Source organism: Capricornis sumatraensis, chromosome 10 (assembly GCF_032405125.1).
Source record: "Capricornis sumatraensis isolate serow.1 chromosome 10, serow.2, whole genome shotgun sequence".
Classification (NCBI taxonomy): domain Eukaryota; kingdom Metazoa; phylum Chordata; class Mammalia; order Artiodactyla; family Bovidae; genus Capricornis; species Capricornis sumatraensis.
Window position 1 is genome coordinate 3,936,330 of NC_091078.1, and position 124,050 is coordinate 4,060,379.

General features: G+C 41.1%; 2 protein-coding genes across 4 annotated transcripts in view; one reads left to right on the plus strand and one right to left on the minus strand.

The window, feature by feature from the left end:
* LOC138087288 (synaptotagmin-15-like) overlaps window positions 1-5,099 on the plus strand; it is a 20,989-nt gene extending 15,890 nt beyond the window's left edge. The window contains exons 6-10 of the mRNA XM_068982299.1: window positions 288-583; window positions 2,067-2,237; window positions 2,808-2,928; window positions 3,877-4,056; window positions 4,957-5,099. Of these exons, the coding sequence (XP_068838400.1) occupies window positions 288-583; window positions 2,067-2,237; window positions 2,808-2,928; window positions 3,877-4,056; window positions 4,957-5,099 (911 nt within the window). The remainder of the gene's footprint in view (window positions 1-287; window positions 584-2,066; window positions 2,238-2,807; window positions 2,929-3,876; window positions 4,057-4,956) is intronic.
* Window positions 5,100-16,527: 11,428 nt separating this feature from the next.
* On the minus strand, window positions 16,528-92,746 carry SHLD2 (shieldin complex subunit 2). Of its 3 annotated transcripts, none has more exons than XM_068982275.1 (9): window positions 92,660-92,746; window positions 57,331-57,819; window positions 51,224-51,331; window positions 38,778-38,972; window positions 38,313-38,447; window positions 30,035-30,241; window positions 22,482-22,710; window positions 18,912-19,027; window positions 16,528-16,834 (listed from the first exon to the last, which is right to left on the minus strand). In XM_068982275.1, exons 2-9 carry the CDS (start codon window positions 57,812-57,814, stop codon window positions 16,593-16,595), a joined length of 1,716 nt encoding a protein of 571 aa, XP_068838376.1. In that variant the 5' UTR covers window positions 57,815-57,819; window positions 92,660-92,746; the 3' UTR covers window positions 16,528-16,592. The 3 variants fall into 3 exon arrangements, with proteins under 3 accessions (XP_068838376.1, XP_068838375.1, XP_068838374.1); XM_068982274.1 differs by having other exon boundaries at window positions 22,482-22,560; window positions 56,290-57,819; XM_068982273.1 differs by having other exon boundaries at window positions 56,290-57,819.
* Between the last annotated feature and the right edge of the window lie 31,304 nt (window positions 92,747-124,050).

The window sequence follows — 124,050 nt, forward strand, 5'->3', positions numbered from 1 at the left end:
TGGGGGCAAGGGTTGAATGAATACTATGTCCTCTGCTAGGAGGCCCAGGAGGAGCAGGCCTGGATGTAGAATGCCTTAGTGCTGAGAATGCGTCCTGCCCAGCTGCACTAGACAGAGGGGCTGTGTTTAGTCTGGAGAAGAGTCTGGGGCGAATGTGGTCAGGAGAAGCCGGTGAACGACCTTGTCAAGAAGGGCTGGGCAGGGAGGGGGCGCGAGAGCCAGAGCTTGCGGTCCCCACGCCCCCGCCTTCCCCTGGCCTGCCAGTCTTTCCAGCCCCTGTGTTGTAGGAGATGCGTGCGTGGTGGGGACCATCAACCCTGAGTTCTACAAGATCCCAGAGGACAGAAGTGAGGCTGACTTCCCTGAGGGCTGCCTGGGCCGGCTGTGGTTCTCTGTGGAATACCAGCAGGAGGCCGAGCGGCTGCTGGTGGGCCTGATCAAGGCACAGCGGCTGCACGCCCCCTCAGAGAACTGTAGCCCCCTGGTGAAGCTCCACCTGCTGCCGGATGAGCGGCGCTTCCTCCAGTCTAAGACCAAACGCAGAACCACCAGTCCACGGTTCGATGAACACTTCGTCTTTCAGGTATGACCTGTGAGCAGGCAGGGTCCGGGGCCCTTTGCCTCCTGGGAAGGACAGACATTGTGCAGGAGAGCCCAGCCTCCGGTGCTAACCAGGGCCCTGCAGCCCCCAGGGGCCCCATACCGCAGGCTCTACCCTACCCCGCCTGCCAGGCCAGGGTGTACGAGAGCCCTGACCCTTGATGGTGGGGGCAGATGAGAGACTGGAAGGATGAGGGGGCAGAGGGCTGGGCTCCTCCTGTACAGGCTGCCTGGAGGGGAGAAAGAGAAACATATTCTTGGAGCACCCACTGAATGCCAGGCCCTGGCTTATGGGACTCAGGAAGGCAGCCAAGACCCTGGAACACGATGAGCTTTCTGACATGGTTATCCATGGAAGGTGGAGGGTGAGACCCCCCCCCTCACCCAGGACCAGAACTCACCCGTCCTGTCAGAGGCCAGAGCAGGACCCGAGAGCCATCTCGCGACAGGTGGTTACCTCTGCAGCATGGTGGGCAGGTGAGCTCAGGGTCCTGAGGAGCTGAGGTGATGAGGCCCTGAGCCAGGCGCACAGCGGCCTTGGGCGCCTCAGCAGGTGACTGGGGCCCTTATGGGAAGCCAGCAGTCAAGAGCTCCCGAGAGGCCTTGGACAAACATTTTTAAGAGCAGGGCAGGAAGCTGACTGGCAAGGTAAGGAGAGACTTGTCTGCAACTGGGAAGAGTGTAATTTCTACCTTCTTCCGGGGCTGAGCCCTGGGAAGAGGGGTGGCATGGGGCCCAGCCCGAGGCCGTCCTACTGGGCTCAGGCTGTGAGAATTCACAGGTGAACTTGCTCCTGTTGGAACCTCAAAATCCAAGGTGGGGAGCTTTGAATCATTCCCTGCCCTGTGCCTGCACCAACCTTACCCTGGCCTCTCTGTGCTTCCCTCTCTAGGGAAGAGAAAGAGAAGAAAATCAAATTTAATTCACCATCTGCCTTAAGCCAGGCCCTTTAATTGGGGTTTTATAACCCAGAGAGTAAGAACGATTATCCCATCTTATAGGTGAGGAAACTGAGTCTCAGGGAGAGGACTATTCAGGTGCCAAATTCAGATAGCAGAGACGGGGGGTTCAGTGTCGAGAGCCTGGGCTCCAGTGTGGGAACCTCTCATACTTTTAGTGTAGGCAACTCACTTGGATGCCTGTTAAATGGTAGATTCTGCTTCGTGGGTCTGGGTGGAGCCCAAGGTCCCGCATTTCTAACAAGGCCCCAGGGGTGGTGGGTGCTGCTGGCTCTGGGACCACACTCTGTGTGGCAAGGCTCTGGCACAGCCTCCCACCTCCAGTGTCCCCACCTGGGGACACTGACCCCACCGTGGCAAAGGGTCCCCTGAGGATGCCTGGGTTTGGGGTGTGCAGGTCCCTGGTTGAGACACCCCTGATGGAAAGATTCTGTTTCCAGAACAACATATCACATCATCCCATTCCCTGACCCTACCTGACTCCAGCTGGGCCCTCGTCTCTCCAAGGTATCCAGCAAGAGTGTCAACCAGAGGGTGCTGAGGTTCTCAGTGTACCACGTGGACAGGCAAAGGAAGCACCAGCTCCTAGGCCAAGTGTTCTTCCCTCTGAAGAAGGAGACACTGGCGGGCAACTGCCGGCGCGTCCTCTGGAGAGACCTGGAAGCCGAGAGCCTGGAGGTAAAGGTTAGGGTCACCAGACATGTGCCAGACGACCACAAGTCTGACTACCTTAGACAGCCAGCAGGTGTGGCCCAGCAGAATCCTGTCCACTACCCCTACAAGTGTGACCCGCAGTGGTGGGCCCAGGCCAGAGCTGCACGGGACAGTGGAGGTGCACCTGAGGCTCCTTTGCCCTGGAGATTACCTGGAGCATCCTGGAAAAACCACATTTGGATTCCCATCCAGATCAGTTAGCTATGAAAGTTGACACCTCAAATGGACCTGCCAAGGAAATTACCCACTCTTCCTCCAACACTCCCCGCCCCCACCCCTGAGGCTGACTCGGAATAGGCGTTGGAATTCCCCATTCCTGGCTTTGAACCCTCAGCTCTGGCCCTTACTATGTGATCTTCAGCAGGCCCCTTCAACTCCCCAGGCCTCAGTTTCCCCATCTGTAAAATGGTGGATGGGTTTCAAGGAGGGAGTGTGGCTGTGTCTTGAGTAGCCCGGGCCTGCCTGCCAGGAGGAAGGAGGAAGGCATGGGGCTTCCAGTACCTACCTGGGGTGCTTTCCTCTTGGCTTCTCCAGCCTCCCTCCGAATTTGGTGACCTCCAGTTCTGCCTCAGCTACAATGACCGTCTGAACCGCCTCACCGTGGTCGTGCTGCGAGCCAAGGGACTCCAGCTCCGGGAGAACACGAGTTTTGTCAGTAAGGTTTCCCCCTGGGGCACGGCCCACCCCATGATCTTGGAGCCTGGAGTCTGGCCCTCAACCCTGGCCATCCAGTTTCTGCTTGCATGTGCTTCCAGGAGCATTGCTGCCTCCCAAGCCACGCCCTCCCTCTCTGCACAGCTGGGGTGTGAGAAATTGCTTCCTTATGTTGAGCCACGGCTGCACCCCCTTGGCCTTCACCAAGACCCCTAAGAACCCTGAGACCAAGCCTGCCCCTCCCTTTTCCCAAAGCAGTGCCTCAGCTCCTGTACTGTGCTGCCTGTCTCCAGCCCGGCCCTTCTGCAAAGCGAGGGCTCCCCCCAGGGCAGGGAGCAGCAAACAGGGTGTCCTTGCATGCAGAGCTTGACACTCGGGTAGAACTCAGGAGCTGGGGGAATGGAGACCCCGCTCTGGCTCACCCTAAATGTCCAGCCCCATTGTGGGGCCCCCAGCAAGCAGGTGGTTGTCTGCCCCTTGTGCATCTCTGCATTTGGGTCACTACAGGCAAGCTGGCATTCAGCCTTCCACTGTGGCCTCAAAACCCATCTAACAGCAACTCCCCCTGCAAAAAACCCAAAAAACTTGACCTCTGAATGGGGTGTTTAAGGGCCCCAGGAGGCCCGGGCACCCAGCAAGCAGGATCCACCCCACAATGGGGACGGATGGGCGTGTGGTGCCAGGCTCCAGTAACAAGGGCCAGCCAAACCTTGGGTGCATTCAGGAGACAGAGAGGAAGGAAGAGGAAGGGAGCCAAGCATTTCCTCGGCTGTAGGCAGTGAGCTAATCAACCCCGTTTCCTCTTGTAACGCCCTTTGGCTGCAGCAGTTGTGAGTAATGGGGTCCTGGCACCCAGGCGAGGCATGAGCCCTCCCACCCAGGCTCCCATGGGCAGGAGGCTGGGCACCCTGCCTGCCCCTCCCAGCCTGCAGTCTGTCCTGCCCCTCAGGTGTGTTTGTCAAAGTGTCTCTGATGAACCACAACAAGTTTGTCAAGTGCAAAAAGACTTCGGCGGTGCTGGGCTCCGCCAACCCTGTGTACAGCGAGACCTTCAGCTTCAAAGCCAACCCCGCGGAGCTGGACACCGCGAGCCTCAGCCTGACAGTGATGCAGAGCGCGGAAGCAGACAGTAAGGCTGCCCCCTCACGGTCAGCCTGGGGCGTTGGGCTAAGGCGGGGCTGCTGTGCATTCAGGAAGCACGGACCCTTTGGAGGGAGCTGGATGGTTTCCGTTCTGTGCCTAAGGAGACTAGTGCTCAGAGAGGCTAAGATATTTCCCCAAGGACACGGAGCTTGCTAGTGAGATAGCTGGAGCTCACATCCAGCTTTAATCTGGTGTCATTGTCCATAGCACCCTAAAAGAGGTTAAAGGATGGCCCCTGCTGCTCCGTCCTGGGGCAAATCACCAGAGAGTTCGGGAAACAGCACAGCTACCTCCACTGGCCAAGCGACCTGGTGCTGTGGGTCTCTATGTACCCTGTGTTGCCTCATGCCCTCTGTACAAGACTTGAGGGTCCTGGGTGAGGCTCAGGGTGGATGAGAGGGTGGAGTTATCCCGCACTGCCCCTCGCTCCAGGGTCCACTATCACTGAGGCAGAGCTGTTGGGTCGGCTGGTCTTGTGGGTCAGAGCTTAGGCCCCTTCTCCATTGTGATAGTTGGTAAAAGGTGAAAATTATTGTTGAATGTTCCTGCTGAGTATACAAGTTGACTGAGAGAAGAGGGCTTCTTTCTGGAGGGGCCCCTTCCTCCCTCGGCTCTTCGATGTGAGGCAGTTTGATGGCCCACCAGGAGGATGGGGGGCAGAATGGATGCCCGCACCAAAGGGCAGGCTTTTTACTTGGGCTCCCTTCCCCGTCAGCTCCAGCTCCAGAGCAAAGTCAGGACCCCTTTGGAGGCTGTTAAAGAGGAAGAGGGCTGGCTACTTCCCTTAAGAGAAGGAGCGAGTGAGAGAGAGGGAAGGCCCTGGGGATGGCTTAGGTGAGAGGGCTTCTAAGCTTCCGAGAATGACTATGTTCTCCCTCCCCCACAGAGAGTCACGAGCTGGGCCGGGTGGTGGTGGGCCCCTACATGTACACCCGCGGCAGAGAACTGGAGCACTGGAACGAGATGCTCAGCAAACCCAAGGAGCTGGTGAAGCGCTGGCATGCGCTTTGCCGCACCACCGAGCCCTAACCTGGGCGAGGAACTCAGGTCTGCTCCAGAAGCTCTCTCTCCCCAGAGCCATGCCTGACAGCCACAGGCTTGGACACTGCATCCAGCAACTCACTGGGCTGCAGGGTCAGCCTGAGCTGGGGGAACATGTATGCTGATGTATAGGAGAGAAGAGGGGACAAGAGAGCCCTTGCCTGGGCAGCGGTGTGACTGGTGGGTTACATGTCAGCAGCCCAAGAGGCCCTGCTTGACTCACTCTGTCCTTTTTTGCCCATGGGGGTGCCTGGACTTAGAATCCTGGCTCCCGGTCATCCCTGTCTTGAATTGGACTGGAAACTCAGACATTGAGAAGAAATAGTCTCTTTTAGTAAAAGCGTAGCTGTACATGTGTAGAGTGCTGTGGAAATTTGGAAAGCTGATGATGTGTTAATGTTCAGCCTACACTTTTTTTCTGCTGTTGTTTCTCTACCTTCTGCCCAGCAGAGAAGACAAGTTGTCTAAAGGGTTTACTTCAGTTGGTTCACAATAAATATTAGGTTGGTACAGCAGTAATTGTAGTTTCAGACTGTGAATTTTAAATCATTACAACTAGGCTCAGACACATCTTATTAATCAAAATCGGAATCATTACAGTCAACACATTTTTACCAATGAAAAATAAGTTTGTTTATTCCTGTAGCATAAAAATTTGTGCTTCAGGATTCAACGAACTCTTGGAAAGCATTTTCTGCCTCCAGCTGATTATGGAAGTGTTTTCCCTGCAAAAAGTTGTCAAGAGATTCTTGAAGAAGTGGTAGTCAGTAGGTGAGAGGTCAGGTGAGTATGGTGGATGAGGCAAAATTTCATAGCCCAATTCGTTCAACTTTTGAAATGTTGGTTGTGCAACCTGCGGTCGTGCAGTTGGGCACTGTCATGGAGAAGAATTGGGCCCTTTCTGTTGACCAGTGCTGGCTACAGACGTTGGAATTTTCAGTGCATATCATCCATTTGCTGAGCATACTTCTCAGATGTAATGGTTTAGCTGGGATTCAGAAAACTGTAGTGGATCAGCCTGGCAGCAGACCACCAGTGACCGGGACCATTTTTTGGCTTTGGGAAGTGCTTTGGAGCTTCTTCTCAGGCCACCCCCTGAGCTGGTTGTCACCAGTTGTCATATCAAATCCACTTTTTGTCACATGTCTCAATCTGATGGAGAAACGGTTCATTGTTGTTACATAGAACACAAGTAGACAACACTTCAAAACGATGCTTTCTTTTTCTTTTCCGGTCAGCTCAGGAGGCATTCACTTATCGAGCTTTTTCACCTTTCCAGTTTGCCTCAAATGCCAAATGACAGTAGAATGGTCAGCGCTGAGTTCTTGGGCAACTTCTCACGTAGTTGTAAGAGGATCGGTTTCAGTGATTGCTCTCAATTGGTCGTTGTCAACTTGCAGTGGTCACCCACTATACTCCTCATCTTCAAGGCTCTTGTCTCCTTTGCAAAACTTCTTGAACCACTACTGCACTGTATGCTCATTAGCAGTTCCTAGGTCAGATGTGTTTTTGACGTTTCGAGTTGTCTCTGATCATTAACAACCCATTTTGCCCTTGAATTAAAAAAAAAAAAATCACTCAAGTCTGCTTTTTTCCTAACATCATTTCTATAGTCTAAAATAAATATAAAATATACAGCAAATAATGTCATTAGCAAAAAAATAAAGCGAGAAATGCACAGTAAAATTATGTATAATATAACCACATTTATTTAAGAATGTATTCCAATATCAAACGGCAAAGTTCAACAATGCAATATCGCAGTTACTTTTTGCACCAACCTAATATAATAGCATAGTCTGATGACTAGCTTGGGCGTGTAAGTGTGGAACAGTCCCAGAAAGCCTGGGCAGCATGGCTTGGAAGAGAAGGCTCTTGGGGATCAAGACTCACTGGCTTCACACATGCAGGAGAACGCTGTGAACAGCCCGCCCAGGTACCAAGTGGTGGACAGGTTCTGATCATCTGCCCTTGGGCCCTCACTTTGGGTAAGAAATGATGAAAGCACATGGCCAAAGCATAGCCCATCGGGCTGAAACCTTTGCCTGTAAACCTAGCAGAGCCATTATGATTACTGTGTTGTGATAGATGTCCCTGTAAACTTCACTAAGATGGAAGTTCCCACAAACCACAGTCATCGATTCCCTGTGAAGATGTACTCAAAGTCATCAGCAGCCCTTCTGCTTGTCACTGATAACTGTTATCAGTTCAGTTCAGTTCAGTTGCTCAGTTGTGTCCAACTCCTTGTGACCCCATGAATCGTAGCCAGGCCTCCCTGTCCATCACCAACTCCCGGAGTTCACTCAGACTCATGTCCATCGAGTCCGTGAGGCCATCCAGCCATCTCATCCTCGGTCGTCCCCTTCTCCTCCTGCCCACAATCCCTCCCAGCATCAGAGTCTTTTCCAATGAGTCAACTCTTCACATGAGGTGGCCAAAGTACTGGAGTTTCAGCTTTAGCATCAGTCCTTCCAAAGAACACCCAGGACTGATCTCCTTTAGAATGGACTGGTTGGATCTCCTTGCAGTCCAAGGGACTCTCAAGAGTCTTCTCCAACATCCCAGTTCAAAAGCATCAATTCTTCAGGGCTCAGCTTTCTTCACAGTCCAACTCTCACATCTATACATGACTATTGGAAAAACCATAGACTTGACTAGACGGACCTTTGTTGGCAAAGTAATGTCTCTGGTTTTGAATATGCTATCTAGGTTGGTCATAACTTTCCTTCTAAGAAGTAAGCGTCTTTTAATTTCATGCCTGCAATCACCATCTGCAATGATTTTGGAGCCTAAAAAAATAAAGTCTGACACTGTTTCCCCATCTATTTGCCATGAAGTGATGGGACCAGATGCCATGATCTTCGTTTTCTGAATGTTGAGCTTTAAGCCAACTTTTTCACTCTCCTCTTTCACTTTCATCAAGAGACTTTTTAGTTCCTCTTCACTTTCTGCCATAAGGGTGGTGTCATCTGCATATCTGAGGTGATTGATATTTCTCCCAGCAATCTTGATTCCAGCTTGTGCTCAGTTATCATTTTCACCTGAATACTACTAACCTTGCATATTCAAGCCTTGTTTCTGTGTAACTGAAACATCACTTAAAAGGTGTCTTCTCTTTTCTTACACAGTGAAGCAACTTCCGCAAAAGAAAGTAGTGAAATGTTGCCTCTTTGGCTTCACCCCCAATCTCTGTCAATGCACAAACATAAGCTTTGCTGCTAGTGGTCTGTATGCACAGAATACCCTGTGTTTGCTTTTCCTTACTTATTTCATGATTTTTAACATAATCAATACTGCAGTAATTTCTAATAGCATCACAGCACACATGTAATAGGCATTCTCTATGTGTTTGTATGGGACTTCCCTGGTGGCTTAGTGATAAAGAATCCACCTGCCAATGTAGGAGACATGGGTTCAATCCCTGATCCAGGAAGAGCCCCTGAAGAAGGAAATGGCAACCCACTCCAGTATTCTTGCCTGAAGAACCCCAAGGACAGAGGAGCCTAGTGGGCTACAGGCCATGGGGTCACAAAGAGTTGAACGTCAGACACCACTTAGTGACTAAACAGCAACAGTGTGTTTGTATAGCCAGCTACTAGAATGAAACTGTTCCCCTTTATCTTGGGGTCCTGAGACCATAGGTGCCAACTACCCCCACATTTCACGGGGAGGTTCATGTCTATCAGTGACCTTTCCAGGGCCACTTGGAAAATTTGGTAAATATGCCCTTTGCAGGACAGAATGGACAGACATGTCTGACTCAGTTGAAAATTTTCAATGGCAAGAGACAGGCAGGCTCTCTGCTCTGATGGGGAGGTGGGGGGTGCTATATTGGTTGGCCCCTGTTTACATACACAGTCAGGGCAAAAATTACACAGTGCCTCCCATGGACCTAAGACAGCAGGTCTCAATCCTGTCCACAAGGTGATCCAAGCAGAATGAAGCCCTTGGCATTTCCGTAGAACATTTAAAATCAGCTTCTTAATTTCCACACCAAAAAAGTACTAGAATTTGGCTGGACTTTCCATTGAACATATAGATCAGTTTGGGGACAATTCAGTATCTTTAAAATGCTGAATCTTCAGTCCATTAACATGGTGTATTACATGAGTATAACATGGTGTATCCCTCCATTTCTTTAGGGTTTCTGCAAGTTTCTTTAAACTTGTTCTGTGGTTTTATAGGAAAGTGTTCTTGTGCCTCTTCTCTTGGATTTACTCTTAGGTGTTTCATATTTGTTTCTAGTATGTAAAAATTCCATTGATTTTTGTACATTGACTTTGTACCTAGTGAGTGGCCTTGCTAAAGTCACTTGTGATTGCTTGTAGAGTCTGTGTTTTCTTTGTATCTAGTAATGGCCTCTGTGAGCCATAGTTTTCCTTCTTCCTTTACAATCTCCATGCCTTCCTTATCTCTTGCAAAACTGTGGCGGCTGCGTGATTGGACAGGAAAAGGAAATAAAAGGAATCCAGATCATGAAAGAAGAAGTAAAACCATATTTATTTGCAGATAACGTGGTTTTGCAGAGAAGGAAATGGCAACCCACTCCAGTATTCTTACCTAGAGAATCCTGTGGACAGAGGAGCCTGTTCTATGGGGTCACACAGGGTCACACACGACTGAAGCGACTTAGCATGCATGCATGCATTGGAGAAGGAAATGGCAACCCACTCCAGAATTCTTGCCCGGAGAATCCCAGGGACAAAGGCGCCTGGTGGGCTGCCATCTATGGGGTCGCACAGAGTTGGACACAACTGAAGTGACTTAGCAGCAGCAGCAGCAACATGGCTTTGTGTATAGAAAATCCAAAGAAACCCACCACCAAAAAATTTTGTGAATGTAAAATTCTAGGTTAACATTTCTTCTTCTTTCAACAGCTTTAAAATGTCATTCAAGTTTCAAATTTCTCTTATATTTGCCTATGCCACTTGACTTGCTTAGTTCCCTGACCAGGGAGTGAACCTGGGCCACCACAGTGAAATCACTGAGCTCTAACCACCAGACCACCAGAGAATCCTCCGGAGTTTCTTTTCTGTGTTTTGCTTTTATCTAGCATCTTGGCCCCTCTAATCCTAGCTGCCTTGGCAACTCCAGTCTCCAACGTCTTGTCTGTTCAGCTCCAGAGACTCTGCTTCCTTTTCTACCTCTTAACCCATGGCCCTCTGTGCAAATGCTCAGCAAGTTTCCTAAAGGGAAAAGTGGTTCACAAAATGCCAGCTCATTCCTTGTGTTTTCCTTCTTCTGAGATCATGGCCCATCAAATGCTTGTTGACTTGGCAGCTCTTTAGCAAAGAAGCTTTCTGTATTTCATTCAGGTTTTCTAATTCTCAGCATGAACATAATTCTGACTCAAGCAGAAAAATCATTATTTTCTCAGAATTCTTCTCCCAGAGAAAGAACTGGCAACAAAGAGTGATTTTATACAGGGAACTTGATGACACAAGTTACATAGCTTTCTTAGGGGGCCAATGAAGCCAAAAAGAGAAAAGTTGCTTGTATCAGTTGGCTGTTTTTGGAAAAATGGTGCATAACAAAGAATCTCAACATCTTAGTGTTCTACTAAATTGAGCATGTGTTTCTCACACATCTGTGGATCAGCTGAATATGGGCTGGTCTAGATGAGACAGCTCACTTCCAGCCTGTGAGTCTGACCAGGCTCATGTCCTCACCTAGGCCAGCTCCATGTTTGTTCATTCTGAGCACAAGCTGAAGGGGCAGCAGCAACCCAGGGAAAGCTTTTCCACTGGGAAGGCAGAAGAAGGACAAACACGTTTCTACCTTCAGCTTGTGCTGTGTCGCCTAATATCCTATCGGCTGAAGTGAGCCACATAGCCAAGTTTCCAAGTCAAGGGGCAGGGTAAACTACACCTTTTTGGGAGAAGAGTTGCAAAGCACCATGGCAATCGATACAGCTACAGGGAGGGGCTAAGGACGGGGGTGCTAACCCAAGGTGCCGTATTGACGTTTCCTAGAAATGGGCAACTCCAGGCTCTGTGCTTGGCTGTGCAGGTGCGGTCCCAGAGGAGGACAACTCCCTGTCTCGTAACGGCTGCCAGGTCTCAAAGCCACTGCTGCCTATTTGGTATCCTATAGTGACAACTGGCTGGAATTTGCACAAATTTTATTTTTTGCTCAAATTACTACAAGAGTCTCAAGCATCTTGCTGTCATAAGCATCACCATCAAAGGAAGAAAAGGATAATTTTCTACTTTCTGCTTCCTAGCTTCACCTGAGTGCCTCACATTTGGTGAGCAACCTGGAACCTGGTCCATAAGAGAGTCTGGGAAGCATAATTTTCAGACTTTCATTTTCCAAAACTGTAATACAGACCTTTAAAGTGGATGAGAAGGGTACTGTGTGCCATCCCACACTCTGGGGCAAACCTGAGTCATGGGAACCTGCAGAAAAAGGAGGCTCTGGAAGAACCCATGTGAGCACTCTAGCTCACGTAGAACCTCCCCTGCCCCTTAGGTGGGCTTTCTGTACCACTTCCCTGCCCCTGCCTGGATGATCAGAAATCCCTGTTAGGGGACAGTGGCGGTGGCAGTTGTCCAGTGGTTAAGACTGCACGCTTCCAATTCAGAGGATGTGAGCTCAATCCCTGGCACAGAAACCTAGGTCCCACATGACATGGAGCAACAAAAAAAGTGAATAAATAAATAAAATTAAAATTAAAAAGAAAGAGATTCCTGTTAGAAAATTGGGAGGAGGAATGGAAGCACAAACTGGAGAAATAAAAAATGGAGCTCCATGCCTATCTATAAGGCATGAGCCTCGGTCAGGGCGGGAGAGAAGGGGAGGTGTAAACTTCAAATGACGTCGGAGGTTTAGACCACTGCGTGGGGTTGGACATTTCCAGTGCTGAACATAGCTTGTTTTTCCAACTAGAAGTCGCAGGAAAGATTTATTGTTACGTAAGAATGATCAAAACAGTCATGGGACTTGCCCTAGATTTTATCCAAAGGGAAGGGGGAAGCAGGTTTGAATGGGTGACTGGGGAAGAACAGAATGACGCAGTTAACCGATTACATTCTATAAGGCTGGCTCTTTCAACAAAATGATGTATGTCTTAATTTATGAAGCTAGATTGGACTATCTGCCTATTATGGGTTTTTCGCCTTAATTTTTAAGTATGGGATTATTTGCTCAGATCACTCCTCCCCTCTCTACTTCAGGGTTGTGTTTCTCAGAGCGGACTATCAAAGTGGGGAGGAGGGAACTAGCGCTGAGGAACTGTACTAGGCCTTTGAGCATTCACTTGTGAAACTGTACAACAGTTCAGGAGGAACTTGCCCACACTTAGAAGTGAGGGGCGTGCGCATCGGGAAGGCAATGCCATCTCTCAGGCTGCAGAACTAAGTGGTGAAGCTGGAATCTGAATCAGATTCCAGATGTCTAAAAATGGTAACATTATCACATATAGCCCGAGAGACCTCAGAAAGGACAGAGGTGCTGCGGAGTGCCAGAACATTCCACAGCCTGGGATCCATGTAAAGACGTGTAAGTGCCTATTCAATAGAGCCGCTTCTGTTTGTCCCCGTTTGGTTTCTAGTGAGGCTGTTTATTTCTCCACGTTTCATCCCTATTCCCCTACTTCCCTCCCTCCCTCCCTCTCCTTTCCTCTGTCCTTCACTCCTGTCTGGTAAATTCTCTGTTCATCTCCACTAATGAGGTATAATCCAGCAAATAACTAGCTTTGATTTCTATCTGCCCTTTGAGTTGGTAATATGCTTTTATCGGTTTGCTGTTTGACAAATCTGGTAGAACAAACTTGCAGGGAGTGGATGAGTGGGGTGGGTGGTGCATGGGTACAGACCGGAGGGGGACCTGGAGCTGGTGGTCTCCTTGTCAGGAGGGCCATGGGAACGTGATTGACGGGCTAGGCCAAGCCACAAGCCGGTGGAGCGACCCGCGGTGTCCAGCGTATGTCCCTGGAGCAGAGCGCCACCCAGTGTCGGCGCACCCCTGGGGACATAAGTGCAGCTACTGGCTGCTGCTGCTTGCTGCTGCTAAGTCGCTTCAGTCGTGTCCGACTCTGTGTGACCCCACAGACGGCAGCCCACCAGGCTCCGCCGTCCCTAGGATTCTCCAGGCAAGAACACTGGAGTCGGGTGCCATTTCCTTCTCCAATGCATGAAAGTAAAAAGTGAAAGTGAAGTCGCTTAGTCGTGTCTGACCCTCAGCGACCCCATGGACTGCAGCCTACCAGGCCCCTCCGTCCACGGGATTTTCCAGGCAAGAGCACTGGAGTGGGGCGCCTTTGCCTTCTCCGGCAGCTGCTAGCACCCACCGAGAAAAGCGCCTGCATCCCGCAATGGGTCTCTAGCGCCTCCTACTGTTTAGTAGCCTACTCACTGCGAAGGAGAGACGCTTAGAGGGAATTCCATCTGCAAAGCAAGTTTTAAAGGATGAATTTGGAGCTGATTCCGGAGGTGAAAGGCTGAAAAAAGGACTTCGGTTCTTGTCTTCTTTGAAGAACTCAGCAGAGATCAAGATTGTGAGACAAAAAAAAGGGGGGGGGCGGTTCATCAGAAGCAAAATACACGTGGAAGAAGCAAAGCGTGTGTGGAAACAACAGGATACGTTTGAAGGGGCACACAGGTGAGCTGAGTGAGCTGCATCTACTAGGGGCAGCTTAGGTTGCTTATGTAGTGTTAGTTTTCTAGACTTTTTTTTTTCTGGCCCGTCATCTGCAAATTTGGCCCTGGCGTGGGGCACATCTCAGCCAAGCTGGATTCCAGCTTGCATTTTCTCCCTCCTTTTATCCTCCCCTAAACTGAAAGCCTCCTCTGCATGTGTCCTGGGGGGAAATCCACAAGAATGCACCCAGTCAGGCCCAATGCTCCCACTGGTATCCCATCTCAAAGCATCAGCAGGACACCAGTTGCAGGCAGGGCTCAGCCTGAGCCTACCTATCTCCTCCATCAGAGCTGCGGGGAAACTGATAACTGATAACTGTGGCGAAACTGATAAGCTAGCTAGCTCCTCCCCCCCACACACACAGTCTTCTCTCGTGCCCATTCCCAAGCACTAGCTCCCCTTCGCACAGCCACTAACCTAATGTTTTAAACCACTTTACACCCATTACAACGGCTAAAATGAAAACGACACCCTCAAATGCTGGCAAAGGTGTGGAATCGGAATCCTCATACATGTATAGAACAGTCTTGGAGTACTGCTTGAAAGTTTCTTACAAAGTTAAATCTACACCTATCCCTTAAGCCAGCAATCTCCATAGGGATTTACCTCCCCAACTACAAAATAAACACATACATCCACAACAAGACTTGTAAAATGATGCTTATAGCAGCTAGAAAATGGATAATGTAATATATTCATAAAATTGGTATATTCCACAGCAATAAAAAGAATGAAATACTGAGTCACATGAAAACTTGGGTGCATTTCAAAATTGATGTGAGAAAAAAAGTTCACAAAGGAAATAAACTATATGATTTTACTTATATGAAATTCAAGAACAGGACAAACTAATCTATGGTGGTAGAAATCAGAACAGTGATTTCCTGTCATTAGTGGGAACTAACTGGAGGTAGAGATGAGAGGAAGTTTTAGAGTGATGGAAATGTTCTAAATCTTAATTGGGATATTGGTTACATGAATATATATTTTTTCTATATTTGGGAAGTGATCTTTTTAATACAGGGAATTTATATTCTTTAGAAGTTAGGGACATTTTTCTAATAATTCCATCAAGCAAAAATAAAGGAGAAAATAAAACCAGGATTTCCCATTTAGGGGAATCACTATACCATACTGGTAAGATTCTTCCAGACAGTATGATCACAGTGTTGCATGAAAATCTGCCTGCAATGCAGGAGACTCAGGTTCAATCCCTGGATCAGGAAGATTGCCCTGGAGAAGGAAATGACAACCTACTCTAGTATTCTTGCCTGGAACATCCCATGAACAGAGGAGCCTGGTGGGCTATAGTCCAAGGGGTCACAAAAGGGTCGGACAAGACTGAGCAACTGAAGAAGAACAAATGTAAATAAAGACAGCTCCTTAGCTTATCTAGTATCTGATTATGCAGACAATTCGCTGGCCTGCTACCCGGAGCTTATCTGAGCATACAGTGAAATGAATCAGAGAGAAATACTAGGATGGAGAGAGGAGGTGCCATTTGGCGGGAGTTGTCGGCGTGTGAGAGATCAGGCAGGAGCTTGTTCTCCTGTGACAAGAAACTGTCACAAACTGTGTAAAAAGGTTTTGTTAGAAGTTACAGACCCTTCTCCACCAAATAAGGTTCTTTTGTATGTGTGCACTCTCATACATACTCTCATCATTTTTGTATATGGTTTTGGAGAGAATCACAAAACTCCTGAGGTTCATTTTTAGGGAAGCCAAGTTAAAAACAAAACAAGCCTGAATTTGAGAAAAAAAAATTTTCAATGAACCAAAACAATTTTACAAAACACACCTGTTCATTTTATCATAAATTTAGCTTTCTTCAAGCAATATGATTAATCTAGTACCACTGAGCATCCTCCAGACCTCCTGGTTAAGTTCCGCTCCCGATTTCCTCACTGGTGACTACCAGTCTCTGTGAGCTGCTGCTATAGTTGTAATGAGAGAATGTACAGAATGTAATAAGTTGTAAAGTGTCTGTTGGTAAGTAAATTCAGTGAGGTACTCAAATCCTGCTGCTGCTGCTGCTGCTAAGTCGCTTCAGTCGTGTCTGACTCTGTGCGACCCCATAGACGGCAGCCCACCAGGTTCCCCAGTCCCTGGGATTCTCCAGGCAAGAACACTGGAGTGGTTTGCCATTTCCTTCTCCAATGCATGAAAGTGAAAAGTGAAAGTGAAGTCGCTCAGCCGTGTCTGACTCTTAGCGACCCCATGGACTGCAGCCCACCAGGCTCCTCCGTCCATGTGATTTTCCAGGCAAGAGTACTGGAGTGGGGTGCCATTGCCTTCTCCGACTCAAATCCTAGAAATGAACAATATGACTCTCTGCCTTCCCTGATAATGAGTTGAAACACGACCATGTTCCTACATTTTCAATGCCTCTTTATCAAAAGACACAGTCGTCTGGAACTTGTCTAAACATAGGCTTATCTGAACTAAGCCATAGTCATGTATAACTATAATCAAAGAAATCATGTCATGTCTACAGTTTATTAATGAAGGAGTAAGAAAAAAATGAAGTTTGTGACCATAGCAGAAAAGCAGTTCCTCAGGTCCATGTCTCAGTACTTAGCACAGAGCCTGGAACGGAGCAGGGACTAAACGGAGAGAGGCTTAACCCTAATGACCTGCTGCATGCTGCCTCATTGCCAGATCATTTCTCTAGAGGCAAGAAAGGGAAAGACCAAAAAATGAGTGACCAATAAACTTCACAGAATTTTCTTAGGGGAAAAAAAAGTTTTAATTAATATATTTAGCACAGTTCTCTTTATAAAACATACTTATTTTAAAACCCTGAGCAAAAGCCCTGTCATTCATTTCCAAAGACAAATCATTTCAATGCTCTTCCTTGAAGCGCCTGCATTTTCTTCCTCTGGTCTCAGAGAAGGACTGGGATGCATGCTTCAAGCTGCTGAGATAAAAATCCAGGAGGGAGAAGTCCTGCTGCAGTGGGTAGCTGTTCTCATCCAACACAAAGAGGCTCTGCACCTTCAGGACACAAGGTGCCCCGCTGCCCGCCAGCAAGGCATGGAGCAGGTCCGCGGCGACCATTCCGTAGGTGACATCAGAGGGAGGGGCTGCGGAAGAAAACACACGTGGGTCTCTTAGTGTCCTTTCCGAGGGAATGGAAATGCTCACATGTAAAGGGTTCATTGTTTCCCTTGGTTTCTCAAGTCCCGAAGCCACTGTAAATATCTCTATCCCTGCTCTTTCTAGACGTAGGTTACTCTATTATGATGAGGTCCAATTCCTGCTGTTCTGAAGAGAAAGCACGGGTTCAGACTGATGGTGTTTCCTATTATGGCACAGCCACCGGCTTCACAAAACAATACAGGAAAGAACTGAGATTCATCTTTTCCTAAATTAAGCTTGAAACCAAAAGGGTATGTCCACATCAGAAAAGAACTCTTAGGTTTATCTTATCATGGTTATATATACACATACTGTTTGTATAACAGAACCCTGAGTCAGTTACTTAATGAATATCAAATCTTTTAAAACTATTTATTTATTTGTTTGTGCCAGGTCTTGGTTGCAGCAGGCAGGATCTTCGATCTTCACTGCAGGACCTTTAGTCGTGGCTGTGGGATCTAGCTCCCTGACCAGGGACCCTGTGCATTGGGATCATGGAGTCTTAGCCCCTGGACCACCAGGGATCTTAAGACCACAAGTCTTCCTGCCCCAAGATACAGATGGTGAGGATGAAGATGGAGGAAAATCCCTCTATTCCTGGGGAAGGGGCAGAAAACCACCTTGGATCAAGACCATCAGCAGTACCCTGAGGCTGGGATAGGGGTAGGACCACGCACAGATACTCAACAAAGACACAGGCAGAGCTCAGCTGCTATGGCAGAAGGGACAGGGCCTGTTAGAAAGCACCACATCCAAGAACCAGACACACGAAGAACCTGTGTAGGACTACTGCTAGACAAGAATCAAAGAGAATCACTCCTGCCCCTCTCTCTAGGCTGGGATGCAAAAATGACAACCAGTGGAGCCTGTGCCAAGAAGCTCTCTGAGGCCCGGGTGCAGGGTGAAGGATTAAAGCTGACAGTGGAGCAGGAATATTTGGAGAAAAGTCTCTGGAAAACACTCCCCACCATGAGCATAGATAATGCTAGATAATTTGAAGCCAGTGGTGACCTGAAGGTAACCAGAGCAATGAAAAACTCAAATCCAACTCATGGTCTGGCAAAATTAACTCTACTCTGCTGACGCCCACCTCCATTAAAAGTTGAAGAAAATAGGCATGCTCACTTTAGGTACAAATACCGTTCGCCTCAGTCTGTACTGTTCTATAAGCAATGTTCAACATTTAAGCAAAAATGAAAGCCAGAAAAAATAACCCACTATTAAGAGGCAGAGCCATCCTTAAACGAGGTTAACTCATCTGCTCAGAGAGTCTAAGACTAAGGAGGGGAGGGTGGAGTTTGAGCATCTGACAAATGGATCATCTTCATGTTTGTTGTCGGCTACTGACGATCAGCCACAGTTGCTGTGCCTGTCCTCAGAGCTGGGGCTCCTGAACACCCACATGACTGACATCTGGACAGTCTTCATATGTTTGTATAGCGCTGCGCATTCATTCACTTAACTATTACATATCTAAGGTGCTGGTGTTTCCCTCACCAAGTGGAAAGTTAGAATAAGAAGAGATTAGGCACCGACCTCTCTCTCTCCACGTGCTGCGACAGACGTAGAGCAAGTCTTACCTTCCAACTCACATAATTTTGTGTTTCTTTTTTTTTTTCATTGTACATATGAGAATTTTATTTATTAAAAACTTTTTATTTTATATTGGAGTTTAGTTGATTTACAGGGTTGTGTTAATTTCTGGTGTCCAGCAAAGTGAGGCAGTTACATGTACGCATACGTCTATTCATTTCCAGGTTCTTTTCCCACACAGCTTATTATAGAGTATTGAGTAGGGTTCCCTGCGCTATGCAGTTGGTCCTCGCTGATCACTCATTTTATTGACAGTAGTCTGTATAGTCTTGCGTTTCACTCAAGCTAAACTATCCTTCTGCTTATAAACTGGCAGGAAAAGAAGTTAATTTAGAGTATAGTGTTCCTTCTACTTTAATATACTGTCTGCACTCCTGATATGAATGGTTTCACAGAGGACAGCCTCTTGATGGCATGTTGATATCTTACCTATCACTCTGCTGAGCCAGTCAGGAGAAATGTTGAGAAGAATCTTCTCTATCAGCTTTGATCCCACATGGATGCAGACCTTATATTTTCCATCAACTGCGGTCATTAAAGCTGGCCTGCAAGAGAGTAAGCAGCTCAGGACCATCAAAAAGATTTTCAGTTAAAGAAATGTTTACATGTGATATAACTTCAAAAATCAGTTTTATAAAAAAATATTTATTTATTTACTTATTTTGGCTGCACTGGGTCACTGTTGCTGTGCAAAGGCGTTCTCTGCTTTCGGGGAGTAGGGGCCACTCTCAAGGTGTGGTGAGTGGGCTCCTCACTGCCAAGGCTTCTCTTGTTTCGGGGCACGAGCTCTAGCGTGTGCTGGCTTCAGTAATCACTACACGCAGGCTTAGTTGCCCCGAGGCATATGGGATCTTCCCAGGCCAGGGACCAAACTGGTGTCCCTTGCACTACAAGGTGGATTCTTGCCACTGAACCACCAGGGAAGCCCAAATCACTGGGTTTTTCTGCAGAGTTAATTTTAATTCCTAAAACAACACTAGCATGTCCTGAAATGCCCTAGAGATGAAGGGCTTTTATTTTAAAGAGTTTCAAGTAATAAATTAATAGATTTTATTTATTTCACATTCATTTTAAATTTTCAGATACTAATGTAAGAAGACATAATTTTACCCTATTGTGAAGATTACTTTTAGAGATAAAATAAAGATGATAATCACATATTTCACAATCACAATTTCAAGTTATTTTTTCCCACTGGGTTCTTTACCATAATAAACAAACTGTTGCGCATGTCACTAAATAAAGACAAAGAAGTAGAGACAAACCATGATACACTCTAAAGAACAAAGAATATGAGCAAAATGACGTGAATAAAATTATTCTGTGTGCTCTTAAAGAAAGGGATACGCCCCTTTTAAAAATAAATGATCACAAGATAAACTGAACTGAATTTAGAAAGACATACCAGTATAGGGGAAGTCAGTGGAACCACTAAAACATGACTACTGATTTTCTCTCTAAAAACTTATTTTTCCCTTTATCCACATGATGATTCTAGGTCCTTTTATCTTTTTATAATCCTTCCCCAGGGTATCTCACTTCTCCCATTCTCTTTTTTAAATCTGGATGTGCCACGTGGCACCTGGGCCTTCAGTTCCCTGACGAGGGACTGAACCTGCCTCTCCTGCATGGGAAGCACAAAGTCTTAACCACGGAACCTCCGGGGACGTCCCTCCTCCTCCATTCTCTATTTCAACAAATACGTGCTCAAAATCTTGTACTATTCAGTGTATACACTGGGTATACACTAGTGAACAAGAGAGATCTGCTTCCTTCACTCAAGGAACTTCAGAGTTTAGTGGTATAGAAAGACAGTTAATGTTTTCAATACGGAGGCAAGATGCTTCGGTGGGGATAGACTAGGCTTTTCAACCGACGGTACAAGGACAACTGAATAAACAAATGAAGCTGGACTCCTACCTTATACCACATACAGAAATTAACTCAAAACAGATCATGAATCTGTATGTGAGAGCTAACTATAAAATTCTTGGAAGAAAATACAGGAGTAAGCCTCCATGATATTGGCTTAGGAAGCATACTTTTCTTAGATACGATACCAAAAGCACATGCAACAAAAAAGAGAAACAGACAATAATAAAAAGTGACAGCAAGGACATGGAGAAACTGCAACCCTCATTCACTGCTGGCAAAACTAAAACTGTGCAGCAGCTTCGGAAAACAGTTTGGCAGTTCCTCAAAAGGAGTAAAAAGTTACCACATCAACCTAGCAACTCTACTCCTGAGTGCATGCCCAAGAGAAATGAAAACACGGCCACACGAAAAGTTGTACATGAATGTTTGGAGCAGTATTATGTATAATAGCCAAAAAGTAGGCACAATCCAAACGTTCACCAATTGATGAAGGGATAGATAAAATGTGGTGTATCCATATGTTGTTGGTTAGTCGTCAAGTTGTGTCCAACTCTTTAGCGACCCCAAGGACTAAGCCCACCAGGCTCCTCTGTCCATGAGATTTCCCAAGCAAGAATCCTGGAGTGGGTTGCCATTTCCTTCTCCAGGGATCTTCCCAACCCAGGGATCAAACGTGCATCTCCTGCACTGGCACGCAGGGACGCCCATATTACCTGGGAATAAAACAAAATGAAGTGCTTGATCTATGCTACAATATGGACGAACCTGGAAACACGCTAAAAAAGAAGAAGCCCGTCATAAAAGACTGCACCCTGTATGATTATTTATATGAAATGTCCAAAGTAAGTACATCTGCAGAGCCAGAAATTCAGCTAGTGGGTGCTCTAGGCTGGTGGGAAGGGAGAGTGAGAAGTGGCCACTTTGGGGGTGGGAGAAGTGAAGGTGACCTAAAATGGATTGTGGTAACAGCTGCACAAGCCTGTGAATATACTAAAGCCTTGGAATTTTATATTTTAGATGGGTTAATTCGATGGACTGTGAACTGTATCTCCATAAAGAGGTTTTTCAGAAGACTACGCAAGTAAATGACTCCAGGTGCACACACAGGGCCCTTCAACGGAGAACAAAGGAGGCAACTAAAAAAAAGTCTCTCTGATGAAGGGCCCCTCAACTAAGACACGAACGAGTCAGCCTTGCGGGGTCAGGCAGGGAGAGAAGCAGGCGAGAAAGCCCTAAGGAGGAAAACATCAGAGGGCTAAAAACTGTACAGAAGGCCAGTATCAACCCAGAGATCAAGGCACGGAGTGTGGCAGACGAGTGTGATGGCAAATGCAGAGTGTGACGGGAAATTCCGGAAAGGTTCTAAAGGAAGGCAGGGGTTACTCCGTTGGCTGTGGAGAATGGACTTGGTGGAGACAAAGGGAGGAGGGGACCTTGCATCTGAATCCAACCTTCTTTTTCAGACAAGCAACTTCCAAAGTAAGAGCAAAGTTCATTTACTTATTCATAACAAACAGAAATATATGTAAAGAGAAATAAGGCTAATGGATTATGCTTCTATAAACTTTCTTATTTAAAGTATTCCATGATAACATGCTGAACATATCTGCATTTGGTTTTTAGATATTGCAGTATTTAGAAATAGAAAAGAGCATGAAACACTGATTGCTAATCTGCTATCCTTAATGTTTAGTGTGAAGATGAGAAAACTGAGGTGCAGAAAAGTTAAACATCTTACTAGCTTCTACAACTCAGGGGTTACATCATATAATTAACTTTAACCTTTAAATTCCAATAATGTGTTAAGATGGGGAAATGAGTTTCTTATGAGCCATTTAGAACTTGGTTAAAAATTAAACCAAGTAAAAGGTTTCTTTAGTATATCTGCTTAAAAACAATAAAATCTCCCAATTACTGCTTTTCAAAAATTCCTGTTACGATTACTGGGCAATTTTTGCTTTCATAAATAGCCATTTCTCCATCACTCAGGAGGAAAAATTTATTCTCTTGGATTAGCTCCAGTTATTTTTCATCAGAAACACTTGATATATGTAACTTCTTCGTCATTTCTAGTCCCATAATAATGAACATTTCCCATCTAGCTGGCCTGCTTAGTTGCCTTACCTATAGTATATTTTCTTCATCGTAAATGGCAAGCAGCTAAAACACTGTTTGTAGATCTTGTTCTCATCTGTTTGTAGTTCTGATCCACATTTTGCGCAGCCAGTGTATATAATATTGGGAAGAGAAGAAAAAATACTCTTCAGAGAACTGCGAGCATTTAGAGCTATTTTCTGAACTGCTGTAATGGGAAACACTAGCTCTAAAATCTGGGCTTTGATTAGAATCACTCCTGTAAAAGATAAGCAAAAAGAAATATCATAAATTAGGAGGCCAAAACCATAACTCTAATTTACAAGCATGGTTAATTACATGGTTGGTTCACAGCTACTCATAGTGAAGGACACTAAGGTCTTGGTCTTCTCTGCTCTCCTGCTAGAGAAGCTCACTCACTTATGGCTTCAGCATTTACTCTAAAGTGTAAGGGGTCATCTGCCTGTAGCTAAGAGGAAAGATTCATTTGGCTACCTTGGTTGAAAAGATTGATGTCTGTACCAGGGAGGAGGATCCTGCTCAGTTTCACTGCCAGGGACTGACTGCGTGCTGTGCTGTCCTTAGTCACTCAGTCGTGTCCGACTCTTTGCAACCCCCATGGATTGTAACCTGCTGGGCTCCTCTGTCCATGGGGATTCTCTAGGCAAGAACTCCCCATGGCAATTGGGTTGCCATGCCCTCCTCCAGGGGATCTTCTCCACCCAGGGATCGAACCCAGGTCTCCTGAGTTGCATGTGGATTCGTTACCACCTGAGTCACCGATAAAGCCCAAGAATACAGGAGTAAGGGTAGCTCGTCCCTTCTTCAAAGGATCTTCCCAAATTGAACTAGGGAATTGAACTAGGGTCTCTTGCATTGCAGGCGGATTCTTTACCAGCTGAGCTACCAGGGAAGCCCACCAGGGACTGACTATAACAGCACAAGGTTTTTGTATGGTTTCCCAGTGGGGACTACCTCTCCAGGGCCTGCAAGAATACTCCCAATTCCCAGCCTCATGCCCCAAATGAAGTGAGGATATATCCTTTGTGCTATTAATCATCAAAACCATAGCCACCTAATTTGTTGTTGTCTATATGTTATTTTTATCGTTATATCTAATTCTAGGCCTCTAACCCCAGCAAGCAGATGTTTTATGTAAAAGATATGTAACAGGAATTTCCTGGTCCTGTGGTTAAGACTGCCTTGCTATGAGGAGGGTGCGGGTTTGATCCCTGGTTGAGGAGTTGACTCATTGGAAAAGACTTTGATGCTGGGAAGGATTGGGGGCAGGAGAAGAAGGGGACGACAGAGGATGAGATGGCTGGATGGCATCACTGACTCAGTGGATGTGAATCTGAGTGAACTCCAGGAGTTGGTGATGGACAGGGAGGCCTGGCGTGCTGCAATTCATGGGGTCGCAGAGTCGGACACGACTGAGCGACTGAATTGCACTGAACTGAACTGAGGAGCTAGGATCCCATATGCCTTGTGGCCAAAAAACCAAAGCAATGTTGTAACAAATTCAATAAAGACTTAAAAAAAAAGAAGATTGTTAAAACAAAAAAAAGAGTTGACTCTTCTGTGACACCAACATAAATGCAGCCCCTCTACTGCCTGCGGCATTCTTCCTGCATTGACCATCTTCACAAGCCCGTGAGGCTTCAGAGGCGGGGGCAGGAGGGACACAGAAACGGGAAGCAGGTTTAGACACATACATGGCACTACAGCACTGCCCAAGGTCTCACCGGTTAGTATCAGTCTAGAGGCTTCTGTGGCCACTCACTCCCATGTTTGAAAGTTGTATCGAATTTTTGTTTGATGATGTGAAAATGTGTAAATTTTCTACTATCTGTGTTTATTTTCCAGAAATATTATAAATTTAAATTAACTGTTAGTACTAAAACAGAGCATGACCCTATGGGGCCCTCCCTCCCAGGTACAAATTCCTTTCTGTCCTCATGTCTTGTTTCTAAGAAACAGGCTTCATTCAGCCCCCTTGACCTTCCGAGTTCCAATTCAGTTACGAATCTGGGAAGGGAGGGAATCGAAGAAGCAGTCAAGAAAGAACAGTATACCAGTGGGGCAGGGTCCTTCTCATAAAATATATATAACAGTATCTTGGAGTTCTTCTGCAGGAACTAAGGCCCCCACCCAGCTGGAGGATGGTAACTTCAGGCTAAAAAGCACAAGATTCCTGGAACATTATCCTGTGACCTTACCACCAACCAATCTGAAGAAAGTCACACCCTTTCACATCCCAAATATTACCCATAAAAACTTCTCCCTGAAAACCATCAGGGACTTAGGAGTTTTTGAGCATGAGTTGCTCATTCTCCTTGCTTGGCCCTTCAGTAAACCTTTTTCTGCTCTAAACTCTGACATTTCAGTTCATTAGGCCTCACTGTGTGTCCAGCACATGAACTTACATTTGGTTAAAGTTAATAATAAATGTTTCCATGTAGAAGTGGGTATATGGAGTTCTCTGAGAATAAATCTCTGTAATTCAATTAAAAAGTGGGGTTTTGTTTTTTAATTTTCTGGGCCAGGACTGAGCTCTTAAAGCTGTGAAGTCTGACACTAACTTGAAGTAGGCAGCGTCAAAATTGAATTGACTTGTATAACACCCAGTTGGTGTTCAGAGTTGGAGAACTGGCTGTTGACGTGGAAAACAACAAACCATGATGTTTGTTGAAGAGTTGTGCATAAAAACAGCTGACACCGGAAGCAACTAAAAACCAAACAAAATGTATGAAACAGCAACTCTCAGGACATTAGATATCAGGCAACAAAGGACAGCGATCCCTAAGAGATGAGAAGCAAAAGCTGTAAACCTAGTAACTGCCCCAGCTTATAGACAAGCGTTTACTGGCTACAGTACAGGAAAGGAGGCCCAGGCAGAGCCTGGTGGTTTCCCTGAACTGACAGCAGACACAGCTTGAGTCTGGAAGGCTAATATGGCTAGAGACATCAGAGTCGGTTATGAGACAAGACAAAGGGGAACTCTGAAGAACTGCAGAGGGTACCCCCCGCCTGAAGAATTCAACTGAATACTGACCAATATATGTAACCAGAGGGCAAGAAAAGAACCATCCAAAAGTACTGGACAATCCCTGAAGCTTGCACAGAGATAGGAATAGTGTCTTCTCCCACCAGCTGGAGGGGAAAATCTCATAATCCATAAGGTATTCAGCAGAGAACCTAGAAGTTATACTTACAGGAAAATTCATGGCACTAAACTCCTACATTGGGAAAAAACATCTCAGTTACCTCCATTTCCACCCTAAGGAATGTGGAAAAAAAAGAAAGAAACCCAAGAAAGTAGAAGAAAGGAAAAAAAAAGATCAGAGCAGAAATCAATGGACTAGAAAATAGAAAAAATAATGAATACAAAAGGTAGTTATATGAGCAGATTAATAAAACTGGTAAAACTCCAGCCAATGATCAGTCAAAAAAAAATGAGAGAGAAGGCACAAATTAGCAATATCAGGTAATACCAGTATCACTACAAATTCTACATATATTAAAAAGGATAGTAAGAAAATATTATAACTTCATGCCAACAAACTTTTGTTGTTGTTGTGCCAACAACCTAGATGAAATGAACAAACTTCTTGAAAGATACAAACAATCAAAGCACACTTAAGAAGAAGCAAGTAACTGGAATAGCCCTGTATCTATTAAAGAAATTGAATTTGTAGTTAAAAACCTTCCAATAAGAAAACTTCAGGCCCAGAGAGGCCTGAAGGAGTTCTGCCGAACATGTATGGAAGAATTTAATCTAATTCCAAATAAACTCTTCTAGAAAACTGAAGAGGCTCCTCCGTCCGTGGGATTCTCCGGGCAAGAATACTGGAGTGGGTTGCCATTTCCTTCTCCAGGGGGATCTTCCCGACCCAGGGATTGAACCCGGGTCTCCCACATTGTGGGCAGATGCTTTAACCTCTGAGCCACCAGGGAAGGGATGACTGAAGAGGAGACACTACTCGTCGACTCATTCTATGAGCACTGCTCTAACGCCAAAACCAGAAAGAGACACAAGGAGACTGTAGACAAATATCCACCGTGATACAGACACAAAGCTTCTGATTCACAGATATTAGCAGTAATTCTCTGGGCTTCCCGGGTGTCTCAGTGGTAAAGAATACGACTCCCAATGCAGCAGACACAGGTTTGATCCCTGGGTTGGGAAGATCCCCTGGAGAAGGAAGTGGCAACCCACTCCAGTATTCTTGCCTGGGAAATCCCATGGACAGAGGAGCCTGGTGGGCTACAATCCATGAGTTGCGAAGAGTGCGACATGACTTAGTGACTAAACAACAACAAGGGCAACAAAAAGCAAGAATTCCCTGGCAGCCTAGTGGTCAGAACCCAGCACTTTCACTACTGGAGCACAGGTCCAGTCCTGGTCAGGGAACTGCCCTACAAGCTGGATGCAAAAAAAAAAAAAAAAAAATTAAAGCTTTTTTTGATGTGGATTATTTTCAAAGTGTTTATTAAATTTGTTACAATATTGCTTTTGGTTTGCGTCGTTTTTTTGGCCTCAAGTTCAGTTCAGTTCAGTCGCTCAGTCGTGTCTGACTCTTTGCGACCCCATGAATCCCAGTATGCCAGGCCTCCCTGTCCATCACCAATTCCCGGAGTTCACTCAAACTCACGTCCATCAAGTTCATGATGCCATCCAGCCATCTCATCCTCGGTCGTCCCCTTCTCCTCCTGCCCCCAATCCCTCCCAGCATCAGAGTCTTTTCCAATGAGTCAACTCTTCGCATGAGGTGGCCAAAGTACTGGTGTTTCAGCTTTAGCATCATTCCTTTCAAAGAAATCCCAGGGCTGATCTCCTTCAGAATGGATTGGTTGGATCTTCTTGCAGTCCAAGGGACTCTCAAGAGTCTTCTCCAACACCACAGTTCAAAAGCATCAATTCTTCGGTGCTCAGCCTTCTTCACAGTCCAACTCTCACATCCATACATGACCACAGGAAAAACCATAGTCTTGACTAGACGGACCTTAGTCAGCAAAGTAATGTTTCTGCTTTTGAATATGCTGTCTAGGTTGGTCATAACTTTCCTTCCAAGGAGTAAGTGTCTCAAAGCAAGTAGAATTTTAGCTCTCTGACCAGGGACTGAACACAAACTCCCTGCCTTAGAAAGGTAACGTCTTAACCACTGGACCACCAGGTTAAGTCCCCCAAAAGAAGAATTTTTACCCAGAATATAAAGAACTCTAAAAACTCAATAAAACAACGAAGCCAACTTTTTCTTGGTAAAGCAAAAGATTTCAATTGACACTTCATTAGAGAAGATATATAGGTGGCAATTCAGTACATAAAAGATGTTCAACATCACCAGCCAATAAGTAAACGCAAGCTGAGAGTATGGTGACCCATCGCTACACATCTACCGGAATGAACGAAATGAAGAAGAATGCCATACCAAATGCTGAGGCGGGTGCGGAAAAACAGAGCTCCTACGCTGCTGGTGGAAATGCAAAGCGGGACAACTGCTTTGGGAAACAGGCAGTTTATTTATTTTTTTTTTTTTGGCAGTTTCTTTACCAGCTAAACATAAGCCTGCCATATAATCCAGCTATTGATTCAATTATTGGGTATTCACTCATGAGAAAAGAAAGACTATGTCTGAATAATGCCTTGTACTTGAATGTTTATAGAAACTTTATAATAGCCCAGAACTGGAAACAACCCAGATGTACATCCATAACTGAACAAATAAACAAAGCAGGGTATATTTGTATAACAGGATAAAGAATGATTTACTGATACACACAACCACACAGATACATCTCAAAGAAACTGATACCTCTCCAAGAACTGGCCAAGTTAGAGATGCCAAACAAATGATTCCATGTATATAAAAGCACAGAAAATTCAGATTAATCTTTAGTGACAGAAAGCAGCGTGACTCCCTGGAAGGGTCGGGGGCAGGGAGGAGGGGTGGAAAGAGATACAAAGAGGCGGGCAACGATGCCATGACTGTGGTTGCTTTCATGGGCTTCATGTCCATACTCACCAGTGTGAATGCACACATTTTATTAAAAAAGGGCAACTGCCTATATGAAAATTGTATCCCAAAAATCTTGTTAAAAATTTTTTTTTAATCTAACATTCTGAACCTGTTTGAAAAGCACCAACTGAAAGGTCCTATTAACTGCATAGGACCCAACTCTTACATTTCTGTGGACGAACCAGAAGAGGGCAGAGCATGCTAGCAAAAAATGCCAAGAAATGGAGTTGAGAATCTTAGCAGGTGATATCAGGAGCTTCAACCTAATTTATTTGGGATCAGATTCTTTTCACTAGAAAAACTGTAAAAATAACCTTATTTCACTTAAAACAATTCTACCATTTAATGAAATCTAAAGCCATCTATAATAATTCTGAAAATTTATGCAAATTGGAGAATAAAGCTAAAATTCACTGTCAAGATCCAAATTTCCTGAGATATTTGTAACAACTCAACCTATAAAATCAAAAACAGTAATTTTTTTTTCAAAAACAGTAATATTATACAAATTCTGAGGAAAATTTTTCACCAAATCTTTCTTCATTAACAAATTTAAATTATGTAACAATAAACCTGCAGATACATCTCATTTTTTTCAATCTTTATTTTCCCTCTGAATTTATTTGCTATGATAGCCATTGGAAAGCTTTCCATTAGTTTCCAAAACTGATAATCACCGACATTTACTCATTATTGGCATTCAGCAACCCTAACTATAGCTTTAAATTTATAACACCATCAACTAGGGGTTAGCATCTTTTAGTATTGGTATTTCCCACTAAAATTGTATCTAGTTATTTATTTTTGCTATTTTAGTCTCTCTTCATTTCAAAGTATATAGCATACTAAACCTAAAACATACTCCTTCTACTACTTCACTCAAAAGAAATTAATTATATTTTGCTCATGGAAATTACGTGAGTATGTATATAAAATTCATCAGGCATCCTGTCCTGTGGTATGCTTCTGAAAATGAAATTTATATACACACGCACACACACATTCAAGTTCAGGAAGTATGTTATTACAATATACAAAGCAGTAAGTAAATTCCATAAATTCTGTGTCAATGTTAATTATTTTTTTAAAATAACTGTTTATTTATTTGACTGTACCAGGTCTTAGTTGTGGTATGTGGGATCTAGTTCCTTGAGGAGGGATCAAACCCGGGCCCACTACATTGGAAGCATGGAGTCTTAGCCACTGAACTGCCAGGAAATTCCTCAATGTTAATTTTTAACAATCATGTATAGATGACAGCTTAGTAACTTGATAAAATATTTATCTCAACAGTGATTCTGATTAGAGTTGCTATCTATTTCTGACATATTAAATGATAAGCTACTTATAACTATATGCAAAAAATATTTTTAAGTAACCCTTAATAATTACAAATTAATCTCAAAGGATTATAGGCAGAAAGTCAGGAAGAGGTTAGTATCTGCTTCAGCTACTTACAGAGATCTCTATTTCACTTTTATATCAGTTATACATTTTTCCTATAAATGGCAGCTTCTTTGCTTATATTAAAACTAGCAATGTCTTTCATAAATAAGATCTTACCTGAGCGCTTTTCCTCTAGGTGTGTTGCTAAATCTGACATCTTCACAAAGGAGGGTGTGTTTTTTTGAAATTTTGCTTTAAATGTAATTGCTCTTATATCATCGTCAAACAGGCACTCACAGGATGACCATGGTGTTGTATGCAATTCTAGGTTCTCTAGGATGCAATTCCGCTGAACAAAAAGATATTTAAATTCCCAAATATAATCTTAAACAAAACAAAAACAAAAAGTTACCATAATGAAATTACCTAGGATCAAAACCAGATTTAACAGACTGACCTGATTAAATCAGTTAAACGTAACTTTTATCACATTAAGGAATTTGGATATAAAGAGGCAAAATATGAATGTTGTGTTAAGGCAGTAAGAATGGTAGAGATAATTTTAACAAAATTTTTTCTAAAGATTACTTGGTCTCCTAAACAGTCATAATTTATCATAACCAACTGTTTATTCAGAATAGCAAACTCATTCTGATTATCTACAGGAAAGATTTTTTTTTTAAATAATGACATAGAAATGGACACATGTCTACCATAATCATATTACTCAATGATTTTTCAATACCTTATTTTTCTTATTTAGCTAATTTTTTCGGAACAACAACAAAAAACCATTTAGATTCAGCTGCTCCTATTTTTAATTCTTTCAGTAATAATTCTGAACCACAGTAGCACAGACTTTCTTGCTCAATAATCAGACAGCGCCGTGCTGTGCTTAGTCACTCAGTTGTGTCCAGCTCTTTGTGACCCCATGGACTGTAGCCAGCCAGGCTCCTCTATCCATGGGATTGTCCAGGCAAGAATACTGGAGTGGGTTGCCATGCACTTCTCCGGGAATAATCAGACTGTATATTAATAAATTCAACTTTAAAACTATATTAAAACAAAAAGAAGTTTCTTAGTACAAAATCTTCTAATGACAACTGTCTTTTTATTTTCCCACATACTTCAGTCTATAAATCTAAATCATACATCTCATCCACTTCCTCAGTTTCTCTGGACAGCTATTTTTTTGTGGGAAATTTTAAAACAAGTCAGTAAATCTGTATAGACAAAGCATCGTTAGAAAGAGGTAAAGCATATACATTCCAAGTTGTTGCTTAAAACCAATCACTATTTTAAAACAATTTTCTTGTCTTATTATAGAATACATGCTTAGAAATCACAGGTAAGATAAGCAAAGAAATAAATGGCATCTACAGTCAACACCTTAAATACAGCTAATATTTGAGTGTCCATGCAGATGTTCTCAATTTGTTTGATTTTTACTTACTATGTCAAATGTATATTTTATGTCATTAAGTATTATTCTACATTTTGCACAGGTACACCAAAATCTTAAAAATTATTAGCGCAATCCTCTCTTTGGGGACATGTTTCTTATTTTTCACTAGTATAAATTTAGTACTATGGTAAAATATTTTTAGCTACATCTTTATTCATAGTCATGATAACTTCCCATTAAGTGTCATTATTAGGCCAAATGAAGTCACTCAGTTGTGTCCAACTCTTTGCGACCCCATGGACTGTAGCCCACCAGGCTCCTCTGTCCATGGGATTTTCCAGGCAACAGTACTGGAGTGGATTGCCATTTCCTTCTCTAGGGGATCTTCCCAACCCAGGGACTGAACCCAGGTCTCCCGCATTGTAGACAGACGCTTTACCGTCTGAGCCAATTGTTAGGCTAAAGGTATCCCAAATTCTAAGGCTTCCCTATGCACTGTCAATTGTCCCCAAGAAACGCTGTTCCCCTGAAACGAATTCATGTCAATTATGGGCTTCCCTGGTGGCTCAGATGGTAAAGAGTCTGCCTGCAATGTGAGAGACCTGGGTTCCATCTCTGGGTCGGGAAGATCCCCTGGAGGCGGGCATGGCAACCCGCTCCAGTACTCTTGCCTGGAGAATCCTATGGACGGAGGAGCCTGGCGGGCACTCCATTGGGTTGCAAAGAGTTGGACATGACTGAGCAACTAAATACACACACATAAGTCAATGATACTTCGATTAGAAAAAGAGAAAAAAAAGGGTCGCCAGTTTACATCTTCTATAGTCTACGAGAGTGGTTATTTCTCCATATCTTCTCTACTGATTTCTTAGGACAAAAATCAGTTATCATTATTATTTTGTTTGTCTGCCTTCCATTACTAGTAAGAATAGCTTTTTTCATACACTTATTGGCCACTTTTATTTCTTCTTTGAGGACCTGCCTGCTCATATCTATTGCTCATTTATTCTCACAAGTGTTTGACTTTAGACTATGCTAGTATTTTTAGACAACATGCAACTTCGTATTGGTTTTTCACTTGCATTTTAATTTTGCATATGCTGATTTTCATGTATGGTAGTGTTTGTTACAGCATTTTATTTATCCTACTAATCTTTGGGTTCCAAATAAGTTCACTTATATTTTCTCCTAGTACTTACTGTCCTTTTTAGAAGTATTTGAATTTTTAAAGTATTCTTTTTAATGGCTGAGTAATACTCCATTGTGTGTATGTACCACAGCTTTCTTATCCATTCATCTGCTGATGGACATCTAGGTTGCTTCCACATCCTGGCTATTATAAACTGTGCTGCGATGAACATTGGGGTACACGTGTCTCTTTCAATTCTGGTTTCCTTGGTGTGTATGCCCAGCAGTGGGGTTGGTGGGTCATAAGGGAGTTATATCTCCAGGTTTTTAAGGAATCTCCACACTGTTCTCCATAGTGGCTGTACTAGTTTGCATTCCCACCAACAGTGTAAGAGGGTTCCCTTTTCTCCACACCCTCTCCAGCATTTATTGTTTGTAGACTTTTGGATCGCAGCCATTCTGACTGGTGTGAAATGGTACCTCATTGTGGTTTTGATTTGCATTTCTCTGATAATGAGTGATGTTGAGTTCTAATGAGGTGGATGAAACTGGAGCCTATTATACAGAGTGAAGCAAGCCAGAAAGAAAAACACCAATACAGTATACTAATGCATATATATGAAATTTAGAAAGATGGTAACAATAACCCTGTGTGCGAGACAGCAAAAGAGACACAGATGTATAGAACAGTCTTTTGGACTCTGTGGGAGAGGGCGAGGGTGGGATGATTTGGGAGAATGGCATTGAAACATGTATAATATCATATATGAAATGAATAGCCAGTCCAGGTTCGATGCATGATACTGGATGCTTAGGGCTGGTGCACTGAGACGACCCAGAGGGATGGTATGGGGGGGGGGTTCAGGATGAGGAACACGTGTATACCTGTGGCAGATTCATGTTGATATATGGCATAACCAACACAATATTGTAAAGTAATTAACCTCCAATTAAAATAAATAAATTTATATTTAAAAAAATAAAAAGAAAGAAAGAAAGAAACTGCAAAAAATAAATGAACAAATAAAAGTATTTGAATTTCTAATACATCCAGCATTTATTTGGACACAAATATGAAGCATAAGTTTAATTCTTATTTCTTCTCAAATTGTTAGATAGCTATTTCAAATATATCCACTAATTTTTAAAGAAAAAATTTGCTTTAATTTTTAAATTATAAAATAAAACATACTTTTTATAAAATATTTAGACAGTAAAAGAAAAGTAATAGGCAAAGTAAGATTGTCTGTATTTCAATAGAATGGATAATGGGTACTTTAGTTCACTGCATTATTCTGTCTGTATGTTTGAAGTTTCTTTATACTAAAAGGTTTAAAGAATAAATGTAAATTCCATACATGCATGAAATTCAAACTAAAGATATAAAAAATAAAAACCACATAATACTACTAGAGATGGCTAGCATTTTAGCACCTGTATTTCCAGATTTTTTAGTGTATATACATACTTACATATCCACTTTTATTAAAATGGGATCCTATTATACATCAAGTTTTATAATCTAGTTTTTTAAACTAAATATTATATCTATACATCTATCCAGGCGAGTGAACATACATGTCTTTGATAATGAGTATACTGGTGTGTCCACCAGACCACAAATGACCCCCTTAACTATTCCCTCACCCACTGAAATAAGCTTACATATTCCAACTCGTACCTTTTTTTTACCTTTTAGCACAGCATGAGGGACCTTAGTTTCCGTGCCTGCCGCAGCAGAAGTGCAGAGAGTCCTGACCACTGGACCGCCAGGGAACCCCCCAACTGGTACTTTTTGACCCTGTGCTACAGGCCACAGTTGACTGAATCAAATTCAAACTAGGCAATCAGATTCTCTTTACTGGGAATTTAGAAATAGGACTGGTCTCTTAAAAGGAAAAGGAAAGCAGGAGCTACAGAGTAACCATGTGCTATCCATAATGTTGAGAAGCAGAGAAAGTCTAGAGAAAGTCTCTACTAAGTAAATAAAGCAAATCCATGGAGGTGTTGCCTGGACCCAGAAAGCTTTTCTGTTCCTAGTTCCAAGTCCCCCTGAAACCCAACACTCTTGCCCTATTTACTAGGAGACACTCCTGTACACTTCCAATATATCCCCCTTAATTGTTTAAGTTAACCATGATGGAGTTTCAGTGCGAAATTCGAGCCTTCTGTGCCCAAGTTTAAATACAGTTTCTTAGTACAGCCAACGGACTGCACAATCTTCATGTGCAAGCATTTTTACCTCTGTGATTTTTTCCTTATCATTTGAAACAAGCTGTTTTCTCCTCGAAGTTGCATCTTTATTCCTTAAAGACAGTGGGAATTTTAAATGGCGGCCTGACCTATATTTTATTCTTCAATGATTTATAGAGAAAGTATCTACTAGTGCAGACAGTTCTGTGTGATGAGGATACAATGGTGAACAGGCTAATCGGGGTGCTTTTAGTCACAAACTATACAACCTACTGAGAAATGTAGTGAATTATCAAGCAAGCAAATCAGCTGGACCATCTGTCTGTGTTAGGTGGCACAAGTGCAATGCAAAGACTGACTGACATGATAGTGATTTCGTATACTCATGTGTGAGGCCTCTCTGGGGAAATGAAATTGGACAGCCATCTGTGTGGGAGAGCTGGAGGAAGAAGCACTCTAGGCAGGGGAAACACATAAATTCAAGATCCCAAAGCAGGAAAAAGTTTGGCGTGTTCAAGAAACAGAAAGGAGTCGAATGTGGGTTAAGCTAGTGAGTCTGAGGGAGACCGAGCAGTACCGAGACAATTTGTGATACAATTCTATACTTCAATCATGAATTAAGGGTGTGGAGGAGTACCGAACCTCCACGCAGACATAACTGTGATTTTGCATGAAGCATAACCACAAAGGTTGGGATCATTTGTATTATTCTGTGCTTAATTAGTAACATCATGAGTGTACTTTATTGTAATGTTATATTTTTTTAAATATTAGACTTCTATTAGATTTCAGGAGAATATTGCATTGGAAAGGCACTTAGTTCTGAATAGCTTATTTTATGCATACCAAATTACTACCAAGAAGTGTAATTTGTGTTCCTAGCCCACCCTCATTAGGACTTTAACTGTAACCAATGCTTGCTGCACATCAGGCATACCAAATTCCTACTAGCAAAACATATTTCAAAAAAACTGGGAATTAATTTATTATTGTTTTTCTCCAAAAGATCAACTCTTTTGTCTCTAGTATTCAGTAATTACTGCTTGACAATCACTTCTAATTATATCACCTAAATGTGAGTTTGTTACCCTTGGGAGCAAGGAAAACGAGGGCCCAGTACAGACAGAATAATACAGAGAATGCCTCAAGAAATGCTAAATGAATAGACAGAATACTAACAATCTGTGAAAGGAGAATCACTTACTTAAATGATTCTTCAAAATTAGATCTTGAGGTATTAAGGCAGATATTAAAACTTGAAATATAAATAAATATGCTGAAGAAATGAACAAGGAAACTACACTTCAATTCACGGATTTATAAATTTTCAACATTAACCTAAATATCAAAGAATTATCTAGAGAAAATATACTTCCTCTTCTATTGACCAAATAACTATCAGCTTTTACGGGATAGTCATATTAAGCATGGAGCAATCTGCTTTGCTGCAGCTCCACTGTAATCGGAACGCCACCTTTGATCCACATTCTGCTCGGCGTGCAGCAGTGCGACTCATGTTCCCGACCATGACACAGTGGTCAATAACGATGGTTTGTGTATCACTGACACATGTTTTCCAGATTTCTCAACCAAACAAATATTTGCCACTGTTTGATCTTAACATGAAAGCCAAAATTCAGACTTATCTCAGTTCCTAGTTATGGGCTATTAATGATTAAAAGAGGCGATGTGATAGATCCTATCTTTAGATAACTATTTTGAAATAGAAGTTTCCAAAGACGCATTAACTCTTTCAGGTAAAAAAAGAATGGATCACATACCTAATCAACCTCTGAATTAATTTAACAGAGTAAAATAACTCAGAAGCCACTAATTAAACTGTCTCTGATTGTTGCAACTAAAGGATCCAGTGTCAAAATGAAGATGTTACACTGTTATTGAAACATCAATTCAGTTCAGTTCAGTTGCTCAGTCGTGTCCAACTCTTTGTGACCCCATGGACGGCAGCATGCCAGGCCTCCCTTTCCATCATCAACTCCCAGAGTTGGTGGGAGTTTACTCAAACTCATTTCCATTGAGTCAGTGATGCCATCCAACCATCTCATCCTCTGTTGTCCCCTTCTCTTCCTGCCCTCAATCTTTCCCAGCGTCAGGGTCTTTTCAAATGAGTCAGTTCTTCGCATTAGGTGGCCAAAGTATTGGAGTTTCAGCTTCAGCAGCAGTCCTTCCAATGAATATTCAGGACTGATTTCCCTTAGGATGGACCAGTTGGATCTCCTTGCAGTCCAAGGGATTCTCAAGAGTCTTCTCCAGCACCACAGATCAAAAGCGCCAATTCTTTGGCTCTCAGCTTTCTTTATAGTCCAACTCTCACATCCATACATGACCACTGGAAGAACCAAAGCTTTGGCTAAATGGATCTTTGTTGGCAAAGCAATGTCTCTGCTTTTTAACATGCTGTCTAGGATGGTCATAATTTTTCTTCCAAGGAGCAAGCATTTTTTAATTTCATGGCTGCAGTCACCATGTGCAGTGATTTTGGAGCCCCAGAAAATAAAGTCTGTCACTGTTTCCACTGTTTCCCCATCTATTTGCCATGAAGTAATGGTACTAGTGATGCTAAAGCTGAAACTCTAGTACTTTGGCCACCTCCTGCGAAGAGTTGACTCACTGGAAAAGACTCTGATGCTGGGAGGGATTGGGGGCAGGAGAAGAAGGGGACGACAGAGGATGAGATGGCTGGATGGCATCACTGACTCGATGGACGTGAGTCTGAGTGAACTCCCGGAGTTGGTGATGGACAGGGAGGCCTGGCGTGCTGCGATTCATGGGGTCGCAAAGAGTCAGACACGACTGAGCGACTGAACTGAACTGAACTGAACTGAATGGTACTGGATGCCATGATCTTTGTTTTCTGAATGTTGAGCTTTAAGCCAACTTTTTCACTCTCCTCTTTCACTTTCATCAAGAGGCTCTTTAGTTCTTCTTCACTTTCTGCCATAAGGGTGGTGTCATCTGCATATCTGGGGTTACTGATATTTCTCCCAGCAATCTTGAGTCCAGCTTGTGTTTCATCCAGCCCAGCATTTCTCATGATGTACTCTGCATATAAGTTAAATAACCAGGGTGACAATATACAGCCTTGACGTACTCCTTTCCCTATTTGGAACCAGTCTGTTGTTTCAATTCCATTTAATTTAATACCTCATAAATGATTAACTGGTGCTCTAAAGAAAAATATAACCATGGGTCATACTTTAAACATGAACATTCTATGGATGTTTAATAGCCCACACTTTTAAAACAACTGGAATAAAAACCTGGAACATAGTAATTTATTAAACAGTAACACTGTGACTTGAAAGAGTTAATGCAACTCCTCTAACATCTGCCCTATAACCAGAGAGGAGTTTATTTATCAGACTACCTTGGCTGAATAAAAATTGTAGAAGCATCTCCAGAATTAAAGTTTTAAACAGCATTATCCAAGGAAGGTAAGATCTTCAATCTTCACTAAAAAGGTAAAGTAGTATACCTGGGAATAAATGAAACCTTTTAATTTGCTGCCATTAATTATAGAGGGTTATAGATCGTTGAATTGTTTACAGGAGGTAAAAAATTGTAACAAGAAATCTGCAAAAGAATACTCAATCATGCTCAATTATATTTCAAACGTTGTCTGATCTCCAGAGTCCCTTCATCTTAGGCTCATAAGCATTAATCATTTACTCACCTATAAATAGATTAAATGCTTTTTGGTGTATTTACCTTTTTTCCTTTGAAGTTGAGGGTACCAGGCTGCTCCAGGACCCCATAATACAAGCACATAATGTTGACCTTGGGTCTGTTCCACTGTTAACATAACTTTCCTCTGCTTCTGTCCTCTATAACTGTATAACGCCTCTGGAAAAGGAAAAGAAATATTTAGTTGGCGTTACTCTACTGCATGCGATATCATACTTTACTGTCTGATGATAAGTATCCACTGATAACCAAATGGTACACTAAGACAGTCCTGTACTTAAGTTTCTTTTAATCAAAATACTGTTGATCTAAAGTATCACATTAGTTTCAGGTACACAGCACAGTGATATATATACTCTTCTTCAGGTTTTCTTCCCTTATACGTTATTATAAAATACTGAGTACAGTTCCCTGAGTAATACAGTAGGTCCTTGTTATGTCTTAATTTTTTTTATAACCTAAAATTGATGAAGTACCCCAAATATTTACCTGTCAGTACAGTGATATCAACAACTCTTAGAACTGCATGGACTAGAATGTTTGGCTGAAGCTGCTCCAACTCTATAAATTCTATACTGCTCATTTTCTGAGGATGCCTCGGAGGAAGATCTCTGAGATAGGAATGTTTTGAAGATACGTATGCCAGTAAGTCTTGAAGTGCAACATTACTAATCATACTGGAATCTAGGAAAGAAAAAAAAAAGACCATATATACACAAGAGGGAAACATTATATTTTCTTGATAACATGGCATTTTCTTAGAACTGTATTTTATGTTGCAAAGTGTGATTAAATGTCAAACATGATTTCATTTCTATAAAGCATGTAGCTTATCCTTGAACCAGTTTAGATGCCAAAATAAGCTTGATGTTTTTAACCAATGGAAATGGAATTATTTATCATCTGCAAAAAAAAAAAAAAATTGCCCTGTTCCCTTGTCTATTTCATTAACAGTATCATTTTTCTACCAATTAACCAAGACTAATATTTTAGTTTTTTTTTTAATTGGGGTTATAGTTGCTTGACAATGTTGTGTTAGTTTCTGCTATACAACAAAATGAATCAGCTATATATATACATATATATATATATATATATGCATCAATTATTTTTTTGACTCCTCCGTTACCCTGTTGTATCCAACCAGTGCCCTAATCCCTGAAATCTGATTTGATCACATCTTTCTCAACTATCCCAACCACCGCTATTCTTCCTCAAGACTGTTAGCATTTCTCATCTGAGATACTCCTAACGCTCTTCTAACTGGCCCTCCCAGAACATGCTCTATTCTCTCTCACTTCTAAGCCTCTGCCCTCACCATATTCACTGGCTACAATGCTGACATTCTTCTCTCTAGCCACCCATCGGAATCCTACACAGAAAAACAACCATTTTAGACTCCCAGTGCTAGGGATACAAACACATGATCCCAAGGCTGAAGAAATTATCAGCCTAGAGGCTGACAACCAGCACTGGGCTTAGGACATAAGCAACACGTGCGCGCATTCCTAAGAGCGCACCTAAAGACCTGCCCGGGGAGCTGGGAGAGGCTTGCTTTATTGAGGAAATATTTGAGCAATGCTTTGGGAAAATGCCTAAGAAAAGGTTTCTAGGTAGTAACTGGGAAGAAAAATATGTTTCCAGGTAAAGAGAAAGCGTTAGTAATCCTTTATATATCTCAGATGCTTTCGGTATTCTGATAAAGCATATGGACCCATTATCAGAATAATATTTTTATAACAACTTTATTGGAATATAATTCACATACATAAGTTCACCCTTTTTCTCTTTTTTCTGGCCACACTGTACGGCTTGTGGGATCTTAGTTCACCATCCAGGGAATGAACCTCAGCAGTAAAAGTGCAGATTCCTAACCACTGGACCGCCAGGGAATTCCCAAGTTCACCCTTTTAAAGTATACATTTCAGTGTTTTTGCTTTTTGTACTTCACAAAGTTGTGTGGCTATAACCATTATCTAATTTTACAACATTTTTATCACAGAGTAATATTTTAAAATTCATTAAATGAAATAGGATAGTAAAACCAATTATATGGAAACACAGTAATCAAAATATTTTTAAAACTGAGAATAACTTACGTGCCTCATCACAACATGAAATAATAAGGAATAGCAGAGAATGCAGCAACTACTATGCCTTCAAAGAGTGCCAAAGCATCATGTGGGTGAATAGTGTTCAAGTTGCCTCCAACAACTATAATGTGACATGAAAATATATGTGCTTCCCATTGGTGATCAAGTCACAAGTATTGAAAATATTACTGCGGATCGTCACCTTATTCATAATGGAAGGAAATGTTAATTTTCAGTAGGCAATCAGTGAAAATAAAGATATAATATTATGGTTAACAGAGCTGGAGTGTGGTGAGGGGGAATTGACGAAGGCACTCAAAAGGTGTGAAGCTCCAGTTATAAGATAAATAAGTACTAGGGGTGCCATGCACAACTTGATAAACGTATTAACACTGCTCTATGTTATATATGAAAACTATGCACAACTTGATAAACGTATTAACACTGCTCTATGTTATATATGAAAATTATGCACAACTTGATAAATGTATTAACACTGCTCTATGTTATATATGAAAACTATTAAGAGCGTGAATCCTAAGAGTTCTCATCACAGGAAAAATATTTTTTTCTCTTTCCTTAATTTTATTATCTTTTATCATCTCATTCATATGAAATGATTTTCACTTAACTTATTGTCATAATCATTTCATGATGCATATAACTCAAATCGTTATGTATTATGCTGTGTACCTTACATTTACACAGTGCTGTATGTCAACTATATCTCATAAAACTGGCAGGAAAAAAAAGGGATGTAATATCTTCCCATCCAAGTTTATGACTGCTTTAATGCAGAGGAATCAATTTTCACTGACAAAAGTAGGAAGAACGCTTTAGGAGGCTAATGACCATCCAGCGGATGATGAGAGCTGGAACGCAGGCAAGACTGCGTGAAGGAGAAAAGCCTGACAGACTTGTGAACCAGCTCAGAGGCAGAATCTAAAACAATAGATGTGGAGGGTAAAGACAAGACTGCAGAGGACGAGACTTCCAGTATAGCTGAGTGGACAGACAAACAGACGTTCTAAAGTTTCCAGAACCTGACATGAAATCTATTCTAATTAAGGTTACTTAATTCATAAATAAATTTTACAAAACAATGGTGACATCATAGCAAAGATAATGAACATAAAAGAAAAGAACAGATATCATGCCAGATGAATGAGAAACAGAGGAAGAGTACAGACAAGACCAAGTACATTATAGCAAAACCCAGCACCAAATATCTCCTTCTACAGCTCCCGTTCATTCACCAGGTGTTCTGATTCCCCTTTCACAATATTTCCAGCACATCTGGACTCAGAAGAGCTGGGTTCAACTCTGACTTTGTCAATAATGACTCTTCTGAACTTGTACATAACTTTTCTGGGCTGTATTCTCTATCTGCAATAAGAGATTTGGAGGGAGGGGACGCTCCCTAACATCAAATTATTTACTAATTCTTGCTTCATAAAAATTTGTACAGAAACATTTGATTACTTAGATTCAAAATAAAATAGTCTACTTCATGGAAACACTGTTAAACCTTTTATTTATATATTTAATTTAGTAATATTTAAGATAAATTTATATCCTGTCACATTATCAGGACTAAATTTGTAAAATTTATAGCGCCTTACTATAATGAGAAAAGAACAAAAGTTCTATATGTATGCTGATCAGAAGTAAGCTCTCATGAGTTGTAACACTTTGCAAAAATAAAAACCAAAATTGACTTCTTATTTCAGAAGAAAAACAACTGCAATATTTTCAAAGTATCAACTGTTAACTATTTTCAAAATAGTTAACTAGTCATACAAAAAAGCCTTAGAACATACTTTATGTAGCTACTAACTTGTGTAACCTGTGAAAAACAAGGCAATATAAATTCCTATGCAAGTAGAAAAACAAATTTGAAATAACCTCTAAAAGCTATTTAACTAGCTCAATATTTTTCACATTATTCTACAAAAACCTGAAGCTACCCAGAGTTTCCATGGCATATTCTCCATCCAGAATTGGATCCTTAGATCTCCATGAAATTACTGAACTAGAGCAATCTTACTTGGATCCAGCTCAGTCTTAAAACGAGATCTACAACACCTTTCTCTCAAATCCCTTGAAAAGTACTTACATTCCATGTTATTTTCATTATCTTAAAACATTCTTTACCCTTCCATTGTATTAAGAACTATAAAACATCTGTAATAACAACTCTAAAAGCCATTTGACTCCTTGGAAATGTGCTTTCCAAGATGTAGCAACTTCAAATGTTCATAATAAAACATTAAACTTAAATCTTTTAAAGAAATCCCCAAATTAAAAAAATAAAATAAAATCCCAGGCTGCTTTTGACCACTTACTCTTTTCCCTATCAAAATAATCTATCAAATTTCATGAAAATCTTACTGGGATTTTGATTGGATTTTTACTGAATTACAGATCAACTTGGGGAGAACTGAAATCTTCACAATGTTAAATCTTTCAATCAGTGAACAAAATATATTTAGTCTTTTAATTTTTCGTTGTTTCATTTAACAACAAAATTGTTGAATTCACATGATAATATTGCAAATGGTGCCTTGTCTTTATTTGTTACTAGCTGTTAGTCACTCCATTCTAGAAATGCAATTGACTGTTGTATATTAACCTTTTACGTGGCCACCTTGCTAAACTTTCTCATTATTTCTAATAATCTGCTTGTAGTTTTAAGAGGGGAAGGATTCTTTGTAAATCTATAAATAATAATCCTAATAATCCATCATGTTATCCACAAACAAGAAACTAATACTGTCTAAATATTAATGTTATTAACTAAACTATAAATCTTACTCAAATTTTACCGATTTTCCCACTAATCTTCTGTGTGGCGTCCTATCCAGGATTCTACGTTACATTTAGTTCTTATTTGACTTTATCCTCCTTTAGTCTGCAGTTGTTATCAGTCTTGTCATTCATGACCTTGACACTTCTGAAGAGTATCGATCAGTTACTTTGTAGAACGTCTCTCCATTTGGGTTTCTCCAATGTTTACTCATGACTGAAATGAGGTTATGCATTCTTGGCAGGAATATCACAAAAATTATGCTGTGTCCCTGTCAGTGCAACAAAGCAAGGAATTCGTAATATCCTTAATACAGAGAACACTTACCTTGATTCACCCAGTTAAGTTGATGTCAGCCAAGTTTCTTCATTATAAAGTTATTTTTCCCCTTGTATGTTGATAACTACCTTGGGGAGATACTTTGCATACATATGCAACGCTGTATCTCCCCCAAACTTCCACCTGCTAATTTTAGCATCTATTAATGGATCCTTGTTCGCAATATTTATTACTGAAGTAGTTACCTAATGGTAATTCTCTGTTTTCTTCTTTCTTCTCACATTTATTCATTGGAATTCCAATTTATCCCATGGAATTGTGAAAAAGAGCTCTCTCATTTATTTACTTGCTTACTTGTTTTTTAAGTTAGTTAAATATTTATATCAGTATGAATCTATACATATCTTATTCTGAGGGCTATAATCCAACATTATCTTTTCTTTTTTTCTTAAATTGTTTCAGTTCTTGCCAATAGGCTGTCCTTAAAGTTGGCTTTTGTATTCTTTCAAAACAACCCTTTTCTGACACCATGAAAGTTCCAGCCTCTTCTCGGATTTTCTTCGCCCCAGGCCTGTAAACAACCACTTCTAGCAGTGCTGATTTCTTTTACAGAGTAAGAGACGGGCACGAGGTGGGGTCATTACTACTGAGGTGCCACTGCTGCTGTGTCCTCTCAGCAGGCAGAACCAGGAGATTCATGTACTGAGCATAATAGCCCATCCATACACTTATATCTATATTTCTGTATTCCTGTATCTATTTGCTTATATACATATATATATATATACACACAAGACCATGCACTTATACTAATATCTCTGACTCTAACCCAAAAGGTTCCCTTTAATCTTCCCCCTTTAACAACGGAAAACCCAATTCTCATTATCTATTACATATTTATTTACTTGTTCAATTCTAGTACATATACAAGGCTGTTGCTAACCCATTCCTCCTTGAGAAGCATTTTTACTACTAGACTACAGCACTTATGGACAGCTTTTTTTCCCCTTGGCCTTACAGAATCCAGTCAATACACCGTTTCCCAGTTTCTTGGGTTTGTTCTTTTGTCCCCACTACCCTTCTGCATGGCTACTTTATTCATGTTTAATACTGTGAGGTTCATTGGCAGGTGTTTCCATTCCATTTTGGATTCCCACTCCACATTCTAATTGGTTTTAATTGTTTATTTTGGGGGGTATATGAAACATTACTATGGTTCTACAAGACAGAGACACATAAAAAGATATACTCAAAGAAGCGTCACTCCTTCATCAATGTTACCCTATTTCCATTCCCTCTTTCTTTCTGCCTCTCTCCCAACCCTTCCCTGTAGGTAACCAATCTTGTTATTTCTGGTTTATCCTTCCTGCATTAAAAAAAAATAATCCATTTATGTATTTGTTTGTTTTCGGTTGCACTGGGCCTTTGCTGCTGTACACAGGCTTTCTCTGGTTGCAGCGCAAGAGCTTCTCGTCGCGGCGACTTCTCTTGGGGGGCATGGGCTCTAGCGCACTCGGGCTTCAGCAGTCTCAGCCCACCAGCTCACGGGCTCCCAGGCTCTCAGGCAAAGGTGGAAGAGCGCAGCACACAAGTTCAGCCGCTCTGGGGCATGTGGGATCTTCTCAGACTAGGGATCAAACTGGTGCCGCCTGTATTGTAAGGTGGATTCTTAACCACTGGGCCACCAAGGGGAATCCCCTTCCTGTACTTCTGTCGCACAAATGTGGAGTTACACATAAATTTTCTTATTCCTCCCTTCTTTCTTAGACGAAGAACAGCAGACTACATATGCTTTTGGGGGCTTCTGGTTTTCACACAACAGTATGTCTTAGAAATCACTTAATATCAGTTCATAGACTCTTCATTTTCTTTTTACAGCTGCACAGTATTCCACTATGTGACTGTACTATAATCTAATCAGCTCTTCTATATACAAGTGTTTCCACTTTTTCAGTGCCTTGCAGTTACAAACAATACTGTAATGAATATTTTTTTTGTTTTGATGTACAGATATTTTCATATTGTTGCAATTCTATCTTCAGGATAGATTCTTAAAAATAAGCTTGCTGGGCTCAAAGCTGAGCACATATAGAATCCTGTTAGGTATTGCCAAATAGCCCTCCACAAGGGTGGTAGCAATTTACATTCCCACCGGCAAGGTTAAGTGAGCCTGTTTCCCCACAGACTCACCAACAGAATGTGTTGTCTTATTTTTTAATTTCTGCCACTTTTATAGGTGAATAATGACACCTCTATGTAGTTTTAACTTGAATTTCTCATGTCTCTTTTCCATTTTCCCATCAGGTCCCTTGTTGCTTAATTTTTAAGAGTTTTCCATATACTAGAACATTAGGATTTTGTCTAAGGTGTCTGCTGCAATATTCCTTCCAAGTATGCCAACTGTCTTTTGACTTTATGTGTTTTTAGTATTTTTCCATAGATAAATGTATCAGTCTCCTGTTTTTACTGCCTCTGGATTTGGAGTTATAGTAAGAAAGCCTTTCCCTACACCAAGATTAGAGAGGAATTCATTTATGTTTCCTTCTAGTAGTTAGATTGTTTTATTTTCTTATATTTATATTCTTAATCCATTTGGAGTTTATTCTTCTATTTGTTATAAGAATTTGTTAACCAAAAATTTGGTTCACCTTTTTGTGCATGTCAAGTCAAAAGACACTACCAATCCAAAGATTGAGAGAAGGAAGGATTTATTACTTGTGGCAAGTAAGAATACTGGGGATGTTTCCCAAAGCGGTGTCTCTTGGAACAGCAAAATTGGGGAAATTTTAAGCTAAGGGTAGATGCATAGTCAGGCTTCCCTAGAGGCTCAGCTGGTAAAGAATCCACCTGCAATGCAAGAGACCTGGGTTCAATCCCTGGGTTGGAAAGATCCCAACCCACTCCAGCCACCCACTCCAGTATTCTGGCCTGAAGAATTCCATGGATAGTCCATGAAGTCACAAAGAATTGGACATTAATGAGTGACTTTCACTTTTTCACGAAGAAGTTTGGGCTAGTGTATGCATATTCATGAAGGGACTTTGGGAGGTAGGCAGAGCCCAGATTTGAAAACATCAACACCATCATCCTTTAGGTTCCGTTGTTCAGGTGGCTCACCACGTCAGGCTCATCTTTATTTTTGAAACAGAACTGGAAATCTTTACAACTGATATGTTATCTTTGCTATTGTTAACTTCTCTTGCCTAAGAACAGTCATTTTTGGTTTTTGCCTTAAAGGTTATTAATTACTCAGGTCTGTTCAAAGACAAGCATTATGGCCAGGCTTAGATCACCAAATGGCTTAGGCCAAAAATGGCCTCTCTTATGTCAAGAAAATCATGCCTGATACTGATACTCTTTCTCCAGGGACCCCCTACCCTACTTGGTTACAAAGTGGATACAATCTTATCTTTTTCTATGTGGCTATCAAGTTACCTTAGCAACGCTTATTTAAAAAGCTAACCTTTGCCTCAATGGTTTAAGATACCATCTTCCTTACACAGTAAATTCCACATAGGTGCCTAATTCTTATCTCCCTATTCTCTGCCACTGATCTAGTTGCCTATTCCTGCACCAGTGTCACCCTGCTTTAATTACTGGGGCTTTAGCGTAGGTTTTAATGCTCAATAAGCCTAGTCACTCATGTTTTTCTTTTTCACTGTTTTCCTAGCTATTCCTGCATGCTTGCTCTTCCATATGAATGTTAGTATCATGTTATATATAGCAGCATGTTAGTATCATGTTGGCATTTTTACTGAGAGTGCACTGAATTTATAATCTTAAGAACTGGTATCATTTAATGTTGAATTATTCAATCCAGTAATAGGGAATATTGTCTTTCCACTTATTCATGTCTTCATTTCTTTCCAGTGTATTTAAAATTTTTATTCATATAGTTTTTGCACATTTCTTGTTTAATTTATTCTGAAACATCTTCTTTATTACTATTATAAATTAGAATTTTCCTACCATTATGCCCTCTGTTTGGTGTTTGTGTATATGAAGGCTACTGATTTTTTTAACAGTAATTTTTGTATTATTCTTTACCCATTCAAATGCCTCTTCTTTTCTGATTGCATTGGTGAATAACTCTAGTATAATGGTGAACTAATAGAGCCTCTTGATGGGGCTGAAAGAGGAGAGTGTAAAAGCTGGGTTGAAACTCAACATTCAAAAAACTAAGATCATGGCAGCCAATCCCATCACTTCACAGCAAACAGATGGGGAAAAAGTGGAAACAGTGACAGGTTTTATTTTCTTGGGCTCCAAAATCACTGCAGATGGTGATTATAGCCATGAAATTAAAAGACACTTGCTCCTTGAAAGGAAACCAATGACAAACCTAGACAGCGTATTACAAATCAGAGGCATCACTTTGCGGACAAAGGTCCATATAGTCAAAGCCATGGTTTTTCCAATAGTTTTGTACAAATATGATAGTTGGACCACAAAGAAGGCTGAGTGCAGAAGAACTGATGCTTTTGAATTGTGGTACTGGAGAAGACTCTTGAGTCCCTTGGACAGCAAGGAGATCAAACCAGCCAACCCTAAAGGAAATCACCCCTGAATATATATTGGAAGGACTGATGCTGAAGCTAAAGCTCCAATACCCCTGCCACCTAATGTGAAGAGCCAACAAACTGGAAAAGACCCTGATGTTGGGAAAGATTGAAGGCAAAAAGAGACAAGGGTGGCAGAGGATGAGATGGTTAGATGGCATCACTGACCCAGTGGAAATGAATTTGAGCAAACTTTGGGAGACAGTGAGGACAGGGAAGGCTGGCATGTTGTAGTTGGTGGGGTCACAGAGAATCAGACATGACTTGTGACTGAACAACAGCAAATGGAAAGAACAGCAGAGATAAGGGATATTCTTGTTTTGTTCTTGACTTTGTGGAAATGCCCCTAGTGTTTCACATTAAATAAGGTCAGGCATCAGGGCTAAGTGTATCTATATTATTGACATAATATCAACTATATTGCAGTGGTAGCACTATACCGATACTGTATGTATTGATAGGAGAAAGTATCCCTCAATTTTGATTTCCTGGAATGCTTTTTATAATAAATAGATGTTGGACTTTATCAAGGGTTTCTCAACATCTATGGAGATAGTCATATAAATTCTCAGATGTGTTAATATGATATATTAATATGAAATATTCATGGATCTGAACAAATCTTCCATTTCTAGAATAAATCTCATTTGGTCACTATTTCCCTAATGTAGAGTTAGATTTTGTCTACTAAAATCCTGTTTAGACTTTTTACATCAATAATCATATATAATACTGGTCTCTATTTTTATTTGTAATGTCTTTATTTGGTTTAGGTGCTAGTGTTATATTTGCTTTATAAAAGGAATTGGGAATGTTCTCCTTCAATACTCTGGACTAATTTATACAGTATTGGAATTATCTGGCCTTTGAAGGTTTGGTAGAATTTCCTGTGAAACTATTTTCAGACCTGGCCCCCTTTTGTACGGTAGTTCCTTAGTAATTTTCTCTATTTCTTCTATAGAAACTGGTGAGTTTAAACTTTCTTTCTCTAATGGGACGAATTTTGGCTATCTGTATTTCCCTAGAAAATTTACATACATTCATTCTTTTTCAGACACTTTTTTCATATATGTTATCACAGAATATTGAATACAGCTTCCTGCGCCGTACAGTAGGTTCTTGCTGGTTGTCTATCTCATATATAGTAGCCTGTGTATGTTAATCCCAAGCATACCTGATTTATCCCTTCTCCCTAAATTCCCCCTTTGGTGACCATGTTTGTTTTCAATATCTGTAAGTCTGTTTCACTTTTGCAAATTAGTTCATTTGTATCATTTTTTAAAAACGTAAAGATTCCACATATGAGTGATACCATATAGTTGTCTTTTTCTATCCGATTTACTTCATTCAGTACAATAATCTCGGTCTATCCATGTTGCTGCAAATGGCATAATTTCATTCATTTTTATGGACGTAATATTCCACTGTACACACGTACCACATGCTCTTTATCCATTCCTCTTATCAGTGGACATTGTCTTGGCTATTTTACAGATAGTGCTGCAAAACACACTGACATGCATGTCTCCCTTTTTTCTTGATCAAATTAACTAACTGGTTCATCTATTTTTTTGGAAACAAGATTTTATCATTAAAATTATTTATCATTTTAAAATGCCCATTCTTATTAATTACTGCTTTCACCTTTACTATTTCATTCCTTGTTTCTCTCCTTTACTTTGTTGTCCTTTTGCTAGGTATCAGAGTTTAGAATTTAATTCACGTATTTTTATTCTTTTATTATTATTGATAAAAAAGAATTCAGCTAATAAATTTTTCTTTGGTAATTTTCCTTAAATGCATCCCAGATATTCTGACATGCAGTGTTTTCATTATTATATTTTTTAACTCTATAATATCAGTTTGCATTTCCTTTTTCACTCAAAATATGTTTAGCAGGTATAAAATTTCCAGATATAGGACCTGCTGCCGCTGTTGTCAATAAATTCTAGTTTTTGGACTTCCCTGGTGGCTCAATGGTAAAGAATCCACCTGCTAATGTAGGAGACACAGGTTCGATCCCTGGTTTAGGAGGATCCCTCATGCCGCAGAGCAATTAAGCCTGTGCACAGCTACTGAGCCTGTGCTTAGAGCCCAGGAACTGCAACTACTCAGCCCACGTGCTGTAACTACTGGATCCTGTGTGCCCTAGAGCTTGCGCTCCGCGATGAGAGAAGCCACCACAATAAGCAGCCTGCACAGCACACCTAGAAAGAAGCCCGTATGCAGCCACAAAGACCCAGCACAGTCAATAAATAAATCACATTATAAAAAATTAAAAAGAAATAAATTCAAGTTTTATAGCATTTGACCAGTATGTTTGTAATAAGTCCAGTTTATAGAAATTACTAACGTTTTCTTTATGACCTACTGGGATCAATCTTTCTGACTGTACTGTGCACACATGACAAAAAGGCATATTTCCATCATTAGAATGGAGAAGTCAGTTTACATCCGTAAGATACACCTTATAAGATCTACAGTGCTCACTATACTGTTTAGATCTCTTATTTCTTAGTCATATTCTGTCTATTAGATCTGTCTTGTGCCATTAGAGAAATGCAAGTTAACACCACAATGAGCTATCACTGCACAGTGATCAGAATGGCTAAAATTTTAAAATAGGACAATACCAAATGCTGACAAAGATGCAGAGAAACTACAAGATACATTGCTGGTAGGAAGTTTAAGTGGTACAGCCACTCTGCAAAATAGTTTGGCAATTTCTTATAAAACTAAACATGTATTTGTCACACAACCTCCTCTTTTCATTACCTCCAGAATTCCAGGGGCTCAGAAATTCTATGGAAGAACTTCAGAGGTCCATGGAATCACTTGGAATGATATGCAAAATTTTGTATCTCCCTACTTAAGTCTATTTTTCTTAAGAAACAGCACACAGCTTCTCAAAGAGGTCTATGACTCCCTAAAAGGTTAAGAATCACGACAACATTGACTCTAAGAAAAAGAAAACAAATCATGAACCCCAATATTTCTTAAAATAAATATGATTTATACTGTATAAGTTGATTTTTATAAATTCTATTTTCATTCTTACTGAAAATAAATCAATACCTTTCAGCTAACCATTTAGAAAATATTTTGTAGCATTGCCATTTTAACTCTACTTTTTCTCAATATGTGTATATACTTTAAATACTAAGAAATTATTATATTTAAATTTAAAATATGTCTTACATTCTTCAGGCTGGACAGATGAATAACTCCCAAGATTTAATAACTGACTGGTAAATGTTGATTGCAGTACTGTCTCACCAATCCAGTGATCCTCATGGATAGTGACATCTAGAAAGGGGGAAAAAAGTTCTAATCATGCTAAAAATTCCATCACACTAGGATTAATGTATTCATCATAGCAAAATACCATGCATGCCTCTCACATGCCAGGTAACTGAAGTTCAAATAGGGTAAATGCTCTCCCTAAAGGCATAAAATGATAAAATAGCAAATTTGATCTCTGAACCTAGGAATGTCTGTATGTAGGTAAAATAACAAAATTTCTTCTGTATATTCAAATAACCTCAATATGGCAGCTCTGCCCCATAGAGAAAATTTTAACGGTTTGTTCACTTAAGGCAAATGTGTAATATATATTTCTGATAAATTAAATCATTTAGGATCAGGAAGCAAAGCAGGGTTCCAAAGCAGTAGTTCCTAGAAGAGTAAAACATATTTAGTATGCATTTATTTCCTCTGCTATAAGCCATATATAAATATAAGACATTCTTAAAGAACTTTGATTATTTTTCCCTAAACCGAATGATAGTTATCTTCTATAGATGTTAAAAATGAAATACTTTGAAGGTAAGGAACACTTCCCAGGAAAAAGAGAGCTGCATGATCTAAGATGGAAAAAGAAACAGTGGAACTAAACACACCAACTGGGAGAAACAATTCTAGGTAGAACAAAAATTAAGTATAAGACAGAGACAGATCCATCCCAGGCAGGATATAATCAGTGTGTAAAATGTTGGAGGTATGAAGACACACTAATGGCAGCAAAATAATCAAAGGAAAACAAGGATGCATAATTTCCAAGTAGTTACTTCCAAATTTACATCCCAGATCCTCTCCTCATCTTCAAACCCATTTACCCCTTTATCCACAACTGCCTAATTGACATTCCTGACTGGATATCCCATTAGCTCCCCAAACTCAGCCTTGCTCAAATCCACTTTTCTTCTTGTATGCCCCGTCTCATTTGTTGGCACTATGCTGCTGCTGCTGCTAAGTCGCTTAATTGGAACATGACATCATCCTGAACTTCTACTTCCCCTTTCCATCTTTGTCTCGACCCAACTGTTGACTCCGCCTCTGGACTCTGCCCGCAGCTCTGCCACAGCTACTGTTTTGCATCAAACATTCTTCTCTCTCCAAGCAGGTACCCTTCCTATCTCCAATCCACGTCCCATGATGCTAACGAATGATTCATCAAGAACATTAATGTGATCTACTGACTTGATTAAAAAAAATCTCAGTGGCTCCCCATGGCCTGGTCAGGGACAACCAGCACAGCATTCGAGGCTTTTCAGGATCTGACCTTCGGGATGCCTGCTCTTCAGAAAGGAACAAACAAGAAATTTCAAGGAGAACTTTCAGAAAACCATATTGTAAAACCTACGTTCAGACTGGTAAAATGTTAAACACTGGGGACCGGATGGAGGGGAGTTAAGAATTCAGCCCGTGCCCCGCCTTTCTTGGTCCATTCACTGATACGCTTTTCTATTTGCTCTTTATGTACTGGTTTCCCAGGTAGGTCCCAGGCCTTCTCTTTTAACTCTCGTCACTAGTCTCCTTAGAGACTATACAGACCAAAGTTAGAGCATCTTTTCAATCTATGGCTAAAGTGTAGTAGAAAAATATCCATTGCTGAATGGAATGTGATTTGGAATCCATCTGTTACACAAGGATTGTTCAGTTTTGGGTGGGTATCAGTAGGTAGTATGAGATATCCAATAGAGATATAATCATCTGCTGCTGCTGCTAAGTCACTTCAGTCGTGTCCGACTCTGTGCGACCCCACAGACAGCAGCCCACTAAGCTCCTCTGTCCCTGGGATTCTCCAGGCAAGAATACTGGAGTGGGTTGCCGCTGCCTTCTCCAGTGCATGAAAGTGAAAAGTGAAAGGGAAGTCGCTCAGTCGCGCCTGACTCTTAGCGACCCCATGGACTGCAGCCTACCAGGCTCCTCCGTCCATGGGATTTTCCAGGCAAGAGTACTGGAGTGGGGTACCATTGCCTTCTCCGATAATCATCTGCAACTGGATGCTATTAGTTAAAGTGGGATTTCATTCATACTTTCTCTGTAAATGTAATCTCACTACCTAACTTGGAAAATAGAAAAGTACCAATTTCTCTTTCCACAAAGTTTTCATCTGTTCCACACAAATAAAAGAAACTAGATACCTGTAAACTATTTTTTTAACTATTTTTTTAACTAAGGAAATAAAGCAAAACAGAAACAAACAAACAAACAAAAACATTTTAAAAAACTGGTGCCCACAGAAATAATCTAAACATTCTATAATAGGAAAATCGTTAAGTAAACTTTGGTAAAGTGACCTCACAGAATGTTACCTACTTGTTATCAACTGTATGGACACTAGGGAAAAAGAGAGATAGTTGGGTTGAGTTTCCATCTGCTAGAACAGGCCTCCTGGGAGGCTCATACAATGACAGCAATGCCTTGGTAAAGTAATTGTGGTCCAGGGTCTAACCTACTCTTTACGGTCTTGGGAACCTCATTTTCTTCAGCACTCCAAAAATAGATTTCGGCTCTGTAGCACAAGCTTGTATTCAAATAAGTTAATGAGACAAACAAACAAACAAAAACAACAGAACACAACCTTTTTGTTTAAATATACAAAACTGCCAAAGAAACACTTGCAGCCTGCTCTCACCTTGTAGGTAGTTTTGCATCTTGGAAGCCGAGTCATAAGCAAAGGGCTGCTCGGCAAGCACTGAATCAGAAAAAAGCAAGTTGGATGACTTGAGCTGCCAACAAAGATACCACCCATGGGACAAGACTATGCAAAGCTGATACAACCTGTGCTCAACTCTCCAGTAGAGGCTGTACCTGACGATGTTACACAAATACCAAAGTATACTGGCTAAGGTTCTCACTCCCTCCGCAAACCATCTGGCAGGAATTACCAATGACTGCCTTGATATTTTCTCTTTCTAAGCTTTGAAAGCTGACCCACACCTCTTCCCTACCACATTGTTTCTTTACATATGTTATAAAGCTTAATCAACTTTGTACTGGTGTAGGATTCATTCTTAAGATGACTGGTATCTCTGCTCTAATACACTATGTGTAAATCAATATAGGACATGCAACACACTGTTAGATTTTGTTTTTCAGGTGAAAAAAGCAGGATACAAATCATTTTTCATGATTCAGTTCAGTTCAGTCGCTCAGTCGTATCTGACTCTTTGCGACCCCATGAATTGCAGCACACAAGGCCTCCCTGTTCATCACCAACTCCCGGAATCTCCTCAAACTCTAGTTCATCGAGTTGGTGATGCCATCCAGCCATCTCATCCTCTGTCGTCCCCTTCTCCTCCTGCCCCTAATCCCTCCCAGCATCAGAGTCTTTTCCAATGAGTCAACTCTTCGCATGAGATGGCCAAAGTACTGAAGTTTCAGCTTCAGCATCATTTCTTCCAAAGAAATCCCAGGGCTGATCTCCTTCAGGATGGACTGGTTGGATCTCCTTGCAGTCCAAGGGACTCTCAAGAGTCTTCTCCAACACCACAGTTCAAAAGCATTAATTCTTCAGCGCTCAGCCTTCTTCACAGTCCAACTCTCACATCTATACATGACTACTGGAAAAACCATAGCCTTGACTAGATGGACCTTTGTTGGCAAAGTAATATCTCTGCTTTTGAATATGCTATCTAGGTTGGTCATAACTTTCCTTCCAAGGAGTAAGTGTCTTTTAATTGCATGGCTGCAGTCACCATTTGCAGTGATTTTGGAGCCCAAAAAAATAAAGCCTGACACTGTTTCCACTGTTTCCTCATCTATTTCCCATGAAGTGATGGGACCAGATGCCATGATCTTCGTTTTCTGAATGTTGAGCTTTAAGCCAACTTTTTCATTCTCCTCTTTCACTTTCATCAAGAGGCTCTTTAGTTCCTCTTCACTTTCTGCCATAAGGGTGGTGTCATCTGCATATCTGAGGTTATTGATATTTTTCCTGGCAATCTTGATTCCAGCTTTTCATGATTACAACTATATATTGAGAGTAGGGATTCTAGAGTCTGGGTGAAGCCCTGATTTGCCACCTCCTAGCTGGCTGACAGCAGGTAAGTTACTTCACTTCCCTGGGTCTGTATTTTCAAGCTGAAAAATGGGGAAGATAAGCAGTGCTCTCCTCATACAATTGTTACATAATGAGTTGAAAGATATGTAACGTCTAAAACACGGACTAAGTTCCCAGTGAATGTCCATCATTATCCATATGCAGACGTGATTGAGGAGCACAGGCAAGGTAACTGGAAGGCAAAACTCCCACACTCCACTGGTAGTTACATGCGACTGGTATAATAGCGGCAGTTTCTCCTTTCCATATTTCCAAATGGGATCAGCAGTGACCCTTGGATAGCACACAGTTGACCCATCTATTGCTTTAGCCAGCTCTCTGAATCTCTTGCTCTTCTGCATCCACGGATTCAACCAGCAATGGTGGAGCACTGGAGTGTTCACTACTGAGAAACACACACACATAAAGGGGCCCGTGCAGTTCAAGGGTCTTTGGTAATTTTAATAATTTAAAAATGCAATAGAAATTCCATGTTCCCTCAGTAAGAATGTAGTGTGCACAACTTTACTAGGCATGGAATAGTAGAAATGTCGTCCTGTTAACACAGCTAAAGAAAAGGGTTACAAATAAGACATAAGTAAATGAAACCATAAGAAAATAAAGAAAGAGCCCGATGAGACACAACGTGAATGCTAGCATGGTGAATGAAAGGAGGAGAAACCAGAGAAGACTCCTCAAAGAGGAGGAGGAACAGGAGGCACAGGGGGAAGGAGGGACAGAACAAAGAAGGACAGATAAACACCCAGGAACGGCAGGGCAGGGATGAGGAGACCAACACAGATGCTCTGAGGGACTCTATCATGCTCGAACCCTAAGGAGCAAATGGTAAGCAAAGAATCCTTACAGGACTAAAGTGGGAGGGGGAGAAAGACAACAGCTTTGTAAAATAAAAAGATACTCCCCACGATGACCTTACCTGTGAGTAAAATTATGTCTCCAAGAAACACAGTAAGTCCCCAGAATGCTGCAGTCCTCCACAGAAACACCTTCTTCTTAATTTCTGATTGGTCAGTTACCACAATTGTTGCTAAAGGCACTTTAGAGCCAGAATTTGGTCCAGATTTTATATTTATTTCTTTCATGTGACATGGAGATAACACCATGACTAAGCAATTGTATTTCTGACGTTCAGAATCACAGTTTTTTATTAATGAGGTTTTTTTAATGCCCTTAAATCCAGACATGTTCCTCTGGTCCACTGTTACAGTATGATCTCTCTCATTAGAAAACAACTTAATTTTCTTAGCTACGTGGGGGACTTCAGACAGAGCCTGAGGATGGCCTGATTTATCTTCAGAGGTCCAACTTCTCTTACCAGAACTTTTGTGGAAGGTATTTAGTTGAGAACACAGTATTCCTGAGTTACATGACTCAATGCGTATCTCATTTGGTTGAAATTTATCATCAAAATTGAAAAGTTCTTGAGATCCTATGTTTTCTTCAAGATCCTTATCAGCGTTTAAGACAGTGTGGCTACTTTTTGTTTCAGGACAAACAGGACTAAAAAGTTCAAGGGAACAGGCTTGGTTCTGTCCATCTTCATTTCCTTCTGCAGAATCATCTTTGGACCGAATCAAATTATCCTCAGTTATTCTGATTTCCCCATAACTTGCCTCTGGTTCAGTCTCCATGTTTATGGTCCCTTTATTTATAGACTTCTGCCCTTTACATTTCCTTTGAGCTAAAAAAGCAACCTGGCTGGAGGTCATTATACTAAGAAATTCAGTATCAGTGGATATTTTAAGACCTGACACCCTCCCAACTGTTCCTTCAGGCCTTGGTTTGTCTACTGTGTTGGAGGGAAAGAACTCCAGACACTGGTTCTGTATTTCATGATGCTGTGTTGGTGCACGGAGGACAGCTTCCGGCATGTTGGTCTGTTCAGCACCACAGACCACATCCAATATAGCTGCACACTTATGATCTAAATGAAAGGAGTTTTTTGGAATGTTCTGACCACATATGTTTGATTGATCATGCTGTTCATTTGTGGTTTTCTTAAGTTCACTGGAAAGCTTTTGATACTTTTCTTCTTCAGTAATATGCTGAACTCCTCCTGTAAATCCACATATTTGCTCACTGGAGCTGGTTCTATCACTCATTCCCAAGAGGTAACTCTTCTGGGACTTTACAGTTTGTGTTTCAGAAATACAATGTGTGGTGTCATCCTTCATGTGAACAGATCTGCTTATAGAATTTGTTGGAAAATGACCATGAGGAAGATCTGGAAGGCCCAGAGGTTTCAGGGCCTGATAGTCCTCGAGATTTTTGTGCCTGCATTTTTCATCCTTCAGCTTTAAGGAATGGTGATTGTACAAAACCTGAATTTCTTTCCAGGTCTCAGCAGTGGACGCTAAAGAAGTTGTTTCCTGTGAGACTGTCATTTCCAGTGGACTGACTGGAGCACCCCAAAAAATGTGAACTTGAGATCCTCCACTCATAGTTTCTGAAAAAAAAAAGAAAAAGAAAAACCTAAAATAAGCATTTGTCAGAAATTTTTATATACTGAAATTAACTTATAATAGCCCGGACAGAGGAGCATGGTGGGCTGCTGACCATAGGGTCGCACAGAGTCAGACATGATTGAAGCAACTTAGCATGTATGCATGCATGTATTGGAGGAGGAAATGGCAACCCACTCCAGTGTTCTTGCCTGGAGAATCCCAGGGACAGAGGAGCCTGGTGGGCTGCCGTCTATGGGGTCACACAGAGTCGGACACGACTGAAGCAACTTAGCAGCAGCAGCAGCAGCCCCAAAGCAAATGTAATATAAATCAAAAACATAATTAATAAAGGTGATTTATATTCTTACTCAATTAAAAAATAACAAATACATAAGTAATCATGAGGAGAAATCAAAATATGCACAAAAAATAGTCACATAAAGACTCTCTTTAAGGAAAATAAAATTAAGCATACTAGCAACAAACGAGTAAACTCTTAGCATGTTCACTCCTGGTTGTAAAAACTGGCACTCTTTTTTTCTCTTTTGGCTGCTCAGTGCAGCATGTAGCATCTTCATTCCAGGGATCAAACCCACGTCCCCTGCATTGGGAGCGCAGAGTCTTACCCACTGGACTGACAGGGGAGTCCCAAAACTTGCACCATTTAAACAGTAAGTTAGTAAAGAAGGGAATAAACAGCATTTGTTTAGCTGTATTACAGTCACCTTGTTTTCTTTTTAGGACCTTCTTCCTTCAACTGTGAACTCAATTCCAAAATCCCAAAATAGAGGCTTGAACCAGTAAGGAGAAAATAAAAAACCAAGGCTCTTTTCAAAATGTACAAGTGACTATATTACCTAACTTCAATCTATAAGCACAATCAATAATTGCTTCTGTGTTTTTTTTAAATAACTTTGTTTATTTAGTTTTTTGGCTGTGCTGGTTCTTCCGTTTCTGCACAGGCTTTTCTGCAGTTGTGGCAAGCAGACGCTACTCTCGAGTGGTGGTGTGCAGGCTTCGCCTTGTGGTGGCTCCTCTTGTTGAGGAGCACGGGCTCGGAAGTTGTGGGACACAGGTTTAGTTTCTCTGCGGCACGTGGGATGTTCCTGGAGCAGGGATCAAACCTGTGTCTCCTACATTGGCAGGCTGATTCTTCACTATTGAGCCAGCAGGGAAGCCCTGCTTCTGTATGTCTAATCTTCTCTAAAATGCAAACAGATTAAGAATAGCCATTTTGTAATATACAGACAAAAGAAACTCATTATAATTTAAATATTTTTTCATTAACTGTGGGCACTTGCTATAAGTAAATCTAAGTAAGCATCATATTTAGTGAGATAAAAATAGAGAATCATACCACTAATGACTTGATAGTAACAGACTTTCCAAAAGTATCGTTCCTAGAGTTTGTTGATAAATTTTTGATAGTGCTACAGGGACAAAAAGACAAATTAGATCCTTGGCCTAAGGGAACTGTCAGTCTGGTTTAAAAAAAAAAAAAGGAGAAGAAAACAGTGAATGTAAACTAGAGATAGGAAACAGAAGTCTACTGGGGAACAACACTCCTATGGAAGGCAAGTCCTGTGGCTGCAAGCATCTAAACAAAAGAATAAGCAGCTGTAGAAGGCAGGGTTATGAAAGGCCATGGTATGATTGAGGACTTTTGATCAGAGTACAGGGTCCTTTGTAAAAAGGTAAGAAGCTTTCAAACCATGAAAAGTCTATATGGAAGTATGGCGGTATACAGGAAACCACAGCTACAGTCCCCAGTCACTCTCATCAGTCCTTGATTGGCTCACGGTCACCTCTTTCTAATTTAATAACCTATCTGACTATAATTCTTGTGATTTCACTATCAGTGTGGGTGTTCCTGCTAATACGCTGGCCTCTTGGTTCCTTGTCCTGTTCTCCTCTACTGATTTTATTCTCCACCCTACCTCAGTTATTCATTCTCATAATCATATGCCCTACCATTAACAATAACTATCTGCTACTGCTGCTGCTGAGTCGCGTCAGTCATGTCCGACTCTGTGTGACCCCATAGACGGCAGCCCACCAGGCTCCCCGTCCCTGGGATTCTCCAGGCAAGAACACTGGAGTGGGTTGTCATTTCCTTCTCCAATGCATGAAAGTGAAAAGTGAAAGTAAAGTCGCTCAGTCGTGTCCGACCCTCAGCGACCCCATGGACTGCAGCCTTCCAGGCTCCTCCATCCATGGGATTTTCCAGGCAAGAGTACTGGAGTGGGTGCCATTGCCTTCTCCGAACAATAACTATACATTTCCTTAAAAGTGCCACAGTGGTTCAGACTGTAAAGCGTATGCCTACAATGCAGGAGACCCAGGTTCGATCCCTAGGGTTGGGAAGATCCCCTGGAGAAGGAAATGGCAATCCACTCCAGTACTCTTGCCTGGAAAATCCCATGGATGGAGGAGCCTGGTAGGCTATAGTCCATGGGGTCACAAAAAGTCAGACACAACTAAGTGACCTCACTATACATTTCCTTAATTTCAATTTAAGCTTTCAACTCACTGACTACTTTCTCCTGTCTTTGACTTACTCCCTCTAAATGGACAACGACAACAACTCTTTGACCACGTGGGATCTATGTTGAACACAATGATCATAAGTCATTTTTATAGCCTCATTCTTCACTTCCCTCCTTAAAATGCTTACATTCCAGGGTCATTATAATCCCTCCCTACCATACTTCTTTAATTCTGCTACTCTCCTCTCCAGCTAAACTCAAGCCCTGGTTCAATCACAGCCACTCTACAACTGTACCCAATGAAAACTAGTCTCATTTTGAGATCATTACTACTAACCTCAAGGCGGTACCCAGAAACCTTATCTTTCCCTGTCCATTCATTTTTCAAGATAACTCTTTTATAGTCTTTAAAGCTCAGCATCTCCTCCCCTATCCTTGTGCAGCTGATGACCATTTACAAGTTGTCAGCAACATACCTACCGACCTCTGTCGTACCCATATACTTTGCCCACTTTATTACTATGAATAAACTCTTTGTGCTTCTAAGGCCATCTCTTCCTCACTTAGACATCAGATCTTATAACCTCTTTCCTACCCAGGCTTCAACAATTCTCCATTTCTCTCCTACATCTTGATTTTTCTTTCTTCACTGGAGCATCTCCATCAACATACAAACACGTTGTGACTATCCCTCATGCTGTTGGTCCTCAGCCTCTCTGCTCCTCCACTTACTGTACCACTTTTCTGCTCCCCTCTACAGCAAAATTCCCTGAAAGAACTGTCTATATTCCCTCTTACCCCATCTTCTCTTAAATCCACTCCTATCAAGCACTGGTCCAAAAGACTCCACTGAAACAACGTATTTCAAGGTCTCCAGTAACCTCCAGACTGGAATCAGTCAACTCCCCATTTTCAGCTTAGACTGCCAGCACTGATCACCCCTTTCTTCCTTTCATCTGGCTTTCGGAATCGCAGCCTCCTGATTCTCATCCCAGCTCACACACCTCACCATACGCTCATTCTCGGCCTCCTTTGCTGCCTCCTTCTCCTCATCTCCTCAGCTTCTTGCTCAGGGCCCCAGTACTTGGGTCTCTCTCTGGACTCACTCCCTAGGTAACTGTCATCCAGTCTCAGGATCTGAATACCTTCTAATAACTAGCAGATGTATGCCTCCATCACTAACAACTTCCAGATGTACATCTGATATGATGACTAGTGACTACCCGATGTACATCTCCATCACTAACGCCCACCAGATGTTTATCTCCATCAGTCTCTCTTCTGAATTCCTGACTCCTTACCCAGCATTCTCATCCATATTCTACTTGAGATACAAGTACTGGGCCCCTGAGCAAGAAGTTGAGGAGATGAGGAAAAGCTACCGCAGGAGAGTGAGCAGGAGCATGTGGTGAGGAAGTGTGAGGTGGGGTCAGAATCAGGAGGATGTGGTATCCCTAACAGGCACCTGTGCGGAAGAGAGTTAACATACCAAGCCTGAGACTACCATCCTTAAGAAGCCCTGCTTGTAATGTGGGCCCTTGGCAGGCATTTGTGCATTTTGATTTCTGGAGGGTTCCCACTATTCCTTGATAAAAATGGCTCACTGTGCCCAAACTATCTAATAATCACTTCCTTTCCTTCTAAGAGACAGGCATTTTGGTATGTGATAGGCAGAGGGTGGCTGCAACACCAAGTCTCCTTAGAGAAATGGCTGGTTCTAGATTTGGGGCAGGAAATATACAAGATGAACCTGAAACATCTCATCATACAAGAGAACAATCGAAGACTAGTAGGACTCTGTCAAAAGAACTGAGGAGCCAACTTAAAGAGGCTCCCACTGCCAAAACTGGGCAAACTGAACACAGTCAGGATGACCACCAAGACGGACTGGAACAAATCTGACATGTGTATATCCATGAACTCACACAAACAACTAAAACAAACTCACTCAGTGATCACCTTCAGAGGATACTGTGACTGTTTCAAAACAGTTGGTGAATAAAAGGAAAACATTTTACCCTGTCTTTCTTTACTAAGAGAATCTCAAGATGGCCAAATACATGATACTCTCTTTACAGTGATATTTACAGTGATATTCTGCTAATAAACAGCCACCAGAAGAATGATAGACCCCTAAGGAGTCATGGATTTTCTAGGCAATAGCCACTAATGACTACTAATATAACCAGGAAGATGTTATGAGGGACAGCAGAGGGAATCTGTAGATTGAAACCAGTTACAAAGTGTGGACCTCATTTAGATTTTGATTTGAAGACACAAGTGTAAAAATATAAGGCAACTGGAAAAACTGAAACTTTGGTATTTTATAACATTAAGGGATTACTGGGTTTTTTTAGTGGGATCTAAGGCTATATATGAGAGGCTACGTGCCAAAGATGCAGAATGACTGCTTGCATGTGAAACGGTGTGACATTTCCTAACTTCCTTAGAACACCAGGAGGGGAGACAGGACGAGGTTACAGATTAAAACAAGATGGGCCGTATGTCCAGGCAGGTTGACGGAACACTTCTCTAATCACTCTACTTTTGTACATCTTCTAAATATCCTATAATACAAGCCTTCTTTTCTGTTGTTGTTTTTAAGAAATATTTTTTCAAACTTGGAAAAGAGTTAAGCAGTCTAATCATACCCAAGGTTGGGGAACTCTTACACAGGTCTGACGAACAATCTGGTGAAGGTGAGGATGCTCATACCTCACAACCAAATAATGCCACTTTGAAGTTTCTGCTCTGGAGAACGCTTGCACGTAACCACACAAGAATACATGTGCAAGAATGATCATGGGGGACTTTATAAAAAAAAAATTTTAGAACCTAAAAATCCATGAAGAGGAGATAAGTCATGGGATATCCAGAGAATGACTGCTATATGGCAGAAAAATAACATGGATACATCTTACAAACATAATTTTAAATGAAAGAAGGAATCTGAAGAATAGACAACTTATGATATCAACATGTTGAATTTTAAAATATGTCTCAGATTAAAACACAAAATCCAGGATTGCGGTTACCTTCAAGAAGGAAGAATGCGGATGTGATAGGTGAAGTAGACACAAAGGGCATCAACTGTACCAACCACACTGATTTTTCTAACTAGGTAAATATATTCCTTATATTGTTCAGAAATATTTTATAACCTTAAAAAAAACCCTAGAAAGAAAAACTGAGAAGCAAGACTAAAGATGATTTTTCAAAGATGTCTATATTTTAAAAGTTTTATTGTGATGAATGATGAATGGTTATTATTTTCATAACAGATCTTTTTTTGTTTGATAATTCAGGCTTTTCTTTCACAATCTTCAAACTGGACATGATGTTCCAATACAACAATGGACCTAAATCTAATATTGCTGAATGAGAGTTGACAACAAAGATGGCAACTTTTAACTTATTACCAGTTAAAACAAAGATATACTGCTATTTTCAAACAGTCTTATAATAGTGAATTATTACTAAGGAAACAAAATTATAGTAAGTTTAGGTGTGCTGACCCATAACAAAACAAAGAGGGCTAAGTATCATTAAGTACTATAGGCACATATACCGACCTCATCTAATCCTCAGAGAAATAATAATCTGCAGAAAAAATAATTGATATATTAGATCTAATTGATGGTTCACTATTTATATATTGGGCTTCCCTGGTGGTTCAGACAGTGAAGAACCTGCTGTAATGTGGGAGACCTGGGTTCGATCCTTGGGTTGGGAGGATCCCCTCGAGAAGGAAATGGCAATCCACTCCCGTATTCTTGCCCAGAAAACCCCATGGACAGAATAGACTGGCAGGCTACAGATCCCAAAGAGTCAAACATGACTGAGCGACTGACACTACTTAAAATTTACTGACACTTTATAAAATTTATATATCACTAATAAATTGGTCACTAGGGGGCTCCAAATAGCACAGCAAAAAACAGTCTCAAAAGATATACTGACATCAACACCAAGTGGAAGCGGGAGGAATATATTATCCAGAAACGCAGGCAGAAACACTTCAGTTCAGTTTAGTTCAGTTGCTCAGTCGTGTCCGACTCTTTGTGACCCCATGGACTGCAGCACGCCAGGCTTCCCTGTCCATCACCAACTCCCAGAGTTTACTCAAACTCACATCCATTGAGTCAGTGATGCCATCCAAGCATCTCATCCTCTGTCGTCCCCTTCTCCCACCTTCAATCTTTCCCAGCATCAGGGTCTTTTCAAATAAGTCAGCTCTTCGCATCAGGTGGCCAAAGTATTGGAGTTTTAGCTTCAGCAGCAGTCCTTCCAATGAATATTCAGGACTGATTTCCCTTAGGATGGACTGGTTTGATCTCCTTGCAGTCCAAGGGACTCTCAAGAATCTTCTCCAACACCATAGTTCAAAAGCGTCCATTCTTCAGCACTCAGCTTTCTTTATACTCCAACTCTCATATCCATACATGACTACTGGAAAAACCATAGCTTTGACTAGACAGACCTTTCTTGCCAAAATAATGTCTCTGCTTTTTAATATGCTGTCTAGGTTGGTCATAACTTTTCTTCCAAGGAGCAAACATCTTTTAATTTCATGGCTGCAGTCACCATCTGCAGTGATTTTAGAGCCCAAAAAAATAAAGTCTGACACTGTTTCCATTGTTTCCCCATCTAATTGCCAAGAAGTGATGGGACCAGATGCCATGATCTTCGTTTTCTGAATGTTGAGCTTTAAGCCAACTTTTTCACTCTCCACTTCCACTTTCATCAAGAGGCTCTTTAGTTCTTCGCTTTCTGCCATAAGGGTGGCTATCTGCATATCTGAAGTTATTGATATTTCTCCCAGCAATCTTGATTCCAGCTTGTGCTTCTTCCAGCCCAGCGTTTCTCATGATGTACTCTGCATAGAAGTTAAATAAGCAAGGTGACAATATACAGCCTTGACATACTCCTTTCCCAATGTGGAACCAGTCTGTTGTTCCATGTCCAGTTCTAACTGTTGCTTCTTGACCTGCATACAGATTTCTCAGGAGGCAGGTGAGGTGGTCTGGTATTCCCATCTCTTGAAGAATTTTCCAGTTTGTTGTGATCCACACAGTCAAAGGCTTTAGCACAGTCAATAAAGCAGAAGTAGACGTTTTTCTGGAACTCTCTTGCTTTTTCAATGATCCAACAGATGTTGGCAATTTGATCTCTGGTTCCTCTGCCTTTTCTAAATCCAGCTTGAACATCTGGAAGAGCATGGTTCACGTACTGTTGAAGTCTGGCTTGGAGAATCTTGAGAATTACTTTGCTAGTGTATGAGATGAGTGCAATTGTGTGGTAGTGTGAGCATTCTTTGGCACTGCCTTTCTTTGGGATTGGAATGAAAACAGACCTTTTCCAGTCCTGTGGTCACTGTTGAGTTTTCCAAATCTGCTGGCATATTGAGTGCAGCACTCCCACAGCATCATCTTTTAGGATTTGAAAGAGCTCAACTGGAATTCCATCACCTCCACTAGCTTTGTTCGTAGTGATGCTTCCTAAGGCCCCCTTGACTTCACATTCCAGGATGTCTGGCTCTAGGTTAGTGATTATACCATTGTGATTATCAGGGTCATGAAGATCTTTTTGTATAGTTCTGTGTAGAAACACTTAGGTATCTTCAAATCAAAACATTAAATTACTATGCTAACGAACTTCCCTCTCTCGAATCTCTGGATTTTTCTCCAACAGTTTCTTCCCGTTAGCTTCAACTAATTATACCTATGGCTGATTCATGTTGAGGTTTGACAGAAAACAACAAAATTCTGTAAAGCAATTATCCTTCAATTAAGAATAAATAAATTAAAATAAATAAATAAAAAAACAAGCTTCCATATTGTTTGTTTGTTCTCCCTTCCCATTTACTCTTCAATCCACTTAAATATGGCTCTTACTTCAATCATTTTGTATAACACTTTTTACTATGGAAACCAATGACCCCTAATGGCCAAATCCAAAGATTTTTTAACTCTCATCTTACTGCCATTTGAAATTGATTATCAATTCCTCTTTCCTGAAACATTCTACTTTTTTGATTCTGTGAGATCATCAAATTAGAATACTTTTCTGCTTAAAAAAAAAACACCCAGAAAACTATTGATCTATTCATTTATTCACTTAATAAATAAATGTCAGGCATCATGCTAAGTACTGGGAATTCAACAATAACAAAGCGCTTTAAGGAGCTTATATTTTAATGGGAGAACTAAATTGACAATTGCAAAATTGAGATACTGAACTATCACAGAAATACATGCAGGGTGTCCCTAAGAGGGAGAAGCCTGGGGCAATTCCACTGAAGTAGGACTGTCCATTACCTGCATTTTTCATAGACTCACTGGACTATGGTTAGTGACAAAATTTTGAAACTATATTTAAATAATAGTCATAAAAAAGTAGTACAATATAGTCCCAAGACATCCCTCCTCCCCACCCCAAAATAGGGGCCAGTAAAGCACCCTCAGCTGTGTTATTCACGGGACAGACCGGCTATACGTGATCTCCAAAACGTTTACAGGGCGCAAGGCACTCACTGCTTCTAGGCCCTCACTTAACATGTCCTCCTAAATGTCCTGCAATCTGACTTCTATTTCCTATCTCTGTTCAGACAACAGTGAAGTACAAATTGTCAATTAAGTATCCACAGTACTTCACCACTCCAACTGTGAAAGTCTTTCCTTAATGTTTAGAACACTACTCTTTCCTAAATAATTCTTCTGCCTCTTTGATTTTTCTTTCTCTTTCTCCTTGGGCCATCTCATCTTTTCATTCCCTACAACACTGCAGAATTCCAGCCAACTGCATTCATTTTACTACTAAATATCCAATCATGCTTTACTCGTCTATATTGAACCAACCATTCTCCCTAACATCAGACTTATATTTCTAGTATCATGATACTAGCACAGTAGATGATTGAAAAAAAAGCAACGTTCTTATGGAGGTTTCTCAGAAACCTAAAAAGAGAACTACCACACGACCCAGCAATTCCACTCCTGGATATATACCTAAAAAACAAAAAGATAATTCAAAAAGATACCTGCACCCCAATGCTCAGAGCAGCATTATTTACTATAGCCAAGATATGGAAGCAACCTTAGTGTCCATCAACACATGAATGTATAAAGAACAGATGGTATATATTATATACACAATAGGATACTACTCAGCCATTTAAAAATAAGTTTGCTATTTGAAACAATGTGATGGACCTGGAGGATATTATGCTAAGTGAAGTCAGAGAAACACAAATATTATATGACGTAACTTATATGTGGAATCTAAAAACTAAACATACTAATGAACGTAACAAAAAAGAAACAGACCCAACAGATATAGAGAACAAACTAGTGGTTACTAGTAGCAAGTGGGAAGGCAGAGGGCAAGATAACAGTATAAAATAAAATAAATAAGCTACAAGGATATAACACAGGGAATATAGCCAGTACTTTTTAATGACTATAAATGGAATATAACCTTCAAAAATTATGAATTGCTATGTTGTACACATGAAACATATGGATTGTACATCAACCATACTTCAATTTAAAAAAAGAAAGCAATGTTCTATTTAGTCTCTTTCTTGAAGGGAAAATCTGACTAAATGACTCTGTATCCAGACTAGATTACACAGTCCACGGATTCAAGTTTGGCAGGGCTGAAGGTTATGAGCCCAGAGGCTGCAGATTCCCAGATTCAGAGCTCTCCTTGCCCTCTAGGCGGGGGAAGTCACTGAGGCACACAGGGGTGCCAGAAAGCAGTCCTGAGAGCTCAGACAGGACCTCTCGTACAGAACAGGTCCAAAGCAGATTGAAACTCTATAAAACACCAGGTTATTTCTACATAACAATTATTGAGTATGCCTTCGCTTATTTGTCTAAATACACACCCCTGTATGTGTGGGACCCCTACCTCCCCCACCAAAAAAAAAAAAAAAAACTGACTAGAAAGTTTTGTTAATGCAAAACAGTACTTTTTTTTTTTCAAAGAAATAAGTCTTTACAGCTAAGGCTGTAGCTACTAACTCCTCTGATTTACAGGAGTTGGAGTCTGTGAACAGGGGGATGGGGTGCAGTGAGGGTAGAGAGAAACGAAATATCTACCCGAGCAAATACACACGGACGGGAGAGTTAAGTTGTGAACGCTGATGCATTTCAATGCTTCTTGGATAATGCTTGGGTGGACTCCGAGGGTTAAAGCTCATTAAGATACCAGATGAAACCTGCAAGTACATATCCATTACCATAGTTAATAATTACACCATTTCTCAATCGGTAGAAGGCCATTTCAGTCGGAAAGACCAATGCAACCATAGTCCTTTATCTTTAGAGTGGTCAGAGTCTAATGAATGGGTCAAAGATTTATAAAACAGGATGAACCGTATCGGTAAGTTTGTCTTTGTAGAACACTACAACTAGAAATGCTTGTTACAAAATATAAGCAGTTAAAAGGGAGTGCTTTCTCCATCTTACCATCAACTTATAAACTCACCATTATCATGCCTTTCCATGTCCACTTTACCAAAAATACAGGCATCATAAAGCTACTCAAAAGTATCAAACGGCAAAATGAAGAGGTAGCACAGGACTGTAATAATTAAAAGCATGGGTTTTACAGTAACACAGATTTGGGCTAAAACCATACTCTGCAACTAGAAATGGTTGAAGCTACATGATACATTCTTTATATTTCTGTATACAGTTGAAAACATCCCTAACAAAAAAATACACTTCTTTATATGTCCAGTGATAATTGCTTCCTTATCTGTCAAATGAGAATAACATCAGTCCCTTTCTTACATTATTGCTGTGAGATGGGCACAAGAGTACTTATTCAACAAACTAAATTAAACACTGGAAACTCTATACATACATGCTTAGTGACACGTAAAAACCAAACCACTGTATTTTAGGGCTTTGCTTTTAATGTGTATTTTTACACAGCTGTAACCATAAAATTGATATAACTGTATATTTTGCTTTAATCCCTGTAAGGCTACTCTCTCTTATGTCAACCTATAACTTCCTAATCATTTTTAATGCTAGCTTAATGTTTTCATGATGAATCTAATTTAGTTCCCATTACTCTCTACTTCATTCATTTGTTCCTAACATCACTATTACAGCCATTTCTGCAATAAATAATTTGAGAAATTTAATTATTTTTCAATTATTTTCAATTACTTTTCAATTATTTTCTTGTGATAAATGCCCAGGTATGCAATTATTGGGTCAAAGATGACATACATTGTTATAGTTCTTAATATTATCTCATTGTGTGCAAAAGAACTGGACAGTTTATAAAGCCCCAAACAATGGCCACGAGTTCCATCTCACCACCAATGTGTAAGCATATTAAAAAGTAATTTTACTAGGGAAATTAGTAGTGAGGGCAGAAAGGTACTTCACTGGTGTTTCATTTGCATTTCCTTAATTATTTCCAAACTGAAAAAATAGTGAATTTTAAACTACATTTGTATTAAAGTCCTTAATATATGAGGAGTATGAAAGAACAGACACACAAAGAAATAGAAAAATGGGTTAAGAAGATCACCAGGTTTATATCACAGAAAAAAAGCCATGGTTAAAAACAAAGAAAACATTTGTTCTTCTAATAAAATTAAATAAAAAATTATAAATCAATAAGAAAACATTTCTAGCTATCAAACAAGCAAACATTCATGAAAAAGGTACAAGGGTATAGCAAAATAACTTATACTGATAAAATCTTTTCTGGAGGGGAATATGGCAATGTATGTTGAAAGTCTTAAAATTCTGTACCCCTTTAACCCCGTAATTATACTTCTGTTGCCAAAATCTTGGCTCTCTGTGCACCACTGCCAAACAGAAACACGGAGACAGTTATGGAGGAGAAGGAAAGCGTGGCTTTGCTACTTTGCCAGGCAAAGGGGGAGCAGTAGGCTCGTGCCTCCGGAACCGCGCTCCCTCTCCCTGTTGAGTATGGAAAGCTTATGCAGTCAGGTAGTGACAGTCTAGTCTTTCTTCTGCAAAGTTTCAAAAGGGTGGGGCTGGTGACAAGATTACGGTCTGTGCAGGGTCTTAGGTGACCTAGCCCCCTAATCTTGATGAGCCTCTCTGGTCCTTTAATCTTGCCTCACAGTGGTTTCACTGCTGTTCCTCCTTTGATTAACAACTGTTCAGCCATTTGGAACTGAGAGAAGGTCATGGAGGGTGGAATTTCGCCCATAAGAAAACTGAAAGTGTTAGTCACTCAGTCGTGTCTGACTCTGAGATCCCATGGACTGTATCGTAGTTCACCAGGCTCCTCTGTCCATGGGATTCTCCAGGCAAGAATACTGAAGTGGGTTGCCAGTCCCTTCTGTAGGGGATCTCCTCAACCCAGGGATAGAACCTGGGTCTCCTGCCCGTTGGCAGATTCTTTACTAGTGCCACCTGGGAAGCCCTCTAAGAAACAGGGGACAAAAAGACCTCTGTGCCCAGGAGTCCCACAGGGCCCTGTTCAGCATCACTTAGAGGGATTTAACCTGAAGGGGAAAATACCATGCACGCTCTTAACAGATTTAGCTACAGGGATGTTCACAGCAGCACCATGTAACATGTTAGAAAGGCGAGGAAAACGCTCATTGACTGAGGTTTGACAAATAAATTATGGCACATCCATACAAAGGCAAACTGTATAGCCACTTAAAGTCATGAAGCTATGTATTATTACAAAAACTTTTCCTAAATATACTGATACATAAAACAAGGAGACTAACAAAGATTATATATGGACAGATTTTGTTTGTTTTTTAAAAAACAGTATTCAGTTTACTACTATTTATCTTGAAGTTAGAAACAATTGTTACAGTTTCTATGTGTTCTCCAGAGTGACTGATACAGTGGTGCTAAAAAATAAATAATTCTTCTATTCTTTAACTCCAGTCAATCAATTGAACTTATCTTAATACACTGTGCTAAGAAATAACTGAGTACTAGCAGCCCACATACTATGTACATTCACGCTGAACTCTTTACTCTTTGCGGTTGTTGTTCAGTCACTAAGTCCTGTCTGAACTTCTGTGACCCTACGGACTGCAGCATGCCAGGCTTCCCTGTCCTTCACTATCTCCCGGAGTTTGCTCATATTCATGTCCACTGAGTTCAGTGATGCTATCTAACAATCTCATCCTTTGCTGCCCTCTTCTCCTTTTGCCTTCAATCTTTCCCCTCATGAGGGTCTTTTCCAAAGACTCAGCTCTTCGCATCAGGTGTCCAAAGTATTGGAGCTCCAACATCAGTCATTCCAGTGAATATTCAGAGTTGATTTCCTATAGGATTGACTGGTTTGATCTCCTTGCAGTCCAAGGGACTCTCAAGAATCTTCTCCAGCACCGTAATTCAAAAGAATCAAATCTTCAGTGTTCAGCCTTCTTTATGGTCCAACTCTCATATCCATACATAACTGCTGGAAAAACCGTAGCTTTGACTATATGGATCTTTGTCAGCAAAGTGATGTTACTGCTTTCTTATATGCTCTTTAGGTTTTTCATAGCTCTGCTTCCCTCGTGGCTTAGTCAGTAAAGAATCTGCCTGCGATGCAGGAGATTCAGGTTTGATTCCTGGGTCAGGAAGATCCCCTGGAGAAGGGATAGGCTACCCACTCCAGTATTCTTGCCTGGAGAATCCCATGGACAGAGGAGCCTGGCAGGGTTACAGTCCACGGGGTCTCAAGAGTCAGATGCAACTTAGCGACTAAACCACCACCAGCAGCTCTTCTTCCAAGGAGCAAGTGGCTTTTCATTTCGTGGCTGCAGTCACCATCCAGAGCGATTTTGGAGCCCAAGAAAATAAAATCTGTCACTGCTTCCACTTTTCCCCTTTCTCTTTACCATGCAGGGATGGGACAGAAGCCTTGATCTTAGTGTTCTGAATGCTGAGGTTTAAGCCAGCTTTTTCATTGTCTTCCTTCACCCTCATCAAGAGGCTCTTTAGTTCCTTTCCACTTTCTGCCATCAGAGTGGCATCATCTGCATATCTATTGATATTTCTCCAGGCAGTCTTGATTCCAGCTTGTGATTCATCCAGCTCAGAGTGCCACATGATTACTCTCCTTTCACGTACTGCTGAAGCCTACCTTGAAGGATTTTGAGCACCATCTTACTAGCATGCGAAATGAGCTCTACTGTCCAGTAGTTCAAAAATGCTCTGGCACTGCTCTTCTTTGGGACTGGAATGAAAACTGACCTTTTCCAGTTCTGTGGCCGCTGCTGTATTTTCTAAATTTGCTGGCATCTTGAGTGCAGTGCTTTAACAGCATCATCTTTCTGGATTTAAAACAGCTCAGCTGGAACTCCATCACCTCCACTAGCTTTGTCTGTAGCAACGCTTCCTAGGCACTTCCCATGTGGTGCCAGTGGTAAAGAATCAGTCTGCCAATCCAGGAGACATAAGAGACGTGGGTTCAATCCCTGGGTTGGGAAGGTTCCCTGGAGGAGGGCATGACAACCTACTCCAGTATTCTTGCTTGGAGAATCCCATGTACAGAGGAGCGTGGTGGGCTACAGTCCATAGGGTTGCAAAGAGTAGGACACCACTGAAGCAATTTAGCATGCAAGCAATGCTTCCTAAGGCCCGCCTGACTTCACACTTTAGGATGTGATCACATCCCAGAGTGATCACACCCATCGTAGCTATCTGGGTCGTGAAGATCTTTTTTGTATAGTTCTTCTGTGTATTCTTGCCACCTCTTCTTAATATCTTCTGCTTCTGTTAGGTCCATACCATTTCTGTCCTTTATTGTGCCCTCTTTGCATGAAATGTTCCCTTGGTATCTCTAATTTTCTTGAAGAGATCTCTAGACTTTCCCATTCTATTGTTTTCTTCTATTTCTTTGCATTGATCGCTGAGGAAGGCTTTCTTATCTCTCCTTGCTATTCTCTGGAACTCTGCGGTCAGTTGGGTATATCTTTCCTTTTCTCCCTTGCTTTTTGCTTCTCTTCTTTGCTCAGCTACTTGTAAAGCCTCTTCAGACAACAACTTTCCCTTCTTGCATTTCTTTTTCTTTGGAATGGTTTTGGTCACTGCCTCCTGTACAATGTTACAAACCTCTGCCCATAGTTCTTCAGGCACCCTGTCTATCAGATCTATTCCCTTGAATCTATTTGTCACTTTCCCCATATGATCATATAAGGGATTTGATTTAGGTCACACCTGAATGGCCTAGTGTTTTTCCCTACTTTCTTCAATTTCAGCCTGAATTTTGCAATAAGGAGCTCATGACCTGAGCCACAGTCAGCTCCCAATCTTGTTTTTGCTGACTGTATAGAGCTTCTCCACCTTTGACTGCAAAGAATATAATCAATCTGATTTCAGTATTGACAAACTATAGGGTTGCCTCTTGTGTTGTTGGAAAAGGGTGTCTGCTATGTCCAGTGTGTTCTCTCAACAAAACTCTGTCAGCCTTTGCCCGGCTTCATTTCATACTCCAATGCCAAACTTGCCTGTTACTCCAGGTATCTCTGGATTTCCTACTTTTGCATTCCAATCACCTATAATGAAAAAGACACTTTTTTTTTTTTTTTTTTTGGTGTTGGTTCTAGATCTTTTAGGTCTTCATAGAACTGGTCAACTTCGGCTTCTTCAACATCAGTGGTTGGGGCATAGTCTTGGATTACTGTGATGTTGAACGGTTTGCCTTGGAAACAAACTGAGATCATTCTGTCATTTTTGAGATCGTATTTTGGACTCTTTTGTTGACTATGAGGGCTACTCCATTTCTTCTAAGGGATTCTTGCCCACAGTAGTAGATATAATGGTCACCTGAATTAAATTTGCCCATTCCCAGCCATTTCAGTTCACTAATTTCTAAGATGTCAATGTTCACTCTTGCCATCTCCTACTTGACCTCATCCAATTCACCTTGATTCATGGACCTGACACTCCAGGTTCTTACGCAACATTGTCCTTTTCAGCATCAGACTTTACTTTCACCACCAGACACATCCACAATTGAGTGTCACTTTCACTTTGGCCCAGCCGCTTCATTCTTTCTGGAGCTATTAGTAATTGCCCTCCACTCTTCCCCAGCACCATACTGGACACCTTCCAACCTGGGTGGCTCATCTTGCATTTCCATATCTTCTTGCCTTTTCATCCTGTTCGTGGGGTTCCCACAGCAAGAATACTGGAGTGGTTTGCCATTCCCTCCTCCAGTGGACCACACTGTCAGAACCCTCCACTATGATCCATCCATCTTGGGTGGCCCTGCATAGCACAGCTCATGGCTTCATTGAGTAATGCAAACCCCTTCTTCACCAGGACAAGGCTGTAATCGATGAAGTTCAGTTCAGTTCAGTCGCTCAGTCATGTCCAACTCTTTGAGACCCCATGAATCGCAGCACGCCAGGCCTCCCTGTCCATCACCAACTCCCAGAGTTCACTCAAACTCACGTCCATCAAGTTGGTGATGCCATCCAGCCATCTCACCCTCTGTTGTCCCCTTTTCTTCCTGCCCCCAGCCTCAGAGTCTTTTCCAATGAGTCAGCTCTTCGCATGAGGTGAAGGGGTCTTTACTATCACAAATAACCAATAATTACTAAATGCTAGTATCTGAGTTTCCTACTTAAAATGATAGAAAGTTGCCACACATTTCACGTCACCTATGAAAGGTTGTAAGATATACTATTTGTCCCTCAAAAACAAAATCAATTGAAGTTTAAAGCAAATACTCATTCTTGGGGCTTCCCTGGTGGCTCAGTGGTACAGAATTCACCTGCCAGTGGAGACACAGATTGGACCCCTCATCTGGGAAGATCCCACATGCCTCTGAGCAGCTAAGCCCATGTGCCACAACTATGATGCCTCCACTCTAGAGCCTGGAAGCTGTAACTCCTGAGCCCACGCGCAGCAACTGTTGAAGCCCGTGTGCCTTATAGCCCATGTTCTGCAACAAGAGAAGTCGCCGCAATAAGGAGCCCTCACACCACAACTAGAGAGTAGCCTCCACTCACTGCAACTAGACAGTCTACACAGCAATGAAGACCCAGAACAATCAAAAGTGAATAATAAGAGTTTATTTTTTAAAAAAGTTATTACTCATTCTTGTATCTAAAATAATAACTACTAAAACAAATCTTTAAGCAGACAATTGATTTCTTAAATCTTTTTGCATAAGCTCTCATTTCCTTTGCAAGAGCCTTTGGTTTTTCAAGTGAGAGATCTGTAATTATGCTCTTATCACCACCTGAGATACTCTAAAGTTAGTGCAACACAGTGAGCCTCTTAGACCTGCTTGCAATGCAGTGGGAATTTCTCCCTCCCAGCCCCTATTCCAGGCATTTGCCTTCTCCCAGTAAGTATTTAAACAGAAAATGGCCCTTATTCTAGCTGTTCTTCTGCCTTAAGAACAAGGTAACCAGACATGCTGATCTGCCCAGGACAGTCCTAGTTTAAGCACAGGTATCCTGGAGTCCTATTCCATCAGTTTCCCTCCTCACTCCTAAAAATGTCTCAGTTTAGAAATAAATTACATAGTGTTCTAGTTAAGAACCATATAAATACATGAATAAATGTCCTATTAGTGAACAGTGTGTTTTTTATCAAAACATTAAAATAATAGTTAGGACTTAAGAAATAGAGAGAAACACTGTTCTCTTTCCCTGTACAAAGTTTTTAAGGAGGGAATTCCCCAGTGGTCCAGTGGTTAGGATTCTGAGCTTTAACTGCAGGGAGAACAGGTTGAATCCCTGGCTGATTACCTAAGATCCTGAATCTACATGGCTCATTGGGCAGCCAAGAAAAGAAAACCAATCCGCCTCCACCCCCAACAAAAGGTTTTAAAAATAAAATACTAATAGAAATAAGGTTGAATCGTATCTAAAAAGTATAATATGCATTTAAGAATCACACGACAGAGAAAAGAATTAAATGAAGTCAAGAACAGAATTAACTTGTTTGACAACTAAAGAATCTACCTTCAGTTTCTGGGTAATGAGTCTGAAGACAATGGTATAATACCTTTTGGATCCACTCTTCCTAGAAAACATCTCAGACAGCAAGATGTCAACTTTATCCAAGAATCACTCTTCCTAAGCAAAGTCAAAGGACGAAATCTAAAATATCACACTTCATTCCCTTGTCTCCTACACCAGGTAACAGCAAAAGGGCTGAACTGTAATGATTAGTAATAAAGGCCTCGAGCATAACATGCGTCCCAGGGGTCTGCCTGACAAAATCTGTGCTTGCTCTCACCTCCACCCACCACCTAAAAAAGATGAAAAACCCAACAAAATCAAGACATAACGACAACAAAAACACTTTGCAACTTCAGCCCTGACATTCCTTTGTAAAATGTCTATTCATCCCAGCAAATGCCAACTCCACTCTCCCAGTTCCTCAAGTCAAAAACATCAGTGTTCTCACTGCCTGCTCTCTTTTTCTCATTCTTTCAATGTGTCATCAAATCCTTTCAGTCCTATCTTTAAAATTCATTCAGAACTTGACCACTTTTCTCCACCTTCTGCTCCTGCCCTTGTTCGAATGAGCATTTGGATTATTTTCAAAAACCTAATTGATTTTCCTTCTTATCCTATTGCCCCCTCAGAAAACAGGTCTATAGGAGTTAAAGGAACTTGCCCCAGGTTGCACAGCTTGCAGGCACTGGAGCCAAGACTGGAATGCAGGAAATCAAACTGCAGAGCCCAAGATCTTACCCAGTATACCAGACGGCTTCTCTGGACTTTGCACAATTGTGGAGCCAGAATCCAAACCTGAACACTGCAACTGAATCATATGAAGTCAGTTCAGTTCAGTTGCTCAGTCGTGTCCGACTCTTTGTGACCCCATGGAGTGCAGCACGCCAGGCTTCCCTGTCCATCACCAACTCCCAGAGCTTGTTCAAACTCATGTCCATGGAGTTGGTGATACCATCCAACCATCTCATCCTCTGTCATCCCCTTCTCCTCCTGCCTTCAATCTTTCCCAGCATCAGGCTCTATTCCAGTGAGTCAGTTCTTCGCCTCAGGTGGCCAAAGTATTAGAGTTTCAGCTTCAACATCAGTCCTTCCAATGAATATTCAGGACTGATTTCCTTTAGGATTGACTGGTTGGATCTCCTTGCAGTCCAAGGGACTCTCAAGAGTTTTCTCCAACACCACAGGTCAAAAGTATCCATTCTTTAGCAGTCAGCTTTATTTATAGTCCAACTCTCACATCCATACATGACTACTGGAAAAACCAGCTAGACAGACCTTTTTCGGCAAAGAAATGTCTGCTTTTTAATATGCTGTCTAGGTTGGTCATAGCTTTTCTTCCAAGGAGCAAGTGTCTTTATTTTCATGGCTGCAGTCACCATCTTCAGTGATTCTTGAGCCCCCCAAAATAAAGTCTCTCACTGTTTCCAACGTTTCTCTATCTATTTGCCATGAAGTGATGGGACCAGATGCCACAACCTTCATTTTTTTAATGTTGAGTGTTAAGCCAACTTTTTCACTCTCCTCTTTCACTTCCATCAAGAGGTTCTTTAGTTCTTCTTTGCTTTCTGCCATAAGCAATTTGAGCATTATTTTGCTAGCGTATAAGATGAGTGCAATTGTGCGCTAGTTTGAACATTTTTTGGTGTTGCCTTTTTTCGGGATTGTAATCATATGAAACACACTCACAAAGCACTGGCTTAGGGTAGAAAGGTAAGGAAAGAACAGAATTTCAACACAAAAGGGTTTCATTATCAAAGAATTCCACTTAGAAGGTTTACTGTAAATCTAATAATGGAGTGAATTATTAGAGGACCTCTAATCATTGGAGAGGTTTTGGAGAGGACCTCTCCCCCCTCCTCCGCCCTGGTAAATCGCATCCTTCATATTTGACAAATTCTTCCCCTCTCTCTCCCTCCCTCCCTTTCCCTTTCTCTCTCTTTAATCATCTAGCAATGGGATGATAAGTTTCCAAGACATTAAATTTTTGTTGTTGTTCAGTCCCTAAGTCATGTCCAACTGTTGGCAACCCCAGGGACTGCAGCACACCAGGCTCCTCTGTCCTCTATCTCCCAGAGCTTGTTCAAATTCATGTCCAATGAGTCAGTGATGCTATCTAACCATCTTATCCTCTGTTGCCTCCTTCTCCTTTTGCCTTCAGTCATTCCCAGGATCAGAGTCTTTTCCAGTGAGTCAGCTCTTCACATCAGGTGCCAAAGTATTGGAGCTTCTGCTTTAGCACCACCTCTTCCAGTGACTATTCAGGGCTGATTTCCTTTTAGGATTGACTGGTTTGGTCTCCTTGTAGTCCAAGAGACTCTCAAGAGTTTTCCCCAGCACAATTTGAAAGCATCAATTCTTTGGCACTCAGCCTTCTTTACGCACCAGCTCTCACATCCGTACATAACTACTGGAAAAACCAGTTTGATTATACGAACTTTTGGGGCAAAGTAATATCTCTTCTTTGTAATATGCTGTCTAGGTTTGTCATAGCTCTCCTTCCAAGGAGCTCGCGTCTTTTAATTTCATGGTTGCAGGCACTGTCTGCAGTGATTTTGGAGGCCAAGAAAATAAAATCTATCACTGCTTCCACTTTTCCCCATCTATTTACTGTGAAGTGACCTAATCAGATGCCATGGTCGAATTTTTTGAATGTTGAGTTTCAAGCCAGCTTTTTCACTCTCCTCTTTCATCCTCATCAAGAGGCTCTCTAGTCCATGCTGTCCATGAGGCCCTTCAGGCAACAATACTGGAGTGGGCTGCCGCGTTCTCCTCCAGTGCGCCATGTTTGGTCAGAACTCTTCACTATGACGTGTCCATCTGGAGTAGTCCGGCATGGCATGGCTCAGAGCATCACTAAGTTCCACAAGCTCCTTTGCATGACAAAGCTGTGGTCCATGAAGGGGAGACATTAAATATTCAAATTTAAAAGCCTGTTGCTGGGAATTCCCTGGCGGTCCAGCGGTTAGTACTCTGCGCTTCCACTGCAGGGGGCACACGCTGGATCCCTAGTCAGGGAACTAAGACCCCACATGATGTGACTCAGCCAAAAACATTTAATAAATAGATAAAAATACGTTGCTTAGCAAGCTAAAATATAGAGTAAATGAAACAAACCACAGATGGCAGAGTTATCTTCCGGACCTGAACCACTTTCTTCCTTTGACCTTAAATACCCCAAAGCATATCTCAGCACCACCCCCTCAGCCTTAAACATTCTTCCTCTAGACTTTTGTTTACTATTTTTAAAACGTGAAGTATAATTAAACACTCAATAACAGGCACAAGTCTTAAGAGTTCCGTTTGATGACAACTGACAATCGTCTGCACCCATGTAACCACCACGCAAAACAAAATACAGAACGTTCCTATGGGCCTCAGGAAGTTCTTTCATGTCCCTCTCTAAACAGCTTCCTTCCCTTTCCAATCTATAATTATCTTCTGATTTCTATCACTACAGAAGAGTCTTGCTTTTTTCTTGAACTTCATATAAACAAAACAGTACATGTTCATTTATGTCTAGCTTCTTTTACTTAACACAATGGTTTTGAGATTCACCTCTGTTGTTGGGCATATCAGGTGCTGGGTACTGTGAATACATCACAAGTTATTAATGAATTTCCTTGTAAACAGACATTTCAGTTGTTTCCAATTTGTAGCACTTATGAATAAGATTGCTATGAACATTCTTGAATTCATAATTTTGTAGACATCTGTCTTCATTTTCCTTCATTAAATATGAAGGGGTGGAACTGTCAAAGCACAGGATGGCTACATGTTTAACTTCAGTTGTTGCTGTTTAGTCGCTCAGGCGTGTCCGACTCCTTTGTGACCCCATGGACTGTAGCCAGCCAGGCTTCTCTATCCATGGGATTTCCCAGGCAAGAATACTGGAGTGGGTAGCCATTTCCTTCTCCGCGGGATCTTCCCAACCCAGGGATCAAACCCACATCTCCTGCATTGCAGGTAAATTCTTTACCACTGAACCACCTGCAAGCACTTAACTTCGGTAGAAAATGCCAAACGGGACTTTCCCTGGTGATCCAGTGGCTACGACTCCAAGCTACCAACGCAGGGGGCCCAGGTTCCATCCCTGGTCAGGGAATGAGATCCCACAAGCCACAACTAAGAGTTCACACACCACAACTAAAGATCCCACCTGCTATAATTAAGACTCATCACAGCAAATAAGCAAATAAAAATTTTTAAAGTTAAAAACAATGCCAAACGGTTCTCCAAAGTAGCTGTTCCATTTTGCACACCCATCAGCAATGGATGAATTCTAGTTGCGTCACGTCACGCCCAATATTTAGCCTCTTCAGTCTTTCTTTTGTTAGCCACTTTAGATGGTATGAAATGGTATCTTATTATGAATCTACTTTGCATTATTTCCCTCTTTAAGTGACACTGACTACCTCTGCAAGTGCTATTGATCATTAGTATCCTCTTTGGGGAAGTCTTTGTTACTGGATTATTTCTCTTTTCCTCATTTTATTAACGGGTTGTTGTGGTTCTTTACATATTCTAGAAAAAAGTCCTTTGATGGATAAATATGAAATATGCTGGAAATATTTTTTCCATACTCTGAGCTTACCTACTCTTTTTCTTAGTGGTATTATTTAAAGTGTTAATTTAGATGACGCCCAATTTATCCTTTCTCTTTTTTAACATATCTTTTTTCTTTTAGGATCTTATTCAATAAATATTTAAATACTTCAAGGTCATAGTGATGGTTTCCTTTTCTTTTTTCTAGAAGCTATGACATTTTAAAAACAGGTCCACAAATTTTTGATACTCTTCCCTTCAAGAGGTGAGGCTTAATTTTCTACCCTTAATTTTCTAAATGTGGATTGGAGCAATGAGTAAGAACACGGTGGGAGTGATGGTGACTCCCAAGAGTTTGTCATAAAAGGCAGTGCCACTTCGTCCCTGGGCTCACTCTTTGATCACTTACTCTGAGGGAAGTCACTTGCCATATCATGAGGGTGCTCAAGCAGCCCTATGGATATGTTCAAGTGGTGAAGAACTGGGTCCTACCAATAGCCAGTAAGAGCTGAGGCCTCTAGTCAGTAGCCATGAGAAACAGACCATCTTAGAAGGGGATTCTCAAGCCCCAGTCAGGTCTTCAGATGATTACAGTCTTGCTAACATCTTGATTACCACCTTATAGGAGATTCTGTCCTGGAATTACCTAGCTAAGCTCCTCCTGTGTTCCTGACACAGAGTAATTGTTACATAAATATGCGTTGCTTTAAGCCAGGAAGTACTGGGTAATTGTTATGAAGTAAGAGATAATACAGAAGTTGTATCGTTTTTGCTTTTTTCACTTTAGATATATGATCCTTTGCAAATTATTGATAGTTTCTCTGTATGGAATGAGTTAAGGTGGCAGTTCCTTGTTTTCCAGATAGATATAGAGCCACATTTGTCTTTTTCTCCCCCCACTGGACTGACTTAGCACTTTGGTGGGAAAATGTATGAGTCTGTTTCTGAGATTTCTATTATGTATGACTGATCTATATGTTCAACTTTATGCCAACACTACACTTTCTTTTTTTTGGCTGCACCCCTTAGCTTGCAGGATCTTACTTCCCCAACCAGGGATTAAATCTATAACCCTTGGCAGTGACAGCATGGAGTCCTAACCACTGGACCATCAGGGAATTACCCAACACTGTCCTGATTACGGTAGCTTTGTGGAAAATCCTGACATCAGGAAACAAAAGTCCTCCAACTGTGTTTTTGCAAAATTATGTTGGTTATTCTTAGTCCTTTACAGCTTGATAAGTTTGTAGAATCATCTTATCTAATTCTTCAAACAAAGCTGATCAGGGTCTTTCGGCTTCCCTGGTCAAGAATCTGCCTGCCAATGTGAGAGATACAGGTTTGATCCCTCAGCTGAGAAAATCCAGCAACTAAGCCTGTGAGCCACAATTATTGAGCCTGTCCTCTAAAGCCCAGGAAGTGCAACTACTGAGCCCTTGAGATCTACAGCTCACGCTCAGCAACATGAGAAGCCACCGCAGTGAGAAGCCTGTGCCCAGCAACTGAAGAGCAGCTGCTCACCACAGTCAGAGAAAAGCGAAGGCAGAAAACCCAGCAGAGCCAGTGGATAAACCAAAACTGCTTTTTAAAGAAGCTTATTAGGGTGTTAATGAGAACTGAACTGAATCTATTTATAGAGAGAACTCCATCTTAACAATGTTGAGTCTTCCAATCCATGAATATGTTCTATCACTATCGAGTTTATTTTAAATGTACATTAGCAATGTTGGATGGTATCACCAACTCAATGGACATGAGTTTGAGCAAGCTCCAGGAGATGGGGAAGGACAGGGAAGCCTGGCGTGCTGCAGTCCATGGGGTCACAGAGAGTCAGACGCGACCGAGTGACTGAACAGCAACAAAAGCAATGTTTCTCCCTTTCGATTTTGAGGACACATCCTTAGATTTATCCACAGGTATCTGTCTGTCTTTCTGTTTTTAATGCTATCAGAAACAGCAGTTTTAATTTCAGTTTACAAATCATTCACTGCTAATACAGAGAACTAAAATTATTTTATATACTGATTTTGCTAAATTCACCTATTAAAATTGCTTTTTGCAGATTCCACAATTTTCTATGTACACAATCATAACACATGTAAATAAGTTTTACTTCTTTTTTCCTAATTTGTATGCTTAATTATTATCTTTTTCTTGCCTCATTACACTTTCTAGGACCATTATTTCAATGTCAAATAAAAGTGGTAAAAGAGAAATATATACCCATATAACTGTTTTAAAATCTTTAGCATCCATAGCCGTGGTTGGCAAATGTTTGCTACAAAATGTCAGAAAATAAGTATTTCAGGCTTTGCAGCCGTATAGTCTGTTCTAATTACTGTATACCATGGATACAGCAAGAAAGCAGCTGCAGACAGTACATAAACAAATGAGCATGGCCATGCTCCAGGAAAGCCTTATGGTCCCCAAAACGTGAATTTACTGTTATTTTCACATATCACAAAATGTCAGTATTCTTTTCACTCTTTCTCAGTCACTTTATTACATAAAATCCATTCTAGGTCACAAGCCACACAAGAACAGGTGATCGGCTAGATTTGGCCTACAAGCTGAAGTTTACTGATATCTGGTTTAGACCACTGATTTGAGACCTTTCCTTTTTTCTAATATAAGAATTTAATACAATGCTTCCCTCCAAACACTGCTGTAACAGCACTAATATTTGTATTATTTCTGTTTGTACTATTTTTTAGCTATTTCTATAGAATCACAGCCTTGTCATGGAGAAGGGGTTTGCGTAACTCAATGAAGCTATAAGCCATGCTATGCAGGGCCACCCAGGATGGACGGGTCACAGTGAGGCGTTCTGGCAAAACAAGATCCACTGGAGGAGGGAACGGCAGCCACTCCAGTGTCCTTGCCGAGAGAACCCCACGGACAGCATGAAAAGGCAAAAAGCTGTGATACCAGAAGATACGTCCTCCAGATCAGAAGGTGTCCAGTCTGCTACTGGGGAAGAATGGAAGACAATTAGTAATAGCTCCAGAAAGAATGAAGTGGCTGGGCCAAAGAGGAAATGATATTCAGCTGTGGATGTGTCTGGTGGTGAAAGTGAAGTCCGAAGCTGGAAAGAACAATATTGTATAGGAACCTGGAATGTTAGGTCCATGAATCAAGGTAAATTGGACGTGGTCAAGCAGGAGATGGCAAGAGTGAATATTGACATTTTAGGAATCAGTGAACTAAAATGAACAGGAATGGGTGAATTTAATTCAGATGACCATTGTATCTACTAATGTGGGCAAGAATCCCTTAGAAGAAATGGAGTAGCCCTCATAGTCAACAAAAGATTGGACTATGCATTTTGGACATATGCATAGTCCAAAATGCAGTAGTTGGGTGCAATCTCAAAAATGACAGAATGATCTCAGTTTGTTTACAAGGCAAACCATTCAAAATCACAATAATCCAATTCTGTGCACCAACCACTGATGCTGAAGAAGCTGAAGTTGACCAGTTCTGTGAAGACCAAAGACCTTCTAGAACTAAAACCAAAAAAAAAAAAAAGAGATGTCCTTTTCATCATAGGGGATTGGAATGCAAAAGTAGAAAGTCAAGAGATACCTGGAGTAACAGGCCAATCTGGCCCTGGACTACAAAATGAAGCAGGGCAAAGGCTAACAGAGTTCTGTCAAGACATAACAAACACCCTCTTCTAATAACACAAGAGATGACTGTACACATAGACATCATCAGATGGTCAGTACTGAAATCAGACTGATCATATTCTTTACAGCTGAAGATGAAGAAACTCTATGACTGTGGTTCAGATCATGAGCTCCTTATTGCAAAATTCAGGCTTAAATTGAAGAAAGCAGGGAAAACCACTAGGCCATTCAAGTATGACCTAAATCAAATCCCTTATATTATCACACAGTGGAAGTGAAAAACAGATTCAAGGGATTAGATCTGATAGACAGAGTGCCTGAAGAACTATGGACAGAGATTTGTAACACTGTACAAGAGGCAGTAAACAAAAGCATTTCAAAGAAAAAGAAATGCAAGGAGGCAAAGAGGTATCTGAGGCAGCCTTACAAATTAGCGGAATAAAGATGAGAAACAAAAGAGAATGGAAAAAGGGAAAGATTTACCCAACTGACTGCAGAGTTCCAGAGAACTGCAAGGAGAGATAAGAAGGCCTTCTCATGTGAACAGTGCGAAAAAACAGGAAAACAATAGAATGGGAAAGACCAGAGATCTCTTCAAGAACACTGGTGATACCAAGAGAACATTTCATGCAAGGTAGGGCACGAAAAGGACAGAAACAGTAAGGACCTAAGAGAAGCAGATGAGATTTAAAAGAAGTGGCAAGAACACACAGGGAAGAACTTTACAAAAAAGGTCTTAATGACCCAGATAACCCCGATGGTGTGATCACTCACCTAGAGTCAGACATCCTGGAGTGTGAGGTCAAGTGGGCCTTGGGAAGCATCACTACAAGCATACCTAGTGGAGGTGATGGAATTCCAGCTGAAGTATTTAAAATATTAAATATATATATATATATATATATGCGGTACTGAGTCACTCAGTCATATCAGACTCTGAGTGACACCATGGACTGTAGCCCACCAGCCTTCTCCGTCCATGGGGATTCTCCAGGCAATACTGGAGAGGGTTGCCATGCCCTCCTCTAGCGAATCTTCCCAACTGAGGGATCGAACATAGGTCTCCCACATTGCAAGCGGATTCTTTGCCAGCTGAGCTACCGGAAGCCCTATACATATATAAAACTTGAGCTCCAAAATTCCCTGCTTCTTTCTCTTTACCAGTATCTTAAATAAAAATACCAGCCATCAATGTTGTATCTGAGATGAATTTCTCCCCAGTTTTATTGAAACATAATTGGTATAAAATATTGTATTGGTTCAAGGGCTACAGTATAAAGATGTGATATATGTATATATTGCAAAATGTCTACACTGTAAGTTTAGTTAATATCCATCACTCTGCATAGCTATAAATATTTTCTTTCTTGTGATGAGAACTTTTAAGATTTCTCCATTTGTAATTTTTAAATATTTAATAAAGTATTGTTAACTATAGTCACCACACTGTACATTACATCTCCAGAACTTATTTACCTTATAATTGGAAGTGTGTACCTTTTAACTGATGTATTTATTTTTGTGAGAGCTGCTCTCTAACTGCAGCAGGCGAGCTTCTCACGATGGAGGCTTCTCTCGCGGCAGAGCACAGCTCTAAAGCATGCGGGCTTCAGCAGTGCGGCCCCTGAGCTTAGTTGCCCCAGGGCATATGGAGTCTTTCTGGACCAAGAATCAAACCCGTGTCTGGTGCACTGGCAGGGGGATTCCCAACCACTGGATCACCAGGTAAGTCTGGAAGTTCCTACCTTTTGACCACCTTCACCTATTCCCCTCTGCCTCTAACAACCACCAATCTGTTCTCTTTTTCTGTGTCTTCAGTTTGCTTAGATTTCACATATAAGTGATGTCATACAGTATTTGTCTTTCTCTGACTGGTTTATTTCACTTAGCATATACCTTTGAGGTCCATCCCTGTTGTTGCAAATGGCAGGATTTCCTTATTTTTGTGGTTGAATGATACTCCATTGTATATACACATACCACGCTTCCTTTATCCACTCAGCCAACAACGGAACACCTACATGGTTTCCATGTCTTGGCTATGGTAAAGAACACTGCAATGAACATAGGGATGCAGATATGTCTTCAAGATAGCGATTTCACTTAGAATATATTTCCAAAAGTAGAATTGCTGAATCACACAGTAAATTATTTTATATTTTTGTGAGGTAAATTTTGTAATCTAAAATTTACATTACAGGGTGGTAGAAAGCATTTTCTGTACTACTTCTAGTCAGTAAAGAAAGTTATCAACTGAAAAATTAATATGACAGACCAAAAAAGTACATAAAAAACTTATTAAAAGGCTCAATTTTCAAAGAAAAATCCTAATTAAAACCCAATATTTATCTAGTTCTTTACTCAGGCATTCCAGAAATGAAGTAGATAAAATTACCCAACAAAATAACATAAATTATATTAAAAACAAAATAACTGGAAAACAACTGAAAATTACCAGCTAAAATTATGGAATTTAGTAGACAATATATTCGATGTCCACATTGCAAAGCTAACTTAGAGTTTACCTAAACAAGAAACTCCTTAATTTTTCATTACTCAAAGAATATGACTCAATCTCTGTGATACATCCTTGAAAGGAATAAGGATCAATTTATCCTAGAGCACCAGGGTGCACATCAAGCTTTATGAAATGACTGATAATCACATTTCTTCTTTCAAATATAAAATTCACACGGACTGTTACCTTAAATGAGAAAGGCTTGAAAAGCACTTGTGTGCTGTTCTAATATCAGAAATCATTTCATAAGTATTGTTTCTCTTGAGTGTCCCTTCTGCTTTGAAAGTCTATTTCCCTAATGAAACAAAAATACTTTATTTCTTTATACTAATTTCATTTCATGTAAATTTATGAAGGCTGTATAAATCTTTGTTAGAACAAGTGTGAAGTTTGTTTGAACAGTTGATGATGACCAGGGAGAACAAAAGTCAGGGGCAGCAGCCTCAGCAGAGAAGACAGAAGCGTCTCTAAACCACCCATTACAGTAACACAAAATAACTGAGGTCTCTACGTGATATTTTTTAAAATTATTTTTATATCTAAGAAAGTTGAAACAGAATTCAAATCTACTTTGAATTTTATTTTTCTATTTTGAATTTTGATGAAGAATGTTTTCTGCAGAAAGAACAATGCTCAGTTTCTCTGCTTTAGTAAACTGTGTAATACAATATGAAACTCACTAAAGAGAAGCAAAGCAGGAAACGTAATACGTCACTTTTAGTCACATGTTCATTATGTGAAAGTAAACAATACCAATTCCAAGTATATTCCAAACTTCTAAGAGAAGTGGGCAGGTGAAGGAGTGAGAGAGCATAAAAGACGGCACTGCTCCTATGATGTGCGTTCACGTCTTAATCTTTCATTCTGTACAGCAGGTGAGACGGACTGAGACCTTCATCCGGTTTGCCAGAATGGCCCTCATGAGTACTAACGTTCTTAGGTGAACATTTTCATAAACTTTTCCCTCATTTCTTCCAAGAGTCTCAAATAACATTAAAAACTATATAACATGACACAGCTGCTTCAGAAAAAAACAGTTTGGCAGTTTATCAAAATGTTAAACACAGAGCCGCCATCAGTCAGCTCAGTCCAGTCGCTCAGTCTGTAAGCAGGTCAGGAAGCAACAGTTAGAACTGGACATGAAACAACAGACTGGTTCCAAATAGGAAAAGGAGAGCAGCCATATAACCTAGCAATTCCATCTCAGGTATATACCAAGGAGAACTGAAAACATGTACACACAAAAACGTGTACACAAATGTTCAAAGCCCCATCATTTCTATCAGCCAAAAAGTGGAAACAACCCAAACATCCATCAACTGATGAAGAGATAAACCAAATGTGGTATATCCTTACAATGGAATTATTCAGCCGAGAATAGCTACAAAGTACTGATATGGATGAAACACAAGCTGGAATCAAGATTGCTGGGAGAAATATCAGTAACCTCAGATACACAGATGACACCACCCTTATGGCAGAAAGTGAAGAAGAACTAAAGAGCCTCTTGATGAAAGTGAAAGAGGAGAGTGAAAAAGTTGGCTTAAAACTCATCATTCAAAAAACTACAATCAAGGCATCTGGTTCCATCACTTCATGGCAAATAGATGGGGAAACGATGGAAACAGTGACAGACTTTATTTTTGGGGGCTCTAAAATCACTGCACATGGTGCCTGCAGCCATGAAATTAAAAGAAGCTTATTCCTTGGAAGAAAAGCTATGATCAACCTAGACAGCATATTAAAAAGCAGAGACATTACTTTGCCAGCAAAGGTCTGTCTAGTCAAAGCTATGGTTTTTCCAATAGTCATGTATGGATGTAAGAGTTGGACTATAAAGAAAGCTGAGCACCAAAGAACTGATGTTTTTGAACTCTGGTGTTGGAGAAGACTCTTGAGAGTCCCTTGGACTGAAAGGAGATCCAATCAGTCAATCCTAGAGGAAATCAGTCCTGAATATTCATTGGAAGGACGGATGTTGAAGCTCCAAAACTTTGGACACCTGATGCAAAGAACTGACTCACTGGAAAAGACACTGATGCTGGGAAAGATTGAAGGCAGGAGGAGAAGGGGACAACAGAGGATAAGATGGTAGGATGATATCACTGACTCGATGGACATGCGTTTGAACAAGCTCCGGGAGTTGGTGATGGACAGGGAAGCCTGGCGTGCTGCAGTCCATGGAGTCGCAAAGAGTCAGATACGACTGAGTGCCTGAACTGAACTGATATGCCACGTTACAAGTAAACTCTGAAACTATACTATGTGAGAGAGGAACCAGACACATAAGGCAATATATTGTATGACTCTCATTTATATGAATTGCTCAGAAAAGGCAAATCCACAGAGATAAAAGCAGAGGTATGGCTGCCAGGGGCTAGGAGAAGGGAGAAAATTTAAGGGGGTGTCCTTTGAGGGTGATGAAAAACTTCTGGAACCAGATCATGGTGATAGCTGCATGACAATGAAAGTATTCAAAGCCACTGAAACTGTTATGTTCTGTGAGTTACATTCTAATAAATGAAAGAAACCCTACGAAACAGAAAACAGATGTTAACATCTTATCAGAGAGGGTTACCTCCCAAAACAAACACTGATCTTTTAATATCCCTTTAAAAACCTTATTGTTAAGGATATTAGGAACGTTTTCAAAAGTAAACCTTTTTCTACCATGCTCAATAATCTTTTCTATTTGTCAGGAGTTCACATAAAATTCTTATCACCAGCTTTGCATTGCTTAATCTGCCACGGTAGAAATTGATTTTATATTGTATCTAAACAATTCAAGTGAATTTTAAAATGGCAGAAGGTTTTACTAAATTTGGCTTACCAATATCATATGTTGAATTTTAGTAAAGGGGAGGAACATGTTTATTTCTAATGAAGAAGATCAGCAAAAGATGAAAAACTTTACATAGCAAAATTTACCTGGTCTCCTTGAGTTCTCATGAACCTGTCTCTGACATTCATTTTTTAAAATTCTGACATTCAAAAAAGACAACATCAAAAAACGGCCACGCCACGTGCTGCTTAGTCGCTCAGTCGTGTCTGACTCTTTGTGACCCCCTGGACTGCAGCCCGCCAGGCTCCTCTATCCGTGGGATTCTCCAGGCAAGAATACTGGAGTGGTTGCCATGCCCTTCTCCAGGAGATCTTCCTAATCCAGGGATCAAACCCAGGTCTCCCGCACTGCAGGTGGATTCTTTACAGTCTGAGCCACCAGGGAAGCCTAGTGCAATAATAACCCCACTAATTTATTCTACTTCAATTACAATAGAAAATACCGCTTCTGCTGAACCTAATTTGTTGTTTTTGTTTAGTTGCTAAGTTGTGTATGACTCTTGTGACTTCATGGACTACAGCCTGCCAGTGTCCTCGCTCCGTGGGATTTCCCAGGCAGGAATACTGGAGTAGGTTGCCATTTCCTTCTCCAGGGGATCTTCCCGACCCAGGGATCGAACCCCGCTCTCCTGCACTGGCAGATGGACTCTTTGCCACTGAGCCACAAAGGAAGCCCCAAGGCCGAATTCAGTTGCCTACATGATAACTGTCCCAGTGTCCACTGACAGTCTTCCTGTTTGCTCTTAGTGGGGCTTGAATAGAGTAGGCTCTAGAGCTACATGAATCAATTATGCAAATTAGCAGACAAAATGACAGTTTCAACTTAAAGAAATAATATCTATTTGGGGCTTGTGCAAACCAGGCAATGAACTAGAGGTGTTATATATTTCGCTCATTTCAGCTTCATAATACCTTACAGGGAGGCTAAATAACTTCCCTAAGGTCCCAACACTAAAGACAAGATTCAAACCAAAGTCTAACAAACATACAATCGTTTTTTGCTGAAATATTTCAAGTATGGGCGACAAAGGAATATAATTTCAGTTTAATAAACATTCATTTTTTTCAAGAGTGTAAACACCCTTGAATACAACTAAATATTTAGGTAATGAGAAACAAAAAGAGTGCTTGAAAAGAACATTATTGAGGTATCTGGGGAACACGCCCTGTGCTGGGCTGGCTATTTTAATGCATGAACATTTAACTATTACAACAATCCTGGGAAGTTAATATTGATACTTAGTTTAGAAGGTGCGAGAAAGTCCAAGGTTACAGAAGTTGCAAGGTATATGGCTGGGATTAGAAATCAAACTCAATCGGTCCATAAATATTTACTGAGTGTTTACGATGTACCGAGGCACTTAGAATAGAATGTTAGAGGTCCCCTACAAACAGCTCAAGGGCTTCCCAGGTAGCTCAACAGTAAAGACTCCTCCTGCAAGGCAGGAGCCTCAGGAGACGTGGGTTCAATCCCTGCGTCGGGAAGATTCCCCTGGAGAAAGAAATGGCAACCCACTCCAGTATTCTTGCCGGGATAATCCCACGGAGGGAGGAGCCTGGCGAGCTATAGTCCATGGGATCATAAAGAGCCAACACAACTGAACACACACACAGCTCAACCCAAACCCACCTTCTTTTCCATCGGGCGGTAAATCACTATGAAATTGAAAACGCCCTATAGATTTCTCTTGTAGCTTTGTTTTAAATGATTATGCATACTTTGGTTACATATGTTAAAAATACTTCTCCTAAAGCATAAAGTCGATTGCCATAAAAACTGAATAATCCTCCAGTAGCAAATGTGAAAACATAAGCAATTCCATCCTCCTGCATGATTTTGAGCATACTGCTAGATAGAGAACACCCCTTTGGAAAATATACTTTCTATGTTCTGAAGGATGATTTAAACCATTAAGCATTTTACAAAGCTTTTGAAGTCTGTCAGATTTTAAATGACAACAGTGAAATTTCAAAAAGAACCGGAGAAGTCAGCACCAAAGCTAGTTTAACATTAATAATAAGTGATCTAATAAATAGGTCTATGTTTGCCCAGTCAGGTTTTGCGTATTATGTCAGTTGGAAAGCCGGAAGGAAACTGGTTTTAACTCCCATACAACCTGTATCATGACAACATCACTTTATCAGAAATGTAGCTGATATCAGCATAAACACTGAGACAGTTTAAATTTAAAACCGATTTTTCTTTCCCAACTATTTTCATAATCATTCATGGTAAAGAACTGAGATGACTTAAAAAAAAAAAAAGGGTAATTAACACTTACTGAGCCCTTCTATTTGTCACGTACTACATGATTTTTTCATTTAGTTCTCACAGCCACTTTGTAAGATATTAACCTTTTAGAGAAAGAAACAGAAGCTTTGAGAAATGAAGTACCTTTTCTAAGGTCACCTAGCTAACAAATAGGCAGAGCCAAGGTTCAGACTCTGATGCCCATCATTATAATGTTCCAGGGAACTACCTGTCAGTTTCTTAATTTATTTCACTATGATAATATAATATCAGAACAGAGAAAGCAGAGTAGAATAATGATTTCGATTATGAACTGTTTTAGTACCTCAAAAGTACTATAGGGTGATGTTGACCTTTTAAAAATTCCTAGGACAGTCACTGCAAAAAAGAATATACAAATACCTTCAAGGGGGTCCAGTGGTTAAGACTCTACACTTCCAATGCAGTGGGCACAGGTTTGATCCCCAGTTGGGGAACTAGGATCCCACAGGCCACAAGACACAGTCAAAAAGTTAAAAAAAAAAAAAAAGGAAAAAAAAAAAACCTTCCATTTAAAATAGGCTTTCAAGTAGGGAAAAAAAGCAACAAACAAGTTTGAGAAATGCTGAACTTCACTGGTAACAAAAAGTACAACATAGTACCTGGAGCCTGGAATATCTGGGTTTGAATCCCAACTCTTCACTTCCTAGCCTAGCCATCGGATTTTGAGCATGTCATTTCACCATTCTTGGTGTCAGTCTTCTCATCTGTTAAAAAAGAAAAAAAAAAGGAAATAACTGCATAAGACAGACTTGCTAAAAAGATTAGAATGATTAATACATCTGGGGTTCTTAGAACAGAGCCTTAAAATAGTAAGTGCTTGATACAGGTTAAATTATTAGTACTAAAATAATTTCCCTGAGTCTCTATTAAGCTGATAAAAGTTGATGTTCATTATAAATGGCCAAGCAGTCAAGGGATATTTATAGAATGCAGTTTCCCAAACTTATACGATAGAACCCACTTTTCACAGACCATCCTTCAAAAAGACTGGTTAATGTTTTTTAAACTAAAAAATTTTTTAAACAAAAAAAAATTTTTTTAACCAAAAAATTAAAACAAAACAAACAAAAAGTACCCTGAGAAACAATAAAGAATTCCATCACTAAAATTAAATCTGTTTAAAAAAATAGCAAGGTTAACGCTTCCCAGGTGAACACAATGAGGTGCTGGAAGGGTGGTGTGTCGGACGATCGCCCAGGAAGCTCCACACTCCTGCCCCCCTACCTTGCTCTACTCATCGCTTCCACCTGGATGTTCCTATGTTGTATCTTTAATCTGTGGTTGTTGTTCTTTAGATGCTCAGTCGTGTCTGACTACTTGTGACCCCATGGACTGCAAACAGCCAGGCTCCTCTGTCCATGGGATTACCCAGGCAAGAATAATGGAGTGGGTTGTCATTTCCTTCTCCAGGGGATCTTCCCGACCCAGGGATCAAACCTGCGTCTCCTGCAAGTCTCCTGCATTGCAGGCAGAATCTTTACCACTAAGCCAGCAGGCCAGTAATATCTTTGCAGATTGTAGCATATGGGTTTGGTGACTGGAACCGGTACATGTAGTAGAATGGAACATCGTTTTATTTTCCATTCTCATAACCTTCACTGGCTTCAACTGATCATGTCTCATCATAGTAGTCATTCAATTATCTACAATACTGTGTGGAAACTATTCGTCCTCATCCAATCTACGGCCATTTGAATAAAGACATGTATGGTTTCCATTATCAAGATATATCTAAGTCTCACATCTGTTGTATAGACTTGAAGTCAATATTCAAATCATAGTGTTTTTCCATTTGGTAATTATTGTGTCCATTTGGCAAATTTAGTCATTACCAGGCTTCCCTGGTGGCTCAGTGGTAAAGAATCAACCTGCCAAGGCAGGAGACACAGTTTCAATCCCTGGGTCAGGAAGATCCCCTGGAGAAGGAAATGATAACCCGACTCCAGTATTCTTGCCTGGATATCCCCATGGACAGAGAAGCCTAGAAGGCTACAGTCCACGGGGTAGCAAAAAGAGTAAGACATGACTTAGCCACTAAACAGCAACAGTCATTACCGGAAGTGCTAATTATGCTATGCTTCCATTTAAAATTTTTTCTAAGCAGTATGTGTCAGAATATTCAGAAATGCTTACATCCTTTGATCAAACACATTAATTCTCAAGAATCTACACTATGAAGATAAATGAGAATACAAGATAAAGTCTTATATAAATACACATATTACAACATTGCTTAATATTGTGGAAAATTAGAAATACTGAAAATGTCTAGGGAACTCCCTGGCAGTCCAGTAGTTAGGACTCCACGCTCACTGCTGAGGGTGTGGATTCCACCCCTGGTTGGGGAACTAAGATTCTGCAAGTTGTGTGGCGCAGCCATAAACAAGCACACAAAAGTTTAATTTTAGGGGAAGAATTAAACAAAGAGTGGCACATCAGTTGCACTATACAGTCATTACAAATTCTATTTTAAAGATGATGAATAATGCTATGTGAAAAAGCAAGTCACTAGTTTACTTTTGAAGTATAAGCATAATTTTATAAAAGCCAACAAAACACTAAGGAATCAAAATTTAAGAGAAAAGTTCAATCTAAAAATACAGCGAGACATCAACTATGGTTGATCTGACCCGTAAGGTGAGCCTTCTTCCTACTTCTCTATGTTTTCCAAGTTTCTTTACTGAGTATATCGATTTTGCTTAAGTCTAACTTGACACCACTTGCCTTTGAGCTAAAAAGTTCTACTAAATGACAAAAGAAACAGTGAGAAGCAAACTGGCTTAGTGGGCAAAGATGGGAAAAGTGCGAAATGTGATTTCTTTCAAAGGTTCTTTCTTATTTTGCGAGAGGCAGAGACGGTCACACGTACAAAACAGCCATGTTTTCTTGCTAGCAAAGCTGTTCTTGGTTTGTACAGTGAAATCCCACACATCAATATTTCTTTTATGTGCGTGTGTGTGTGTGTGCACAGTTGTGTCCAACTCTTTGCCAACCTGGGAAGCTCCTCAATATTCCTTAGTTTTTCTTCCAAGTTCAGTTCAGTTCAGTCACTCAGTCGTGTCTGACTCTTAGCGACCCCATGGAATGTAGCACACAAGGCTTCCCTGTCCATCACCAACTCCCAGAGCTTGTTCAAACTCATGTCCATCAAGTCACTGATGTCATCCTACCATTTTATCCTCTGTCATCCCCTTCTCCTCTGCCTTCAATCTTCCCCAGCATCAGGGTCTTTTCCAATGAGTCAGTTCTTCCCATCAGGTGGCCAAAGTATTGGAGCTTCAGCTTCAGTATCAGTCCTTCCAATGAATATTCAGGACTGATTTCCTTTAGGATTGACTGGCTTGATCTCCTTGCAGTCCAAGAGACTCTCAAGAGTCTTCCCCAACTCCACAGTTCAAAAGCATCAGTTCTTCGGTGCTCAGCTTTCTTTACAGTCCAACTCTCACACCCATACATGACTACTGGAAAAACCATAGCTTTGACTAGATGGACATTTGTCAATCAAGGAACATCTCTGCTTTTCAATATGCTGTCTAGGTTGGTCATAGCTTTTCTTCCAAGGAGCAAGCATCTTTTAATTTCATGGCTGCAGTCACCATCTGCAGTGGTTTTGGAGTGCAAGAAAATCAAGCCGGTCACTGTTTTTTGTTCTAGAGAAACATGATGAATCATGATTCAAAGTATTCTGTGACCTGAGAAAGTCTGAAAACATATTTTAAATATGCCAAAGATTAATGTAGTATAGCCTTTGGTTTTAAGGCATTTGGGGAGGTAAAACACTTAAGGGTTTTGCAACTTTATGAATTGATACATTTTCAAAATTCCAGAAATAGATATTTAAGGAATTGGTGCTTTCACTGCTGTGGCCCGAGTTCAATTCCTGCTCAGGGAATCAAGATCCCACAAGCCATACAGTGCAGCCAAAAAAAAAAAAAGACATTTAATATGTAGCATTTCAGGTTATATTTATAACTTAAATATGGATTAGCTATTGCTACAATGTTACTAAATTCACATACCTCTAAAGAAATCAAGAACTATACATATTGCTATTTGTGACCTCCTTTTGTGATTCAGAAACTTTTACACTCCTCAACCTGGTGCCCACTGTGCAAAGGTCTGAAGACCTAATGATTTCTCATTTCAATTTGAACTTAGGCTTATCTCTACCTATATACAAACCCCTTAGAGACCAGTTTGTCAAGGTCAAAAAATCAAGTGAACACCAATCAATTCCACCCCTGCCTTCCTCCTTTCCCAAGGCTAAGCCTTGCCATAAAAGAAAACAGTCCCATGCTAGGGTTCTTTATGACATTCTTCACAAAGGCCACAGACAGCTAAACGCTGCCAGATAGACCTGAAAACAATGAAGTCATCGAGCTTTGTGCATAACCCAGAATTTCAATCTGTCAGCATCAAGGCATTTTCCCAGAAAATTAATAAAAATTTTGAGATTAGCTAAGACCACCACGTTCTTACAATCATCCGAAATGTACGCCCCTTCAATTAATCCCTCTTTCCTGCTGCACTCTGATCCCATTCCTACTCGGTACTCTCTCCCTCTTTGACCATCACACGCCTCCCATAGCTGTACTTCTTAATAACCCTTTCCACTGTTTCACTGCAAACAAATTCCCTAAACCCCAACCAACTTAAATTGGTTGCCAGCAATCTTGTTCTCAAAACTAATCTGGGTGCAAGCTAATCTCTCCCCACTCAGCAGACATGAAGCCTTGCGACCCCATGGACTGTAGCCTACCAGGCTTCTCCCATGGGATTCTCCAGGCAAGAGTACTGGAGTGGGTTGCCATTTTCCTTCTCCAGGGGATCTTCCCAACCCAGGGATTGAACCCGGGTCTCCTGCATTCCAGGCGGATGCTTTAACCTCTAAGCCACCAGGGAGGCCACGTGAAGCATGGCAGTTATGCCTTACTCACCAGCACAATTCTTCACCCTCAAATAAAAGCACATCTTCCGAGAGTTAGGCCATCTGTTAGGTCTCTCCCCTTGTCATCGCCTGTCCTCCTGGTCACTCTTTCACAATCACTAACGGCTTTGGAACATGGTTCAGTATCTTCCCACCCCTTGCTCTGCCACCATTCTGAGCAACTCACTTCCTGTTTAGCTGACTCCTATAAAAGTTTAGCTCTACAGTTTCCTTATCTCCTCCAACTCCAGGAATCTTTACCATCTCTCCACTTCAGAAACCCATAGCCAGATCTCACCTTCAGCCATACCAGCAAGGGCTTCTCCTATTTAATCTTAAATTCCAATACCCACGTCTCAGCCACTACTACAGAAGCTACTTCCTGGTTTCATTTGTTTCCTACTCTGCCTATCCTCAGTGGCCCAGAACTCCAAATGCTCATACTACTGAAATTTCTTTCATCCTTTGTCTGCTACACTGGGCTGTAAACTCAAACTAAAATCAATCCAATTGCTCAGCTTGTCCGCTCAAACCCTCAGGCTGGTGAGGCCTGAGAGATAGGGGGGAAAAATCACCTGACAACTAAATATACCAGAGCCATGAAAAATTATTACAATTCTTCTAAGTAATAATCCAATTCAGTTAGCCCTCTCATTTCTCTCAATGGTCTTCTTGAAATTCTCCCTTTCTGCATTTCCCTAGTGGCCCAGTAGTTAAGAATTCACCTTGCAATCCAGGAGACACTGGTTCAACCTCTGGTCTGGGAACTAAGATCCCACATGCCCTGGGGCAACTAAGCCTGTAATACCATAACTACCCCAAGCCCAAGGAGGAGGAGGGCCTAGAGGAGCTATTCCACATTCAAGGTCAGGAGGGGCGGCTCCTTACCTTGCATACCCCTCATGCAAGGTAAGGAGCAACAGCTGCGCTTTGCTGGAGCAGCCATGAAGAGATACCCCATGTCCAAGGTAAGAGAAACCCAAGTAAGACGGTAGGTATTGCAAGAGGGCATCAGAGGGCAGACACACTGAAACCATAATCACAGAAAATTAGTCAATCTAATCACACTATGCAGGGTTCCAAAGAATTGCAAGAAGAGATAAGAAAGCCTTCCTCAGTGATCAATGCAAAGAAATAGAGGAAAGCAACAGAATGGGAAAGACAAGAGATCTCTTCAAGAAAATGAGAGATACCAAGGGAACATTTCATGCAAACATGGGCTCGATAAAGGACAGAAATGGTCTGGACCTAACAGAAGCAGAAGATATTAAGAAGAGATGGCAAGAATACACAGAAGAACTGTACAAAAAAAATCTTCACATCCAAGATAATCACGATGGTGTGATCACTCATCTAGAGCCAGACATCCTGGAATGTGAAGTCAAGTGGGCCTTAGAAAGCATCACTATGAACAAAGCTAGTGGAGGTGATAGAATTCCAGTTGACCTATTTCAAATCCTGAAAGATGATGCTGTGAAAGTGCTGCACTCAATATGCCAGCAAATTTGGAAAACTCAGCAGTGGCCACAGGACTGGAAAAGGTCAGTTTTCATTCCAATCCCAAAGAAAGGCAATGCCAAAGAATGCTCAAACTACCGCACAATTGCACTCATCTCACACACTAGCAAAGTAATGCTCAAAATTCTCCAAGCCAGGCTTCAGCAATATGTGAACCGTGAACTTCCTGAGGTTCAAGCTGGTTTTAGAAAAGGCAGAGGAACCAGAGATCAAATTGCCAACATCTGCTGGATCATGGAAAAAGCAAGAGAGTTCCAGAAAAATATCTATTTCTGCTTTATTGACTATCCCAAAGCCTTTGACTGTGTGGATCACAATAAACTTTGGAAAATTCTGAAAGAGATGGGAATACCAGACCACCTGACCTGCCTCTTGAGAAACCTATATGCGGGTCAGGAAGCAACAGTTAGAACTGGACATGGAACAACAGACTGGTTCCAAATAGGAAAAGGAGTATGTCAAGGCTGTATATTGTCACCCTGCTTATTTAACTTCAATGCAGAGTACATCATGAGAAATGCTGGGCTGGAAGAAACACAAGCTGGAATCAAGATTGCCGGGAGAAATATCAATAACCTCAGATATGCAGATGACACCACCCTTATGGCAGAAAGTGAAGAGGAACTAAAAAGCCTCTTGATGAAAGTGAAAGTGGAGAGTGAAAAAGTTGGCTTAAAGCTCAACATTCAGAAAACGAAGTTCATGGCATCTGGTCCCATCACTTCATGGGAAATAGATGGGGAAACAGTGGAAACAGTGTCAGACTTTATTTTGAGGGGCTCCAAAATCACTGCAGATGGTGACCGCAGCCATGAAATTAAAAGACACTTACTCCTTGTAAGTTATGACCAACCTAGACAGCATATTCAAAAGCAGAGACATTACTTTGCCAACAAAGGTCTGTCTAGTCAAGGCTATGGTTTTTCCAGTAGTCATGTATGGATGTGAGAGTTGGACTGTGAAGAAAGCTGAGTGCTGAAGAATTGATGCTTTTGAACTGTGGTGTTGGAGAAGACTCTTGAGAGTCTCTTGGACTGCAAGGAGATCCAACCAGTCCATTCTGAAGATCAGCCCTGGGATTTCTTTGGAGGGAATGATGCTGAAGCTGAAACTCCAGTACTTTGGCCACCTCATGCGAAGAGTTGACTCATTGGAAAAGACTCTGATGCTGGGAGGGATTAGGGGCAGGAGGAGAAGGGGACAACAGAGGATGAGATGGCTGGATGGCATCACTGACTTGATGGACGTGAGTCTGAGTGAACTCTGGGAGTTGGTGATGGACAGGGAGGCCTGGTGTGCTGCGATTCATGGGGTTGCAGAGTCGGACACGACTGAGCGGCTGAACTGAACTGAACTGACCAAACTACTGAGCCTGTGACCTGTTTAACTGGAGAGAAGCCTGCACACCACAACTAGAAAAACCCTCATGTCAGGACTCAGACACACCACAGCTAAATAAATAATTAAACGTTAAAAAAAAAGAACTTCTCCCTTTTCCCTCAAACTCTCTCCTACAATCATCATCTCCTATGATCTCGGCTGATGAGGTGGTCCCCCCACTTCATGAAAAGCTAATCAAGTGTACTGATGCCCCGTGTCCCTCACTCTTCTCCATCCGCACCATCCTTCCTTCCTTTATCCCTACTGTGGTGGGACCAAAATTCCTATTGCCACTCAATCCTAGTATCCTCATTCTGCTCTCTCCATGCATAAGGACAATTTCACACACCTCCTCCTTCTTCCTGTATCATCAACTTCTCCCTTCCTCTGACTCTCTCCGTTTAACACATAAATATGCTGAACTTTCTCTTGATACACTATGCCCTCTACCTATGATCCTATAGTTCTATAAGCTTTTTGAAAAGAATATCTGTACTTACTGCTTCCACTCTCTCACAACCATTCACTCCAGTTCTCAACAATCTGGCATTTATCTCTACCACAGAGATTTCACTGAAATTATTCCACCAAAGATGATCAATCACCTACTTGCTGCTCTGTCCTCACTGCAGCCAAACTATTTTCTACATTTGACACTGCTGACCACGCTTTTCCTAAAACTTCTCTGTCTTCATTTAATGACATTTACTGAAAACCTACTTTATGATAACAGTTGGGGATAAAATGATGAATATGACAATCTTAGCCCTCAAGAAACTTAAAATCAAGTTGGGGAAACGTCTATGGCAACTCATATTCTTCTTTCAACTTCTCACATCATCCCTTCCTTTCTCTATTCAGCCCACAGATGCTTACACTTCCCCATGGCTCCCCTTTACGCTTATCTCACATCCGTCCCAGGATTACTATATTTATGCTATCTACTCACCGATGATGACAAAATGCACATCGATAGCTGAGAATTCTGTCCTGAGTTCTAGAATCAGGATTTCATTGGTTTTATTCTCTATGAAAAGATATAGGTACTTGTATATTTCACTATCTTGATAACATCCCTTGATAACCAAAGTTTTCAATTTTGATGAAATCCAACTTATCTATTTTTTTCTTTGGCTACTTGTGCCTTTTGTGTCCTATTTAAGGAAGCTCTGCCTAATCTAAGATCATAAATATCTATACCTACATTTTTTCTAAGTTTTTTTTTATAGCTTCAGCTCTTTTAATTAGTTCTTTAATCCACTGAAACCATCACTTTTGAAAGCTAAGCATTTCAATGGTAGTATCTGATGGTTTAAGAGTAAAAAGAGTTTTTTAAACTCTAAAACCATGGCTTTAAATATCACACCCCAAGGCAAGGAAACTGCTGGCAGACTTTACACGTAAGTGAAGTGAGTGAAAGTTGCTCAGTTGTGTCCAACTCTTTGCGATCCCATGGACTATACAGTCCATGGAATTCTCCAGGTCAGAATACTAGAGTGGGTAGCCTTTCCCTTCTCCAGGGGATCTTCCCAACCCAGGGGTCACACCCAGGTCTCCTGCATTGCAGGCAGATTCTTTATCAGCTGAGCCACAAGGAAAGCCCAAGAATACTGGAAGGGGTGGCCTATTCCTTCTCCGGTGGATCTTCCTGACCCAGGAACTGAACCAGGGTCTCCTGCATTGCAGGCGGATGCTTTACCAACTGAGCTATCAGGGAAGCCTTTATACTTTAAACTACAGCATAAAGAAAGTGGCAGGTGGTGACAAAAATGCGATTCTCCCGCAACAGATGAGAGGACATAAAAACCTAGGGAAGGAGTACAGAGAGAAAGAGGAATTGGGAGATCGCTTAGATACAAGTTCAAAGTTTCCATCTCCTGTCCCAGCTGGGGCTAAGGCTGGGGTGAGGAAGATCTCCAGCATGTTTGTGGGGGAGGATCTGGAATAGAAGATAATTATGTTTCCCTTTTCCAAGTCATGGATGAGGGAACTACAAGCCTTTTGGCAAAACTTTACAGCTAACACTAATCCAATGTAGTAGGGGAGCAACAGCCAATAACATGCCCAGACCACACTCCTGAAAAGCTACCTCGGAGTCCCAAGCATGCCAGCATAACGTGGAACCCACTAAGGAGTTTGCTTTGGGCCAATGGACCCAAAAAAGCCTGGGATTAAGACCCAGCATACACAGACTTGCCGACCAGGACCAGAGGCCACGGACATCAGCCTCAGATGCAGCGGAGCAGACCGTGCCATTCAGGACTAAGCCAGTATAAGATACAGTCTCACAGTGGCCAAGGGCACTGCTGCTGCTAAGTCGCTTCAATCGTGTCCAACTCTGTGCGACCCCATAGACAGCAGCCCACTAGGCTCCTCTGTCTCTGGGATTCTCCAGGCAAGAACACTGGAGTGGGAGGCCATTTCCTTCTCCAATGCATGAAAGTGAAAAGCAAAAGTGAAGTCGCTCAGTCGTGCCCGACTCTTAGCGACCCCATGGACTGCAGCCTACCAGGCTCCTCCGTCCATGGCATTTTCCAGGCAAGAGTACTGGAGTGGGGTGCCATTGCCTTCTCCAGCCAAGGGCACAGGATGGTACAAAGGTGAGAGGCCCCACCTCTATGGCAGAAAATATTACATGGCTTCTCTGTCAATACTTCCCACCCCAGAAATAAAAGAGGGGGTGCTGTATGAGAAAACTGAACACTTATCTAAAGGACTGATTATTTACCTGAACATCTGAGTTAACCTGGAATTAACTAAGTTAAACCAGAAGGTACTGGCAAGACTGTTTTCTATTATGTAGTAGAATAAGAAGCCCCAGAAATAAGGTAATTTTAGTTATAGAGAGAAAATGAAAATTACATGTTTGCACATTCAAATTTGTAGCTTAGAAAATTTATGCCCACTATACTTTCAATTAAGTTTCTCACTGAACAAAAAGTAAAAAGGTAAAGCCCTTGCTGACATGATCTACCTCTCCAAAATCACAGCATGCTGTTCTACAGCTGGACAACCAAAATCACTCTGGTTCCCAAGATGTATCAAGGTCTTTCCTCCCTCCCACCACCTTCCCAGGTGGTGCCAGGAGACATGAGAGATGCCAGTTTGATCCCTAAGGTGGGAAGATCCTTTGGAGTGGGAAATGGCAATCCACTCCAGTATTCTTGCCTGGAGAATTCCATGTACATAGGAGCCTGGCAGGCTAGTGTCTATGAGGCTGCAAAGAGTCGGATATGACTGAATGTGTGCACAGACACACACAGACACCCAGACACATACACATACACTCTTCCTCTCCCCTGGTTTTTCCACACGGTGTTTTTCCTTCACTTATACCCAGAGCTCTTTACACAGGTTGCTCCAACTCAGCCTTTAATTTCAATGGGAATGTTTCATCCTTGAAGAAGACTCTCTGGCCACCCTATCTGAAGCTGCACAGAACCCTGATACTTCCTCTCCAGCACTCCTTGCAATCTAACCTCCAAAATTCTTCCTTGTCTGTCTTTTTCACCCCAGGGTCTGGTCACTAATAGGTGCTCAATAAAGAGTTTTATATAAATGAATGAACAAAGTAAAATGAGAGAGTCAAAATAAACTTTAAAATCTTCTAATAAATCTGAGTATTAAGGAGTTAAAAAAATTAAAAGTAGGACTTCCCTGGGGGCGTGGTACATAAGGATCTGCCTGCCAATGCAGGGGACACGGGTTTGGTCCCTGGTCCGGGAAGATTCCATTTGCCTCAAGGCAACTAAGCCTGTGCTCTAGACTCTGAGAGGCGCAACTGCTGAAGCTCGTGCACCTCGAGCTCACGCACCACAACAGAAGCAGCCACCACAATGGTAAGCCCGTGCACCCCAAGGGAGAGCAGCCCCCGATCACCGTAACCAGAGAAAGCTCGTGCAAAGCAAGGAAGACCCCCCATAGCCAAAGTAAACAAATAACGCTCAAAAAGAGATTGCACTGGCTATTCAAGAGTCTTCGAAAAACAGGTAGAAGCAGACAACCACCACATTTCAATTTGGATATCAAAGTCATATAAACGACCATAAGTAAGTCCCTATTTCTATTTTAAGAACAATGCAATTACAGAGTTTTACAAAGACAGTATGTAAATCCAGAGGGTGCCTTCTCCAGGCGAAAGCCACTACAACAGAAACACAGGACAGAAACAGATCTGACAAAGAATCAAGGCAAGTGTCTTTTAAATTAAAATAAATAGAGTCCATAAGAATGAAATGCAGCCCATAAAAACTCTGAAGAACAACAGAGTCTGTTTGAATACAATGGAAAGTGCTTCATCCTCTTTCATGGTTCCGTGATAATGTAATAGGATATCAGTTCCTTCCACATGAATTCATAACACTAATGTAACTTTAAGAATACAAAAGTATCTTATACGTGTCTGTGTGTGTTTAAGTTAATCACGATAAATAGCAGACAAACTAAAATATGTGAATAACAACATAAGTTCCAGTTCTCCAAAGTGATGATCAAGATTCAAGCCAACTCATCCTACGAAAACAACTAAAAACACTAGGCAAAATATAAAAAGCAAATTCTTAAAAGTCATTAAGCCATAATAAGAGAGTAAGGAATACCCAGTTAAAATTCTGTGAGAAAACCAGGAACCTACCATAAATTAGCACTGGAGCTGCTTTTGATCTGAGGGCATTTGACCTTGGGGAAAAATAAAAATTTTTGTTTGATGGTGCCGTAGGCTGTGAGGAACATAATTCAACACACAGGACCCACATAAGATGACAAGTCTAATGAGAGAGTATCCCCACAATAACCGAGAACGCCAAAGGGCAACACTCCTACGGTAACAGTTACCCGGAAATGAACCAGTTCCCAAAGTCCGGTAACCAAGTCTTGCATGGTCTCACGGTCCTGGGAGTTACAAACCTTGGATTAAGGTGGCACTTTGCCTAATCCCAGGTGCCTATAGAATAAAGCATAAAAAACTAAAAAGTTGCATATAAAGAATAGGTAAGACACACAGAAGATAAAGTGAGAGATGATAAAATTGGGTCGAGACAGTATTTAAAGGGGTTAACAGCTGAAATTACCCTGGAACCCATGTCAGATCCCCACCTCTAGAATCAAAACTCACAAAGAACACACACACAACAGAGTACATCAGTAAAGTCGATGAATAACACGTAAACTCACACTCCAACCACAGTGAACTACGACATAGCTGTGGAATTCATGGGATTCCCTGATGGCTCAGCAGTAAAGAAGATGCCTGCAGGAGGTGAGGGTTTGATCCCTGAGTTGGGAAGATCCCTTGGAGAAGAAAATGGCAGCCCACTCCAGTATTCTTGCCTGGGAAATCCCGTGGACAAGAGGAGTCTGGCGGGTTACAGTTCATGGGGTCGCAAAAGAGTCGCTTACAACTTAACGACTAAACAACAACAAACTATTTCATACCATTTTGATCAGGATTTTTTTGTTTTGAAAAAGAAAACACTTGGACCACACTTAAAAAGTAGAACAAAGATATTACAAAGATACACATAAATGAGAAATGAAATTAAAATTAGAAAGTCATCTTTCTGACCACATCGCATCAGCCGTGGCTAGCCAAAAGGCAAGTGCTGTTCAAAGGTACCTTCCCAAAAGGCAGTCAATCATCTGCAGCCTGAGGAACAAGGGATTAAGATCACATGACCACCTGAAAGCATGTCCTGCTGTGAGGACAGCGCAGTGACCTCAAGATCAATAGTATAGCCACTCTCACATCCGTACATGATTACTGGAAAAACCACACCTTTGCCTATATGGACCTTTGTCAGCAAAGCGATGCCTTTGTTTTCTAATACTCTATCTAGGTTCATCATAGCTTTTCTTCCAAGGAGAAAGTGTTTTTATTCCAAGGCTGTGGTCACCGTCCGGTTGCCACAGATTGTCAGGAGAAATATCAATAACTTCAGATATGCAGATGACACCACCCTTATGGCAGAAAGCAAAGAAGAAGGAAAGAGCATCTTGATGAAAGTGAAAGAGGACAGTGAAAAAGTTGGCTTAAAACGCCGCATTCAAAAAACTAAGATCATGGCATCCAGTCCCATCAGTTCAGTTCAGTTCAGTCGCTCAGTCATGTCTGACTCTTTGCGACCCCATGAACCACAGCACGCCAGGCCTCCCTGTCATCACCAACTCCCAGAGTTCACTCAGATTCAAGTCCATTGAGTCAGTGATGCCATCCAGCCATCTCATCCTCTGTCGTCCCCTTCTCCTCCTGCCCCCAATCCCTCCCAGCATCAGAGTCTTTTCCAATGAGTCAACTCTTCGCATGAGGTGGCCAAAGTACTGGAGTTTCAGCTTTAGTATCATTCCTTCCAAAGAAATCCCAGGGCTGATCTCCTTCAGAATGGACTGGTTGGATCTTCTTGCAGTCCAAGGGACTCTCAAGAGTCTTCTCCAACACCACAGTTCAAAAGCATCAATTCTTTGGCGCTCAGCTTTCTTCACAGTCCAACTCTCACATCCATACATGACCACTGGAAAAACCATAGCTTTGACTAGACGGATCTTTGTTAGCAAAGTAATGTCTCTGCTTTTCAACATGCTATCTAGGTTGGTCATAACTTTCCTTCCAAGGAGTAAGTGTCTTTTAATTTCATGGCTGCAGTCACCATCTGCAGTGATTTTGGAGCCCCCCAAAACAAAGTCTGACACTGTTTCCACTGTTTCCCCATCTATTTCCCATGAAGTGATGGGACCAGATGCCATGATCTTCGTTTTCTGAAGCCAACTTTTTCACTCTCCACTTTCACTTTCATCATTAAAAAGCAGACGGATCTTTGCTGACAAAGATCCGTCTAGTCGAAGCTATAGTTTTTCCAATAGTCATGAAAGCTGAGCTCCAAAGAATTGATGCTTTTGAACTGTGGTGTTGGAGAAGACTCTTGAGAGTCCCTTGGACTGCAAGGAGATCCAACCAGTCCATCCTAAAGGAATCAGTCCTGAATATTCATTGGAAGGACTGCTGCTGAAGCTGAAACTCCAACACTTTGGCCACCTGATGTGAAGAACCAACTCCTTGGAAAAGACCCTGATGCTAGGGGGAAAGATTGAAGGTGCAAGGAGAAGGGGACATAGAGGATGAGATGGTTGGATGGCATCACCAACTCAATGGATGTGAGTTTGAGTAAGCCCTGGGAGTTGGTGATGGACAGGGAAGCCTGGCATGCTGCAGTCCACGGGATCTCAAAGAGTCGGACATGACTAAGCGACTGAACTGAACTGAACTGAACTGATGGGACTGGATGCCATGATCTTAGTTTTTTGAGTGTTGAGTTTAAGCCAGCTTTTTCACTCTCTTTTTTCACCTTCATCAAGAGGCTCTTTAGTTCCTCTTCACTTTCGGCCATTAGAGTGGTGTCATCTGCATATCTGAAGTTGTTGATATTTCTCCCAGCAATCTTGATTCCAGCTTACGGTTCATCCAGGCCAGTGTTTCACATGATGTACTCTGTACAGGGCTTCCCTGGTGGCTCAGATGGTAAAGCGTCTGCCTACAATGTGGGAGACCAGGGTTCAATCCCTGGGTCAGGAAGACCCTCTGGAGAAGGAAATGGCAACCCACTCCAGTACTCTTGCCTGGAAAATCCCATGGTCGGAGGAGCCTGGTAGGCTACAGTCTATGGGGTCCCAAAGAGTTGGACACAACTGAGCGACTTCACTCACTCTGCATATAAGTTAAATAAGCAGGGTAACAATATACAGCCTTGATGTACTCATTTCCTGATTTGGAACCAGTCTGTTGTTCCATGTAAGGTTCTAACTTAACTATTGCTTCTTGACCTGCATACAGGTTTCTTAAGAGGCAGGTCAGGTAGTCTGGTATTCCCATCTCTTTAAGAATTTTCCAGTTTGTTGTGATCCACCCAGTCAAAGGCTTCAGTGTAGTCAATGAAACAGAAGTTGATGTTTTTCTGGAATTCCCTTGCTTTTTCTATGATCCAATGGAGGCTGGCAATCTGTTCTGCCTTTTCTAAATCCACTGTATATCTTGAAATTCTCAGTTCACATACTGCTGAAGCCTAGCTTGAAGGATTTTGAGCATTACCTTCCTAACATGGGAAACGAGTACAACTGTACAGTAGTTTGAACATTCTTTGGCATTGCCTTTCTTTGGGATTGGAATGAAAACTGACCATTTCCAGTCCTGTGGCCACTGCTGAGTTTTCCAAATTTCCAAAGTGTAGCACTTTTAACAACACCATCTTTTAGGATTTGAAAGAGCTCAGTTGGAATTTCATCACCTCCACGTGCTTTGTTTGTAGTAACGCTTTCTAAGGCCCACTTGAGTTCACACTCCAAGATGTCTGGCTCTAGGTGAGTGACCACAGCATCATGGTTATCCACGTCATTAAGACCTTTTTTATACAGTTCTTCTGTGTATTCTTGCCACATCTTTTTAACCTCTTCTGCATCTGTTAGGTCTTTACCAATTCTATTCTTTATTGTGCCCATCTTTGCATGAAATGTTCTGTTAGTATCTCTAATGTCCTTGAAGAGATCTCTAGTTTTTCCCATTCTATTATTTTCCTCTATTTCTTTGCATTGTTCACTTAAGAAGGCTTGCTTTCTTATCTCCCCTTGCTATTCTTTGGAACTCTGCATTCAGATGGTACATCTTTCCTTTTCTCCTTTGCCTTTCACTTCTCTTCTTTTCTCAGCTATTTGTAAGTCCTCCTCAGAGAGCCATTTTGCCTTCTTGTATTTCTTTTTCTTGGGGATGGTTTTAGTCACAGCCTCCTGTACAGTGTTATGAACCTCCATCCATAGTTCTATAGGCTCTCTGTCTATCAGATCTAATCCCTTGAATCTATTTGTCACCTCCATTGTATAATCATAAGGGATTTGATTTAGGTCACACCTGAATGGTCTAGTGGTTTTCCCTACTTTCTTCAATTTAAGTCTGAATTTTGCAGTAGGGAGCTCATGATCTGAGCCACAGTCAGCTCCCGGTCTTGTTTTTGCTGACTGTATAGAGCTTCTCCACCTTCAACTGCAAAGAATACAACCCATCTGATTTCAGTATTGACCATCTGGTGATGTCCATGTATATAGTTGTCTCTTGTGTTGTTGGAGGAGGGTGCTATAACTAGGGCACTGTCTTGACAAAACTCTGTTGGCCTTTGCCCTGCTTCATTTTGTACTCCAAGGCCAAAATTGCCTGTTACTCCAGGTATCTCTTGACTTCCTACTTTTGCATTTCAATACCCTATGATGAAAAGGACATCGTTTTTTGGTATTAGTCCCAGAAGGTCTTGTAGGTCTTCAGAAAACCATTCGACTTCAGCTTCTTCAGCATTGGTGGTTGGGGCACAGAGCTGGAACACTGTGATGCTCCGTGTTTGCCCTGGAAATGAACTGAGATCATTCTACCATGTTTAAGACTGCACCCAAGTACTGCCTCCCGAGAGCTCCCCTCGTGGCTCAGATGGTGCGGGAGACTCAGGTTCAGGCCCTGGGTCAGGAAGATCCCCCGGAGAATGGAAGAGCTACCCACTCCAGCATTCCTGACTAGAGAATTCCATGGACAGAGGAGCCTGGCAGGCTACAGTCCCTGGGGTCACAAAACATCAGACATGGTTGAGTGTCACAATTTCACTTTCACAGCATTTCGAAGAACGGATGCTTTCAAACTGTGGTGCTGGAGAAGACTCTTGAATGTCCCTTGGATTACAAGGAGATCAAACCACGTCGATCCTAAAGAAAATCAACCCCGAATATTCACGGGAAGGACTGATGCTGAAGCTGAAGCTCCAATAGTTTGGCCACATGATACAAAGAGCCAACTCACTGGAAAAGACCCTGATTTTAGGAAAGACTGACGGCATGAGGTGAAGGCAACAATGGAACATGAGAGACTTAGATGGCATCATCAGCTCTATGGACATGCGTTTGAGCAAACACCAGGAGATAGTGAAGGACAGGGAAGCCTGGCATGCTGCAGTCCACGGGGTCGCAAAGAGTCAGACATGACTGAGCACCTGAACAACAACAGCTACAGGTAATTTGGAAAAAACATGTTAGTTAACATGATAATTTGACTGAAATGACAATCAAAAATAAACATACTTGTACTGACATTAATTCCTTACTTTTGATAAATGTATCATGGCTATGTAAGATGTGGGTAGTAGGGAAAGACGGGTAACGGAACTCTTTGTAGTATCTTTACAACTCTTCTGTAAATGTAAAATTATTTCTAAAGAAAAATTATTATAAACAAAATTATTCAAAATAAAAATCAATTCTCAAAAGCGGAAAAATTGAAAGTTTAGTCTTTTTTGTTTTCAATTGCAGTGTTCTCCTATTATACGGAAGTAGAGCATTCCTCTGAAATCTTTAAGCCAAAACAGCATAAATCGAAGAAGCAATTACCTTAGGAGACAGCTAGCTAAGGGATGCACAAAATAAATCGAGATAGGAACAGTTCAAAGCTATGGTTGAACGTGTTACCAGAGAAGGAGTTTGGTAGCGGACCACCGCTATAACAGGTGGCTCCCTTCAACACAAATGCTGAATGCTGTTTTTGCTTTTTGCCTTTTTCCATAAAAGTGAAAATCCTCTTCAGATTGCTTTCAGTTATTAAAAACAGGTACTAATGCAGGTCTTTCATAAAAGTGGAGTAAATTGAACTTCCCAAAAGTGAGGGATGCTGTACATGTATCCATCCCTTAATTATATCATGGACTGCTTATATGATCCTATATATACATTTTTTAGAATTATTATTTCATATTTCAAATTTTCCAGGTTTTATCCTACTGTTTAAAATTCTAATTGATTTTTTGCCAATTATTACGGCTTTCACTGATAACTACAGAGGAAAAATTAGAAAAATATAAATCTTCCATATTGAGAACCAATATGAAAAAACTGGGATTTACATTAGAAATAATAAGAATCTATACAATCAGGTTAGGAATAAAATCTGAGCATCCCTTACTATCCCATCTATCCTGTTTTTGAGTTCAGACACCAAGAGCTGGGTCAGTGGGGAACACCTGTAATTCAAAATGCACAGGTATTATGGACTTACGTATAGGTTTTTGTTATTCTCATTTGTACACTTTTGCAGTTTTCTCTAAGGAAATGTTAAAATAAATTAAAACCATAAGAGGCAAGGATTTGGAACTTCTCAGGGCTTGGGGTTTTTTTTAGCTTTTTCCACTTAAACTTTTTCGAAGTAATTTAGGGAGCCAATAAATAAAGCCAATTGTAAGTGCTTCCTGAAGGTAGTTTAGCTCACTTTTCTGGTGTTTGTATTGAATTTTTTTAAAGAGACTAAAAAAAAATGAAATTACAGAAGATAGTCAAAGTCTATAATTAATTAGAATAGACTTGTAAAAATATACCAGATTATTATTCAAAATGAATTCATTTTTACCTGTCCTAGAAAAAACACATGACGGTAAGGATAAATATTTGCTTTAACTTGAACCTTTCATCACAAATGTCCTACATTTTTGAAGTCTAGATACGTGTTCTTTGCGTATTAGCAGCTTTTCACTGACACTTCATTTTTTTCTTTTTTTTTAAATAGTTGACTGGAATTTTCATTGGGGATGGCTGGCAGATATCAACTTCTAGAATCGAAGATGTAATCCCCTTTGTGTTTCTTTGATTTACATGACCCTACAAGAATGCAATCATGAAGATTCTATGGTTGATTAAGACACTGTGGAGGACGAAACGACTTGAAGGACACCTTTACATATTGACCCCACTCTCAGGCTGTGCTTCTGACCATATGGTACTCTAACAGTGACTGTGATGAGGCTGTCATTTCCACGCTTGAAACAAAGATAAGAGGAACTTCCGATTTCAACATAAAGGTCACACTAGTTATTTTCATTTAAGCCACTTGCCTTATGTGTTACTCCAAGGACAGTAAGTTGCTGACAGCAGCTTCATCTGAGCATTTGATATTTCATTATAATTCTCAAGATTCTTCCCAGAAGTTAAGGATGGGTTTCTGTCCTAGCAACAGAGTAAACCCCACAGCGTGGAGTTATTGCTGTACAAGCTGTCAATGGTAAAAAGCTTTTCAAAAAAACAGGAGACATACTCTTAAAACTATCATCGTTATATAAGATGTCAAAGGGAACTAGACTCTGCAAATTTCTCAATACAGAGAACACAAAACACAGTGACAGTTAGTTCCAAAGGTACTGGAACCTGCAGATTCCTCAGTGTAGAGAACATGAAACCATAAGCATCACGGTTCCCAGTGTTAGGAATGTTTCACCCATCTTAAACTGTACTTGTATTCTAAAAATATATATTATTACAATAAGATAACAGACAGCATTAGTTACTTTCAATGGTAAATATGGCAAAAACTGTTGGCTACCAATTTAACAATTTTTCCTTCTACAACTTTCTCCCTTGCTGGCACAGCCTGCCTATACCTCAGAAGCTAAAAGTGCCAGAAAGTTCTCTCTCTAGCCTCTGTTACAGCAAGAGCATGAATTAATAATCCTATCTACTGGGGCCTCAGAGAGCTGCAGCTGGCCAGCAGGCCTTTGCAAAAGGCTTTCTTCACCAATAAAGAGATATGTAGGACTTCCCTGGTGGTACACTGGATAAGAATCCATCTGCCGACGCAGGGGACCCAGGTTTGACCCCTGGTCTGGAAAGATTCCACCTCCATGGGAAAACTATGCCCATGCACCACAACTCTACTGAACCTGTGCTCCACAGCCCGTGTGCTGCAACTGCTGAAGCCAGCGTGCTCTGGAGGCCTGCAGGCTGCAACTACGGAGCCCGTGTGCCAAAACTACTCCAGCTTGCACATCCAGAGCACATGCTCTGCAATAGGAGAAGCCACAGCAACGAAAAGCCCACCCACCATAGGAGAGTAGTCCCAGCCTGCCGCAACTAGAGAAAGCCCTTACAAAATGATGACGATCCAGTGCAGCTTAAAAAAAAGAGAGAGGGAGGGATACAGGAGGAAACTGCTGCCCTAGGTAATGCTGGGCGGCATCTGCATGTGACCCCTAGAAAACTGCAGCAATCTCACAACCCTAAGGAAAGATATCACCTAAAAATTGCTAAAAATAACATTGAGAAATCACTGGGTAACTAAGCCCTGTACCAACAATGAATATCCTTGCATCCAGACTTCTTGGGCTCAGCTGCTCAGTCGTGTAGGACTCTCTGCAGCCCCACAGACAGCCAGGCAGGCGCCTGTCCGTGGAATTTTCCAGGCAAAAATACTGGAGCAGGTTGCCATTTCCTACTCCAGGGGATCTTCCCAACCTAGGGATCAAACCCACACTTCTTAATGTCTCCTGCACTAGCAGGTGGATTCTTTATCACTAGCGCCACCTTCTTGTCCGGTAAGTTATTAGTTTATGGCTTTAGTTTAAGCCACCTTTATCTGGATAGTGTCACTTGCGGGCCAGTCCATCTGTTCACTGCATGCTATCAGGATCAGGCATTTGTATGTGTCAGTCGCTCAGTCGTGTCCTACTCTTTGCAACCCCATGGACTCCTCTGTCCCTAGGATTCTCCAGGCAAGAATACTGGAGTGGTTTGCCATTTCCTTCTCCAGGGCATTTTCCCAACCCAGGGCTCAAACCTGGGTCTCCTGCATTGCAGGCGGATTCTTCACCGTCTGAGCCACCAGGGAAGCAAATATCTATTCACTGCAAGCTATCGAGATCGGGCATTTAGACTACTGCTACTTAGCTGACTCCAGTCATTACTGTTACTCGAAAACTGGGTAGGCCTCTTGGTGGGTGTCTAGCCAGTATGATAGGGATGGAATAGAAAATAGTTATACAGGTAGTTGTAGAAGTCCCAGTAGGGGACTATAGATGGAGAAGGAAACCTCAAGAAAGCTACTGGGACATTGTCCAATGAAGCAGGCTTGCTCAACCATAAAACTATAAACAAACCCACAAGACATGCCCCCGGCCATTAGATGGAGGAAAAACATCACCACCATTCTAGAATCAGACACTTTCCTGCCAAGTATGAAGGAGGATCTAGTGATGTATGCCTTACATCTGCATCTGTGTCTACTTGAAGAAGGCGGTCTTTTCCCCTCCCACTTTTTTTCATTATAAAATGGGTAGCCCACTCAATCCTTAGGGCAGAGTTCCCTTGCCTGCCCACCTGCATCTCTTATAAGCATCGTATATGAATAGATCTACTTCTTGCCTATCACTTTGTCTCTCACTGAACTCCTACAGTGAGACACAAAGAAGCTCAGTCTCAGTAAGTCCAGACATAAGGTGAGTGATTCTAATTAAAAGATCATGGGTTAGAGTCCCAAACTGGGTTTTGGCTGGGTTCCAGTCCTGGCCTCATGGGTTCAAGTCTCAAACTAGGTTTTGGCTGGGTTTGAGTCTCAGTACATGGGTTCAAGCCCCATTCTGAGGTAAATGATTTCAAATAGGCACAGCCAAGCCAAAGATCAGGAGATCTTTGTAATCTTTGTAATACATCCGGATCCTTCTATATTACTTGCAGCAAGTAAGGAGGACACCTGGGAACTTTCCCAAAGTAGTCTTTTCCCAAACAGCAAAAGTGGGGAGGTTTTGTTTTGTTCTAATTTATTTGTGTGAAAGTCACTCAGTCGTGTTCAACTCTGCGACCCCAAGGACTATTCAGTCCATGGAATTCTCTAGGCCAGAATACTGGAGTGGGTAGCCTTTCCCTTCTCCAGGGGATCTTCCCAATCCAGGGATCAAACCCAGGTCTCCCACATTATAGGCGAATTCTTTACCAGCTGAGCCACAAGGGAAATGAATAATTTATTTATTTGGCTGCACCACGTCTTAGGTGAGGTATGCTGAATCTTTAGTTGCATTGTGAGAACTCTCAGTTGTGGCATCTATCTCCATGACCAGGGATCAAACCCAGGTGGCAGGGAGTCTTATCCACTGGACCACCAGCGAAGTCCAAAAAGTGGGGAAGTTTTAAGCTAAGGGTACTTGCATATTCGTGAACAGGCCTGAGTAAAGGAGAAATTGGCATAAAATTGGGACAAGGAATTTCAGGGTGGTCCAGTGGTTAAAACCCCTTGTTTTCACTGCAAGGGTACAGGTTCAATCCCTGGTCGAGTGAACTAAGATCCCACAAGCTGAGCAGTGTGGCCAAAACAACAATAAACTGGAGCAAATTGGGGCAAAGATCAACAGAGTCCAAGCTTTGGTTGATTAAGGTCAGGAGGCTCAGCATCATTCCATCCTCTACCTGGGTGGGGGCCTTAGTTCCTGCAGAACTCAAAGATATCCTATGTACACCTCGTGAGGAGGAGCTAGGACTTTGCTTTATCACTGCACTACTGTTTCACTGTCTTTTCTCTGTCCTGTATTCCCCTACTTTCCTTAAGGTCATAATTACTGCCAGACTTCTTTCATGGGCAAGCATTGTAACCAGAGATCACAAAATGGCTTCTCTTATGTCAAGAAAGTGGTTCCCGGTTCTTCTCCAGAGACTGCTTAACTTACCTGTTTACATTACCAGTGTCTCAGATACCTTACTCCCTACTGCTTCATTCATTCTTCTTTTCTGCCTTTTACTAAGGAGCAAACTCAGTATAATATACATATACTCATGGAGTCACAGAGTCGGACACAACTGAGCAACTTACACTTTCACATGCTTCAAAATAAAGTCTATGCTTCCCCTGTAACTCTTCATCACGGTCAACGCGAAGGTACTTTTTGCCTCCAGTCTATTTTTCAGTTATGACTGCTTTTAATAGCATCAGAGACATGTTGCAATTTTTAGCTTACACTTTCTTACTATTGAAAACAATTTCATGTTGAAATCAAAACTGATCTAAAATTTCTAGAAAGAAAATGCTAAAGATAGAATAAAGATTGGCGTTAACATGTCATCTACATAGATAAATAAGTGGAGCTGAATGGTGAGGCACCTTGAATAATAAATAATTGAATGTACTATCTTTTTTACCTATATAGAAAACAAACAAAAAGAAATGTCAATTTAAAAAAAGAGACAGAGACATGATGAATTACACACATGTGAGCTCAAAATCCTGGCTTACAGTTAATTTTTAAGAGAGCTCTTAAAAATTGTTTCTTGCATGCTATGCTTAAAGGGATAAAGATACTACCATGATATTCATATTTACTTATAACAGGGAAAGAATCCTTAAGCAAGACTTGAGAAAACCTTTGCTGAATATTATTCAGTGACGCAGTAAAATGAAAACTTAGCCAAACTAGCCAAACAGATATAACTGACATTTGATTTATTAAGGGGGAAAAAAAGGTTTTTAGAAATAAAAAGACTATAAATTCTGAAAATTTCAGGTCCTTCTCTTTGATATACTTTCTGTTACTATTTTTCTGCTTATTACACAAACACACTAGGGGAGAAAAAAAAAATTACCCCTTTCTGAATATCAGTCAGAAGCATAAAAACAAATACTAGAAAAAATTATTCTGAAAACTATGACACAAAGACTTGAAAAACAATTTCAGATGCACCAAAATTACTGATCAGTTCAGTTCAGTTGCTCACTTCTGTGTGACTCTTTGTGACCCCAGGGCCTGCAGCACGCCAGGCTTCCCTGTACATCACCAACTCCCAGAAATTACTGCTCAAACTCATGTCTACAGAGTTGGTGATGCCATCCAATCATCTTACCCTTTGTCGTCCCCTTCTCCTCTCACCTTCAATCTTTCCCAGCATCAGGGGCTTTTCCAGTGAGTCAGTTCTTCCCATCAGGTGGCCAAAGTATTGGAGTTTCAGCTTCAGCAGCAGTCCTTCCAATGAATATTCAGGATCAATTTCCTTTAGGATTGACTAGTTGGATCTCCTTGTAGTCCAAGGGACTCTCAAGAGTCTTCTCCAACACCACAGTTCAAAAGCATCAATTCTTCAGCACTCAGCTTTCTTTCTAGTCTAACTCTCACATCCATACATGACTACTGGAAAAACCATAGGTTTGACTAGACAGACATTTGTTGGCCAAGTAACGTCTCTGCTTTTTAATATGCTGTCTAGGTTGGTCATAACTTTTCTTCCAAGGAGCAAGCATCTTTTAATTTCATGGCTGCAGTCACCATCTGCAGTGATTTTGGAGCCCCCTCAAAAATAGTCTCTCACTGTTTCCATTGTCTCCTCATCTATTTGCCATGAAGTGATGGGACCAGATGACATGATCTTCGTTTTCTGAATGTTGAGCTTTAAACCAACTTTTTCACTCTCCACTTTCACTTTCATCAAGAGGCTCTTTACTTCTTTGCTTTCTGCCATAAGGGTGGCTATCATCTGCATATCCGAGGTTATTGATATTTCTCCTAGCAATCTTGATTCCAGCTTGTGCTTCATTTGGCCCGGCATTTCTCATGATGTACTCTGCATATAAGTTAAATAAGCAGGGTGACAATATACAGCCTTGGGAAAGTACTCCTTTCCCAATTTGGAACCAGTCTGTTGTTCCATGTCCAGTTCTAACTGTTGCTTCTTGACCTGCATACAGATTTCTCAGGAGGCAGGTCAGGTGGTCTAGTATTCCCATCTCTTTCAGAATTTTTCACAGTTTGCTGTGATCTACACAGTCAAAGGCTTTGACATAGTCAATAAGGCAGAAGTAGATGTTATTTTAGAACTCTCTTGCTTTTCCATGATCCAGCGGATGTTGGCAATTTGATCTCTGGTTCCTCTGCCTTTTCTAAAACCAGCTAAAAAATCTGGAAGTTCACAGTTCATGTACCACTGAAGCCTGGCTTGGAGAATTTTGAGCATTACTTTACTAGCATGTGAGATGAGTGCAATTGTGCGGTAGTTTGAGCATTCTTTGGCATTGCCTTTCTTTGGAATTGGGATGAAAACTGACCTTTTCCAGTGCTGTGGCCACTGCTGAGTTTTCCAAATTTGCTGGCATATCAAGTGCAACACTTTCACAGCATCATCTCTTAGGATTTGAAATAGCTCAACTGGAATTCCAAGACCTCCACTAGCTTTGTTCGTAGTGATGCTTCCTAAGGCCAACTTGACTTTGCATTCCAGGAAGTCTGGCTCTAGGCCAGTGATCACACCATCGTGGTTATCTGGGTCATGAAGATCATTTTTGTATAATTCTTCTGTGTATTCTTGCCACCTCTTCTTAGTATCTTTTGCTTGTTAGGTCCATTCCATTTCTGTCCTTTATTGTGCCCATCTTTGCATGAAATGTCCCCTTGGTATCTCTAATTTTCTTAAAGAGATCTCTAGTCTTTCCCATTCTATTTCCTTCCTCTGTTTCTTTGCACTGATCGCTGAGGAAGACTTTCTTATCTCTCCTTGCTGTTCTGTGGAGCTCTGCATTCAGATGGGCATATCTTTCCTTTTCTCCTTTGCTTTGGCATCTTTTCTTTCCTCAGCTATTTTGTAAGGCCTCCTCAGACAGCCATTTTGCCTTTTGCATTTCTTTTCTTTTTTTATTGTATTGGTTTTGCCATACATCAACATGAATCCGCCACGGGTGTACATGTGTCCCCCATCCTGAACCCACCTCCCCTGCATTTCTTTTTCTTGCGGATGGTCTTGATCACTGCCTCCCGTACAATGTCACAAACCTCCGTCCATAGTTCTTCAGGTGCTGTCTATCAGATCTAATCCCTTGAATCTATTTCTCATTTCCACTGTATAATCATAAGGGATTGGATTCAGGTCATACCTGAATGGTCTAGTGGTTTTCCCTACTTTCTTCAATTTCAGTCTGAATTTTGCAGTAAGGAGTTTATGATCTGAGCCACAGTCAGCTCCCGGCCTTGTTTTTGCTGACTGTATAAAGTTTCTCCATCTTTGGCTGCAAAGAATATAATCAATCTGATTTCGACCTATCTTCAGACCTATGCTAATGATCTTTCCTTTATGGGGTATACTCTTCTCTCCACTACACTCAACTGGGTGAATAATGAGGTACTGACAAGCACTTGTGAACTAAACCCTATAAAACTCAGTAACACGGAGACCACATTTTAAAAAAAAATTTTTTAGCTCCTTGTTTTAAAAGCCCTTGTTAAAAAATTAAATTTGATTTTTTATATCAGCTGGTTTTATGTTATCATTTTTAATATCCAAATAGGACAATGATTTTTGTCAAATATGAACTAAACAACTCTGTAAGTAAAATTATGGTGACTACTAAATTCTTTCTCAGTTCAAATTCACTACTCATACTTAAGACACTAAAGAAGACCTGAGATGAAGAGTTTGGAAATCGATATTCTATGTAATAGGTTATTCACCACAGCACTGCCGTTACTTCAAGAAACTGGAAAGAACCTACATGACCATCAGTGAGAGACTAGTTAAAAATAATAATGGCACATTCATACAATGAAATACTATACAACATTAAAAAAAAAAAAAGTAAGGGGCAATCAGGCAATAAAGTAAAGCACATCCAGATTGGAAAGGAAGAAATAAACCTATCTGTATCTGCAGATGACATGATCTTGTACACAGAAAATCCTAATGAATTCACTAAAATAATTATCAGAACTAATAAATGAGTTCAGTCAATAAATGAGACCTATATTGATAAAAGATCAATATAGGGACTTTCCTGGTGATCCAGTGCCTAAGTCTCAGCACTCCCAATGCTAGGGACCCAGGTTGGATTCCTGGTGAGGAATTAGACCTCACATGCTGAAACTAAAGACCCTGCATGCTGTAACTAAGACCCAGGGCAGCCAAATAAATATATAAATGAGTATTTTTTTAAAAAGGTCAATATATAATGTTCAACTGTATTTCTGTATACTTGCAATAGATAATCTGAGAATGGAGTTAAGAAAACAATTTCAGTTATAATAGCATCAAAAAGAGTAAAATATTTATTAACAAATTTAAGAAAAGAAGCACAAAACTTAGATGTTCTGAAAAGACAAAACATGAATGAGAGAAACTTCAAAAGACTCAAATAAATTAAAACACATATTCATGTTCTGATTAAAATGGCACCACTCTCCAACTTGAGCTACACATTCAACATTAAGCCAGTCAAAATTCTAGCTGGCTTCTTTGCAGAAATAGACCACCTGATCCTAAAATTCATATGAAAATTCAAGACACTAAGAAGAACCAAACAATCTTGAAAAAGAACAAAGTTGGAACGAAATCACACTTCTGATTTCAAAACTTACTACAAAGCTGCAGTAACCAAGACCATGTGGTACCAGCATAAGGATAGACATATGGGTGAGCGGAAAAGAAATAAAGAATGAAGAAATAAATCTTGACGTTTAGGTCAGTTGATTTCAATAGAATTCAAAGACAATTCAATGGAGAAAAAAATAGGCTTTTGTTGAACAAATAGTGCTGGGACAATTTGTTATCCACATGAGAAAGAATGAAACTGGATTCCTTCCTCACTTTTTGTACAGAAATCAACTCAAAATGTAAAAACTAAAAGTATAAAACTTTTAGAACACAGGTGCAAATCTTCCTGACTTTCGATTAGACAATCATTTGTTAGACATGACACCAAAAGCACAAGCCACAAAAGAAAGCATTTGTAAGCTGCACTTCATCAAACTTAAAACCTTTAAAAGGACAGCATCAATAAAGTGAAAAGACAAGCCCCAGAATGGAAGTAAACACTTTCAGATCATATATGTGATAAAGGATTTGCATGTAAAATATGTAAGAGCTCTCAAAAGAAAACAAAGCAAAAATAAATCACTCTTACAAAGGGGCTTCCTTGGTGGCTCAGTGGTAGAGAGTTCACCGGTCAGAGCAAGAGATGCGGGTTCTATATCCAGGAAGATCCCACATGCCGCAGAGCAACTAAGTCCACGCGCCACAACTAATGAGCCAGAACTCAGTGCACCGGAACTACTGAGCCAGCCCTCTACAGCCCTTGAGTGGCACCTACGGAGCTCATGTGCCACAATTACTGAAGCCCACACACCCTACAGCCCGTGCTCTGCACCAAGAGAGGCCCCTGTAATGAGCCCACACACCACAGCCACAGAGTGGCGCCCCACTTGCCGCCATCAGAGAAAAGCCTGTGCAACAACCAAGACCCAGAACAGCCAAGAGCAAATTTAAAAAAACTCCAAACTCTTACAAGTCAACAATAAAAAGACAATCCAACTGAAAAGTGGAAAAAGGATGTGACTATACATCTCTCTTTAAAAATACATACAAATTGTCAGAACTGCCATATGACCCCAACAATCCCACTGCTGGGCATACACCCCAAGGAAACCAGAACTGAAATAGACATATGAACCGCAATGTTCATTGCAGCACTATTTACAATAGCTAGGACATGAAAGCAACCTAGACGGCCATTGCTAGATGAACGTATAAGGAAGCAATGGAATATTACTCAGCTATAAAAAGAAATGCATCTGAGTCAGTTCTAATGAAGCGGATGAACCTGCAGCCTATTATACACAATGAAGTAAGTCAGAAAAAGAAAGACAAATACTGTATATTAATGCATATTTATGGAATTTAGAAAGACAGTACCAACCATCTCACCTGCAGAGTAGCAAAAAAGACACAGATGTAAAGAACAGACTTTTGGACTCAGTGGGAGAAGGCGAGGGTGGGACAATTTGAGAGAATAGCATTGAAACATGCACATTACCATATGTAAAATAGATGACCAGTGCAAGTTCTATGCATGAAGCAGGGCACCCAAAGCCAGTGCTCTGGGACAACCCAGAAGGATAGGGTGGGGAGGGAGGTGGGGGTTCATGATGGCAGGGAAACACATGTATACCAACGGCCAATACATGTTGATGTATGGCAAAAACCATCACAATATTGTAAAGCAATTATCCTCCAATAAAAATTAATTAATATATAAAATACATATATATATATATAAACTGTCAATAAGTATATTAAAAGATGCTCAACATCATTAGCCATCAAGGAAATGCAAATCAAAATCAAAATGAGTTATACCTTTAAACCAGATAATAACAGGTGTTTGGGAGAATAAAAAGAAGTTGGAATCCTCCACTGGTAGGAATTAAAATGGTCCAGCTGCTGTGAAGAGCAGCTAGGCAGCTTCCCAAAAGGTTAAACAGAGAGTTACCCTATAATTCAGCAATTCAACTCTAACAGGTGTGTACCCAAAAGAATTGAAAGTATCTGCCCACACAAAAGTGTCTACAAGAACATTTATCGTAGTGTTACAATAGCCAAAAAGTGGAAATAACCAAATGTCTGTCAAAGATTAATAGATTTAAAAAAGAGGGCCATAGAACTTTTTGATGGTCCAGTGGCTAAGCCTCTGTACTACCAAGGCAGGGGACCAGGGTTCAATCCTTGGTCAGGGAACTAGATCCTACATGCTGCAACTAAAGATCCCGTATGCCAAAACTAAAGGATTCCACATGGTACAACAAAAATCAAAGATCTGGCACAGCCAAATAAAATTTTTAAGAAGATATATATATACACACACACACACACACATATATATATAGACACATATATATACGAAAATGGAAACAGTGGCTGACTTTATTTTGGAGGGCTCCAGAATCACTGCAGATGGTGACTGCAGCCACGAAATTGAAAGATGCATACTCCTTGGAAGAAAACCTATGAGCAACCTAGACAGCATATTAAAAAGCAGACACATTATTTTGCCAACAAAGGTCTGTCTAGTCAAAGCTATGGTTTTTCCAGTAGTCATGTATGGATGTGAGAGTTGGACTATAAAGAAAGCTGAGCACTGAAGAATTGATGCTTTTGAACTGTGGTGTTGGAGAAGACTCTTGAGAGTCCCTTGGACTTTAAAGGAGGTCCAACCAGTCCATCCTAAAGGAAATCAGTCCAGAATATTCGTTGGAAGGACTGCTGCTGAAGCTGAAACTCCAATACTTTGGCCACCTGATGCGAAGAGCTGACTCATTTGAAAAGACCCTGATGCTGGGAAACGTTGAAGGGGGGAGGAGAAGGGGACGACAGAGAATAAGATGGTTGGATGGCATCACTGACTCAATGGACATGAGTTTGAGAAAACTCCGGGAGTTGGTGATGTACAGGGAAGTCTGGCATGCTGCAGTCCATGGGGTCACAAAAAGCTGGACACAACTGAGCAACTGAACTGAACTGAATATATGTGAAAGAGGGCTATAGCCATACAACGAATACTATTCAACCATTAAAAAAATGAAATATTGATACATGCTACAATAGGTATGAATGTTTAAAACATACATGAAGTGAAAGAAGCCAGTCACAAAGGACCACATATTGACTGCATGATTCCATTTAAACAAAATGTCCAGAATAGACAAATCTAAGACAGACAGTATATATTACCTTTTCTAATTAAATTATTTTTAAAAACAACCATGTTGTTCCTGTATTTATATGCTATGTCTTTCTAAATCCTAAAATAATTCTCCTAAAATAATTTTTAAAGCTCTTGAAAGCACAAAAGCATGCTATGAATCAAAGAGAAAAGGCCTGGAATTTTGAAACAGCTAAGGAAAATGCATAAAGGCAGAAAATGAACTGTCTTTATTGAATGTTATCAAATGACCAAAATTCCTTTCAAGTTAAATTCAAGTCTTCCTTTGAACTGAAAATTATTATCAATAATTAAGCTTTAATTTGCAAAATATCTGTATATTTTATAAAGGCAATCATCAGTGTAAAGCTGAAACTTACTAGATTTACATCACAGTAAATAATTTTAAACTAAATACAACACATAATTGAAATATTTCTTGGAATACTAGAAATGGCAGAACTTGGAGTCAGATATACAGTTTGAATTTTAGTCTGCTATTTATCATCTAGGTGATCAACTATTTACTTGGTCTCTGCAAGCCTCAGTTCAGCCTCCTGTTAAAATCAAAAATTGTAATACCTACTTCAGTATGAAAAGAAGCATTCCAACTACTTACTAAATGGGAAGGTGAGGAGAGGAGTAGTGTGATTTCACTCTTTTTTAAAAAAATCTATCTTTACCGTTTGAATTTGTTTTACAACTTGTACATAATTTAAAAACATAACAAAGATTCTAAAAATTTAAAAATCTACTTTAGGAGGTTCTTTTAGAGATATTTCATAAGACATCGACACATAGCACACTCAGTTAAATTTCCTCACTCCTTCCATTGCCTCTCTATTAATTACTTCTTGAATTCAGGTGAACAAAACTTGGAAGAAGAAAAGTTAAACATT

Coding starts and splice junctions, on each gene's coding strand:
- SHLD2 (XM_068982273.1), bottom strand. CDS start 57,814: ATGAGTGGAGGATCTCAAGTTCACATTTTTTGGGGTGCTCCAGTCAGT. Junction 38,973..51,223: donor ATCTGTCCAGCCTGAAGAAT/GTAAGACATATT, acceptor TTTCTTTCCTAG/ATTCCAGTATGATTAGTAAT. Junction 19,028..22,481: donor ATGAAGAAAATATACTATAG/GTAAGGCAACTA, acceptor ACTCTCTTGCAG/GCCAGCTTTAATGACCGCAG.